At 34.2% G+C, this 144,179-nt stretch overlaps 1 protein-coding gene across 1 annotated transcript; it reads left to right on the top strand.

The window, feature by feature from the left end:
- Positions 1 to 47,447: 47,447 nt before the first annotated feature.
- LOC129800489 (DNA-binding protein SATB2) lies at positions 47,448 to 132,068 on the top strand. The gene is made up of 6 exons (XM_055844906.1): positions 47,448 to 47,920; positions 78,910 to 79,270; positions 124,664 to 125,103; positions 128,219 to 128,908; positions 128,968 to 129,572; positions 131,186 to 132,068. Exons 1-6 carry the CDS (start codon positions 47,855 to 47,857, stop codon positions 131,376 to 131,378), a joined length of 2,355 nt encoding a protein of 784 aa, XP_055700881.1. The 5' UTR covers positions 47,448 to 47,854; the 3' UTR covers positions 131,379 to 132,068.
- The last annotated feature ends 12,111 nt before the right edge of the window (positions 132,069 to 144,179 follow it).

The raw sequence follows: 144,179 nt of genomic DNA, 5'->3' as shown, positions 1-144,179 counted from the left end.
GAGTGTAATTGGAGCTTTCTTTGAATTTTCCTCTCAACATCTCATTCATATACTTTACGGCGCTTTTAGGTCAATTCAAAGATTTTCCGTTTGCCTGTTTCATCAGAATGTGTTGACGATTTCTTTTTCTGATCAAAGGAAGATTTTTCCATGCAAAAAATATACTTTTTTTTGTGCAAATACGTTGAAGAGGATGATTTCTTTTTCTCCTGCATCAGAAATTAATAGATAATTGATGTGGGATTTTGTTTATTTATTTCCTGCTTTTCATCCAATACATTTTCCTGTCCAAACTCACCCTCTCCTAATTGATGGTTTTTGCGGGACTGAAGAGAGATTATAGAACCAGAAAAAAAGAACCCTCAATCATCAAATGAATAAGCAAATTAAATGTCAGTCTATTTTCTTTTTTTTCATATTGGTGATCGAGCGAAAAGCTCTCTTCCAACTAATTTCAGCAAGAAAAATCAATGAGATATTTAGGAATCACGAAAGCATAATTAATTCCCTCAAAGATTTTTTTCTTTCGGTGAAAATAAACAGATAAAATTGTAGATAAATTAAAAAGAACTCTGATGAAAGAAAAATATTCCATTTGTGCGGGGAAAAATAGCAATGAATTTTTGAAGTAAATATTAAGTGACGTGATTAATTATCCTTGAAATTTCTCAATTCCCTTCGCGAGGAAAACTGGCTGGAAACTGAAGAATGGCGAAGGACCATGAGTTTAAGACACAATTTACCATTAATATCCAAGGATTATTTGACGATTTCACACTGGTTTTTATATGCCCTTTGTTTTCTTTCGCTCAATTTTCTTCAGAACCCCTTTCTCGCACACGGTACACGGTGAGAAATCGGGGTGAAAATTGATTGACCCGTTGGTTCTCTTTCACATAAATATATTACGCTAGAAGGAATATTGTTCTTATGGTGACTAAAAAATATTTACTTATTTATAACAAATGAAATAACAAGCGAAGTCCTTCTTTGTCAATTGATAAGACCCTTGATAATCCTTCTTTGTCTTTCTCAATATCTTTAATTAAAGCGTTTAGGGAATGATTTTCTGGCTTTGAAAGATTCTAAACTCTCATTATCATCCTGTATTGGGAACAGTTATCGAATTTCTTATTCCTTCACTGAGAAAAAAAAGAGGGTGCGATTAACTTTTTTTCCTCATAACTTTAACGCTTTTTAGGTGTAAAAATATATCAACATTTTTTAATGTTAATTTTACACCCTTTTAGAGTAAAATCAACATGAAAAAGGGTAATTTTAACCCCCAATACACCCAAAAAGGGTAATATTTATACCGATTTCGGATCAATACTGCAGGGCAAAATTAACATTTCCGGAATGTTATTTTAACTTTTTCGGATTTCTCTCAGTGTTGGAGCCGTTTTAGTAACAGTTAAGAAATTATATGACTTAAACGACTTAAAGCTTAACACTCGAAAGAAAGTTTCTGTTAGAGGGCGCTACTTTACCGTCACTCGTATCTGACACCCTTTGAGAACTGCCCTGCCAGTGGACTGTCATTTTTTTTTTCATTAGATTTTCAGTGCTCAGTACGACAAGGTACTATTTAATTAATTCCGCTTTAACCTTTTTTGAACGATTTGGAAAAAATAATTTTTCCTAACTAAATAGTTAGTTTTTTCTAGCATTTTGTACGAAATCGTAAAGCAGGGGTGTGCAAGAACCGTTGAAATCGAATAAACGTCAAAATAAGTTTGTTCAGGTAGCGTTTTAACCATTGACGTACAAGTTTCATTTGACGTTTGTTTGGTTTCAAACGATTCTTGCACACCTCTGTCGTAAAGTATGAGGTTGAAGAAATCTAGATTTTTTTTTGCAAATCCTAAACTAATTGCTATGTAGTAAATATTTAAGCTCAAAAATAACAAATTTTTAAATTAATTGATAAATGATTTTTAATATATTTTTTTTATTTCTATTTTTTTTAGGAAAAACTCTCTTAGCAGTACAAACTACAATAATTTATAGATCAAAAATGTAAAAAAAAAACTATTTTCCTAAGGCTCTAATAGATTTAAGCTTATCATAGAGAATATTTCACTTTAAAATTTGGCGGGAAAGAATTAAGTAAAGGAAATTCGTGCAGAAAACCTCTAATCCTCGATTATAAACTCTCAGTGTATGATATAGTTTGAACTGATCCAATAACGTCAAATGTTACGGATTAAATATTAAATATTCGCGAGGATCAGCCTGAAGTTATTGTGAAGTTAATGGCTGTGCGGTGACCACCGACAGTGATATTTATTTAACCAATGCTTTTTTCAGAATTTAAAGAAATAAGTGAAAGTGTAAATGAAATTTAAGCGCAATTTTTGAGAGCTTCTTAGACGTTTGTAGAGACGCTTAGTGAGCGTCCTTCGGTTTTTAGGGCCTCTGATTAATAACTTTTTGATAAAATATTTTTTAAGTATCCAAATTTAAGTTTACAGTGATCTTCAATGGGAAAAATTTATCATGATAGACTGAAATACTGAAAAAGTCGAAACTACTAGAACTCATGTGAAAGCCGTTACAGTTGACTCTCGCTTATCCGTGAGAGCGGGACCGAAATGTCACACGGATTTTGAGAGTGATTACACATCAAATTGTTTGAAATTGAACGATTTTTTTTACATTGAAAATTTATGGAGTCAATCCTGACTTTACTGAATTGACATTCTCTCGAAACATGCGTACTGTCAAAAAAAAAAAATTACAATGAGAAAGAATTACGGTAGATAGAGAACATTTGCTTTAAAAAAACCCAAAACGGGGACAATCGGACAATATGTCAACAAAATATTTAATATTCTACTGTCTCTTGAACTTTTTATTACCCGGAAAAAGAGTCCACATAAGCGAGAGTCTACTGTAGGGCCGATTTTCTCACTTTAACCAACTACAACTAACTTCACTCTCTACTTTTTATCGTCATTTCTGTCAATATGTGTAAAAGCTCGAAAACACTTTTGTTCACGTGCTCACAAAATTCTTCGAAAATCTCGCATTATTAGTCATTACTCCCTTCGTTCCGAAATAAGTCGTACGTTTGGAAAAAATTCTTGTTCCGAAATAAGTCATATACGTTTGGGAAAAATTGGGATTAAGGGAAAGTTTGTTGGTAAATATTTTGTGTGTCAACAATTATCTCTTATAAAGAACTATTGCTAATGTTCAGAACTAAAATTGGATTACAACAAAAACATGGCTAACAAAAACATTCTCTGAAACCATTCCTTAACCCCTAGTTTTTCCCCAAACGTACGACTTATTTCAGAACGGAGGGAGTATAATTTAAGTCTTTTGAAGTTAAATAAATTTTGTTAAAACTGGAAGAGCAACTGCTCATTTTACCGCAGTGGAAAAGGCCGCAAACCGAAAATTGGTCCTTCGAGCCGGATAACGATTAAAAATTTTGCGTCTTTCATGTGAAAGTCAACACTACTGGTAAAAATAAAAGAATGAAATTCATCCAAATTTGATCCTTTTGCAAAGAATGGATCAAATTTTACACTTTAGATGCACATTTATCATAATAGTACATGTTAATTTGATCTATCCTTTGCAAAAGGATCAAATTTGGATCAATTTGATCCTTTCATTTTTACCAATGAAGTGTAAACTTCCCCAGGAATACTCTTGGGATGCACCTCCTGGTCCTCTCAAAAACCTTTAACAAACCGCTGTCTCAAGCGCCTCACCAAATCTACCCAACATGTTCTCTTCTTCCCCTGTTAGCGCCATATATCTAGTCATTGTACTAAGCTAGTCAAAGTAAAGGACATTCTGCATAACGTTTACAGAAGGAATATCACAGTGAGAAGTATCACAGATAAATTTTATGACCATGTCACATATAAGATTAATATTAAGATTAATACTTTCTGAACTGAGAGAATGCCAAAAAAAGATAGCAAGTGTTTTATCTTGCCTCTCTCTTGTGTTTCGTTCGAAAACTGACCGAATCACAGTTGACACGCATGGAAAATTGCTCGAATTGCCTGCAATACGATTCAGAAAGCAATTAATACGAACAGTAATATCCTACTCATCGTATTACTCCACCCAGTAAACAATTTTTTCTTAATATAGTCTTGTAGAATTTCCCAAGTAAGGCACTATAGAACGAAAAATCTTTTTATTTACTTGTACCGCTCTTGGTTCCATCACTGAGATTACTATAAGTAAAGTGGCGCACTCTTAAGGATCTTAAGAACTTCTATAAGAATTTCAACAGAAAATTCTCACTTTAAGTCTTTTAAAAGTGCACTAAAAGACTTGTTTAATACTTGGTTCTATAAGGCAGCTATTTTGCTTCTTGGGCACTAGAGTGTACTCTTTCTTACACACGTGACTTTCCATTTGAAATTTTGCATACTATATACTTCTCTTTCCGGCTTTTCTTAATATTAATATTAATCTTAATATGTGACACCACGGTCAGTCTTCGTATCGTTTTCTCGACCAGGCAAATCACAACAAAGAGAGAGTGGATATTCTCCGTATAGAAGCATAAAAGAATGACGCTTTCACTATGAACTATCAATGCTGAAAATGTGATGACTATCAGGATAATAAACTCAGTAGCGCCACCAATTGGGTAAAACTCCTTGATTTTTACAGTGTACTTTAGTCTGGTGGTTGAAGGATATTTCCAGACGAAGAATCATCATGTAAATTTAACTATCTGGTAGGATTTTCTATGATAAAATTCCCTTAGATGCAGTCCTAGTGCGCTCGCTATAGTCATTGAGATGGCAACAAATGCCCATAGAAGAGACGCTGCTGAAGATCGCCAGGGAGACCATTCGAGGGATGTCGACCGCGAACAATGAGTCGTGCATCAGAAGAATCTCGCGCATTGTTTCACGTTGGAAAAACCTCCTTCGTCGGCATTAGCATCAAATGCTGGTGCTTGGCCATAGATTTTTCTTTTCTTTTTCTCCCACCCATCTTTGAGCTTTACCAGCGGGCGAATATAAATGGTTTTTCCAGGGTAGAATTATATACTTTTGCCTGGCACGATGAGGATTTTTCCTATTCATATTTGAAAAAGGATTTATTTTAAATTAAAAATATTAATGAACACAATGGAAAATGTTGTGGATTCTTTTACATTGAAGCCCTTCCTCATCTTCCGCTCTGTAATTCTCTTGTTTGGCTTTTGGGAACTATATATTGTTACTGATGGGGAGAAAAGTTAGATAATTTGAATAATATTTCGATAGAGTATTTATGTGCACTTGAGATATAAATTATAGGTTTTGTGATAAAGAGAAAACATTGTTGGTTTGCCCAAGAAACAAAACTTTTCGAAGAAATTATATTGCTCGGGAAAAGCAATAATTCTTACCAAAGTAATTCTAAGTGAATTGTGGGAAGATTGCAGCCTGCAATAGGGTTACTTTCTTAAAATTTCCAACCTAATTCAATTTGTGCAAGAAGTCCTGAGTTCGTCGTCGTCAAGGAACATTTTCCAATTGCCTATTCACCTCAGAGATTACAACTGAGATTTTGCATATGTGTTCCGTTTAAACATTCACGGTGCTGATAATCCTCTTGTGGTGAACACACCCCGGCATCCACTACCCCTCCCACAAGAACCACCATTAACATCTCTAGGAGACACTGAGGGTGTGAGATCCTGTGGGAAAAGTTTTCTTCAGCACCAATGCTACACATTGTTTCAATTTATTCGATTGAATGCGTCGCAGGACGATTTGATGATCTCTGCAATCTCACAGGGTGATGCACGGGTAAATTGTGCTTCAAATTCAATTATAGTCCCTCTGCAAGAGACCCTTTTTGATGCAGAAGCATCTTTTCAACTCCTCCTCTTTGACTCTTTACTCTGAAAGGACATAATCCGTGTCTTGTGCTGAGGAGAGACAAAAGATTCTGGAGTCTGAATGGGACGTTTGGGAAGATTTCTTTCATCTAATTTGAATCTCTTTTGCATTTTTCATGCTCCACAAGCACAATGAGGGATCTTCCTAGTGGGGAGATAAATTATGGGGGAGACTCTAAGACATTAACTCATAAATTTCACTGAAGTTTTCAAATTGTTTCAAATTAACTATCAAATATGAAGAATATTGCTTTCAGTAATTGTAATAACCTCCAGGGGTTTATATCAATGGATAGAGTCTGGACTGAGGGCTGGGTTCCAAAATGTTTCTAAGCCTTGAATAAAAGACAGTGGAAAAGACAAGTAGTGTGTCCATTCCTTACTTTTCATCTAAGGTTTTACAATGCACGCTCTTTCATCCGGGTTGGCGTAATCCGGACGAGTTATAGACTGTGATGAATTATCTTGTGATGATTTTGGTTTAATAAATGAAGTATAATTAACATAGACTTCTCTAATTATGTCTTTTTAGTCTTTACGGCGTTATCACACTTGTACATTAAAATTTTAATGTGATTCACATTAATTGTCGCTTGTGAGCGTCCAAATATGTTATTTGTGTCTTTGAGTCACTTAATATTTGGGGTTTTTCTATTTATTGATAAAGAAGTGGACTTGGCCTGCAAAAATAAGTTTAAATTTACCCAAAGCATAAATATTTTTCACATAAAAAAATGAAAGAGAAAATCGCATTAATTTTTCGCATTAAGCTATAAATCAATTTATATCAAATTTTGCGGGACAAGTCTAACTTTTTATCAACAAATAGATCAAATTTTGAATATAAAATGATTCAAACACACAAATTACACATTTGGACTCTCACCAGCGACAATTAATGTGAATCATATTAAAATTTTAATGTGCAAGTGTGATAACACAGTAAAACTTTCATTCTAATTCTACAAAAAAAATATTGTTGTGTCATTTTGTTTCCCAATCATCCGAATAACAAAGCGGGTACTGTAGTTCAGATTCTCAGCAAACCTAACTTCTGTAATATTATAGGAAACCGGACATAGATTGTTTAAGCTTAAACTTTTATCCTTTGACAATAACATGACAAGCACCCCAAGTAGCACACATTGAAAAATCGGTTGTGAACCAGTAATATTTTTAATTTAAACTTTTTTTTTAAATTTAATTTCTTTAATTTAAAGTAACTCATTTGACTAAATCATTGCATATTTAGTAAAATTTATATTTTAAAAATTAGGTTTTGTTACATAGGATCCAGGATAGCCTGAGTAGCAAAACTGAACTGTGCATGATACTGTTTAAATCGAGATCAAGAGAATAAATTCCAGGTTATAATGAAGTAACTAGGGTAATTTGTCTAAAGCGAGACAGTTTGGAAAGTTGGACAAAGCAGTGTGGAATGTGAGACACCTCCTTAAAAACTTGATAATAAATCAATTAAATATATTAATTTTCGATAAAAAGATAATTAAATAATCACAAAATATTTGAAGAGTTAAAAATGCAAAAGTCGTTATTAAACAATCAAAGAGTGACTTGCAGGAAGAATTTAAAAAATGTATTGCATGCGTGATATTCATAACCTTGACACAGTAGTTGTCATTTTCTCTGTTTCTTATGGAAGTTGCTAGGAAAATATCAAAGTGTTTTGTTTGATTTTTCGGCATAATTTGTGAAATATTATTAAGTCCGTAGTGAAAATCGAAAGACATACATCCATTTAAAATGTGAACAAAAATATTTGTGAAATATTACATTTAAAAAGGATAGAAAAGTGATTTAATTTCGTATTGCTTTCAAAACAAGTTTTATGAAATCTTGGACAAGTTGATTTTGTGAATGAATTTGGTGGTTTTGTTCAGTGAAATCATGTTAACAAGAACGACAAAGATCCTTAAGTATCCGGAGAAATAGTTGCAACATCAGTTAGCAGCTGATAAGGAGAAAATCTCCTGGAAAAGGCTGCAAGGATTTCCAGATTCCGAAGACCACTTTTTCTGACAGTATGGATAGTAATATATCGCAAAAACACCTGGAGAAAGACAGAGGAGCCTCTACAGTAGAGATATGCAAAAACCGTTGAAACCGAATAAACGTCAAAATAAGTTTGTTCTGTCAGCGTTTTGACCATTGATGTACATGTTTTTTTTTAACGTTTATTCGGTTTCAACGGTTCTTGCACGCCTTTGCTCTACAGAACTCCCAAAGCAAAGGGAAAAGGACCTGGCCGGATGAGGTATCCAAATCTGCTAAGAAGTTGCATCCGCTTTAAAGCTATAACTGCTGGACAGTGCGAGGCGTCTGTGAAATTTACAGAACCTCTTTTTGATTGGGCGTCCAGGAAGTTCTTGGTAATTAGCGTTCCTCAACTGTTACCCGGACATAAAGGAGGGATTAGCATAACCATCCAATGTGCAAGTATACTCAGAAAACCCTCAACATTTGATTTTCTACATATTTCGTATAATATTTTGTCATTAATATCACTCTGTCCAACTTTCCAAAAATTTTTGTCCAGCTTTCCAAAATTTTGTCCATCTTTTCAAAATGTGTTGTTTTTTAATTTGCTGGAATATTCCAATTAATTGGTTGAAATATCTATTAAGAACTGTTAAGATCCTGTTAGAATATTTCACAGGCAATCTCATAATGCAAAGAAAATGAAAAAAATATATATATTTATTCGGCTTAAAAATGCATTTGATATTGAACTTTTTCTTATGTGTCTCCCTTTCCACAATCCACCCTATTACAATAAAAATTACCAAACGTAAGTTTTACCTCATACCAACTGATGGCGATGAAAAATTTAATGGCATGGTACCAAGTGAAATCGAGTGGTGACCAATATAGAGAAAACTTACTTTTTAATGACGTTAATATTACCTTACCTTGTGAAAGCTCGTAAATCTTTAGATGAAATTTTCAAAAGGCTCTTGTAATCTTTTTGAATAGTTTTGAAGTAATTACTTTAAGTAAAAATTACGTAATATTGAGGTAAAATTGTTCTAATGGCTCCTAAAAGATACCCCTATCCATTTTAAAGACATGCGAATAACATTTCCATTAGCTAATTCGTACACTATAGTGTAATTGTGCTTTCCCAAGAGAAAATCTTTATTTAAACAAAAATATTCGCAACAAATTGAAAATATTCGTTTCTATAAACAGAAACACTTCCTGAAGTAGACACCTAAATTTTCTTATAATTTTCTGAAATCTTCCCAAGATAGCTTACCTGAATTTACACAATCTTAAGGCTCCCAAGAAGGAATTACCACGGTAAACTCATCAGCATTTCCTCTCCTACAGCCACAATTTCTGGGTATGAATGAAGTTCCATGTCAATCGTGGCTGAAGAGGCGAGTGTCTTTGGGAGACCAAAGAAAAATGATCCTGTCTTTTATCATCCGTCTTAAGGAGTCTCGAGACTTAAAAGTCTCCGTGTCTTTTGACTCCTTACGAGGGGAGAGAGTCATAAGCACCACAGGGCAGGGTGATGATTTTAAGCTTTCCCAGAGGGTGAGACACAACAATAAATGGGAGGGATTTTCCTCATTTGCGCGTCCATCCCATCCCGTGGGTGTCGGTGAGAATAAAAAGAAACAAAAACGGAATTAGTATCTGTTGAATTTATAATACATCATTTCTTTCTATTTTTGTCCCCATTTTTGGTCCACAACATTAGAATTCAAACAAGTGTAATCTCACTGTAAGTCGCTACATAGATTAGAAAGTATAAGGCAGGAGGGGATATTTTCTTCCGTGGAAAATCCTCAGTTTTGTTACAACATTTTTTTAAGCATGAATTTGGGAATTTTAATTTTTGCCCGGATTTAATAAGGGCAGCTTAGAAACTTTAAACAGAAAAGCTTTATTAGTTGTACCTTATTTGGTGTTTTTTTGTACTTTTTTTTTTAAATAAAACGAAATAATATAACTAATATGAATTTGATCTGCTGGTTGTGCTAATTCTAAAAAAATTACTTACCGAAATTTTAATACGTTACAATTTAATATTAAAATTTTTAAAATGAAATTGAATTTAGTTAAAGTGACTGCTTTGACCGATTTTAATAATTTTGAGCTTAAGTGACTCAAATTCCTACGAGGCTTTAGAATATTTTAAGTTCTTCAGACTAATTATTATCAGATAAATATTAGGTAAGATTCCTGACAATTTCTTTTACTTTGATTCTAAATTTAATTTTTTCGAAAATTTCTAAAAAAAAAAATTGAGTATCATTGCGTTTTTTCTGATTTTTTGTTTTTAGAATTTTAGAAAAAATATCTGAGGCCGATGATTTTTTTTTACATATTTGTAACTGGCTTAAACAAGGGGCGATACATAGAGCAATTAATTTCTCAGTTTCGCAAAATTGAAAAACCAAAGTTTGGCGAATCTTAAGGAACGATAAAAAATACTTTTTTTTTTGAATATTTTTGGGTTAAGAACTCGACAAATCTCTATTCAGCGTTTTTATTTAATTCTGTTAAACATTAAAAAAAAATGCAAAATTATGAAATAATATCAGCACGAATAAAACAATTATAAAAATCATTGCGAAAAATATTATGAAGTATGAATATTACTTAAAATCTATTATTATTAGTTTATAATTAATATTATTAAAATTTTGCGGAGCTTAAGAAACTTAATAAAAAGTTTCTGTTGAATTTTAAAATGCTCAAGGCTCAAGGCAAGGGATAATTCATACTCAGAAACCCTTGTCAATTGCCCGAAACCCGAGGAACACAATTTTTGCATCACGAAGCCGAAGAAACCTAATCTTTGCATAGTTAAACCAGAAATATCTAAGAATTTCATCACGCAACCCGAGAAACTAAATTTCTGCATCCGGAAGCTCTGGAAATCCAAGAATTGCATCGCGAAACCCGAGAACCAATTTTTTCCATCGCGAAACTCGAGAAACTTAAAAATTTCATCATGAAATAGAAGAATTGAATTGTATCGTGAAACCCGAAAACCTATTTTTTCCATCCCGAAACTCGAGAAATTTAAAAATTTCATCATGAAACAGAAGAATTGGATTGCATCGTGAAACCCGAGAAACCCAAAAAGTAAATTGCACCACGAAACTCTAGAAATTCGAGGATTGCATCGTGAAACCCGAGAAATCTTATTTGTGCATCGCAAAACCTGAAAAACTCTAAAATTGTATCATGAAACTCGAGAATTGAATTGCATTGCGAAACCCGTAGTGAATCCCATTTCTTGCATCGCAAAATTCAAGAAATTCCCTTGAATACACAAAGAAATTTTCTGTAAACCAAAGATATCAAAGAAAATTCTTTCAGTAAGGTAAAGTACCCTCTACGGTTTCTCAACTCGGCCAGTTGAATTATTAAACCAATTTTTTAACGTTTTATAGTCAACTTCTATAAAATTTTCACTGATTTACGTTATATATAATATAATATACCTTATAATGTTAAATCGGTAAGACCATATTATAACAAATCTAAGTAAATTGAATAAATAGTCACACTGGCCGAGTTGAGAAATCGGCCGACTACAGGGTACTTTACCTTAATTCAGAGAAATTTTTTAATAGGTTTTATTTAATTCAGGAAAACCAAAATATGCTTTGCAAACTATATAGAACTAAAATAAATCCGGAATCCTCTTAAATCCGAGAAACCAGTAGGAGAAAGTGTCTACGCTTTGTACTATCACAAGCTTCGTAATGACTAAATTTTTCCTACGTTTATCAAAACCGTTGATCGTAGACTTTTACTTAGTTTTTTAAAATATAGGTGTGATGAGTCACATTTATTAAAAAAGAATATAAGAAAAAATTAGTCATTACGAAGTTTGGGATTGTAAGGAGCACGAGCATTTTCAAAAATCAAAAAATCGTTTGAAAAGTTTGCGAAATTTGAGAAACACAAAAACTTTTTTAAGTGACATTTTGGAATGAGTAACCCCTTTGGTTCACAATAAAATAAGGTAAAATAAGCATTTAGTGTATTGTACTTACGAAGTATAGGCTTTTATGGATAAAAATATCAAATTGTAGCTGGAAAATTTGATTTAGAGAAAACAGGGAAAACGTTGAGAGCTTCAATTGTGTCCTCCCCGAGTGTGCTTGCAAAAAGCTCTCTCACGCTTTTCTTTTGTGTGAAACACCCACTAAAGAAAATGCCTAAAATAGATTAAAATATATTGACGTACGGGGCATATTGTACGGTAATAAATTCATAAATTATGTATCACAGCGAAGAGAGATACGATGATTAAGTTAGAAGGCTCGTCTCGCCTTGCTAAAAGGCCACCCCTTGTGAAAGGGCGTTTGGGGGGTGGGTGGAAAATATTGCCATAATAATTGTCGTACACATATAAGCATAATCAAATACGGAAGTGATTTGATAAATTAAGCAGTGTCGTCTCCTCGGTCTTTGCTTGGGATGCCACCCATCCTTTGGGGTGTAAAGGGTTGAATCTCCCTTTTCATTTTCCTCCTCGTAATTCGATCAAATTTCACATAAAAGTTGGGGCTTTTGCCAAAATTGCCAAGGCCCTCAAATCATCTTTTACTCATCGGATGGGAAGGAAGTATGGGCAGAGTGTCCTTTGAGGGTGTTTTTTTTGTTCCCAAAGAAGCCATTGAGTGTTCCCAATAAAACACACTGCAAGAGTTTCAACGGAAAATTTCTGAGGAAGATCGCCTTTTGCCACACATTCCAATCACTAATCCATCTAATTAATTTAATTCACTTCCTTGCTCCATGAAATTGTAATTCGCTGTAATTCCTTTTGTCGAGGCGTGACGGTCATTTGATTTTGAGTCTTAGATGGAGAATTTTGCGCGAGTCTCGTAAAAATGGAGCATAAAATTCATCTTGTTTGCATTAGAGAGATGCGCATTATTTTCCATCCCAAGTCGTTCCAGAAGGAGACAAACTCAAGGACGCGAACTGAGTAAATCTTTTTGTTTGTTAACCCAACAAAAGTGGAGGAGACTCTCGAAGGGTGGATGAAAATGATCCTCCACGCGATTGCTCTAATTGTTGGATGTTGCTAACGTCCAAGAAAGTACCCATTAAACCCTTAGTGGAATCATATACTCAGCCAGAGGTGAGAGCCTAAGTGGAGGAAAGGTTTCTCGAGGCTAAAAAACCATAGAACATTCAAAAATTTAAATGCATTTCGATAATTTCGAAAAAAATTTTAAAACAAATTTTTCAGAATCGATAGTTGATAATAGGGGAGACTGGGGCAAAAAGTCACTAATCGAAAATTTCAAAATTCAATATCGTCGGTTCCGAAGAAGACTATTGTAAGTCTACTTACAATAGTATAAAAAGATGGTATCATTGGATGCAGAAACCTTAGATCTATATCCCCACAAAATTTTATGTTGATTAAGGTATTCCTGCAAAAGTTACAAGAAAAAAACTTAAAATCAGCGTGCCCAATTATTGAGTTTTTTGCCCACAATTTTGCTATAATTAATTTAAAAGTAGTGTTAACCAGAAGATATTCAATGCGTAAGTATGATAAAATAGTTTCAAAAGCTGAAAGTATACTAATTGCAGTGAAATTAATGAAAATAAATTTTAGCTGTCAAACTTTAAACCTCTTTTCTGTAAATATTACATTTTGGACTTACAATAGTCTTCTTCGGAACCGACGATATGTTTCAAGATAAATAAGATAGCGGCTTAATTTTTTTCCATGGATACCGTCTTCGATGTTGTATGTTTCTTAGAATTCGAACAAAGAATTTAGAAAACGAAAAATATCAAAATTTTTAGCCGTATTTTTGAAATATTTTCCTTGAAGAATATATTAATTATTACCTACTTATCATTCAAAATTTATGCACTGATGATTATTTCCCAAATGACTTGGAGTCTTTGAATATAAAGCCCCTATCTATTTTAGAATTCTACAAAGATTCTTCTCTCAATAATTTTCTTTATTAAGAACGACGACTTGGGGTAAAAAGTAACAAAAGGTATGAAGCAAAAAGTAAGAAAACCCGAAGCAATTTCTCATGCCTCATGTCGAAAAGAAACATCAATGCCATGTGTCGCCGCTTGTTATTTGTATTGGTCAAACGATTTGCAGTCTTTTGTGTGTCTTTTTCTAAAATAGCTTGAAAAGCGTTCTTATCGTTCATATGGAGAAAACGGTGTTTTACAAAGGTGTAGAGGAATAAATTTCTTATGAAAATATGTTATCTAGGGTTTTTTTTAAATTTACGGAATCCCGTAACAAAGCGAATCAAAATGTTATAACATCCCATACGTGATACTATTTGCCCCAGCATTTTTGAGAATGGTCACAAAATTACGTTTTATAAAACGGCTCGATAAATGTATTTCCTTACAAAATAGAGGAAAATTACTTTCACAAAGTTGTAGAGCGGTAAATTTCCTATAAAACTACGCTAATTAGAAATTTCTAGGGTGTTCGAGTAGTTTGTAAAAATATAAAATATCCGTTTTGTTACTTTTTGCCCCAGTCTCCCCTATCGAAAATAAATTATCATATCCATTCAGGTCCGTAAAAGACATCAAAAATGAAACTATATTGGAGCAAAAGGATAACTTTAATTGCAAAATGTTCTAAATTGAATAGTCGTTGTAGACATTATAGGACAGGGATTATATTCCAGGATGGAGAGCAAAATAAAATTTAAAAAAAATAGGAAAAAGAAACAAAGTTTTTAGTACAAGAGTATCAAGCGGACCACGGCATAATCTAAAAAGAATGGAGAATTCCATGATCGTTACCTGTAAATGGAGCTTTATTTCAGTTTTCAAATTTTTGTTGTTGAATAATTTGAATAAAATCAAAATCTAATAACCAAGCATAAATTTATTAAAGCTTGTTAGAAATTGTTAGGTTATAAAATAAAATTGATGTGACAGATCCCCAAATTTTCTAGTTTGTGAATCTTTGATGAACTAAAAAATATTTCGTTTGATTTTCAGAAAAGTCACAGACGATCTGGAACGTGATTCTTAAAGAAAAGGATTCGGATTATAATAATTTTAAAAATCAAATATTTTCGTACCAAAAGTTCTTGAGACAGACTTGAAATCTGTAAATATTTAGATTTTCAACATTTTTCATGTTGTTTGAAAATGTGCCAATCGCTCCAATAGTTCATTTTGAAAATGTATGGTACTATAAACTATTAAGTTTAGTACATTCATGTGCTAAATGTATTAAGTTGCGAAACTATTATGTTTTTTTTTTAAATTCTATTTTGTGTAATAAAATTATATGTCCTCCATTATTGGGTAAAACATTGTATTTGCTAACAGTTACTTACTTCTGTTCCTAAGCAGTTCTCACCTATTACTATTAGTTATTTTAGTAGATGCATTATTTTAGTACAAGTTTGTTTAGGGATGCGTATAGGGCCCAAATGGAGGACTGAGTGCAGTAGTTCTGTAAAATACTTTGTTGCAAACTCTTTCATATCAAAGTCCAGTTCGCGAATATTTAATTAATAAGCAAATTCCTTTATATGGCACTTGCAGTTGGTGCGGAGGAATGCCGCGAAGCTAAGCATTTCCTTCGCCACTGAGTCAGTTCCAGCTTGGCTCTTGTACTAATCAGTACAATTTTAAATAAAATGTTTTAATTAGAAGGGCAATTTGTGCGTAATTTATTTGAGCCCCTACGACTTCCCCACTATAATCTAATCTCATCTAAACATGCATGTACTAAATATTTAGCTGAACTCCTATGCTTTTCAATTCGATTTTGAGTAAAAATCATTATATTTTCTGAGGTGTTTCTTTCTTTATTAGTGTTTGTACATAGTCAATTACTTCTGCTTCTGAAATATTTCTACACATATTTTACTAATTATTTTAGTACATGTCTGTACTAAATATTTAGCTACACACTTCTTATTGGATTTTGAAAAAAAATGTATATCTGCCTTTGAAATATTTCAACTCACATCTCTAATGTGCAACCCTTCGTAAGATTCTGCCCAAGCCATGAGATAGTAGAGAAAAGATGGGTTGAACGGGCCGGAAGTAATTGTTGGGAAATTTATCGACTAAACTTAATGTAGTGGGAATTAAATTTTCCCAATTGAAATATAGAGCAAAGTAAAAGGAGTAATTGTAATCCATTGTGAAATATATTTTCTTTTTCCGTGCGGGTTTAATTGCTGAGGCTGCCACAGTAAATAATTCAATTAATTTCGCCATTTTCGAACTGCTGGAAAAATCGTTCGCGGAAAAATTGGGGAAAGAGAACACCCAGGGAAAATCTCCAATTTTGGACCAAAGAGCTTTCTGATTAATATATTTGTGGCTTGATTCTTTCACGCTCCGTCAAACTAAATATTGTCTCTCAATCATAATTTTTGTTTTAGCGGAGGGATGGAGGTCCTTTAATTTCTGGATAGCCCATCTTTTTTGGCCCAGGGATTAAAACATAATACCATCGCAAGAATATGCTTTTTTTCTGGATGCTTCCTGCTCCGTGACCGTAGCAAATGGCTGAGGGTTGGAAGATGTTGTTTTTCCACCCCCTCTCGTGCCTATTTTCCCGGGTGGGATTTTGTCAAGTGAGTCCTTCAATAAAATGAAACGGTTTTAGGATGCCTGAAGCGCGTGGTTTCATGATTATTTACCAAAAAGAACAAAAAAAGGGCGCATCAGAAAAATCCTCCACTTTGTGATGGTTGTTTTTCCCCATGGAAAAAAAAGATACGTCCCATTTTTGGTTCATTTAGAAAGAAAAACCCCTTTCGAATGCGCCATTTTTTGCCATCACCATTCTTTTTTTCCGAGATTGTGGTTGTATTAATTCTCTTTTGCTCTTCCTCTTGCCCCTGGTGTCTTCCAAGGACCATCGTGAAAATGATTGGGAAAACTGAAGAGAGACTCCGATAAGTTTTCCACAGGGCTCTGATGCTTCTTTCCCGGTGAAAGAAAAGAACGGTCGACGGCTCTAATCCATCGTCTAATTTGGCTTTCCACTCGACCAAAGACAAAAAGCAACCCAGAGTCCTTGCGAGGTTTTCTATAATGATTATTATTGCACCCGAAGATGGTAAGTCTGGTCACGTTTTCGCTTAAAGACGTGAAAAATTAGCGGTGGAAAATTAACACTTTGGCTCCATAAGTAACACATCTCTCTCTCTGGGTAGATTGGATTCTGGCGGTACCTAATTTAGATTTAGGGCAAAAGAAATTTTCCTCTAATGGTCATTCATATTCCAACAGAGGTGCCAGGTGAATTATGTTCCCAAGCACTTTTGCACAGATTTTACGCGCAATATTTCGAAATTTATGGCTTTTAATACCTTGATAAAAAATCAATAATTTTCTCAAAGGAGGGTTTTCTTTGCAAAATGCTTCTTCTCGAGTGATGAAGCAGTTGTTATGGAGCTAATGAGTTTGAGAGAAAATTAGGTCAACTAATGTTCCAAACGACTTAAAAGGTTTATCGTGATAATGGAGCTACCATTAAAACAAAGGCAGGGGAGGGGTGGGTAGATTCACATACTACAACTTTTTTTATGGCACATTTGCGAAATTAGAACTCAAACTATAAGCTCACTTTTTCTCTACGTTTTGATTGACTAAGACCATCTAAAATTACATATCACCCATCTGAATTAGTTTTAATTTGTCTGTCATCGAATGTACTAAAAAAAATAATAAAGCACTTCATATTCTATCTTTTAGAATTATTTGTAATTAAGAAAATTTAAGACTTATGGTGCTATTCCAATGAAAAATGAACATGTTTTTTACCACTTTGCTGTCCTCAAGTGTTTCTGCATTATCGATAATTCTTTGCATTGGTTCATGTCTCGGCTATTGTATGTAGTGTTCGTTGTGTTCTAAAACCACCAAATAATCCTAATAAGAACCAACACAAAGAAAAATAGATTTTGTAGAAGCACTTGAAAACAGTAAAGTGCTAAAAAAACATGTTCATTTTTCCTTGGAATAGCACCATTACTTCTAGTATTTTTATTTAACTTATTAAATTTATTAAATTAATACTATATTTTTCGTACTATAAAAAACATTCAAGGATATGCTACAAATTTTTCAACAAATTACAAATTATTATTCTAAAATGTAAAAGTGTCACATGTTCCTTTTAATTTGATTTGTACTAAAATGTGTGTCATTTTTCTTCAAATTGTGAATAAAAAATTCACGTAACCAATTGTTATTTTTCTGTTGCGAAAATTTACGCCCTTTTAATAAAACGAATAAAGATTTTAGTACAAATATTACGGTAAATAATTTTTTCCGTAATATGTATGAAATTTAGTACACAAATATGTTTAGGTATTACCAAAAATGTTAAATGATAACATCATCTATTTTCAATACTCTCCTTTATTATTTCCCTGATTTCTTAATTTATCTTACTATATTTTTCAATTTCGCACAGGCTGGGAGCACAAACGACAAGAGATATCGTCTTTTGGTTTTTAGTGACCTCCCTATAAGTGAATATAATTTAAATTGTCTAGAGAGGTTTTTTTTTCATTCCGTTCAAAGTATATAAGAATTATTTGAATATAAGAAAAATCAGCAATTACTTCTAATATATATTTTTTACTTATTAATACTTGTTTAGTATATTAATTAAAAAGTTTTTGTGCTAAAAACTATATTAAAAAAATAAGGATATGCTCAAAATTTTTGAACATGTATATATTGAATCAACATGTTAGAATGCAGTTTTACCTGCTTCTATTTCATTTCTTTATCACAGATTTAGTTGTCTTTTCTAATACTTAGCTTGTACTAAAATGTATACGAAAATCTTCTGGTATTTTGCATCTAATGGTTACGGGACCAAGTACTAAATAAATTGCGTCATTTTACGCATTTTATACAGCGAACGAGGATTTTAGTACAAAATATTAGTATAGTAATATCTTTCAGAATATATATGAAATTTAGTACACAAATATGTGAACACTGAGAAAAAAGAGGGTGCGCTTAACTTTTTTTCCTCATAACTTTAACACTTGTTAGGTGTAAAAAATATATCAACATTTTTTAATGTTAATTTTACAGCTTTTTAAGGGTATAATTAACATGAACAAGGGTAACTTTAACCCCCAATACACCTAAAAAAGGTAATATTTACACCGATTTTGGATCAATACTGCAGGGTAAAATTAACATTTCCGGAATGTTATTTTAACTCTTTCGGATTTCTCTCAGTGAAGTTATTACATTAGAAAATTATATGATGACATCATCTATATCCAATCCTCTATTATCTCTTTCATGTTATTTAATTTTTCAATTTTACTCTGGTCTGGAGCCTAAACGGGAAGAGATATTTAATTTCGGTTCTCGAAGACCTCCTAATAGATTAACATTATTTAGATATGCTTTTACCTTCCTCTCAAATATACCAAATATAACACAAACATAGCACATTCATCTATGACTTTAAATTTTAGTTTCATGACTTACCTTACATTTGAATTGTACTAAATTTTTTTGTTAAGTATTTTCAGATATATTTCATTGGAATTTTTTGATATTTTTGCATTTTTGGGTATTCTTCTTAATATTTTTCTTTTATTTTGCATACTTTGACATGCACTAAAAAAGACTTTATTTAATTATGTTTTTTGAGATATAAAAGATACGATAGAGTTTAAAAATTAAAACAAACATATAAAAATATTATGTGTGTAATACGTGTATATGGTTAGGAATTTCAGTTTAGTTTTGTAAATTTTGTCATCTAATTGGAGATGTATCGGTGTATTATTTAACATAGAAAATTGAGAAAATCAGAAATTATATAATACAAATAAAAAGTTGTTTTAACCCATTCAGTCAATGTACCAGAAATACTTGAGATAGAATGTTTATATTTTGGGATTAGTTTCCCAGATTAATAGATGAATTTTTTCAAAAGAAAAAAATTTTATCTCATATGGGGGCGCGGGGAGCCTCTGTCAAACACACGTCTTAACGGTCACTGAATTTAAATTCTGTGCATTAATTCATTACAAACTCCATTGCTTTAGATAGAGTAACTATCCAAGAACACCAATTGGCAACTAGAATTCAAATCAGGAAAGAGGAAAGAGGCCAATTTTAACAAATTCGACGGGATGTCGTATTTTCCGTCCGCCATTTTGAGCAAAAATTTTGCACGACCTTCCGCGAAGCAACAAAATAATAACAAAATGTATTTTCATCTCTGTCGGACTATTTTTGTCAAGGAACTGAATAACTAACGTTAATAAAAATCCATTCCCGACAGCAATTCAGATAAAAATTGCCCAGAAATAAATCATCAAAAATCATTCAATTTGCGTATGATGTATAATACAATGGTAAGGAATGGGTTAAAATATGTCTTGGAAGTCAGTAGAACTATTAGAATCAGATTTTAATGTTATTGTAACTTTGTTGTCAATTTAAAGCCTTACATATTGTTTTAATTTATCATTTTCTCTTTAATTTTATAACCGACCAATTTAGTACATGTACTAAAAAGAATAAAAGCTTCGAATCATGATTTCCTTGAATTAGAAATTTCCTTGAATAACAGATAGAATCAAAACTATTTAACAAGCGATTTATATAATTTTTCTTATCCTTATACAATTTCGCTTGGTCTTTGTTCGAAGTAACAGGGGTACAAATTTATGCATAAGCTAATTTTGAATGGAAAAGCTTAAATTTTAAGATTTTTCTTTCCTAAAGGAAGTTTCACTTTAGAATTGCACCTCCTGTAAATTCGAACGATATTTTTCAATGTAATGTATTCATAGCTCATTTTGTGTTACAGTTTTCAAACTTCAAAGCTCTGCGAGTATGTGTACTTAAAGATTTCCTTCTTCTTTGGTCTCACAGAGGCATTTCTCAACATTGCTCAAGGATGAGAAAAGCCTTCCATTTGGGAGTAAATTGTGTTAATTGCTACTATTAATGAAATTTAACGGCATGCCACTTGCTCCATTTTGAACTTGGGAATGGGGGAAGGTAATATTTATTTAGTAAAAGATGAGAAGAGAATTTCTCCTTGAAGTTGGATATTGGGGAGGAAAAGATAACCACTTTCTCTCTGCTCAAGTGACTTAATGAAATTTGTGGAAAGTTTCATCGAAGAGAGACACTTGAAAAGCATTTGAAAAGATGTGGCAAGAAGAGTATTCTGAGGATGCACAAATTCTGGTCAGTTGCACCAAGTTTTAACTTATACACCATAAGTTCTATATGGAAAATGTTTCCTGGAATTGTAGAGGAGGATTGAGAGAAGAGGAGGACTTTTTCCCATTTCGTATATTGATATCATAATTCCCTGTATATTGCAACTTTCTATTCCACTTTTCTTGGGTGGAAAGCTCAAAGATGAGAGCATTTTGTAAAGTAATATTATGAAATATCGACGTGGGTGAGGGTCAGTTTGAGGAAATCCTCTTACATACTTTTTTATCTTTCGATTTATTTCCCATTAGCCAGTCTCTTACAATCCCTGGGACATTTATGATGTATTTTCTTCTGGACACCCACTCAAATCCACTGAAGATCTCAGCTGAAAAAAAGAAAAAAAAAACTTGAGTCCTTTCCAGATAGATAGCAATGACAGATGACTGCAGAATTGGCCTAAGAAGTGGCTCAATTCCACTGAGAAAACTTCTCAAGATGCTCCTCCAACTCCAATAAATATTTATTTGACATTTATTGTGACTTCCACGGTGACCGGACAAAAGATTACAGGCATATTTTCCGGGGTGGAGGAAGGGCTGAGCAATTTTCCTACTCCGGGATTTAACCCTCCTGGTGGTTCTCACACCCCAATCCCAACCCCCAGAGGGACTATCTCGTGTCATCGGTGTCTCATATTCATGCAGAGCAATAGTCAACATGCCAAAAAGCAACCCCTCGTGTTTGCTGTTGCGGTGGAAAAAGTATCCCGTGGTAAATCGCATGTGACGAAGGGTGGACTCAAATTAATAAATTTATTGGATAAAACGCTTTGATTCTCCAAATTGGCCTATCTTTGAAGAGGTTTCAAAATATTTGCATAACCCACGCGGTGGCTTTTTACCAGTCCTCTCTCCATTAACCAAAAATTTCCACCTACGCACGGAAATGGGAGAGCATTAAAGTCCATGCATGGAGGATAAATTAAAGGCAAATCTGTAACAGAGGAAGTAGATTAAAAATGGAAAAACCATAGATTAATAATTGCTTTTCTATTACATTAAAAAATTCTACAGAGTGACATGCTGACATAACACAGCGTATTTATGTTGACATGGGCACAAACATATCTTATCCAAAATTTCAAGAATACAGGAATACCTAAATAGTGCTATTCCAATGAAAAATAAAGAGGAGCAATCTCTTTCTCCTCAACATTTTTTTTAGTACATGACTGCTTTCATTTGCTTCTGCTTTATCGACTTTCCTTTCGGTTGGTTTCTGTCACGATTGTCCTAGTGCTAATAGTGTTCCAAAACTTTGAAACACTCGTGACAAGAACCACGTAAAAGAAAAATTGATAAAGCATAAGCACATAACAGTAGTAATGTACTAAAAAATGTTCAAAAGAAAGATTTTTGCTCTCCATTTTTCATTGGAATAACACCATAATGGTGCTATTCCAATGAAAAAGTGATCATGTTTTTTTTTAGCACATTACTGTTCTCAAGTACTAAAAAAGACCATGTCTATTCCCATACGTCATTTCAAGGAAAATAATGAGTAGAGAATATTAATGCTGCTCGTTAACTTTTCACTACTGAGAACTCACGGGAAAACTCATGTAAAACCTTGGAAAATCCGCGATTGAGGCTAAAGTTATCAACTTCCGGCCATCCAATTGCATCACGCTACCAAGCTGACATGACAGGTTACTCCACACTGACTAAATGACAGTTGACATTGCGATCGGGTGAAAGCTTGCTCGGAGGGAATATTCGAATTCGGATTTTGGTTGAACTTTTCTTTCGTGTCGGTTGCTGTCATGACTATTTGGTGATTTTGAAACACGACGAGGACTGGGGAAAACATGAAGTTTTTGTGTAGAGAGAAGAACCTTACATCTTGTCAATCATAGAAAATGTAGAAAATACTATAAGTGAAAACATTAAATTAATCTTGTCGATTTCCCAACCGAAATCCGAATTCGAATATTCCCGCCGAGTAAGGTTTCACCCGGTCACAATGCGATCTGACATTAATTGAAATAACATGTGGGAACAGTCATGGTCTTTTTACTACTTGAGAACAGTAATGTGCTAAAAAAAATATGCTCATTTTTTCATTGGAATAGTACCATAAGGCGCCTTTTTAGGTATTTCAATGTTACCTACATAAAACATTCGGTTTCATTTGTAAAGGTAAAAATTAATCAGACCGGGTATTCCCTTAGTACACTTGGTAGAGTTCTCGACTAAAAAGCCAGGGGTTTCCAAACCGAAGGTGGATACTAGGTGGATAAGGCAATTTTTCTTGTCCATACTTTGGGGATTGAGTATTTATCACTTATTCTGTCAGTCCCCTTTCCATCTACTCACTAATTTTTAAAAGTACGAACCAAGTAAACTTTTATTTCCAAAATACCCATTGTTTATCAGAACCTTAAATATTTACGGTTAAATAGAGGTAAAATGTATTTAAGAAAGAGTACGGTCGCAAGTACAAGTTACCGAGATGGGGGACTTCCGAGCGATTTACGGAAATGTAGGCGTACATGAGGAGCTAAAGCGATCTTCAGACTAGAGTTTTAGCCCAGTCCCCGAAGGTGTCAAAATCTTAAATAGCGAGAAATTTTATTGCTTTTTGAGAACCGAATAGATCATTAATCTTTAATAATCTAATCCTGAATTTAATTTTTCAAAAAAGTGTGATTGATAAGAAATTAAAGTAGTATGGATAAGCCTTAGGTCTGAAAAGCCCGTTGAGAGATCACAACTTCGGTGGTATGGTCATGTTCAGCTATGCAAGCCATTGTAGGCGAGCCCTAACCTCGATGCAGACCTAGGACAAGGTGCCTGGGCTGAATGTAATACAGGATCTTGCCTTAAAGCGTCTTGGGATCGATCCTGAACATCTTCCTGCAGTGACGCATGATCGACAAACCTAGGCTGCTAACTTAGATATCTCGACATTAATGTATTAGAAAAAGCGACTACAGGGAATGTCCCTTACAGGTTACTAGAGACTAATAGTCTGTATCTCTTACCGTTTGGCTTCTGAGCCTATAACAAACATTTCAATGAACCAACAAATACCATGAAGGATTTTTTCTCTGAACTCTAAAATTCGAAAATTCTATATAAAAAAATTGTGTAGGGATTAATTGGAACATAATAACTCATTGTAATCGAGGATACTGAGGCATCACCGAACGTGTGGCAGTACCGAACACTGCTTTTTATTTCTGCTCTACTTGGACTATGTCAACCATTTCTTCAGTGGACAAGGATCCCTATAGTATCTATGAGTTCATATAGGTCTCAGTAAGAGTTTTGAAGTTTAATAAATTAAAAAAAATGCAGTGTTGGGTGCTACCCCGTATTCGGTGGTGCTCCAATGTCCCCAATACGAATGTATTTCTTTGTCTTTGATTTCCGGTAAAAAAACGGCTAAAGGTTTGTAATGCCCCTGGCATACCTTTAAGGTTAGTAAGATTTCATGAAATATTCGCGTTCCACAAAATTAGGCTGAACTAAATTTAATATGGCGTGATATTTAAAAGAGGAAAAAGAGTACGAAGCAGTAGGTTAGATATTTACAGAACTTTTTACAAAGAAAGGGATACGAATTTGGACTTTATTAAATTTTCCTGATCTAAAAGGTATTTCAGAACCATAATGGCTCGAGCACACCTTTCAGATTAAGAAAACTTCATGAAATAGAATTTTTAATTCTTATCTTTCTCAAAATTTTTTCTTAGATCTGTCCTACTCTTTCATAGTCTTCTTCTTCTTCTTTTAAACATCACAACAAATTCAATTTAGTTTAATCTAATTTCGAGTAAAAAAGTGCAATTGAAATAAGTAAAACGTTTGAAGAAGAAGGAGATGTGAATTTGGATTGCAAGAAATTTTTCTGAACTAACAGGAGCCATAAGAAACTAAATGTGGTTAGTAAAATAGCAATTTTGATCAACAAAATAATCTATTTAGCTAACAAAAAATAAAAATATTTTGGTCAGTAAATTACATTTTAGTCAGTAAAACGCATTTAGTCAATGAAATAATTAATTTTGGTCAAGAAACATATTTTGATCAGTGAAAAAATAAATTCATTCAGTAGAAAAATGAATTTGATCGTTAATAAATTTAAAGCTACAAAACAGTAAAATTGTTACGTTAAGAAAAAGTTAAGTACATTTTATTTCTTCTAGTACCATTTTAAATGATAATTGTGTAATATTTTTGTAGATTTATGGCTCCGACACACCTTTTAGATCAGAAAAATATCACGAATTCGAAATTTTAGTCCCTTTCTTTCTCACATGCTTTGCATGTGTCTATCTGATTCTCTAGCACTCTTCGTCTTCTTTTAAAACATCACTCCAAATTCAATTTAGTTCAATTGAATTTGGTATATAAAAGAATGAGATAGACATAATCAAAGCGTGTGAGAAAGAAAGAAATGTGAATTTAGATTTAATGAAATTTTCCTGGTCTGAAAGGTATGCCGGAGCCATTAGTTTTAGTTTTACTAACCAAAATTGATTTTTCACTTACTAAAATGTTTTTTGCCGATTAGAATATATATTTTTTTATTGCTGAAAATAATTATTTTTCAAGCTAAGAGCGATGTTTTCACTGATGGAATAGTAATTCCTCCGGAACATATTTTAGATCAGAAAAATTTCATGAAATCAAAATTCACACTCATTTGTCTCTCAAACGTTTTGCATATGTCAAAGTTTCTATTTCGCAATAGAAATTGATTTAAACTAAATCCATTTTTTGTGGCGTCCTAAAGAAGAAGAGTAGGTTAGACATATAGTCGGTTGCATCCACTTTCGTCGTATCTGAATTTCTTTGGTATCAGCATTTGGTGCAAGAGGCGATAGAGACGTTTGTATTCTTGTTTGTTCGAAATGTAGGTACGGCAATGGTCGATGCATCTGACGATATATACAACGTTTAAGAAAGAAGACATCAATATTTATTTCATGGACTTTTCTTGATCTAAAAGTGTGCCCGAGCCTTATCTAATCAAATTTAATGTTTTTACTGACCAAATTCAAATTTTGTATTGACTGAACTGACTTTTTTCTGATCGAAATTAAAGTTTTACTATTCCAACATTTTTACTGATCATAACAATTGTTATACTGATTAAATAATGATTTTTTTTAACATTTTTTATTTAGTTGAGAAAGTGCCCATGGTTTGCACGATCCTAAGCTTCGTAATGACTAATTTTTTTTAAATGTTTCTTAAAAAATGTGACTCATCGCACCCATATTTTAAAACTAGGGAAATTGTCTAGTTTTCAAAATATATAGCGGTGTCAATACTGCGGTCCCCTACTGACCGTAAATATTTTTGTTCAATACAATCTTAAAGCATTCTTCTACAGGGCTTAAAATTACCATCATAGGGCTTAGTACAACACCAAAAGTTTTAATATGATTTTTCTCAAAGTTCATTAAGGCAATTTAATTACTTTTATCACAATGCAATTACTCGTAGATTAACTTCGGCGTAGAATATCTAGTGTTAGCTCAGAGATTAGCAGTGCATGTTCAATTCAAAGTCTTCAAACTCCATGTCTTTCACTTACCGTATCAGTTTCATACAATCATTCCATCATATTGAGCGTTATTGATTGGCCTAGAAAAAAAACCCTTCTTCGAGTGGCATCAATTTGGAAAATTCCAAAACGCACGTGAATCAGCCAAGATTAAACAATTCTTTTTTTTTCTATTTCAAAACCAAGTTATATTTGGCTTTTGGGAGGATTTCAATCAGCTGAAGCATTTACTTGAAGGCAGTTACAAAAAAAAATTAATGAATCAATTGAAAGTGTCGTCAACGAGTATGAAAATTGGTTTTAGCGATATAAAGCGTGTTATCAGAGCCGTCTACTTGTCAATTAAATCAAGAACCCATGAAGCTATTTTCCGCACAAGATTCAAGTGGTTTGGGGCTTTATCTATCAACTAGAAATTAGCCGACAAAGCATTCACTATTTTTTCCACTCTATTCCATAGCAAATATCGCATTTGTATTTGATCGCTAGGGTACCTCACCGTACCCGCTCCTCCCGGTTTTGGATGAATTAGGAGGAACATGTTGAGCTTGGTTGATGTGAAGTTGAGCGACAGTGGTAAGACGAAGGTGAAATATAAAGAAAATATGGGAGAATTTGATTTTTCCAAGCAATAATTCCTTATCAAGAATGGTGTTCGCGGTGAATTTACATCGTTAGTCGCGGGACGCGGGAAAACACGGGGTTTGGGGGGAAATTGGGACTGGGGGAGTTAGCGTGAATTTCACCTTTTGAGATTCTCCACCATCAGCACTTAGACACATCGACAAACACGTCTGTTGAAGTGTGTTATTTTAATAAATCAGAACACGATGGTGCGCTAAAGCGATAAATCAAGGTTTAGTTAGATCATCCACCAAGAGTGATATCGCTCGAGAGGGCAATAAATGGTGCGATTGTGGAACAATAAAATAATTAAACTTCCGTCGCTGCCATAAAAGATCCACCGAGAAGTTCTCACATGCGGCCACGTCAGGGAACTGCAGGAGTGGACGAGACTGTGAGAAAGTAATCAAGCATAAATATTGCCATATTTGTTTCTCCCAAAGTCATAATCTGAGAAAAGATATATGCTTATGCTGTGAAGTCCTATTTGAACTGAGGATTTCTCCATCCATCCCTCGCCTTTGGGTTATTTGGTGCTAAAGCAAAGGCGATGGAGAGGACATGCACATCCCGACTGACCATCCTTTTGTCCAGTATTTTTTTACGGTCAAGAAATGCACTTGACTGATTTTTTTAAGGTACTAACTGAAGGATTTTATAAGAAATTTAAATAATAAAATGAAAAAATTTAAAAAAAACTTAAAAAATAGAGAAATAAATAACTTGGATTATTAAGTAAAAAAAAATAAATTTAAAAGATAAATATTTATTTGGCTATGTCGGAAATAGCTATGAGCGCTATGAGGTATGAATTATCCAACAAAAATTTTAATAACAATTAATGAAGACACAATAGGCGCAATATTCCTTGTCCATCCTTGTAGCCGTTTTAATACAAATTGTAATTGAGCATTGAAAGAAAATCCTGATTTAATTTAAATGTTTTAATATTAATAATTAGGGAATACTATGGCACAACCCAACACGGAGTAGCACCGAACACTGTAATTTTCTAATTAGATAGATAGATAAATTTATTCATCAACAATGCTTTCGAAGTACAGTTTTGTTTCACTGAGATCCCGTGCAATTTTTAGCGTCCACCGCCGTCTTAGCGTTGGTGACCAACCTCCAGAGCAAAACGGCGGAAAAGCTCTTTCTCAGGTTGTATATGCCAGTCATGTAAAAACATGTACATGTTTTTACATGAGATATTAGACTTAAGAGAACACGACCTATATGAATTCATAGATACTATAGGAAGGCTTGTCCACTGAAGAAATGATCGCTTTAACTCCAAGTAGTTCAGAAATAAAAATCAATGTCAGGTATTACCCCATGTTCGTTGGTGCCCGAGTTCCCTCTATTAATATTCTATTCCCTTTGCAATATTCTTCTTTTCATTTCACTTTATCCTTATTACTTTAGAGTTTTGAACATGATTTTGAAAAGGAGAACTGCAGTTATTCCGAATTTTATAATTAATTTAAGAAAAAAAGCATCACGTATAAATTCTTTGGGACATTCATTTTTTCTCTCACCAAAAAGCGATTTATATTTATTTTTGATATGTTTTGAATTTTATCTTGGCCGATATTTCGTAGAACTTAAAAAAAAATAAAAATATTCGTAGTAAGGATTTTTCAAGGTCAAAATTTAAGAAGACTAAAGAGAGCACATTCAACCGATTATAGCGCGTTTTGGTTCATTCGTAAGGTCTTGGAATTCATTCAATTCTGAGTCGGTTATAAATCGATGATTAATCGATTATAAACAAATATCTAATGAAATTGAAATAATAGGTTAGCATAAAGAAAGATTCTCTAGAAAAGTTACGCAAACCGTTATGAGGAAACCTTGACCTCGAGGCAGACCTAGAACAAGGTGGCTGAATCAAATATTCAGGATCTTGCGTGGGAGCGCCTTTAGATCGAATCCGAACATTTTCTTGAAGTGGCGGAGGATCATCAAGCGTGGGCTGTTAACCTTGATATCATGAGCCCGCGACCCCAATGAGGGACAAGCGGTTGAAAATAATGATGATGGTTAGCATAAAGTGGGTGGTGTGTAGGTCCAATCAGCCTAGATTTTTTTTGTACGAAACAGGTATGTTTGAGAGCAATTTATGTTGTGCAGGCCTATTTTGTACAACACAATCTAGGCTGGTCTGACCTACACACCGGTCACTCTCTTCATGCTTCCTTCTTAACCCATTCCTTACCATGGTATTATACATCATACGCAAATTGAGTCATTTTAGATGATTTATTCCTGGGCAATTTTTACCCGAATTGCTGTCGGGAATGGATTTTTAGTAACATTAGGCCTTCAATTGCTTGGGAAAAATAGTCCGACAGAGATGAAAATACATTTTGTTATTCTTTTCGTGCTTCGCGGAAGGTCCTGCAAAATTTTTGCTCAAAATGGCGAACGGAAAATTTGACATCCCGTCGATTTTGTTAAAATTTGTTTCTTTCCTCTTTCCTGTTTTGAATTTTAGTTGCCAATTTGTTTTCTTGGATAGTTACTCTACCTAAATCAAAAGAGTTTGTAATAAATTACTGTAAAAAATTTAAATTCAGTGACCGTTAAGTCGTGTGTTTGACAGAGGCTCCCCGCGCTTCCATTACTAGATAAAAAATTATTCTTTTCAAAAACTTCATCTATTAATCTGTAGCAAACTAATCCCAAAATATGGACATTCTATCTCAAGTATTCCTGGTACATTGACTGAATGGGTTAATTGAATTTTGTTGAGTGTAGTTACTTTCAATCTGAAATTAATCAGTATTAATCTCAAGCATTGTTTGGTGATATTTTAAATGAACTACCCAGAAAAATATTTTGTAAAATTTATTTTATTTATTTATTTATTATTCACTTCTCAAATGTGTGCTAAAGTTGCTAAAGTTGCTAAAATTGTTCGTAAATGTTTGTAAATTCCTACTGGAAACTTACGACACGCTCATAAATCGTATCACTAAAAAGTTCCTAAAGTTTATAATTTTCTGTAAATATTATGCGAAAAAATGTTAATTTATGAGCATTTTTTGTTCTTAAAGTTAATCTTTTGTTCTTAGAAGTGTTCGTTAAATTTTGTCATTTATTCGTAAATATTTATTTGTAAATGTTTGTCATTCAAACAAAAATGTACGAATAAATGTTTGCAACAGACCAAAATAGTGTAATAACTGTTCTTTAAGTGATCATGTCATACACAATGTTTGTGAAAAATTAGGAAGTTTTATGATTTTTTTGTGGGTTATACGATTTATGAACAATTGGTCTAGTCTTTTTTTTGTATAAAGTAAATTGATTTTGCTACATGTTCAAACTTGTAAACGTAGCTTTCCCTCGTCAGTTGTATCATTAAACAAATTTATTAAACTAGATAAACAAATCAATCTTTTTTCGGGTCTATTTGAGGATTCCCCAAACTTTGTCATCCCCTTCTCAATATGGATGAACCACAAGTCCTTCAAAGTCATTTAAACTCATCGTTCTCAAACTCTTAACTTTTGGTAGATTTTTTTTACTTTACAAGCAGCAGTTTCTTAATTCATAAAAGAATGAACCCAAATTCCATGAAATGATTCTTTCATTCTTTTAAAAATTCCTTTTACAAATATTATTGCATAAGTTCTAATGCCGATTTTTACAAAGTATACCGTAAGCAATATCTTGGTCATTACATTTACAATATCCTTTCCTGAATTACGGAATGTCCTTGGGGTCTTTCGGGTCATTTTTTGTCCTTCAGCTTTTAACATTGGAACTGATCCTCATGAGATCCGTTCGCTTGTGCAATAAATAATACGGCCATTGTAAAAATCATCCCATTTACCGTGTTTAAACTAATCCCTGGGAGAGGTCTCGGAGTCACTAGCGGAAGGCCCAGGCAGAAAGGAAAAATTTACCTGTCCTCAATTTCTTGTTAAATAATCTTTTTATCCATATTCTTTACTCGGGAGGAACAAAGGTCGGAGTGATAAATTTTGACTAAAGTCAATCCTGTAATCCACTTTAACAAAAAATCACATGGGTTTGGGTTTTACGTCGTTTTTTTTTTCTCAGGTTTGAGTGTTTCATATAGGACCCTTTTGAGGGCTATTTGAGGCGTTCTGGAAGGGAAATTCCTCTGCGCATTGACTTACCTGGAGAGGTGCGAGTTCAGTTGATGGAGAAGAGGGTGAGAGGTATAAAGGAAATTTTGAGGGATTGTGTCCTTGTTTCCTTTCCCATTCTTCTCATCCCTTGAGCCTCGAAGGTTAAACTAAATTTTTCGATAATCGCCATGAGCCTTTAGGAGTTTACACATAATATTTCAGCTTTAGCCACCTTTCTCGTCTCAATTCCTCAAACATTTTTCTTGTGCACAAATTGTCTTCGGCGGAACCTCTTTCATTCCCATACCAAACAGTTTTATGTCATTGTATACCTCTCCTGAGTTTTATTTATGATCCTGGCCTAAACGAGAAAAAAAAGAAAAAGGGCGCGAGGAGATGAAAATTTGCTGCAAAAAAGCAAAAATGAAGTTTCTGTTAGATCCCACAATTGAGTTTATTTTCTTTCCCCATTCCCCCACATGGAGGTGAAAATCCTCCCGGGGGGAAAAATGGTGAGGAAAATTCCTGAAGCCAGAAGCTTTCACTGGTCACAGTGCGGATAACTGTGAATGGGACAGAAGAGGGCGGTTTTTCCTTGGATACACCCCCATTGCGATGCTACGTTGGAGCAGGGATATCTCTTTGCGCGCGCACGTGGATTCCTCCGGCAGAATAACAATCACCATGTGATAATAAATATCATCCTGGGTGAGAAACAATTGCCAACTCCCTGAGATACCAATGTGCAATTGCAACATTTTCCCATCCAATTGCTCTCTTAAGATATTTTGGACAAGTATCGTCTACCATCGCCTTTTTATGGGACTCCCTGTGCCCGTCAATTTTCAAACACCGAAAGCTGAGGGGATGCTTTTTCCCCCGGCTGAATTTATTCGACAGATTTCATTGGCATTCGGAGAAAATTTCAAGGAAAAATATACGAGGAAGCTTCTTGAGTTCCATGCCAAATTTTGTATTGTGTTACTTCCGTACAAGAAACACAATTAATCCTATTAATTAATGGGCTGAGTACGCATTATTTTTATACGCAAACGTTCATTAATTCACTATCCTCATTAGAATATCTGAAGCAAGATTTCTAGGAATCTTTTTTTGGTCAAAAATTTATAAAATGAAAAGAGCATATCACTAATTCCAGGTTATACTGGTAAAAATGAAAGGGTCACCGATGATCCTTTGAAAGGGTCACTGTTTTGGCACCTATTTAACTCCAGAATAAACGAATAAAAACAATGAAAAACTCATCTTTGGTGTTCGCTCACTCAGATGATAGAAATATGAGAAGAGTAATAAATTTACGATAAAATATAAACTATCGTGATAAATGTGCATACAAAATTTCAAAAGATTCAAGTGAACCTTTCAAAGGGTCAAATATGATCCATTTTTGTTGAAAAGGGTCAGTTAGATCCTTTTATTTTTACCAGTGTAAACTTTGAATTTTTGATTAGGGATTTGTAATACTGGAACAGGGGGAATCCGCGTCAGAATTATCCATGTGATCGCGAGTAAAAATTTTATTTATCTAAAAAAGAAAACCATTTTTCTGCCTTGTCTAAAATTTTCGGAGCGAAAATTTCGGTCCGGATATGGACTTTTTTCAATGGTCGATTAGATTATTCTAGTCCACTGGCAATTACCAGAGGTATCCTTATAAAAACAATGATTTAATCAAACCTTATCATAACTTTGAAACATCTTTCTTTTAAACTGAGATTAAGTCTTCAACCGTTTTGTTCCGGAGTAGGTTGGTTATCAGAGATAAGACGGCAATGGCTGCAAAATTACAAATCTAACACCACATCTATCTAAATTATATATAGGGGAGACCGGGGTAGAATGAGCCACATATAGTATTAGATAGTGGTATCTTACAGTATGCCTGCGAAGGAATATTGACGAAACCACTCTTTTTTTAAATGTATACTTCTCTTCCTATTCATTGAAATATTTATCAGCCTCATACAAACGTTTTATATACAAATTATACGCAATGAAAAATTTCATTTGGTGGCTAATTCTACCCCGGTCTTCCCTACCGGGCTGTTGAATCATTGAAAATGAAGTAAATTTTTACTTGTTTATGTCTATTTATTCATAATGATAGTTCAGTATCCAATAATGGGAAATTTAATTTATAGGCTAATTCTGCATTAAGACTAATTCTGCATTAAGAAAATTAATGTAAAATATATTTCAATCGCAAATATAGATAAAAAATTAAATGAGAAATAAAGGTGGACAATAAATTCTTTTAAGTGTGCTTTTTACCTTCTTTTGATCATTGGAAACCCTAAGCCGTAAAAAAATATACCGTTTATAAAAGTGACTTTATATTCTTGCATTTTTATAAGTTTTTCTTTAATTCTAGAACTTAAGGATGATGTTTAGACCATCCCTAAAGGCCCTTATGGTCCTTGGATCATCCTTAACTCTTGGAACTAAAGCAGAGCTTACAAAAAGCAGGGAGTATGAAATTACCCGCAACTACAGTAGGGTGATTATATCTCTTTTACCAGTAGGGGAGACCGGGGTACCTATAGCCAGGGGTAAAAGTAGACAGTGGATTTTTCTCGTTTTTCTTAAAATGTACATCGAGCAAAGTATTTTTAATGAAAGTAGGAACACATCCGCATATTGCCAGAAATATTTATAACTCTGATCCTGTTATCCTACAATTTAGAAGCATTTTTATAAAATGGGTATAAAATTGTAGTTTTGATGTTACAGTTTTTGGACCAGCATTTGGTTTTCTGAGTTTCTAGTCAAGATTTCATAGTTTTACCTCGTTTCTGGTTTAATAAACCTAATTAAAAAATATTTTTCACTTGGATAATTATTATCCACTTTCTTATATAAGATGATAAGCACTGAAACAGCCCTCGGGGCAGTTGTAGTCATTCTTCCGTGGCGGGCTAAAACTATCAATGATTTTTCACTAATACATGGATAATTGTTAGACGAAAAAGTACTATTGATATTCCAAGCAATATTGCCATTTGGATGAGCAACTTGAGAAATAGATTTTTTCAGGATGTTTTCATCAATTTTACCGCAATTACAAAAATGTCATAAAAAATTCGGCTAAAGCCTTTTTCTTTAGGTTTAAGTGACATATTTAGCATCAGTGAGCTTCAGTGTATCAAGTGAAACAATATTTGGTATCTCCAGTTTAAAATTTCATCTGGGAAACTAGTGGCAATTAGTACCCCAAAAGTGGCTATTTCTACCCAGGCAGGGGTAAGTGTAGCCAATGTGCAGTACTTTTTTCATTACCCTCTCAAGAAAAAGCCAAGGATTTTAGAGCTTTGAACTACACTGTTTCATATAGCCAATATCCTAATGCTACTTATGAAACATAAAAATATTAGACAAAACTTATCATTTTTTCACAAGCCACTCGCGAAAAAAAAAGCTTCATTTGCTGGCTAATTCTACCCCTGTCTCCCCTATATGCCTCATAAGAGCTTTTTATATTTAAATATGATTTTAGAATCTTATTTAAGTCTTACAGAATTTTTCTAATTTCGTATTGATTGATATTTGAGTTCTGAATTTTTATCATTATTTGTTAACCCTTTAAGGACGATTGGGTCACCGGTGACCAAAAAATGAAAATTTTCCTACGGTCATCTAAAGTTGTGTTTTGTTCTAAAAAGTCAGAAAAAGTGATTTTTTCTGACTCCTGATGTTTGACCTTCTCGTCCTTAAAGGGTTAATGTTGCAATATTGCACTTCATAGAATTAAAATTATATTGTTAAAATTCTAGGGATAGTGTTAAACCTTTCAGCTACTCACAACCATCTTTAATTGACTCAGGATCGAAGGGATGGCAAGATGTGCTTCCAGATTTAGGACATTTTATCTTGATTCCCTTAGGGCCATAGTACGGGCTTCTTTATAGACAAGACCCACGGCCTGGATGGGTTAATTTAGAGGCCAGCCATAAGGGGAATCTCTCCCAGAAAATCGTCCTCGCATAAACCGGGGCAGATTTTCACAGTTTTGCTTTCTCGAATTCTGAACTTTAGCATAAAATTATAACCTAAAAATGAAAAATCGCGTTTTTGAGGAAAATCGCATATAAAATCCCAAAAATATTCAATTTAATTCAAATTATTTTCATCTCGTTTTGTCTTTTTACCCCGCTTCCCGTGCGTCTGTCGCCGTCTTATCGTTGATTTCAGCCTCCAGGACTAAACGATGGAAATGTCCCTTCGCAGGCTGTGTACTTTTTGTTGCAATATCATTATTACATTTGCTTTGGGAAAAGGTCAGACATAATTAAGAAAGAAACAAAGACCACTTCTGAGCCAAAGACTATTTTGTCTTTCAGCAGTCTTTCGAATCTAAAACCTAATATAATTTCAAATTAATTGAAATTTCGTATAATTGTATTTGATTTATAATTTAATTTTTTTCTTGCTTTTCAAAATTTGAATACTAATCAATAATGTATTTTACAAAACTAAATTTGAGAATATTCTATATGAAGAATTTGTTCGATTCCTAAGCTAAAATTTCTTCTTACGGTTATTACAAAACTTTAAAGATTACCTAACACTGAGTGAGAGAAATCCGAAAAAGTCAAAAGAACATTCCAGAAATGTTAATTCTACCTTGCATTATTGATCCGAAATCAGTGTAAATATTATGCCTTTTAGGTGTATTAGTGGTTACAGTTACCCTTTTTCATGTTAATTTTACACTTATAAAGGTGTAAAATTAATATTAAAAAATGTTGATATATTTTTACACTTAAAAAGTGACAAAGTTACGAGGAAAAAAGTTAATCGCGCCACCATTTTTTCCTCAGTGAATGGACCTCCTCTATTTTGAAACAATCTTTTAAATTTTTACTGATAATTTTGAAATTGTCTTGCGAAATAGATGAACCACCTCAAGCACTTGATTTAAAATAGGAAAATTCGATTTTTGATAAAAAATTTTAACTTATATTTTATTTATTTATTTGCTTGCAGCCCTGAAATGTGCTTAGGTTACGTCTAGCGTTGACTTACCATTACCAATTTTTCCACGTAATCGACAAAAACCCTAATATAAAAAGCTTTTTTTTATCTCAGAACTGCGCGGAGAACCTTACTTAGATTTTTAAATATAGAACGGATAGAACACATAGTTACTAGTAACAAATAGTTGTTATTAGTATTTGGCAAATTTTTGCAATTTAATGACAATTTTGTAAATATTGTAATAAATTACAAATTGTACAAATATTTTATTATTTTTTTATGTATTAATGTATTAATTTAATTATGTATTAATTTAGAATCAGGAAATTACTTGTTTTTATGATTGGCATATGCGGACGGTAATGTAAAGACAGCGGCAGACGCAACCAAGTTACAGATTAGAAATAGAGTTTCTACCTATCTACGTATCTCTATCATTTCTTTAAAATTTTTTTTTTAAATCTATATTCAATAAAATTTAAAAAAATTATATATTTTTCTAATTATATTGAATTATGATTGGTTGAGACATGTTTCGCAAAAAAGTTTTAGGTTTTTGTGAATGACTTAAATCCAAATAATACGGATTTTTGCATTAATTCTCAGAAAATGCTGAGTGAAAACAGTGACAGTTTCCTATAACAAATGAAGGGTATGTGTACTGGCTATTAGTTAGCCCTAGCTAGTTTTCGTTCGTCAGTTTTCAATTTTGAATATCGTTCATGATCTTATTCCATGCAACCTTTTCGTAACCTCCTTATCATTTCTTATTAGGTAAAAGTTCTTCAAGTTAATCAGAAATTTATCGATAGGATCTCCCGAGTAATTTTGGAGCTTCACCTGAGTGTTTTGTCAAATGGCGTGAGGTGTTTAATTAACAAAAATCAAAAAGCCGCGCAAATGAAATATCGCTTAAGAAATCAACAATTAGATTGCCTCTGCACTTAATCGTTTTTTCAAGGAAATCAACCAAATATCGGCATGTCTCGAAAAGCATTCGCAAAAATGATATCAAAACACCACTCTCCTGATCGCTCCGATAGGCTGGTAAAGTGTATTAAATCAATTAATGTGGAATCTTTAAAGCAATATACCCAGGCTGTTTTTTGAAATATGGGAAATTGTGTCATATTTTTCTTTCTATATCACACCTTTCTTCGATTGCTCGAACTCTTCAGCGGGGGTAATATATAATTCTTTTAGATACCATGAAATTTCTGCCCATTAAGCATTTTCTTCTTCGAATTTATGAATCCTTGACTAACGTTTGTCCATACGATTGTCCGACCGTTGCCAGGGTTATAGGACAAACATTTAGAGAAAGTGATTTAGAGTCTTTTGGATTAATCTAAATCCTAAATCGTCAAAATCGTAAACCTAAAATTAGCATTAACAAGGGGTTAATTATTTCAAATTAGATTCAATTTCTAACCTTAAAATCGTATCGAAGTCTTTTTTCTTTATTTTTTAAAAATTACTTAGAAGTAATAAAAAATTACAAAACGAACGTAAGTTTATAAAACTCATCATGAACAAGAATAATTAAAGGGTAAAGGATTTACAGAATGCTCGGAAAAACTTTCAATTTCAATTTGTACTTCTAGGAATACTGTACTAAATTTCGGCCAGTTTGCAATTTCGCCCAGTTTGCAATTTCGGCCAGTTTGCAATTTCGTCTTTTTCCTTTGTTTCTCCAAATTTCACGAAATTTTAGTTTTTTTTTATTCCCTAACTTGTATAGTGCAAAAAAGAAAGAAAGCGTTGCCTCTATAAACGAGATGATACGGGAAAGATCTTAACAACGGTTCCGGTAGGACAAGGACCTACGAGAATCGGGATAGCCGAAGTATTACCCAAAGCAATGACTATATATATTTTTTAATTATTTTAAAATATTTTAAGAATAATAATCAATTAGAATTAATAAACTATCTATAAAGTTCCAAAGAACATTCCCGAAAAGGATGCAACAAAAGTATTCAATTTCTATTTAAAAAAAAATACATTTTGAACTTAACAGTAAGGCCAAAACCCGGTCAAATTGAACAGTTTAAAAACTTTAAAATTAATACATATTTAAACGGTACAATGTCACTATCAGACTTTATGAATTTCTTAAAATATGCATGGAATATATTTTTCAATGTTTATATTGCATTATTTTTTAAGAAATCGCGGACTGCCGATGCCACCGAACCGTAGACGTGGATTTATAAATTGGCTTGACACTCTTTGCCGGACGATATGCAGCTGACTACTTCCTCTCTCTTATAGCCTAGCGGTCTCGCACCCGTTGACCCAAAGAACGGGTCCCTTTTTTTCTCATTACCGCAACAATATTTTAATTTTTTCCTCTAAGAAAAATTTGTTGAGTACCCTATCTGCCGCGGTCTGTGAAATGACCGGTTGCGCTAGGAAAAACGACCAAAAACGGTAAGTAGGTTTAATGTTAAGATTTCGTAAGAAGACACCCAGTTATGCCGAAATTTCGTACCGTTCCCCTACAAGTTTTACAGAAAACAATGTTAGGGTAAGTGTGCCAAATTTCGGCATAGTTGCATGCAAACGCCAAAGTCTTAAGTTTGAAATGTAATATTTTTAATACAAATTGAATATTTTTGTTACTTCTTTATAAAGAGTGTTGATTGGAACCTTGTAGACAGTTTATCGTCTTTATTTTCTCTAAAATAATTCTTCATACAATTTAAAATGAATGAAAATGTGGACATAGCATTGGTGGCCTATTCCGGCCACCTTAACTCTCATAGTTCCTTGCTCTTCTGGAACTCTTCCAATGTCTTTTTCAGATCATCTTGTTCGTCTAATCGATATTTTGTTATTTTGTTTTTGCATTGTATAATCTTTAGAGTATGCAAAACTAAAAAATCATGGAAATTCGAAGAACAAAAGAAGTGGCCGAAATTTAAAGCTGGCCGGAATTTGGTACACTTACCCTACGTGTTAATGACTGACCTATAGAGCAAAATGATGGTAATTCCTTTTTAGAGATTTAGTTCACTGAAGTCTGGAATATCTAAATAAGCAAACAATTGTAGTGATTTTTGGAAATCTGTTAGTTTCTTAGTTTTACTGTCCATCTGTCTCCAGTTGTTCGGTCGTTACCACTCCTAGAGCCTAAACGGTTAGAGATAGACACTTAAGACCTTCGTGGGACACATCCTCCTATAAGTTAACCTTGGGACCATTAAAATGCCCCTAATATTTCTCACACCTCACTTCTTCTAGGTGGACATTTCATCCATATACGAAAATACCGTTAAATCATTGCTACTTAATAACGGTTTTACAAGTTCAAAGATTAAAAACGGCTCTTGGGAGCGTGTTTCTCAACCGAATGGTACCATATTTAGGCTAGTTGGAAAGGTCTTGGAATTTATAATCAGACTGAATCTGCTCTAATTGGTTCTGATCAGACTTAACCGGTTCTAAGCGGTTTTGAACCAGTGATGAACCCATTATGACTTCAATACTACTTTTATCCGATAGGGTAAGTGTGCCAAATTTCGGCATAGTTGCACGCAAGCGTCAAAGTATCAAGTTTGAAATGTAATATTTTAAATATAAATCGATTTTTTTTATTCTTTCTTCTGAAAGAGTGTTGCTTGGAATCTCGTAAAGAGTTTACCGTCTTTATTTACTCTAAAATCATTCTTAATACATTTTAAAATTAATAAAAATATAGACATAGCTTTGGTGCCCTATTTCGGCCACCTTCATTCTCATTGTTCCTTGCCATTCGGGAATTCTTCCAATGTCTTTTTCACGTAATCTCGTCTGTCGAAGCTACATTTTTTTGTTATTCTTTTGCATTGTATAATCTCTAGAGTACGTAAAATCTAAAAGTTCATGGAAATTTGAGGAACAAAAAAGGTGGCCGAAATTGCAAGCTGGCCGGAATTAGGCACACTTACCCTAATTGATTTTATTACTTCTAAAGCATTTTTTACAATCTTAAGGTAATTTAAAAATCAGTAAAAATAGGTTATGTACCGGTAAACGGTAAATGATGATGAGAAAGTACTCTTTAGGTATTAGCATCTAAGCATTAAAACGATTAATTAGAACCCCATTATATATTCAAACCGTTCAAACACTTAAATGTTACATCAATTTCAAGGATATAGGATATGAAGGACATATCATCAAGCTCATACCTTCGAGCATTCCGCAAGAAGTTTTCCCTTGGTCACCCTTTTTTCCACGGTCGCTGTGACAGCCAGACTCTGGCGTACGAGGAATTTGTCATACTTCCTGGGCCTTGGTGGTGAGGATGATGAGGGAGTGGGTCGCGAAGGAGGCGAAGACGGGCTTTTGTGCGACAAATACGAGACTTCCTGGCCCGATGTGGAGGAGTGCGGGTATTTCTTAGGTGAAATTTGTAATTTTGACGCATTTCCAATGTAAACACACACATAGACGCGCTATGTGTGCCTTTTATCACAGGTAAGAGTACAAAGCTGCATTACCTAATTAAAATTAATTACCGGCGTTATCAGATCACTCAAGATTAGATTATGGCTTAAAAACGAACAACTTTTGCCGTATGTGTGCTCTCTGATGAAAACACTGGAGAATTTTTCTTTCTTGTGTGTTTATATTAATAAACACGCTGCCATTTAGATGGCAAAGAAAAGTGGAGGATGGTGTGAGGAAAAGCTCGCTAGAGGATGGCTTAAGAATATAAAAGAAGTTACTGCAGTGGGTGGTTGTGAGATAATTGGGTGTATGAACAAAAGTCTCTGTATCAGTTTGGAAATAAAAGAGATGTATTTTTTTCTGTTGTTCATTTGGCTGCTATTATCTCCGTAATACCTCAAGCAAATAAGACATTTTATTTCACACAATAATCTAAATTCCTCGCTGGGTAAGAATTTTCGAGGTCCAACGGCAAGAGAGGCACATCTCCCCGAAATATCGCGCGTTGGCTTTTTTATGGACGCGCCACAATTAGTGTCAGAGATGGGAATTAAGTAATCCCTGCGTGAAAAATATCAGGATTACCTAGCACTTGTCTTATTACACACAATATTGACATGACCTTATAAAAATTACGTTATATAGAGTCTTGGAGGATGGAAAAAAAGGCAGATGATGAGTGTTTTAGGGTGTCACAATAAACGAATCTCTGTTTGAGAGGTGAATCATAAAAAAATATCTTCTTCGCCGTACTTTTTTACTCTCTCACAATCTTCGTTCTTTTCATCAAATCTCACCAGATATATATTCTTTCATTTAAATGAAGTAGAACGAAATTCCCAAAATGGGAGCTTAGAGGGATTTTGTAAAATTGGAATTTGATGTAAATTTTGCGTGGAAAATTTTACCAAGTAATTTGTTGATGAAACCAAATCAATAACGCCATTCAAAACAGAGAAAAATATATTAAGTTTTGGAAATTGAAAAATTAAATCATCCTATAACCAATTATGATTCATTCTTGTTGCAAAAGGAACTTATTAAGTTAGTGTCTAATTTAATTGACGCAATTTATAAGTTTCTCATAGAATGTAAGTCTATATTAACCCTTTGACTTAACCACTGAGACCACTGAGATTAACCACTGAGAGAAATCCGAAAAAGTTAAAATAACATTCCGGAAATGTTAATTTTACCCTGCAGCATTTATCCGAAATCAGTGTAAATATTACCCTTTTTAGGTGTATTATGAGTTAAAGTTACCCTTATTTCATGTTGATTTAACCCTTAAAAGGTGTAAAATTAACATTAATATTATTATTATTATATTATAATAATAATAATAATAATAATAATAATTATTATTATTATTATTATAAATTAATTCTGTAAAATTAACATTAATAAATGTTAATATATTTTTACACCCAAAAAGTGTTAAAGTTATGACGAAAAAAAGAGGGTGCGATTAACATTTTTTCCTCATAACTTTTACACTTTTTAGGTGTAAAAATACATCAAAATTTTTTAATGTTAATTTTACACCTTTTGAGGGTAAAATCAACATGAAAAAAAGGTAACTTTAACCGATAATACACCTAAAAAGGATAATATTTACACCGATTTAGGATCAATACTGCAGGGTAAAATTAATATTTCCGGAATGTTATTTTAACTTTTTCGGATTTCTCTTAGTGAATGTCTAAACCTGTTTATAAAAAGAAATTAGTATCAGTGTGCCACTCATGGTTCATGGCAAATCTTCAAATTGTGCCAATTTTCTGATTTAGAACGAATTTTGTCGATCTCGTACCGGTCTGCCGAGCAATGTTTCCAGTATGGTGCTAAAATTTACCACTGGAATTGTCTGTAGGAAATTTGTGATGTTTACACGAGTTTAATAGAACGCTATACTTCATAAGAGCGAACTCAAATTTAAATCTGTCGATTTTTCGCTAAAAGGCTAAAATCGTGCCGATTTCCCGATTTCTGCTAATGGACCATTTCAGAAAATGTGTGGTATAAGGGTCAGGTTCATTAAGCAACAAAGGAAAAAGTTTCAAAACCTATTCCTAACCCTTATTCGGTCTTCAATTCAGCTTAGTTTTCAAAGATTTCGAATAGGATGGGCTCATCACTTATAAACGATATACATTTATGGACTGAATGTAAAAATCTCAAGTTCATACCTAAAACAGATTTAGAAAAATCATAAAAGTATCAGTTTACGATGTCATTAAAAAGTTTGTGAGTTTTTGAAATCTGTTTTAGGTAAGAACTTCAGATTTTTGCAAGCTGTTCATAAGTGTATTATGTCCATAAGTGATGACTCTACCCTGCGTAAACCATAAGTAATTTCAGTGACTTATCAAAGCGAGTTACATGAAGTACAGTTAAATGCAATCGTAATGCCTCATTTATATGAGTTAAAAATATGCAAGGAAAATGCCTAAGGTAAATTGCAGTTCTTAAAAATTAGTTCTCAAATGTGCGTGGTGAGGTAAGAGCGTTTGACTCTTGAGCGGTATGACTCCCATCTCGATTGTCACAGTTGTGAGTTCGAGTCAAACAACTGTAAACTGAATAATCAATAAAATTGAAAATAAAGTGTGATACATCAAAATAAATATTTAAAATTTTAGTTCTCAACTGTTCTGAATCACATTTAAATCATATGCACATCACACATACGGACAGATGTGAAACACTTCCTTGCCCTTATTCAAAGTCTCTCTCGCACTTTTAAATATCTGTGCAAAAAAGCATGAATGACTGTGTTTTTTAAATATTAAGATATTCGAAAAATATTCAGTATCGAATATTTTAAACAGAAGAAGTTTCAGTGATTTATTAAAATGAGTTAGATCATTTGCCCTTCATTACTATCCTTTTAGCTTACCCACATAATGCAAAAAATGAACTAGACATAATGCTTTAAACAAATTGTAGTTTTTAAATTAGTTCCCAACTGTTCCCAATTGCTTTTGAAGCAAGTGCGCATCATACATAATGGCAAGATATGAAACAACCGTTTGATCTTATTCGACAAAAGAAAATATTGACGAGTATTTTTCCTTGAACATTTTATTAAAGAGTAATTCAGAACAGTTGAGAATTAAGTTAGGGGATAAAAATGAAAAATAAATCGTAAGGTAAAGTATTCTCAAGTCGGCCAGTTCCTCAACTCGGCCAGTTGCATTGTTTAACCAATTTTTTAATGTTTTATAGTCTATTTCTATAAAATTTTTACTGATTTACATTATATACAATATAATAGACCTTATAATGTTAGATCTGTAAAACCATATTATAGCAAACCTAAATTAATTGAATAAATAACCCGACTGGTCGAGTTGAGAAACCGGCCGACTACAGGGTACTTTACCTTATAACACTATTTGAATTCTGCTTAAATAAAACTTTACCATAATATTTTAGCTACTAATAAATTACATCAATTAAAGATGTAAAGTTAAACATGGGTAAATAAGGTAAGCAGGACTGATATTCCAGGACTGATCGTCTACATGAGATGAAATAGATTTTTACTGCTATTTGGGTGTATTTTCCTATAAGAATGGTTAGGGTTTAGGCTCCTTGCATAGATCTTGGAATTTCTGATTAGATCGAATCGTTTTTAATCGGTTCTGACCCGGGAATTAATCGATTTATGGATCGGTCCAAATCTGTTATAAACCAGTAAACCGTAAACGATCCGAAAGTACTTTTGAGTTTTCATAGTGGATAGTTGCAATTATATCTGTTTTTTTACATAATTCCAATTTCTATTCTTGTATTTCTTTATTTCTTTTTTTTATTATTTCATTATATCAAGTGTATTAAAAGACAACAATTTTCCATCTTGGTTTGTCAGAGATATCCTATCAAGTTGCTTTAATAATTTTATATAAATAAATAGTTATTAAAGTACCTTTTTAGTATTTATATGTTTTAATAACTGTGTTTAATCTTATTAATGCTATTTTAATTCAGGGATAAGTTGAACGATTCCATTAGCTCACTAGGTTCCCTGCCGATGTGAAAGGGTTAATGATTTTCTAATTTAATTAAATGTCAAATGAAAACACTAAAACTTATATTTTGCATCAATTAAATTGGGCACAAACTTTATAAGTTTCTTTAGAAATCGTATAGAATGGGAAACAATCGAAAAGCCTTGTTTCAAAACTAGTTATAAAGCCTAAAGTTAAAGTTATGCTGTCGTGAATTCAATTTCGAATTTGTAAGAAATAACAATATAACTAAATTTTTAAATTTTTAGTAAATGAGACTTTAAATTTTGGAAAATAAAAAAATACTATTCGTTTCTTTTCAAAACATTTCTTTAATAGTTTATTGGGACTTAAACGATTTTAGATATGGATATTTGACTTTCAGGGAATCTACATTCGTCTTGTATGTCTTGAAATGAATAGGAAGTCTTTAAAATAAAGCAAAATACTTTTCGAATTTGAAACTTTTTGTTCTTGTAAGATTGATTTAAGTTCCGTGGTATTTATATTCCTTTAATATTGAACTGTTAATTTTTTTTAATTTCATTAGCTAGATTCGTTTTTTTTTAATTCTAAAGCAAAATTTGTAAGGCCTTTTTGGATTCTAGATCTAGATATTGAAAACTTTTAGACAGTTTAACCAGGGGCCCATCAAGCATAATAAAAAGTGAAGCTATTTTTCACTTTTCCTTGTAAAAATTTTGCAGCTATTGCACCGCGACTTAAACAAATTTTCCCGTAGTTCTTGTATAATTTTGGCGAACATTATGAAATATGTATTTTTATATATCTTTTAATGAACGATTTTGAAATATATTAGACTGATAAGTCAATTCTCTTTAGGAAAAAACTTGCCAATAGTCTTCAGTGCCTCTATGCAGAGACGTATGGAAAAATGAAATGTCGAGAGGCCCCTGATTTGAATAAATTTTTAGGGTTTGTAACTTTATTAATTCATTTTTGATTTCATTTTCCTAAATAGTGATTTGTTTTTATTTTTCCGCTTACCTCCTTTGTCGAACCCCTACTAGGGTAATAGGCCTTTATACTTATTCTGGCCAACTCCTTTAATAACTATTACACAAAATAATATTTGACAAAAATTAACATCTTTATAATTTTTAATAAAATAAGATAATACTAAATAAAAAATAATTCCGAAAAATTATTATATATTTTATTATTATTTTTTTATTTAAAGTTGTTTTTTAATCTAAAAATTTTAATATTCAAAATAGAGCTTCTTTTGAACCAGTATTTGAAAAATGAAAATAGAAATAGAAAGTTCCATTAAGTGGTCTGCAGACTAGAGGTTTAGCCCAGTTTCCGAAGGTGTCAAAATCGTAAATAGCGAACAATTGTATCACTTTTTTAGAACTCAATAGGTCATTTATCTTTAATAAATCTAATCCTAAGTTAAATTTTTCCAGAAAATCGTGATTGATAAGAAATTAGAGTAGTTAATCCAAATGTCTAAGCCTTAGGTCTGAAGCCCGTATTACCTTCAAATCCTTGCCCCAATGTAAGGGTCCGGGTTTCGAAGACTTACCAGTAGGATTTCCTAAAATGAAGAACACCTTTGACGAGTGGTAGTTACATTTGCTGAGAAATGCGATAAATTATTGAGTAATTTGCGAAGGAACGTGAGTCAAGTCCCAAAATGGGTGGACTTGAGTGTCGGATGAAGAAGTCTCTAAGGACCTATCTCCCCCGTAGAATACGAAAATGGGGCAATAAATTTCCCATAGGGAGGAAGAAGCTTTGCTCTTTCTTCCTGAAGCTTCTGCAGTAGAATTCTGTGCGAAAAGTTGAGGGTTTCTCAGGGGAGTCAAAAAAAGAGATTGACTTTCAGCAAGGAAAACTTATGTACTTCCTCCTTCAATTGGCAAGATGCTCGGGGTTGTTGGGGCAAAAGCTCGACTGAAGATTGAGAAAGCTCCGTGGTGGGATAAAATGCAAGATGTTGTGAGCTTTACCCATGAAGATGATGATGTGCAATAAAAGCGTCTTCCCTTGATAGTCCAATCAAAATCGATGGGCGGAGCTTTTTGGCTATCATAAATCCAAGAAAATCTCCTAATGTCTTTTATTTTCCTTTTTCCCACAGTGCCAATTGGCGAATTCCATTCTTCTTCTCTGTGTGCTTTTTTTTCAGCAACCCCCTGGATGGAGCTTTTGTTTGGGTAAGGGGGGTGGTTGTTTGGCTGAGGGGAGATTTTTCCGGAGGATGTGGTGGTGTGCAAAATAGTTGATGATTTTTCAGCTCGAACGCGGTGCTTATGCCGGATGCAGATTGAGGAAAAGCAGGAGTTGGTGCGAAAGAGATGGTTTATATGGGGGGAGTGAGAGCTTTTCTCGCCCACACCACTGGTGTCAGCATTGGGGTGTGTGGGGCAGTAACTTTTCTCAATGTAATGCGCGCGCATTAGCTAAGGTTGGGTTTGGGGTGGTTTGGGTTTTGGGGTGATCTTATCCCCGACCGTTGGCCGATTAGGCACCGATTAAGCCACGAAGTGTCAGTGGTGTCGTGCAGTAGCTCACATCGTCTCGCACCATTCTTTGCCGCTGGCGGGAGTGAGATGGCGAGCCGTTTGGAGTGTGGTTTGAGTGGTACGGCGATGTGAGTTTAGTTGCGCGATAACTTCCGTGTGGGTTAGACGTGCCTGTGCTCCTGCCGTCTTATAGACACTGTGCAATGCGTGCCAGGGACGTGTGAGAAACCACCCCATTTCATAGCCTAATCAGCCACACCATCGAGAACCTAGACTGGGGGCTACTGGCAATCCCCCCGCCAATTGGTCTCGTTCTTGCTGTAATCCCAATTCCCAGTCAGTATCTGGCTGGATTTTGTGGTGGCTGCTCCTCTTGTGCGTTTTTTGTTTTTTGGTGATTTTCTTGAGCTGATCCCAATTCAGTGTCTTTGACTAAAACTCTTGAGACAATTTCTTTAGTGTTGATTGGTCGTGAGTGTTATAATTTTGGCAACTAAAGGTCTCATCTTGGCTCTTCACGAGGCATTTTCCGGCGAGAGTGGCATGGATTTTCAGAGTGCAATGGAGACTTTTGCTGAAGCGTGGGTCGCCGCCAATGCTGGACAGCAGGTGAGAGAGTGTAGATAATCCCGCCAAAATTATCTTAGGCAATTTCTTCCCGTAATCTCCAAATCACCTGCCATAATCCCAACCCAAGAATTTCCCATAGATTTTGGACAAACGTGACCCATACATTTCACTCTGGATCCAACAGCAACTAGTGATAAACCCAATTTATCTTGTAAAATCTGTGATTCTTTTTATTGAATTCTCGATTTCTGAATTACTTAATGGCCTTAACGGATTAAGTGCTGAGGCAAGTGCCTTAGGTTCCGCGTTCGAAATCCCTTTAGGTCATTTGGAACTTTTTCATGAAGAAATTAACCAGCGATTATCATTGTGTTCATTTTTTGAGAAATCATTGTGACGAAGTGATAATTGCGACCGCAAGAAGAATCTGAATATATGAAAATGTTTGTAGAGTGAAGTCGCCCCTTGTCGTCACTTTATTGATACTTTCATTGAATAGTGAAGTTGGGGATTATTTTGAATTATTTTTCATTTTTAAATCAAAATATTGATAAAACGAACCACGAGAAAATCGACGGTTCCATTCCATACTATGCTATCTCAGAATGACAACTTTTCAGGAGAGCCATTTGAAGTTGACGAGTTTCTATGCTGCCCGTGTAAATCTTTTTCGAAAGTCTCAAATATCTCGTTACCCGAACATCGGATGACCATCAAATTTTTACCAGTTGTAGGTCTCGGTCTCAGGAACAACATATCTCTCAGAGTAATATAAAACTAAGTCGACTTAGCATAGTATGGAATGGTGCTGTCGAAATATTAAAGGTAAAACGAATGAAATGCTCGATTATCTTATTTTTTAGTTCGCCTTTAGGGATTTTCCATCTTAAGATGATCATTATATGGGCTTCAGACCTAAGGCTTAGCCATATAGTTTAACTATTAAAATTTCTTATCAGTCAAGATATTTTGGAAAATTTAACCTGGATTGAATTGTAAAGGAGAAATCGTCGGTTCCGGAGAAGACTATAGTCTACTTACAATAGTATAAAAAGATGATATCATTGGATGCAGAAACCTTAGATCTATATCCCCACAAAATTTTATGTTGATTAAGGTATTCCTGCAAAAGTTACAAGAAAAAAACTTAAAATCAGCGTGCCCAATTATTGAGTTTTTTGCCCACAATTTTGCTATAATTAATTTAAAAGTGGTGTTAACCAGAAGATATTCAATGCGTAAGTATGATAAAATAGTTTCAAAAGCTGAAAGTATACTAATTACAGTGAAATTAATGAAAATAAATTTTAGCTGTCAAACTTTAAACCTCTTTCCTGTAAAGTTTACATTTTGGACTTACAATAGTCTTCTTCGGAACCGACGAAATGACGTAATAGATTCTGAAAAAGCAATAAAATTGCTCACTCTTTAGGATTTCGAGACCTTCGGGAACTGGGCTAAACCTCTAGTTTGAAGACCGCTTTAGATGTGCATTGGAAGTTAAGCTTAATTCGCAAAGGTCTTAAATCTCTACTAAATAGTAAATGATTTCTGTATTTTTTCAAAATCCATTAGGCCAACTTCTCTTGATATGCAATCTAAAGTTGGGGTTCCTATACGGGATCTTGGAATCTTGAAATTTCGAAAAATCGATGCTTCTTGGGATCAGGATTAATCCCGAAATCAAAACACTGAATCAAACGGGATACCATGATACCAAAATTTAAAAATCCCGGAGTTTCTGAAAACCTATAATTGTCTTCGGACTGCAGGCATAGCCTATTTCTCAAAGGTATCAAGGTTCTAAATAGCAATTAATTTTATTGGATTTATTTTTTTAAATTTAGATCTAATAATCCAATCGTAAGTCAAAATGTTTGAAAAACTTTTGACTGATGAAGTATTAGACAAGTTAAGCCATATGGCTAAGCCTTACGTTTCAAGGAAGAATGAAAGCCCTAAAGAAGGGATTTTCTAAAAAAAATCTTGCTTATTGGGAAAGAACAGAAAGTAGCCAAATATAGATAAACGGATCCCGGTCAAAATCCCGAAAGTCAAAAGTTTTAATTATGAAAAAAACAATAGAATAATAGATTTTTACTAAAAAAGTGAGAAACGCTTAACAAAAAACGATTGCAACATAGGGCAGTATTTTGCTAAAAGCGATTAATAAAAATTGGCTAGTGCTTTACGTATAAAACAAAAACGATAAACTTTTTTTAACAAAGGGAAATTATGAAATTATGAACTTACCTATCTTGGTATTTTTGATTTTATTTAAGTAGGGGCTATGTTTTTTTAACTTTGTAAAAGATTGCAACATGTCCACAAAACTCTACAATGACTTATCGTGTTCACTGTAAGAATACTTTATCAAAAGAGTCAAAAACGAGTCAAAATCAGTTCGCAAAATCTGAAATTGTAAAATTTTACAATTGAAATATTGTTCAAATATTATGTTTCTAAATGTTTAATGGTTCTAATTAAATAAATTTATAGTTTAAAAGCTTTTTTACTGACAATTTGGTATTATTTCCTAATTGGTTAACAGTTTGGTATTTCTACCGGTTAAATTGTTAATTTATTGATAAAAATATTTATACTGCTTGAGAAGCTGTAAAATTTGTATAAAAATAAGAAAAAAGTCGGCAATCAGAAAAGCTTTTGCTAGATTGCCCTTGCTCTTCTCTACCAAAAGGTAAATAAAATTCATTAAGAATTTTGCAAATAACAACACAGAAGATTGTAAGGTCTTTGGCATTCCTTTTAAATCAGGAAAATTTCGTCAAATCAAAATTCACATAAAGGGAATTCCGCTTTCAAAGAATTCTCTGGACCGAAAAAGCCTGCAAATTCCCTCCAGTGACACAGAAAAATTGCATGCCCACAGGAGAGGTCTTTGGAGTAAGTTACAGAAACGCCGTGATATATACAAAACATTTTCGAATATATAAATCGCACTCATTGGCATTCGAAATTAGATTAAACTAAATTGAATATGTTGTTTAAAATAAGAAGAAGAGTTCGAAAGAGTGGAATAGACACATGCAAAACGTTTGAGAAATAAAGGGATGGGAATTTCAATTACATGAAATTTTCCTGACCTAAGGTGGTACGATAATCAAAATTGTAATTTTGACTACAAGGAGTTAAACAATTCCTGAACCTAAGTTCCGCTTTGGAAGGCAACGAAGTGAGCGACTTTTAAATAAATTGCCTACTATTGAACTGATTTATAAAAAAAATATTTGAAATGTCCCTAAATGTTGTCCGATCCGTCGATGCTGACAACAGGTTGAAGAATTAGAGCCCAAAATGTTTTGCTTTCATCACATCGCTTCTGTAACTTACTACAAAAATATCCCCTACAGTTATGTAATTTTTCTCTGTCACTTTAGTAGATCGTAGACTTTCTTTCGATCCCAAAAATGTCACTCAAAACGGAAATCACTGTATTGAGAAATTTTTCAAGTAAAAATCTTTAAAATGTGATAATTGGAAAACGGTTTGGCGGATTTTCAAGTATGGCTCGGTCTTAGAAAGGTCTTTTGTAGGTCTATAATATAAGCAAGTTTAAAAGAGATTTGGGAAAGCATTTTAGGAGATAACAAGAAAAGTGTGATGAAAGTATTTAAAATGTATTTTCAGAAAATGCCTGACTATGAAGTGTCTGCAAAAATATTTAGGTTCGAAAGAACGAACACTTACTGATACTTTAAGAACTTGTGTCATGACGTATTGAGACCGCATTTTGTACCATTAGAAAAAGTGATATTACTTGAAATTGTCAATAGGTGTTATCTGCTGAACAGGTGCTCTTTTGACCCCTTCGACCCCACGGAACAATGGGAAAATAGGTTCAAGATGTTTTGAAATCGATCAGTTCAGTAGGGGAATTCTGTAACAATATGACAATGTCGTATAACAAATTTCAAAAAATTTATATGGTAAATTCAGACACTGAATGAGAGAAATCCGATAAAGTTAAAATAACATTCCGATAATGTTTATTTTACCTTGCAGTATTGATCCGAAGTCGGTGTAAATATTATGCTTTTTAGGTGTGTTAGGAGTTAAAGTTACCCTTTTTCATGTTAATTTTACCCTTAAAAAGGTGCAAAATTAACATTAAAAAATGTTGATATATTTTTACACCTCAAAAGTGTTAGTTATGAGCAAAAAAAAGTTAATCGCAGCCCCGTTTTTTCTCAGTGGAAAAATTAATCAATAATCGGATTCATATCACTTAATAAGAGCTTTAGGGTAAGTGTGCCAAATTTCGGCATAGTTGCATGCAAGCGCCAAAGTCTCAAATTTGAAATGTAATATTTTTAATACAAATTGCTTTTTTATTCCTTTTTCTCAAGGAGTGTTGCTTGGAAACTTGTTAACAATTTATCGTCTTTATTTTCTTTAAAATCATTCTTAGTAGATTTTAAAATCAATAAAAATATAAACGTGGCTTTGGTCCCCTATTTCGGCCACCTTTATTCTCATAGTTCCTTGCTCTTCGGGATTTCTTTCAATGTCGGTTTCACGTCATCTCGTTTGTCGAAATTACATTTTCTGTTTTTCTTTTGCATTGTATAATCTCTAGAGTATATATAAAAATAAAAGTTCATGGAAATTCGAGGAATAAAAAAGATGGCCGAAATTGCAAGCTGGCCGGAATTTGGCACACTTACCCTATGGTTTTCCTGGCAATGCCCATTCGATGCTCACTGCTTTAGCGTTATCCTGCTCTTGATGTCGTTACAAAATTCCCCTAAAGGGATAAACCAATATTCAGAAGGATCACAGAAGCTGTGACTATGACAGAATCACACCCGAAAAAATAAGAGTGATTGTTGCACCTCTAGAAGAAAATCACTGTGACTGTATTTATCTATCTAAATGAGTGCTGTATGAGAGATTAGGGTGTTCATTAGCGTGCCTTTCAGCTCTCCTTGGGATTTTCAACCTCACCTCCTCACCATTTGCTCTGATGGAATTAAATTAGCTCTCTTCCTCGGATCGGCATATTGTGGCAGAAAATCCATTTTCTCGGGGCGTCTCTTGCTCTGAGGAAGACGTAAATCTCAAAATAAATTTAATCCGGGATTAAGTGTTTTGAGAAATGCCTCAGAGTCATTTTATTAACATTAACACAAAAATCCACACACACTGAATTTTCTTTTCATGGATGTCGTTGATTTTGAATCATTTTGAGAATCGCATTTATTAAATATTTTTATTGTTCAGTAGCTGAATTATGTGCTTCAAATCCCAGAGAGGCTTCTTTCACGAATTACGCGGGATTCTTTTTTTTTTTACTTAAGTATATCTTCAGAAGGTTATTCCAACGGATCAGACCATCTTCCCCTTGGTACCAATTTTCTCTCACAGAAATACTGAAGACGTCCAAATGCAATATAGAAATTAATTATTTAAATCCTCATCGGATTAAAACAATTTATAATGATTATTCATATGTGGATAGTTTTGTAAAAATATTTCTACTCACCAATATTATTCAGCATATCTCTGTGGAAGTGAAAAAAAAAAAACAAAAAATAAAAAAAAGAAATATCGCGTTGCGGATTTGACGACAAAATCTGTATGATTTATATTGCGGGATAAGCCTTCAATATATATTTTTCACTATTGCGTCGACTTAATTGAGAAGTCCTCGAGAACCAAACACCTTCGATTCTGAGTGCAGGTTAAGCCTCTAGATCGTGGTCAATAAAATTGAAGCAAATCCACCAAAAATTGGTGTGTACTTAGTGTGATATCTCCAACATTTCTTAATACCCAGGCGGATAACAGTTTTATAGCCAATTTATATTGGTAAATCTTCTACGTGGAATTAGCTACTCCTCTAGATAATATTTTTTTTATGCCATCCACTGCGTCAATAATTTTATGATGGGGATAGTGAGGGTTTTTGGTCACGGCAAATTTTCGAGAAATATTTCAATGTCCGATACCGACCAAACGCACAGAGATCAATGTTCAGCCGTTTATTGTGGTTAATCTCTGTGGTGATAGACAAGTTCCTGTGATATTAAAAATTTCACTGACAGAGATCTCGTTTTAATTGTATTTAGTGAAGAATTGTGAAGAGAATTTTTGATGAATTAATCTGTCTAAAAATTGACAGAAAGAAAAATAATAATTAAAGATCACTGAGATTTTTGTAGATTAGGGATTAAGATCATTAAGAAATAGTGTTTTTATTTACATAATTTATATTCATTATATGATTGGGATATGCAGCAAGAGAAAGAGGTTTTCTGACGTTTTGCTTTGGAGATCGGTAGTCAACGTTAAGACGGCGATGGATATTTGGCACAGGGGGTCCGGGATTATGCAAACAGATCTATGCAACTTTGCCTATCACTTGTAGCCGGTAGCTGCACTTTGTGTAATCATTTTTGAAATACCCCTAAATGTATGCCATTTTTGAGTCACTTCCTATTAACCGTTGACGCTGAAAATAGCCCTAGAAATTGGCGCCAAATATGTTTTGCATATATCACGGCGTTTCTGTAACTTATTCGAAAGATATCTCCTGAAGGTATGCAATTTTTCTGTATGCATAAACCCATTTACCGTGATTTTTTTGGTCCCGAAAATATACACAATCCCGGGACCCCCTGTACTGCACTCTGCGATACTTGTTACTCTGTCAAATTTGACTTACTAAGAATTATTTACGAATATGCTTCAGAATTTTCTTCGTGATACGTTAAAAACATTGGGTCCATCCTGTTAGTGAAGACCATCCTTAAGTGCTAGAATTAATATAAGCTTCCGAAAAGCAAGGATGTCAAGTTATGCCCTAGACACTCATAATGATCAGATCATATAATGATCAGATTATATTTCCATCAGTTAGAAAAGGCTTAGTTAAAGGAAAACTTATGGAAATTTAGTCAAATCATTATTTTGATTATAATCACGTTAAACCGTCTCTCGGCTTAAATCGAAAGTGTGTCTAGGGCATTACCCGAATCTACGGTGACGAATTTATTTGTATTTAAAATATTCTCTTAATGTAATTAATATTTAACAAAGACTTTTCATATTATTCTGAATGAGCTTGAATAGTTTAATGGTTCTGTACGCAGGACTCAGACCGTATAGATCCTTGGTTGGGACGGTCTAACCCCATTCAGTGAAAAAAGTTGCGAATACAGAAGAAAGGAGAAACCAAATAATGATAGAGAATAAGAAAAAATGTTAAAGATCGAAGTTTAATGCCTGTACACAATAAATAATATAAATAATAATTCGTAAAAAATATAATTAAACTGATTATAAAATAATTTGTTTGATAAATCTAACAAAACTATCAGATTAAACGAAAGATTTCACTTCTTTCTTGGCTAAATACGAATACACTAAAAGATTCCTTTTAAAGAAATTCTGCGGATCTAATTTTAAGTTTTTGAATGATTATTATACGAATTAATCAAAATCACAAATTACTTTTTAACATTGTTAATCATTAGTGAACGAGGGCTTTTCAAAATTTTTGTTTGGAAGTCCATATCGAGCGCTTACATCCGGAGTTTCGCCTACAGAAAAGACATTCGAAGATCGGTTTCGATTTCTTACTTTTCCTTTTGCCCACGTGGTGGTTGACCTATTACCTGATCGAAATTCAAAATTTTATGAGGAGAATCACATCAACGAGGCCCATAATATTCCTGTCTCTTTATGAATCTCATTGTACTCACGGGGCATCTTCTTGGCAGTTTCTTAATGTGGTATTTCAAGTTGTGTGAATTTTTAGTACAATATTCGAAATTCTATTTGAAACTTTCGAACATCAACTGCACATTTTCCAAACGAAAAGGTATTTACCTTTTAGACGAGACTGTTGGAGAATTAAATTCTGGCTGACCAGTACACCGCTAGGCTATAGCCTGTTTTTAATTTATAGAAACTTGACAGATACGAAAGTATATAAAAGCAATCGTTTCGGATAATTTCGTAACAATTCGTTCCTTTTTCTTTATCAAAAATAAATTGCATTACAAAAAAAGTTTTTTGTATCTACAGTAGACTCTCACTCAATCGGCTCTTTTTCAATCGGGCGACAAATTTTGTTGACAATTTTCACGTTTAATTATGAAGCTAATTCGCTCAAATTCGCTATAGTTCTTCCTATTTTATCGTAATTCTTTATAATAGAGTGCTTTTGGTGGAATTTACAAAGGCTTTGATGCTCAATTCTATCGCTAAACCGGATGACATTTTGCCCCATATTCCCGATTGAGAGAGAGTCTACTGTATCTGTCAAAATTGACAAATCAAAAGTTTCTTTTATCAATTGGTTACATTCGTATTATTTCATTAGAAGACTAAATGACAGGTAATCATTTGTAAAAACAAGTAACTCCCCCGGTTGATTTCGTAACAATTCGCTGCATATTTCTTCATCAAAAATACATTGCATTACAAAATTATTTTTTTTTGTATTGATCTGTCAAAATTGACAGATAAGAAGCTTCATCCATTGAGTGCCTTCTTATAGTTTCATTAGAAGATTCAATGACAGGTAATCCCTTTGGTTGAGTTTGTAAGAATTCGTTTTTTTAATCAAAAATAAATTATATTGCAAAATAAGATTTTTGTAATTATCTGTTAAAATTGACAGATAATTGAAAAATAAATTTCTTTCGTAAATTTTCAGATTTTTGTATTGATCTGTCAATATTGACAATTAAGGCTTTTCGCTAAAAGCTTCACTGACAAGTAACCGAATTTATTCAAATTTGAATAAATCTCTTAATTTTATGAAAATTTCTTGCAAACCTTCCTAATTTCCAACAAATTCGAATATATTGTACGATAGTAAGAACCTCACAATTTCATTCACCCTTCTTTTCTTTTTTCTTAGTACTTTGTCATATTCCAAGCGAAGGAGGCCAAAAGGAATGAAAGAAAAGAGTTTGACGCGCGCAAAAACGCATTCTTTAATCTATCATTAAGTTAATCCAGTGAGCAATGTGTTTGTGAGTTTGGGATTTAAGTCCCTCCATTACTGATGGATTGATTTATAGCGTTTAGGTGGCTTTAATTCATACTCACGCCCCATAATCGCTTTTTATTTATTGAGGTGTTTCATGTGGATGAAAATACGAATGAGAACGTGGGTAACAGCATTTTTCTGATTAGGAGATTAATATCAAATGTGAGATTAATTTTTGGACTCTTTGTCACAAGTTTTTGGGCACAAAGGCACTTCTCAATATTTTTGTCACAAGAAGGATGGTGGGTAAATATATATATCTCTATCCGTGGATGTTGAGGAATGCTTCTTGTACCTCTTTTGATACCAATTAACCGTCAACTTATTGCTCTTCATCATAACCCAATGTCAATTAAAGTGAATTGCTGAGGCCCCCTCGTTTTCACCTTCAACTCCATTTGTCGTATTTGCCAGGGAAAATAATTTTCGAGTGTGTGGTGAAGAATGGATGATGGTTAAGGAGTCACGAGGAGGGGCCCATGATACGGTCTCATTTCAATTCACACTGAATTCTGAATATCAACAACCGGCCACCCCTATAATGCAATCGGCTATTGTTGTAGCATGACGTTCTCACTGTAGCGTTTCTGAATGGGTGTTCTTCTTGGGTTTGGGTTCTGAGGGCGGTTGAGTACAATGCCAAACAGTGATCGCGGAGGGAACATACTTTTTTATCCGTTATACCAAAATTGGCCAAATGCATCGTTGTTGTCCGAGACAGCAACTTCATGTTCCAAACCATCAAATGTGGGGCGATGAGAATGTCTTTTTTTTGCGGGAGGGAAGCAAAAACAGGTGCATATGTTGTTCAGGAAGTGATAACACAAGAAGGTTACCAACAGTACAATTATTCACGTGAACGAGAAAATGTGATGTGTTTCTATAAATTGCTCGAACTCAACGAGAGTGGAATACATAATCTATTGATTAAGAGATATATACACGAATGTAATCAACTAGCAACCCTTAAGGGTAAAACTTGTTAGAATTTTTACGATTCTAAAGTTCTCCGGAAAAAGACTCTTTGATGTTTGTTTCTTTTTTTGTATTATAACCAGGAGATAAACAGATTTTGATATCGACTTATACTGGCTTCGGACCTAAAGCGGTCTTCAGACTAGAGGTTTAGCCCAGTTCCAGAAGATCTCAAAATCCTAAATAGCAACCAATTTTATTGCTTTTCTGAATTTAATAGGTCATTTGTCCTTAATAATCCAACCCTAAGGTGAATTTTTCCAAAAAATCTCGATTGTTGAAAAATTAGAGCAGTTAAGCCATATGGCTAAGTCTCAGGTCTGAACGGTTTGAAGCCCGTATAAGGCTTAGCCATATAGCTTAACTTCTCTAATTTCTTATCAATCACGATTTTTGGAAAAATTTAAAATTTGATTATTAAAGATGAAAGACCTTTTAGGTTCTTAAAAAGCAATCAAGTTGCTTGCTATTGAAGATTTTGAGATCTTCGGGAAAAGGGCTAAACCTCTACCCTGAAGACCGCTTTAGGATATTTGAAGAATTAATTTGGGAATGTTTCGAAGATCCTAAGTTGAAAGCACCCACTTTTTAGCCTTTGAATATAATAAAAGGCAAACACCGGAATGTCGTTTTTCGGAAAACTTCAGAATTGTAGAATACTGACCAATTTTAACCCTAGAATCAAAAAAAGATAGTTTTTATAGTTATTAAAAAAGATATTTTTTCTCAGCAAAAAAGACGAAAATTTATATATTCAAAAACTGGAAGATGGCCAGTTTTGTCTATCGTTGCTGATTCTCTCAGTTTTACTTTTGGACTCAAGGTTAATGTAAGAATCAAATTTAGGACGACAGCTTTACAAAACTTTCTTATAAAACTTCAAATTATGTAACTTTCTCTAGAAGTCTGTTTGCAAATAACTTGGACTAGATTAGTAAGTTATAGGGGAAAATGCCTAGCCCATGATTCGTATAATCCCAAGCTTTGTAATTTAGGGTAAGCAAATTTAGGAAATTTAAATTTGTTATAAATATATTAATGAATAAATGTGACTCCGCAAAACTGGTTACTTTTATCTAATCTAACGACATAACAACCACATTACGAAGCTTGGGATCGTATGAAGCATGGGCACTTTCGGCTATTGCTTTTTTATAATTTTTTTCGTATGAGCGATATAGGTTATCTGATGGGGCATTTCAGCCTTGTCTCGCATATTGATTAATATTCATTATGCTTTTACGAGAAAGGAATTTCAGTAGGACTCCGATCGTTCGGTAGACCAGGGTTCAAACGGATGAGTTTTCGATTTTGGGTTTTTTGAGCGTCAAACTACATTTCCCAGTGACATTTTCTTTTTATACCTCACTTCATTATCCGCTCGTGTCAATTTGTCCGTTTGATTTAAAATTTTGCTTCTCTTCCGAAGATGTCCTATACTCTTCTTGTAACGATTTATAAAATCGGAGCCTAGTTCTACCAATAGCTGGATGGATTTATTCAGAGGGGTTTAATATCCTTATTTATCTAAAAACGTCTCTAATGCCTAAATGGATCAATGCCGAAATACAATTTTACTCATTACAATAATCCAAAAAAAAAAAAACAATCCTCAGGGTTAGGATAAGATGGGGTAATATGGAATCGTGTCTAATTTGGAACTTTGAGATTTCCTAACACTTTTTGATGGCAAAAGGAAAAAACAATAAAGAAGTACTTTCAAATGTAAAGCCTTGCACTTTTTCATGGTCTTTGTTTTCTCTTTGACCATTTGAAACAGTGACAAAATCTCAAAATTCCGAAATAGACATGATTCTGAATTATACATCTTACCCTAGTCGATCCCACGCAATCAAGCGTTTAGCAAAGTCTCTTTCACTTCTCTAACTGCCAAAGCCACCTTCTCAATTGACTTTCCTCCCCAAACATTCAATCGAAAATTTCATGTTTGGCTGACCCCAAATGACTCGTGAAAATGATGAACATTGCTCTATTAATCAGCCTATAAACTCCTATACTTTTGGATAAAACTGAGAAATTGTGTGTGAAAATTTCCACAGGCATCTTAAAGGGTGCGCACATGATGCAGAACGGAGGGTTAAAATTTTTCAAAATGCACTCACTGCCAATTTATCGCTGACAAATTGTACTTGATAGGAAAATGTTCATAGGTATTCAACAGTTTGAACCCATTTTTTGTCACCCTCTTATCCCTTTCGGGGACAATTTTATTCCAAAGACATTCAAAATAAGGGTGAATGCCATATGACAAATACCAAACGATCAGACTTTCGACAGGAGGGATATAATTTATTCACAAACTGTACTTTATTCACTATAACCAAAGAATTGCTCCTTAATTTAATTCTTCAGCAGTGTAATGTTGGTAATTTTGGGTGAATACAATGGGAGTGTGTTTTGAAATGGGGTGTCATTTGACCTGAGGGCCTCTTCTTCAGCTAGTTAAGAATAAGTGCTTTAATAAAAATGATTTCACAACTTTCTTTTTGCATATAAATTCACTAGAAATTAATAAGATCTACTTAACATAAGGGGCTTGCGAGTAAAATTTCATAAACGAGGGTTTATGTTGCGTTTTAACGTTTTTACGAAAATTATTAATCTTGTAATCTAAAGTGAGTCTAGCAGTTGGTAACCAGACTGATTTGAAGCAGTTTGTTAAAATAAATAGCTACTAATCTTACTACTGAAATTTAAAACATAGGGGAAGTTTGGGTACATTTAAATTGGAATATTTTTAACACAGAGTTTTTTCTCATATTTTTAAATGGAACTGAGCCTTATTTATAATAATATAATTTAGCTTCAAAAGGGGTTTGTAGAGCTAAATGATATCATGGTAAGATCCAATTCCATTTAAAAATAGGATTCAAGGCCCTTTTTTAAAGGTAGGGGAGACTGGGGCAAAAAGTCACAAATCGAAAATTTAAAAATTCAATACCTTTCAAGGTATTAATAGGTCTTCTTCAATGTCGTAAGTTTCTTTGAATTCGAACAAGGAATTTAGAAAATAAAAAATATCGAAATTTTTAGCCCTATTTTTGAAATATTTTCCTTGCAGAAGATATCAATTATTAGCTACTTATTTTAAATTTGATGCACTGGTGAATATTTGCCAAATTATCTGCATATTCTTTGAATACGAATCCGCTATCTATTTTAGAATTGTACAAAGATTCTTTTCTCCAGAAATCCTTTTATTAAAAACGACCACTTGGGGTAAAAAGTAACAAAGGCTATGGAGCAAAAATAAAGAAAAATTGAAACAATTTCTGATGTTCCACGGTGAAAAGAAACGTCAATGCTATGTGTCGTCGCTTGTTGTTTGCATTGGTCAAACGATTTGCAGTCTTTTGTGTGTTTTTTTCTAAAATAGCTTGAAAAGCGTTTTTATCGTTCAGATAGAGAAAACTGTGGTTTACAAAGGCGTAGAGGAATAAATTTCCTATGAAAATGTGTCCTTTAGGTGTTTTTTTTTTAAATTTATGAAAGCCCGTAATAAAGCGAATCAAAATATGATAATACCCCATGCCTGGTACTATTTGCCCCAGCATGTTTGAGAATTTTCACAAAATTACGTTTTATAAAACGGCTCGATAAATGCATTTCTCAACAAAATAGAGGAAAATTACTTTCATAGAGTTGTAGAGCGGTAAATTTCCTATAAAACTGCGCTAATTAGAAATTTCTGGGGCGTTCGAATAGTTTGTAAAAAAATAAAATATTCGTTTTGTTACTTTTTGCCCCAGTCTTCCCTGCCCTTACTCAAAGGTGCCTCATTTTCCCTATATTTCATGGATAGAGTATATTCGTTAATCATATTTTCAAATAAAATTTTGTCATTTGTTTGTAAAGTTTTGTCAGACAAACTGGTACGAACAAATATTTGTTAAAGAAAAAAAATCACGCCAAGTGATCATGTTACGAGCAATGTTTTTAAGTTATAAAATTTACGAGAATTTCGTAAATCCTCTGTAAGTATTCACAGACATTTACAAGCAATTTTACGAAATATTTTTTTCTGTGTAGACAATGAGCCCAAACAGAAGTAGATTTTGATTCTCCAATAGTGTCTGGGATAAAAGGTAAATGGAACTCTATTTGCACAAAAATCGTTGAAGTTCGAAGAATTCAAATTCAATTTCGAATTTTCATACTAAATTTTCGAACAAGGTGGGAAAAATTTAACAAATATCACACTAAAAAGCTCGCAAAAGAGTTACTCAGTGATTATGGAGTGATTAAGTAATGGAACAAGAACAATAAACGTCGTAGTTCTGTTTTTTTCCTCACAACTATGTAAAGACCGTCACATTTTGACACTTGAGCACTTCGAAATTCGAGCAAGATGTAACTTCCGCCACCTTGCGAAAGTATTAAGAAGTAAGAAAGTCTCTTTTTTGGATCTTCAAATAGATTTTCGAATTTTTCAAGATCCACTTCTGTACGGAAAGAATGTGTTTTAGATCTAATAGATCTCGTTCTTTTTTTTAATTTTTTTAAAAAATAATTAGTGGTTCTATGTGGCATTTTACTGGTATTTTTTTTAATCATTCGCGTAAGTGTAAGTTTAAATAAAATTACGATTATTACTGATAAGAAGAAAACAAGAAAATATGATAAAAGTGCATTAAAATTGTAATCTGAATTAATTCACCAAGAAGCATAAGTCACTTGATGGAATTTCTTTAAAGTCTTATAAAAGATTTACAAAAAAAACACAATCTCCAGAAAGGATGGCTTAATTTTTTTCAATCAATATACAATACACCCAAGATGGTTTTCTTTTGAAGCTTAAGAAATCCACTGCGAAAATGATAAATTGCCAGAGCAATAAATTTTTATAGGTGGAAACCTCCAACAAAATCCTTGATATGTTGGAAATTCCTTCCCACGCAAAATTGTGCCACAAGTGGAAATCCTTTAGCTTTGCAAAATCCGCACCTTTGGAGGGTATTATCAGGGGAAATTCTGCAATTCGTCCCATCTTGGGGTTCAGGAGAGCTGAGGTGGTGAGAAGGTGGGCTTTTTTTTCGGACAACACGGCACACATAAAAGACATTGCGCTAATCTAAGATACTGGTGAGCCACCAGTATAGAGGAGCAATATACTCACACGACGATACTCACGTAGAATCAACAAAAAATGTATATAGCGGATGGTAAAAGTACCTCTTAAACCGAATAATCCGATCAACAAAAGCCAAAGCCTCGCTATAAAGTTCCCAAAAGACCGGGTGTTAGCATTAAAGGATTGGCCGTAGCCTCTGCTAATCGCGCAACGGCCCAAAATCAAACGGCGGCCCGCCTTTTGATTACCACTGACAAGATTCGTACTTGATCCCCTCATTGTACAAAATCCACCTAGTCTCCCCAATACCCCTCGGGCACCTCGTCCAGGAATTTCCTAACACGCTGTCTGTTTGTGTCTCTCTTCGTGAAAATGCTCATAACCCAAAACATTGCAGCGCACTTTGCTTATCGCTTGGCTTCTTGTATCACAAACAAAACTGTTGAGCGCCCCCAAAAGAGGTTGATGCCATGGGAGTTAGAACATATACCAAGAGTTCCTCCCTCTCAACAAAAGCAATATCCCATCCGTTAATCATTGTCCATGAAATTGCTCGTATCTAAATGAAATTTTCGACTATTTCCTCATCCTAAACATCATCAGGAAGAAAGGGCGATAAAATGCCTCATTCCACATACAACATCCGCAAAAAAAATATTTAGCTGCCCTACCTGCATTTTGTTACACACCAACAGTTTTTCACATTAAAGGGGTAGATTGGGATAAATACTGTTTTATTGCTATCTCACTCTAATTTGCTTTTTTTACCAGGTACTCCTTTTGTCAGTTGAACTCACAAAACACTCCCCATATTTGTCATCTAACCCTCCAGCACTAAACCTGGTTCTTTTTTTTTGAGTCTTTCCGGTGTTGGAATTATCTCGATTAAGCTGATCAACTTAGGGATGTCTTTATGATCTAATCCGTGAGACGATTTTTTTCTGGTCAGAGGCCCCTAGGGGAGAAGTCTGTGAGAAGAGTAATTGAGTGATCTTGGGAACTTGCTATTCCAATATATAAAGAACACAGAGTTGTTCGAAACTATCTTCGAATAATTCCTCAAAGTTTCGAGAGTGTGTGCGAAGCCTGCTTCCTCTATTTTTTTTTAAATTGCATTATTCTTATTGAGTTCTCAATTCGATAAAAATTTGATTAAATATTTCACTTAAAATAAACAATTGGAAGACAAAATGACAGTTGTCTCGAAAATATATAATACAATAAAAGTTTTTTAAATTTAATTTTCGTTTTAAAATAAAAAATTACAGTAAGATTAATTGAAAGGAGATTATTAAAAAATTCTCTGTTTTTTTATTTATTAAGTTTGGTATTTAAATGAACATCACAGATGTCTCGTGAAACGGTGCTGATTTCTCTTAAAAGATTTTCCTATTTAATGCTATTTAATCTGCACGTAAGAGAAATCCGAAACAGTTAAAATAACATTCTGGAAATGTTAATTTTACCCTGCAGTATTGATCCGAAATCGGTGTAAATATTATGCTTTTTAGGTGTATTAGGGGTTAAAGTTACCCTTTTTCGTGTTAATTTTACCCTTGAAAAGGTGTAAAATTAACATTAAAAAATGTTGATATATTTTTACACCTAAAAAGTGTTAAAGTTATGAGGAAAAAAAGTTAATCGCATCCCGTTTTTTTCTCAGTATGTTAGTTACCGCTCCGAGAGGGCTATCGTTGAGAAATTTTGTATTGAGAGTTTACCAATGCCTTAGTATAGCATTATACATCATAATTTAATAATTTTGGATAATACTCCGCAATTGAGACAGAGACAGAGACAGAGATAGAGATAGACCTTGTAATTCCGTTTTCGCCTCACGGAAAGTCAAGCAAAGGTTTTGGTCAAAGTGACGAACGGAAAATTTGACATCGCATCGATTTTGATAACATTTTCCAACATTCTCTTTCCTGATTTGAATTCTGATTGCCAATTTGTTTTCTTGGATAGTTACTCTATATAAATCAATGGAGTTTCTAATGAATTAATTTAAAGAATTTAAATTATGTGTCCATTAGAACGCGTGATTGACAGTGACTCCCCGCGTCCCAATAATACATAAAAGAAATTTATTTTCAAAAAATCTTCTATCATTCTTTAAGGAGCTAATTCCAAAATATGGATATTCTATCCCCAGTATTTCCAGTACATTGACTGAATGGGTTAAGACTGTTTTACACTAAGATGTTTAGCCCAGTTCCCAAATGTCTTGAATTGAAATCCAAAGAAAACAACCAATTTTGATGATTTTTCGAAATTTAGTGGACCATTTATCATTGATATCTAATCTTTAGTCAAAATGTTGTCAAAAATCTCGATTGATGAAAAATTAGAGAAGTTAAGTCATATGGCTAAGCCTTATGCAGAAAATAGACACAGGCTGATCCTAGAGAATTGGCATTTCGGAAAGCACCCAAAAACCCCCAAAGTGAAGCTTTTTATTTTCAGCATTGGCGCTGATATCGCCTAATCCCGGTAATTTCCCTAGATCTCACGAATTTAGAAGATCAGCCTGATCCTCCAAATTATGGGCTGATCCGTGAGTGTATCGACACCAATCATCATTTTTCGGGCTGATCCCTAAGCCGATCTGTGTCTATTTTGGGCTTTAGGTCTGAAGCCTGTATTAGTTCATGTTGTACCGTAGAGAAGAGATCGTTCGAAGGAACGCTGAGGGTTCTGAAGGAACCTCTGGCGATCAAGGCGTTCATACACGGGATTACCTTTAAGGGCTCTCACCTTTACTATTTCCCTGAACAGATATATTAAGATTAATTCATCTTTACTATAAAAACTACATTTCGAATAAAACTGTCAAGATGTCAACCGAATAACAGAGCGGGCACTGTAGGGGAATGTTGGCATGGTTCGCACAGACTGAGCCTTCAAACAACCCAAATTTTCTCTTTATTTGCAAAGAGCTAGTTCACCATTTCTTAGCCATAAGATAGATAATTATTAAGCTCATGAGACGAGATGAGAAATGGTAAGTCAGCTCTTTGCAAACAAAGAGAAAATTCGCATCGTTTGAAGGTTCACTCTGTGCGAACCATGCCTACATTCCCCTACATTTTTCGACGTTTAAAGACGAAAACTATTAAAGTATTTAAACTGTATAAAAAATGTGTTTTTTTAATTGCAATAAGAATGAAAATTAATGAATAAATAAATATTTAAAAAAAAAAACAAATAAATAAAAAATAAATAAAAAGTGCATTAAAAGTGAATGAACTATTCTAAGTTACAGAACTATTCCGAAGGCATACAAACTACATTTCTCAAAAGATTCATTAAAGTTTCAAAAGTAAGTTCTCGTAGTCTAACTTCTTCCAGGCCCCAAATAGAATCAGGCTAATCCTATAAAATGTTCAGCACGTAAAATTTGGCAGCGAAGATTTATCCGAAACTGTCATGCACTGAGGCTTAGACCGGCTTCAGACCTAAGATTTAGCCCAGTTCCTGATGGTTTCGAAATTCAAAATAGCAACCAATTTTATTAGTTTTTCAAAAATTAATGTATCACTTTTCTATGTTATCCAATCTTAAGTGATAGTTTTTCCAAAAAATCTTAATTGCCAAGAAATAAGAGAAGTTGAGCCATATGGCTAAGGGCCTCGAGAGACCTGACCCTGAGGATTAGTCAAGAGATGGCTTAGCGTAATTATATTCGAAATAATGATTGAACTGCATTTCCATAATTTTTCACTAAGTCGTTTCTCGGCTTAAGTCGTAAGTGTGTCTAGGGCATAAGCCTTAGGCCTGAAACCCGTTTTAGGATCATAGATAAGTGGCTTTTTCTTGAGTTAAATATTCTCGAGAATCAGCCTGAGTGTATTTGAGTCTTATGCTATGAAGGGTAAGATGGGGTAATTCGGAATTTTGTCTATTTTGAAATTTTAAAATTTTGAAATTTTCTCACTGTTCCAGATGGTCAAAAAGAAAAAGAAAACCACGAATAGGTACAAGACTTTACATTCGAGACTTCTTCTTCGTAATTTTTTTTCTTTTGCCATAAAATGTTAATGATAGCAATATCAAGTGCTATTTTTAATATCTAAAACTGAGCTCTGCACACTTTTTGAAATATTGTCATTGAAGAAAATTAATCAAATTTAGTGCTTAAAGTGCTATGGGAAAGAGTCTTTGTGCCGTACCGAGTCAAGAAATCAAAATCGTATCCAATCACTAAACACCAATCTACACGGAACTCATAAAGTGTTATCAAAATAAATTAAAAATGATTAATTTCCCAATATGTATCGCCACTTTAGAGCCTATATGCGGTTGGGGTTCTTGCATTGGTGGAGCCAGGAGAGTGGGTAACACGCTGTATAGATTGAAATTTGCCGCACGACACTTGGTGATAACGATTGAGGGAAAAAACGCTACTAAATCCAATTAATAAAAAAGCATTTTAATCTTTCTGTTTTTCACCACACTTGTGGCGCAGGTTTAGACCGTCACAAGTAAAATAACCTATTGCCATTGGTTGTAGATTGATAGTGGAGTGGGAGAGATAATTCATATTTATGTTGGCTGAAGATGGACTTCTGGAAGAGGAGTCTGCGTGGACAGGAGAGAGAACTAAGGAATCAATTTGACGAAATTTGCCAGACGAGATAAGGGCAATATGCATTTTTTGTTCTGGGAAGGACTACGATGGGACCTGGAACGTGTGCAAATCCCGTGAGGTTGAATTGGATTTTTGAAGATGGGTGTGAGGGACAGGAAAAAAAGTGATGTTGTCTTCGAGATGGTTATTTCATCTCTTCTTCTGTGGCGGATGTTCCACCTAGCGGCTACCGAATTCTACTGTGTATTTAGTCGAGTGCGACACATGATAATGCCCCTCGGAGAAGGCTGAGATGAAGAGAGAATTCGGGATAGGGGATCATTGGGCAGACAAAAAGTTGCATTATCGATTGATTGCCCAAAGAGTCGTTTGTTGCAAAGGTCTCTTCAAGGGGCTCACAATTGGGCTATTGCTAGCTTCATGGCACTCTTATGAAAAATCTTACGGAATTCCTATGGAAAATTTGTGTTTTTTCTAATTCTTGTTTTATTTATACCGGCTTCAGACCTGAGGTTTAGCCCAGTTCCCGAAAGTCTCAAATTTAAAAATAGCAACCAATTTTATTGATTTTTCAGAATTAACCGGATCATTTGCCCATAATGGTCACTCCTAAGTCGTATTTTCCCAACAAATCTTGACTGATAAGGAATTAGAAAAGTTAAACCATATAGCTAAGCCTTAGGTCTGCAGCCCGTATTAGCTTGTTTTCTAAAGGCGCTTAGGTTGCGGTTGCTGCCGACTTACCATTACCGGCTTCTTCGGGTAAACTGAAAAATTCCTGGTTTGAGCCGTATACCTACTCCAAATCGTAAAATTAAGCTGTGTTTCATTATTTACAGACACTTCCGATTTTACATTTCGTATTTAGGAAACTTCGTAAAGTTCAAACAGGTTTTCATTGTTTGACGGATCTTTCAATTGTTCAAAATCGGTCTAGCCTAGAGGTTAAACGATTGATCGACCTACAACGGATATGTTGTCCGAATTGTTTTCAATACGATTTTTATATTTATGCAGAGTTTCTTTGTTTTAAATTTTAAATCGCAAAAAATATGTGCCAAAATCATCGAAATTAGTAAATTTGGAATTTAGGACAATAATCGTTAATGGTGCTATTCCGTTGAAAAATCAAAACCGGAAGTCCCCTTCTTAAACATTGTTTCTTAAATATTTAAACTTGTGAAAACAGTAGAGACAGGAAACAATACACAAAGGTCGATAATGCAGAAACACTTGAGAACAGTCAGTCTCAAAAGGAGAATTATTTCTCCTTTTGGTTTTTCATTGGAATAGCATCATTCTTTTAGATTTTGAACTCAATAAACCGAAACACCAACCAGATAATCGCAAAAATTCGATTTAATGCAGAATCTAAAATTCAACTTTAACAAATTCAAATAAACAAAAATCTTGGACTCTTATTTTTAATCTTGAACTTTTAGTCTTGGTTTCAGAATTGAGGGTAAGAATTTAAGGATGGCAATTGACCTTTTGGATCAGGGTAATTTCATGAAATCAAAATTCATATCCCTTTCTTTCTCGAATTGCCATGTGTCTATCTCAGTCATTCGCACTCAAAAAAGGAATGATCTAAATTGGATTTCTTGTGACGTTTAAAAGAAGAAGAAGAAGAGTACGAAAGAGTGTGATAGACATATATGAAACATATGAGAAAGAAAAGGATGTGAAATTTGATTTCATTTAATTTTCTAGAACAAAAAGGTAAATAATTTTTTATTTTCTTGACTTCAATGGTGAAATGCAAAGTTTTTTTTTAAATAGTTAGTACAATTTATCTAAACACAGCTGAAATAAGGTCATACAAAGCATTTTGGTAACATTGATTTTAATTATTTATTATTTAATTTTTTTAGCTGCATTTTATATTTTTTCGAAATTTAATTCACTGACTTTAAATTTATTTTTTTTTTTTACAAAAATTATGTTTTTTTCAAATTGATTTTAACGTATCAGCATTTCAAATATCTCTCGTATATACAAATAACTTGTTGAAAATTTAAAATTTACACTCAAAACTTCTTTTCATTTTTTGTCTTTAACTGGGTTCTCTCTGGCAGTATAAATTAACACATTGAATTGCAAACTGCATATTAAATCAGAGTAATTCGCCCCTTGTCCTTTTTTGCCTTTACCACATCAACTTGGTAGTTTAACTCACGATAGTTGTTAATTTCTTGCCACCAATCGCCACCATTTAATCTCTCTCTTCCTTTGCTCCCCAATATTCGCGTCTTATATGAAAATGCGCGGAGAGGAACGCGGGGGTACTGGTCAGGACGCAAGTACCTCGACACTGTCCATCATTTTCGGAGGCACCCGAAATTCCTCCGGTGGACGCACAAATATCCAATCAGGGCGACTCCGGGCCTATAATTAGTCGAAACTGTCTGATCATGCTCGGTATTAAACAATGTTTAACGATCATCCCAATGGGTCCAATGCATGGCCGCAGCACATTTAACATAATCTACCTCTCTTCATATCCCTAAGGCTCTCTCTGTGGCCAAAAAGATTGTAATGTTGGGAGGAAGAAATCGATGGATGTGCGCACTTTGCATTATTTTGTCTCTTGTGGCTTCTTTGGTCCGATCAATGATCGCGCACAGTGGCAATTTTGGTACGGTAGTCAATGCCTTGTCCCGCGCGTCCATTCGGACAAGTCTTGAGAAATGCGATGGGCAAAAACTAGATTGATTTAATTTTCAAGCTCGGGCCCCAACGTGATTCCACAAGGGGCAATAACACGCGAAAAATATCAAAAAATGCAGCATGTTCAAGTACCCAAAGCGAATCATCGTCATGAATGTGTAACGATAAATGGTATTTACGCGACAAAAACTCGCATCCGATGATGGTGCTCTTGGTCCAAAATTGCCCTCCCCTTTGGATGCTCCTGCTGGCGCATCTTGATCCATTCGAAGATCTTCTTTGGGATGCGGTGTGCTGAAGAGGGAGGCAAATGACAATTTCGGAATGCTCGACTGTGCCGTTGTCCAAGACCATCTCCGACGACCAGATGCTTAATTATTGATTGAGATGTTTTTCTCTTGTTTTGTTGGGGCCCCCTTTTTATCATATAACCCCAAATCGATTCATCCCCGCAGGAGCACTTAAGTCATCTTGTTGCTTATTTTTCAGTCCATCATCTAACACATGGAAATTGTTGGCAATTAAATGCCATCACTATCCGCTCCTTCCTCCTCTTCTAATTCACCAGGCGACTATTTTGCATTTTCCCGCCCAAAGTATCTATAAGATAGGAATAAATCCCCATGCTGGAGACATTAAGCGTCTCTTAACCCCATTGGTGGTGTCTGCCACCGAAAATGTGCGAAAGGTGATAGAATTTTCTACAAGCCGGATATATTTTTCACTCCTCTTTTCCATTCTTTCTCATTTCTCCACCTCACACAGGCATTCTTTGCGAATTATGTGCATCCGTTGGTGAAATTTTCACGCGGCGCCTTCGTCAAGAGAAATGCCCAAGGCTCAGTTGAGAATTCCATGTGGTGTACTTTAGAAAAATAAAATATTCATACAGAACACTGGACGTACTTCAGTATCTTTATAAGTTAGCTGAGATACATATTTCATGTTATAAAAGTTGTGAAATAAAATTTATGAGCCCTGGGTTGGCTTATGGAGAGTCCTCTTAAGAAATTGAAGGTTGGTAACTCTTACCTTTGGGTATCTAAAGTCATTGAAAACATACAAATCGTGAAATATCATGAAATAATAATCAAAAATGTCATAGTGGCGGCCAAAATAATAGAATCAGCTCCGCAAATACCAAAATTTTTCCTTTACCATTTTTGTTTATTCCAATTGGTTCAAATAATTTTGATATAGAAATGTTCAAATAATTACCTTACGTCAAATAAGTATTGTTTTGTCCGCTAGAGGTCTCTATTTTTCACAGAATAGATCAATAGTGAAATTTGGTTTAAACAACACGATAGGACCACTTTCATTTAAATTAAAAAATGCGGTCTATAAATGGAAAAAGTTTAAATAAAGCCATATTTAGAAACCATAAATGACAGTTTTCCAATTTTTTAGCCGAACTGAATCTCACTATTGATGTATTCTAGGTAAAATAGAGACCTCTAGCGGCCAAAACAACCCTTATTCTACGATTCTAATAATTTGAAGATTTCTACTTCAGAATTATATCAACAAATTGGAAAAAAATACAAAAGTAAAAAAAATATAAGCTTTGTAAAGTGATTCTATTATTTTGGCCACCACTATATATAGGGGAAACTAGCGACCACTAAACAAGGGGTAACACCAAACACTATTTTTTATTTCTAAACTACTTGGACTATCTCGACCATTTCTTCAGTGGACAATCATCCCTATAGTACCTATACATTTCTATAGGCCTTGTCCTCAGAAGTCGACTATCTGATTAAAAAATCGCAGTGTTCGGTGCTTCTCCGTGTTGGGTAGTGCCACAGTCTTCCCTAATTATTAATAATAAAACATTTAAATTAAACATTTATATTAGGTGATGATAGGTCTGACGACTGCTCTATATATCCAACGCATGAGTTTTGAATTTAGACCCCACGTTTAGCCGATGTATTTTTTACAAGTCCAAAGTGCTGAACTAACCTTGTATGTAACATTGTTCTAATCCGATTACGATTGGTTATAAACCGGTTCATACCGGACTACTGATTTATATTCGAAATTAAATTATATTACTTCCAAAGTGTGTTTTGAGAAATGTTTTGAGTGATTCATAGGGTAAATTAAGCTAATTCAAAACCTGCTCCAAATGGAAATTTTTCGCTACTCTAAATGGAAACATCATTTTTTTCACGATAAATACAGTACTAAATTATTATATTTATATATTTTCTACACCACAGTTTCATTATTTAGTTAATTTTGCTCCAAATAAAGTGAAAATCCATTCATATTCATAAATTTAAATTTGTTAATCTCTCAGAAAAATTAAAAGTGTTCCAGTGAAAAACACAATTAGGTAATTTTAGTTAAATTAAGTGCTAATCTTTATTGTTAACGGTGCGTGAAGTTTTCAAATGAAATAATTACCTATTTCGTGAACAAAAATGGTTTTTCTGAAATGTCTGCAAATGCTTTAATAAGGAAACACTGGAAATATGATTTTTTGGAGAGACTTTCCTATTGTTTTAGATGGGAAAGGAGAAAAGACCAGGAATAAGAACAAATCCTGCACTCAAGAGCAACTCAATAAGGTTTTGGAAGCCTTTCGTCGCGGTTTCACTTACACTGTTTGTCTCCAATTAGAAACTTTCCCTTGTCTCCATTTGGATTATTTTTTTTCCAATATAAGCATTTTACGCTCGCGTATTTTTCTTGTATTTAAGAAGTTTTCAAATTACATCTAAAGAATTTTCACTAAACTGTAATATCCTAGAAGAGTCAAGGATCAAATTTATGTAATTCTCTTCAAAAAAAAATATGAACTTAATGTTTTAATTCTTCTGTTAAAGTTAAGGCGTCTGGAAATGGTTTTAAATTAGGACATTTACCATAAATCAGTTTAAATCGGTTGTGAACCGGTAATGAACCGATTATGAACCGATAAGTAATTTTTGTCCGAAAATAAATTTTATTACTCTTAAAATTATTTTTCGTGTCATTTACAAATCGGTTTAAATCAGTTGAGAACCGGTAAACGGTAAATGAAGCTAAAATACTTCTGAGGGATAGCATATAATACCGGATTCACATCTACTGGCTACATTGCTCTAATTTCTTATCAATCACATTTTTTTTTGGAAAAATTTAACTTAGGCTTGGATTATTAAAGATAAGTGACCTATTAGGCTCTTATAAAGCAATAAAATTGCTCGCTATTTAGGATTTTGAGACCTTCGGGAACTGGGCTAAACCTCTAGTTCTAGTATGAAGACCGCTTAAGAGCAGAATCACATTGACAATAAATGTTCGCCGTCACCGTCAAAACCCTCACCGTATTTCGTTGATTTACGCATTTTCTTTGCAATTCTTACGCAAATTCTCAATTACCGTATTACATTATCCCATACTCGGTGGCAATAAGTGAAAATAGTATAAGAAAATTGAATAAATAAAACGAAAATGCGATAAACGGTAAGAAAAAAAACTGTAGGATTTTTTTTTGCTACAGTTTTTCGTACAGTTTTTTTGCTCACCGTTTATCGCATTTTCGTTTTATTTCTTCAATTTTCTTATATTATTTTCACCTAGTGCCACCGAGTATCAGATAATGTAACAGGGGTGATTGATAATTTGCGTAAGAATTACAATGAAAATTCGTAAATTAACGAAATACGGTGAGGGTTTTGACGGTGACGGTGAGCATTTTACTGTCAATGTGATTCTGCCCTAAGTCATGAGTTCGAGAACTACGAAAAGCCTGGGACGCTTTGTCACCCCTTTTTAAGTATAGCATCTAAGTACCAGATGTTATACTTACGAAAACGAGTACTTCGCAAAGCCTTAGATGCTTTGACACCCTTTTTTTAAATTAGAAACAATGACTCTGCATTTTGCAATTTTAAAAATTAAAATTCTGTTGGGAAATAGATTGGTTAAAAAAATTACTACAAATTGTAGAAGTCTAGAACAAAAAGTTTCTGTGATAGCTTAAGCATTTTATCCCTTCGATGATTATGGCTAGAGGGCTTTGTGGTGTACACATTACGCCAACCAGCATCTACCTTAGCCCTCCATTAACATTCTTTCTGCAGATTGTGTAACTCCTTGGTAAAATTTAAATACTGTATTTTTCTCCCAAGTCACATCGAGTTTTTTTCTTTGCATTGGCTGTGAGTGGAAAAATTCTTTTGGGATTGACAGTTGTCAATTTCTTGTTCCGAAAAACCTCCCAAAGGCACTGAAAATGAATAGTGGATCAAATGAAATTGTTTTCTTGGGACTCTTTCTAATTGGGGGAAATTCCATGAGTGGTCTGCGGATTGAATGTGGAGTGGAAAAAAAAAGAAGTTTCAATTAATTTGCCGAGAGGAAGCTGAGAGTGCGTAAAAGAAATGGTGAATGGGAGGCAGATTAAAACGCATTGCGGGACCCTGCACTTTAGTGCAGAAAAGTGATTAACCCGACTGGTGGGAGCAAGTTTTGGGGGAAGGAAGCAAAATCTGTCTCAAGTGTTTATCACGAATCCCAGTTCCGGTGATAATGTCATTTTGTAAATTGAATTGCATGTTAATAATGCACGATAGTTAAAAGATTATTTCCATGGGTGTATGGTGCCTTTGGAGGTCTTTGGCTTAAGAAGAGACAGGATGACTCTTTGGGTGTGTGGTGTGATAAATTTTAATCACTTAACACGATGTTTATGAGACTGTTGATTCATTCATTCAAATTGCTCTCCATAGTCTACAATGGATTGAGATGTCACATGGATTGTGGGAATGCTTAGCAAATGACTGGGAGTTGATTAGTCTACCCAATAAACTTCCCTCAAGCTCTTTGGGTTTTCTGAAACTCCAGAGATGAGCCAGAGGCTGATGCGGGGAAAATTAATGAGCGCACCATCTCACTTTTGATGTAACCACCTTTAATCTCTTGGCAGAGGTGTAAAAGTTTCTGTTTCTGTCTCCTAGTCGGAATGATTTATAGCCAAGCCCAGGAAAAGTTCCTTATTATCGCGAGCCCGCCAAAAACTTCGCAGTGCCAAGAACTTTAATCTCATGTCCAAAAGTCCCAATGGTCTTGGAGACAATAGCTGAGGCGATCATACGTGTTGTTTTCATCTCCCCATGGAATTTGTCCATTTCTCAAGATTGACGATTGACACATTTTACTTATGGTGTGAGGACGAATCACATTTCATGTTCAATTGGAGATATTCGTGATTCTACTTAACATCGATTGACCCCCAGATTAGAGCCGTATATTACAGTGAAAGAGCTCAAGCTGTTGTATGTGACGCAAACACTCAAATATTAATTTTGTGTCAATGCAAAACGCCATCAGAACTATTCTCTCAAGCTTGGATCTGGAGCAAATTTCTATTTGACAAAGTCAATATCATACACCCAAACGCATTTATGCAACATTGAGCAAGAGATCAGCATGACGCACAATCAAATGGAACGCTGCAAAATTGATTGAGGTGCAAGAAAATCCTAGCAATAGTCAATGAGACTCCTAATAAGTTACTGACTTAAAGCCCAATGCTCTTGAAATGCATTACAAACGTAAACATAAGGGTTTATAGCTATGTAATTTATGTAAAGCAGCAAAAGAGCGAATAATTAAATGCTTAATACCCATCGAAATTAGAATTGCCAATAACCCTTTAAAGACGAAACGGAATTTGGACAGGGTTGTGACTTTGGGCAAGACTTAAGTATCAGTACTCAATTTAGGGGAAGTGCTTGTAATTTTGGACAGAACCACTAATAATCAAAGTTTGAAATGCGATATTTTCAATTTTTGGAACTTCGAAAACTAGTTTATCATCCTTGCTTTTTCTAAAATTAATTAGAATACGTTTGGAAAGGAATAAAGATGTTGACATTAATTCGACTGTAATTTTGGACACCTTACTTGTAATTTTGAACAGTTGATATTTCGTACCTAGTAAAGAATTAATATTTAGCTGGAATATACTATTTATTTAATATTCGAAGGAAGTTCCATAATTTTAAATCAATTTATTTGTGGTATCAATTTTACCTTCAAAATCTCCAAAATTTCAAGCAGTCCTAAATTACATCCACTTCTCCTGATTTCACCTAAGATAAATTTGGTATTCTTTTTCGACAAAACTCAAGAATATCATGACAAAATATACAAATTTTGTATTTAAACTAAAATATCAAGGACTTGGATGGAGTGATAGAAAAGTGATATATGGGTGAAATGTAGACCAGAACGTTCTCTATAATTTTGCCGAAGAATTTGATCTCATCCATTACTCAGAAGCCGAGATAATAGCGATTAAAGATTAAGGGATGACTCATATGAAGAAACCTGGCGTAGAATGATAACTTTTCTACACTACCGAATCGATAGTATCGATAAATCTATATCTGTTAGATTAAGTGAATGTCGACTTTTTACGCATTGTTATTGTGATATTTTTAAAGAATGTGACTGTTAATAAATATCTGTATTAGTTACAGGAAGTGCAGCTATCGTTTAAATTTTTCAGAATCGACTGTCGATAGTATCGAAAACAAGTTATCATCTCCCCCCTGATAATCTAAAAAATTGCTTTAGAAAACTCGAAAGTTAATGCTTTCGTCTCTTTAAAAGATTAAGCTTTTAAAGTGAGATAACCTTTTTTGGGGTCGCTGTCGAAATCCCGAACGGCAAAATTTTGAAATCTAAAATCTCGAATAGATCTACGAAATTTCAAATAGCAAAAATCCCGAATGAGACAAAAACCTCAAAACCAAAATCCCCGATTTTGACTTCTGGTATTTTGGCTTTTCGGGATTTAGGCTTTTTGGAATTTTGTTTATTTTCGGATTTTGACATTTACGGATTTTGATTTTTCGGTATTTTAGGTTTTCGGGATTTTGTGTTTTCCGGATTTTATCTTTCGGGATTTTAGCTTTTCGAGTTTTAGGATATTCGGGATTTTGCTTTTCGTGATTTTGGATTGCGGAATTTTGACTTTTCAGGATTAAGGATTTTCGAGATTTTGCTTTTCGGGATTTTGGCTTTAAGGATTATGACTTTTTGGTATATCCCTGTATAGTTTGACATGGTAGACCAGGTCGCCGAAGGACATCAATGAGTCCTAAGATTAATAAAAGTCTTATGTATAGCAGTGTGCAAAGTCTACAAAATAAAGTCTATACATTATACAATTTCTATCTATACAATAAGTTTAGGGAATTTTTCTTTGCAAAATATTGTTAAATAAACGAAATTTATTGAGGCAGTTAATTTAATACGATAACATTGAAGAAACACCAGAGAAAAATATTTTTCATTCAGTAAGTAAAAGTTTTGAGGTCATATTCCGAATATTTATTTCATATCGATCATGATTCTACTGATTTTAAATATTCTTTGAAACTTCTTGCTTAAGTCAGATTTCTGTTAACTTAAAAATGTTAAAATTGCATAATTACAGTAGATTCTAGCTAATTCGGCTCTTTTAAGGTTGGACTACTTTTAAATTCGGGCGGCAGTTTTATTTGAAAAAAATTATTGACATTTTTCAAGTTTGATTATGATCATCAAATGAAGCAAATATGCTCAAATTTGCCATGGTTTGTCTTTGTTTTGATGTGATTTTGCATTGTAAAGGGATTTTCATGAATTTTACAATATGTAAACCTAATATGTGTATGCAGATGAATAAAAAGTCGTTGCATTTCAAATAATTTGATGCCCGAATTTCTCTTTAATTCGGGTGACATATCGTACCTAAATGCCCGAATTTGAGAGAGTCTACTGCACCACAACAATTCTCAATGCAATGGAATGAGGTTATGTTTACAAAAGTTTAGAGAATTCAGTCACTATTTATATTATAAATAAATAAATAAAAAATACTAATATATTAATTAATTCGACTTTAGTTTTATACCAAGGTATTTAGAATAGGGTAATTACAATGAAAAATTTTTGAGATCCAATATTTGAGATTATGTTTCACTATATTAAGAAACCTCAGTGCTATTTACTTTACTGTGATTTACTTCAAAAATTTTTGAAAATATGTCGTTCAATTTAGCTTTGAACTAACAATAAAGTATTGAAAAATTGATGAAGTTACTTGAATATATATTTAATTTTTGTGGTTTTAAGGTTATGTTCAGGAGATTGATATAATTCCGTTGCAACTCGCGTTATTTTGATTGTATTTAAATATTCCCAAAAAGTTAAACAAAAATACTCATAATTAATTTTTAAGGTTATATTTTGAGGTTATTTGGAGCGTTTGGAGCATTTTCAAAAATTTTCAAATTTGAATTTAACGGAAAAAAATTAGAAATCTTTCTAACGACCTTGTGAAATATTCTTACGACATCTGAATCAACATATTGCCACATTCTTATCACTAATCAGGCACATCTTGGCTAGATTCAGAATATAAAGTGCCGAGGAGAGAGCTTCTATCAAGTAGTGTCGCGACGAGAATTGTTAAGACATCGATATTGAGGCCTTGTGTGTCGCGCTTAGATGTTAATTAGGTGTCATCAGATATAAATTGATACAGATTTGATAGCGAGTCCATAGCGACTGGATAAATAATTCCGAATTAGAGTAAATTAATCTTAATTGTCATAAATCTATCAGACGAATGAGTTTCGCGTGACTATCCAAATATGTGTCATTGTGACAAACTTTTTCCTTTGCAGACTCAAGCCCTTGCTCTCACACGATCGAAGACGCCCAAAGATGAACAATCATCGCCACCGAGTGGTCAGGAAAGTGCTCAAGTTAGGAGTCCACGTGAGAGATCCAGGAGTCCCAAGTATCACCATCGACCATCATCAAATGCCTCCTCAAGCCATGCCAATCAAGAGCAATTGACCACCCCATCCAGTGCCATCGCTAACACTCAGACACCAGCCCCCTACTTTGGTATCAATCCCAAAGGATCTGTGGCCCCATCAGCCCCCAGTGCACAGGCTAATATCACAGAAAATGGCACAGGAAGTCAGGGAAATAATTCACCGCCTGTAGACAGAAAGGAGTTTGACTTCTCCAAGGTCAATTGTAAGTAAATTTTTATTTTAAAAATATTATTTGAATTGCAGCTAAATAATTTTAGGTGAAGATTTTAAGAGTCTCAGTTAAGAATTTATATTTCCCCATAAAAGTGTTTATTGAAAATTCTGCTTAAAGAAAAATTTATAAATTATGATTAGGAGAATATAAAAAAATATATCCAAAATAACTAATATTCGTAAAAAGTATTCTAAGCTATGAATTATATTTATAAATTGTTTGCTTGCTCTTAAAAATATTTTAATTACTATTTTTTGTTTGTCACTAAATTCCTTGAATTCATCCAAGAATATTTATTCTTGATCAGAAAATAAAATTCTAAATTCTTGATTTAAAATTTTCTTGATTTTTCTTGATTTAAAGAAAAAATCTTAAACAATGAGCTAAATTTTCATTTCAAGCAAAGAAAAATATTAAACTTTGGATTTTTTTAAAATTTTTTCCTATAAAGTAAAAATTCTATTCTATAGATTATAAGTGAGTAAAGAGAATATAATATTTTCTTTGAATTCTTGTCGTCTTGATACAAAAAAAAAATTTTAAAATAATGAATAACATTCTAACGTTGTGTACCTGCATTATTGATTCAATAAGATTTATTCTTGAATATCGAATCGACATTTTTTTTTGTTTCTGTACTTTAGTTCCTAATCTAAAAAGAATTATTCTTGAAAATGAATTACTAAATTTTTATGGCGCTGGCACATCTTTTCAATTGAGTGAAATTCAATCGATTGAAATTTACTTCTTATGGCGCTGGCACACCTTTTCAATTTAGTGAAATTCAATCGAATGAAATTTTACCTCTTACTCTTTCAAACTGAAATAAGATATGTTTGTCTCTTTCTGACAAATGAAACTTTCAATTTCAATTTGAAATTTCATTTGACGTAAAGAGACAGCTATATCTGATTTCAGTTTGAAAGAGTAAGAGGTAAAATTTCAATCTTTTGAATTTTACTCAATTGAAAAGGTGTGCCAGCGCCATTACTCTTTTAAACTGAAATAAGATATATTTGTCTCTTTCTGTCAAATGAAAATTGCAATTTCAATTTCATTTTCAATTTGAATTTCAATTTTCATTTGACACAAAGCGACAGCTACATTTGATTTCAGTTTGAAAGAGTAAGAGGTGAAATTTCAATCGGTTGAATTTCACTCAAATGAAAAGGTGTGCCAGCGCCATTAAGTCTAAATAATACATTGATCGAATGGATCCAGATCGAAATCCCGATAGCCAAAATACCGAATGGATCAAAATCTTGAAGAGCCGAAATCCCGAAGAGACAAAATCCCGAATGAGTTGTTGAAATCCTGATTAGGTCAAAATTCCGAAAACCCAAAATTCCGAAAGCCAACATCTCGAAAACCCAAATCCCGAAAGTAGGGTTTCCAATACGGGATCCCGGGATCCCGAAATCCCGAGATTTCAGCCCTTTTTTGGATCGGGATTAATCCCGGGATCGATGCATTGATAAAACGGGATTTCGAGATCCCGAAATTCTTAAATATTACGATCCCGAAATCCCGGGATCCCGTCCGGGATTTTCGTGGTCCCAGGATTTCCTGGGTCCCGGGATTTTCGGGATTCAAAAATTCCGAATTCTTAAAAATGTCATGCAGTACAGCTATTAATGTGTAAGGTTCCCGTCTTTATTATTTATTATTTTTCCTCAGTATTTGTCAGATAATAATTTTATAGATTGGATTTGGGTATCCATTTCTAAGGATGTTTTTGTTTTTTTTTTCATAGGATACTGGTCAAAATAGGCCTAAAAGCCTAAGACCTCGGTAAGGGGGGTTAGGTAAGAAGGGAAACAAAAAAAATGAAAATAAAAATTTCGTGCTTCTGCGATTGCACCTGCTCTTGTTGGAAGAAAGGGAAATTTTCTGTGTTTAAAGAAATTAGTCCACACATTATCCTTTGTATAATTTCCTCCCTTTGAAAATTTTGTCCATTCGGGACTTTGGTTTTTGGAATTTAAACTTTTCGGAATTTTGACCTAATCGGGATTTCAACACATTCCGGATTTTGTCTCTTCGGGATTTTGGCCGCTGCCGAATCTAACATTTTCTTTCTTTACCAATAACTTAAATTATTATTATAGTATTAACTATTGGTTTCTGAGTATCAAATGAAATTCCTGATTACTTTTCATTCTGGTTCCAGAATATTTATTCTTAAATACTGAATTTAATTAAATTAGTCAATAATATCCCATGCTTTTTATCCAAGTCGTTTTATTTCTTGACAATAAATCGAATTTCTAATTCTAGTAATCTTTTCTTGATTCAATAAGTTTTGTTCTTGAACATACTTGCAATTTCTTAAATTTTATTCTTGAAGTAAAATTATTTATTGATAGGGGACTCTCCGGTGGTGGCCAGTGGATTTGAAGTCACTTCACAAAGAAAAACACTTCTTCAATCTTTCCCAGAGCTTTCGGTCCCGGATCCTGGAAGTCCTGGATGTGGTCCTGGAAGGTCCATATCCAGGACGGAAAGCTCTGGGAAAGATTGAAGAAGTGTTTTTCTTTGTGAAGTGACTTCAAATCCACTGGCCACCACCGGAGAGTCCCCTATCAATACACATCACGCCAGTTCTTCATCCAATTGTAAAATTATTGACTTCAAAACCGATTTTTTATTCTGGAAATTTTGTTCTTGCTCTTAGAAATATTTTCAATTTAAGGAACTTTACAGCAGAATTAATAATTTATTCCTAAGAAAACATTTTTATTATGCCAGAAACGTTGTCTTTTAATTTAAAATCGTATTTTTTGTTTTTTTTTTTTATTTTTCGTCTTTTAAATTTAATTTTTTTTATGAAAATTTTAAAATGAGCTTGGCATTTAATAGGCCAAGTGGTAGAGCACTCGTTCTGTGATGCAAGTGTCCCGGGTTCGAATCCCCTTTAGATCACCAGGATTTTTTCTGGCGTTAAAGGTGTTCGAATTGCTTCCTTCACTTGTTTTTGTTTTTGGTAATTTCCGACGATTAATTCAATAGGTGTGGAAACCTGTGAGCGTCGGGTAAGAAGAAGCAAAGAAAATTTTCAAATTCTTCCCAAAGCTTTCGGCTCGGACTCCAAGCCTTCCTCAGTGGCTGGGGCGGGAAGGAGCACTATTTATTCATCAAATCATTTTACAATCATTTAATTACTTACTCTTAATTTAATTTAATTAATTACTTAATTACTATTAATGAATAAATAGTGCTCCTTCCCGCCCCAGCCACTGAGAAAGGCTTGGAGTCCGAGCCGAAAGCTTTGGGAAGAACTTGAAAATTTTCTTTACTTCTTCTTACCCGACGCTCACAGCTTTCCACACCTATTCACTGCATTTGATTCCACGGGCATGGGACTGATAACCCCATCCCTGTATAAGGAAAAAATAATAATGGATGTCCCGGACTCTCTTTGTGGGAAGGCCTAGTTCGTCTATGGAACTAGACCACCATTATTATTATTATTATTTCAATTGAAATAATATAAAATACAAAATTCAGGATTCTTGTTTCATAAGTATCAAAAGGTACATAACACTTTCAATAGCAATTCATCGTCAATTTTCCTGGAAAATTTGACACTTAATCCTATAACAAGGCAGCTGCATTATAAACTGTATGTCATTCCTTTTTGGTAGCACAGCCCATGTGTAAATGTAGTATCTTAATGCGTTACATTTTCGCGTGTAAATATTGCAAATCTGTCATATATTGTGGCGAAAATATCAATTTCGATGGTCCATGGCTATAGTTATTGGAAAATGCCAGAAATACCCCATTGATTTGGTCAGGCCAAAACGCTTTTGCAATTTTCGCGCGATTAATCAATTGGCCAGTTGCATAGTATAACAACAATCCTACCCACCCAAAGAGCCTAGCATAGTGCTGGTGATTTTGTTTTCCCCGAGTAATATTTATTGTGCAGATTAAAGGCGTCCAATGCATTCGATATGCTCGATAGAATAATATGACGCACCTGATTTTATTAAATAAATTACCGATATTTACGCATTATGTATCCCACACATCGACAGCAATGCAAATATTTGATCACTGTCTCACCAGAGTATTTTAGGTCGCCTTTTTCCAATTGCTCATCCCTGTACTATAGAGCACATCCCGAAAATTCACATACAGTGCCACATGCACCAGCCCAATCTTAATCCCTAATCCTATTTCCCAACCCCGAGACTCATCCTTCCTCCATCCAAAAACTCATGTATTCATGCTCATGAAGGGTGAATGCTGCCGAAACTGAAATCAATTCCAACATTCCCTGAGCTTTTGCGCCCAAAGCCCTCTCAGAGAGTGTCTCTGTTCAGGGAGGAAGTTGAGGTAGTAGAAGGAGGGGGGGGGAAGGCTTGGATGTGTAACCCAATAAGTTTGGGGGAGTTACCATGTATATATGGAGTAAATCCATCCCGAAATGGGGATGCGATAATCTCTATTCGGATGGGACACAAAAGGCTCGACAGGGGAGTTGTGGATTAAGCTTTCCGGATTATAATGCGAAAATCTCTGAAAATCCTCACAAGCTGAAAGCTCACAAAATTCCCCATGCCATATGAAATAATTTATTATCTAGTCGATGGATTGAAAATGTGATGGATGTGATGCAGAAAGAGATCATTAGGATACTATATAAGTTTCTGGGAGAGAATATTTTCCCAATATGGATAGTTGATTTTCCATAGTTGTTTCAGTCACAAACCTATTGTACTAAGAAAAATATATGAGCGTTTCTGTAAACGCGAAATGAATGTTGGTATAACTCTAGACTTAATCTACCCTTTAACTTACTTACTTAGGTGGGTTCAATGTACCTTTACGGGATCTGACCTCTCGCACTAATATCGTCTAGTCCTGGGAGGGAATTCTGTAACTCGATGAACGCTTCACTAGTGAACGATTCACTAGTAAAAGGTTCATGAGCTTCCCTTCACGACTGCTAGAAAAGTTATTCTGTACCTTTGCGTGAAGCAGACAGGGGAAGCGTGTTGAAATTTTCATTAAATTTAAGATTTTCATCAATATTTCAAATTAATTACTATGGAAAACAATAGAATTGAGTATTAGAATTGAGTCTTGTTTTTCAAGCTGAGTATGGAAAAAATTTTCACTGGCTTCACCGAGTGATAACATCATCTTCACCAAAAAATTGACAAGTGAAACACATAACCTCAAAGTGATCCTTTCACGTGAAGCTATCGCAAGTTACAGAATCTCTTTTGCTATCACTTCAGTGAAGCGTTCCCCGTCAAATCATTGCTCTACCTGCCGATTTTACTCGGAGGTTTTTTGAATTGTAACGGTATATTCTAGTACATTCAGAGAAAATCTGTAGATTTTCGGCAAAATTTCTACGTCGAAAATCTGTAGATTTTCGTCAGAAATTCTGCCGAAAATCTGCAGATTCTCGGCAGAATTTCTTCATTGGAAATCTGCATAGTTTCCATTGTCTCAACAAAAATATTGTTGATTTATCAAGAAACTGTAGAAGTTACAAAGAAAATGGTATGCTCTGCTTAACAAGCATTAACGAGTACACATTTTAGATAAGTAAAAAAAATGCGAGCAAAAATACTAATTTTTTAAAAATCGCCAATCGAATGATACAAAAACACGAAATTTAGGTCGACACTGTGTTTAAAGTTATCACTTCACTATTCTCTACTTATAACACGGCGTCTCAGAATTCTTTATTTTATATAAACACTGTGATATCACTAAGAATAACTCTATTGAATTTTGCAAACTTCAGTGAAAAATATTCCATCTTTTCTGACACACCTGTCTGGAAAGTCTGGAATGTAGAAAAAATCTACAGAAAATCGGCAAAATATCTACAGAAATTCGTCAGAGCATGCACCAGGATTCGTCAGAAAATCTGCAAAAATTTCTGACGAATTTTGTCCCAAGCCCAAATAAAATTCGTAGGAATATCTACAGATTTCTCGGCAGATTTTCTGCAGAGGTGTAGATATTTTCTGCAGAAATCTTAAAGATATCTGACGAAATTATTTGACGGGGAACCTACAAGATTTACGGAGAGGGGTAATTGGGGCACCTTTGAAATTGGAATTTTTCACCTATTTTCAAAAAAAATTGAGCCTTATCATGACATAATTTATCTGCACAAACAGATCGAGAAAATAAATCACATTGTGATATGGCATAATTCAACTTAAACTTAGAAGAAAAATCTCAATTTCAATGGTGCCCCACTATTCCCAATACTACCTATTCATTACTGATTGCAAGATCTTTTTTAAAAGTCCGAATTTAATCAAATCGGGTGAAAAATAGACCCTCTAGGATGATTAATCTTTGATCTTCAAAAATGCAAGATGACGATTTTTTTAGGTCATAGGTATGTTTGGACGTAATGTGCACCTGGACCACCTCCAAAAGATATCCAAAAATAAAAGGAGTCGTAGGATCCATTTTCGAAAAAACAAAAAAGACATGGTTTTGGAGGGGATAAAAAAGGGAGGGGAAAATAAACATGATAATAATAATCTTGGTGTTGACTTATGTAGGGGTTCTCTGAAGATCTGAAGTTCGTATCTCTTGCCGTTTGGACTGTAGATGGGTTACAAGTTTGCGGACAGAAAATACAATATTTAGAAGAGATTGGTATTTTACAGGTACTTTACCAATTCATTACTGATTGCGACCGATTTATCCAGAGTTTAAATTTAAAGACCTTTCCAAAAAATCCAAATTTAACCAAGTCGATTGAAAAATATACCCTTTAAATTAGATAATTTTTTCTTTGAAAAATTCAAGATGGAGATTTTTTAGGTCATAGAGCCTCAGTGGATTAGTTGGTAGAGTAGTGTCTCTATGACTGTGAGATCTCTGGTTCGAAACTCAGCAGATGCAGATTTTTTAGCAACCGTAACGAATTAGTCCAGTGAATGGATGAAAAAGCAATTCCTGATGCATGCATTGACGATGAACCGCCTAAACAAGAGAGACTACACTCTCAGAAAAATTTAGTCCCAACTACCTCATATACAGTTATGGAAACTATAAAATATAGTAAACATAGACCCATCCTTAGCTAGGGTAACCTAATGAAATAGTTGACCAATATTAGTTACAGTGTCTTTTTCATTTAGTCATCATAACTAAATTAGATTAGTAACGGGTACTATAACATATTATTTCCAATAACTAAATAAATGTGGTTGATATCCAACTTATTGGCTGTAATAACTATATCATATTAGTTGTGGTTACTATATAGCTCGAAAAAGCTTCAACACATAGCAGGAAATAGACGGAGACACTGACCCTTTCTTGATTTTCACAATTTTATTCTCTACGACGTTTCGAGGATGGATGTCCTCTTCATCAGGTATCGAATATGGCAGGGAAAATCACGTACAGGTGGGAGTTGTTACACTGCACTTGAACTTTGATCACAGATTGATCCGTGATGTTCACCATTCGACTGACTCTGTGTCGGTCAGTCGAATGGTGAACATCACGGATCAATCTGTGATCAAAGTTCAAGTGCAGTGTAACAACTCCCACCTGTACGTGATTTTCCCTGCCATATTCGATACCTGATGAAGAGGACATCCATCCTCGAAACGTCGTAGAGAATAAAATTGTGAAAATCAAGAAAGGTTCAGTGTCTCCGTCTATTTCCTGCTACATTCTGTCGAACCGAAATTCTTCTGAAACTTCAACACATAAGTAAAAAACCAATCTTTACTAATGAAAAAGTTGTCAGAACTTTATGAAATATAGGCCCATTTATTTGCATTAGTTGTGAGAACTAAAAGGAATTAGTGATCAATATTAGTTGGGCTACCGATTTCATTTAATTAACACAAGCAAATTATATTTATATGAAACCATTATGAAATAATTGCCGCAACTTATCCACGTAAATATTGCCTTATGTTCTCACTGCTAATAAATTTATTATGAGTAAAATGTTTTAAGATTATAAGAACTATTTTAAATAGATTTGATAATAATCACCCGATTAACTAATTTTCATTAGTAACGATGTCTAAACTTTTCTAAGAGTGTGGTACAGAAAGAAGTCCGGCATAAAGAGATCTGTCGATAAAAACATACGCTCACTGTAACTGATCCAATCAAGACTGTGTGTTTACCTCAGGCAGACAGAAGCCGAGATATAGAACAGAAGAACCACCTTGGAGGTTAAAATAGAATGGTTAGGTTTACTTATTTTACCAGTAGCATATTTTACTTCAATACACGCTCGGGATTAATTTCGATGCTTTTTAACAGACTTGTTAATGCTACAATAATGCACGTAATTTTGATAAATAAGGGTTTGCAAAATAAAGTGCTACTTTATATAAAGTGCTTCCAAGTATTCAGATAACACTTACTTCGAGCACGTTTCTTCAAACCAATTTTCTGAGTGTGGGAATGAAAATTCCATGGGATTGAGGAAGGTGTGGAGCATCCTGGGGTAGTGGATGCTTTAAAACTGAAACAGCATCGGAATAGAGTGTGGTGAATTGTAGATGAAGAGACGCGGGTAAATGCAAAGAGCACGGAAATCTGTGTATTGAAATCCCAAGGATTAGAGATTTATGTTCGACCTCCACCGTCCTGCACAAACTCCTCATGCATTCCATCTCAGTGTCGACATTGTTCTCCCAAAACTCAATACACGGGCAAGTCGGCTTATTTTATCCCATCCTGCCATAGCATGAAATGCTGAATTTGGGACTATTCATTTATATACGTTTGGTGTATGGCCAAAAGAACCCCATGCTTCCACCCTCTCAAAAGCAACCTGACCCAGTCGCCATGGAGGATGGATGTTGCATCGGATGGCTAAGCGCTAAGCGGGATTGTAGCTAAAATCCGGTGCTGAATGATGGGGTTGATATAGAGACAAATATACATAGCCGTTCAGCATCATTCATGGACACAAATACACATTCAATGTTACATAATACAACTACATCAATGTTTATTCGTGATGCAACAATGTTGACGGCTCATCAGAGATTGTGTCAGGACCAAACAGGTAAATCCGCTGAAATACAAATAAAATCCTCCGGCTAGGGATGAAGTGCCAGAAGAGAGCTCTAAAACTCAACTCTGAAAAAAAAAAAAGATTCATGAGGAAGCAGCATCGGCAGCATCCTTCCCATGGGATAGAATGCCAAAACAATTCCTTTCTCACACTCGCGTATTATAAGATTATCCCCTGTGATAGACTCTTGTATGATGTCCTCTGTATACTTTCGAGGGATTGCACAGCACATGGTGCACTTATTCAGCATTGGAGAATTGAGATGATACGGATGGGAATTTTCAGGCCGGGTGCTAAAAAGGAAAGTGATCATTTTCACTCAATAGACACGTACAGATGCTCTTGGCACATTAGCCTTTCACTTTCATTTTCGCAATTTTGCAATATTCTTACAAAAATACTTTTGAAAAAGACCTAAATTTAGTTTGAAACATTTTGGGAAAATATGAGACTTTGCAAACTAAATGCTAATGCCCATTTAAGTTCGGAAATTCTCTTGGACTAAGTTCGGAATCTGAAGCTTCGGATATGCAAATATTTTGGTAAGAGGGAGTGGACATTCCTTCAAGATTTGCCTCCGTTACAGAAATTGAATATTATCCGAGATTGCACGGTTATCGGATTCGTATGTGAAGTTATTCAGATATAAGTTTAAATTTCATAACTCTCAGATTTAAAAAAAAAAACTTGAAACTTATTAATAATAATAAAAATAATAATGCTGACACAATATTCCATGAAGGAACTAGGCCTTCCGGCAAGGGGATTTCTAGACATGCATTATTATTTTTTCTTGTACGGGATGAGGTTGTTAGTCCCATGCCCGTGGAATCAAGTGCAGTGAAGCTCACTGGAAGCAATTCGAGCACCATTAACGCCAGAAAAATTCCTGGTGACCTAAAGGGGATTCGAACCCGGGGCACTTGCATCATAGAGCGAGTGCTCTATCACTTGACCCATTGAGTGGCCATCGAAACTTATTAATCCGTTAAATTAACGGAATTTAATTTGCAAAAATAAAATACTCGTGATGCTCCTGTACACTAAAATTATCAACTGTTCTTAGTCGTTTTACCTCGCGCGCTCGGTCAAATGACAGACCGCACCAGGTAGGGTACTCAAGAATTTTTTTGGAAAAGAGGAAATAAATTTGAAACCTAAAAAGTATAATACAAGCATATTTTAAGAAATTCATAAAGTTTGATAGTGATATTGTACCGTTTAAATATGTGTTAATTTGAAAAGGTTTTTAAACCGGTCAAATTGGTAGGGTAGGTACAAAATTTGCAAAATTTTATTTAATTGATAAAAAATGTAGTCATCGCGAAATAAATTACCAAGTTTACTAAAAAATATGTAATAAAAAATTTAAATTTACTAAATTATTTGATACAGATTATTATACCGAAAAAGTGTCCTAGTTAAATTGTTTATATGACTAAATATGTTTTTTATTGATCATATTTATAGTTAAATGAGGCATTCAGAACAAAAACCGGATATTTTAGGGCAAAATACAAACCAGCAGTAAAAAATCTAATTATCGTCAGTAAAAACTTTAATTTTTACAAAAATGAGTCTAATTTATATATTTAACATTTAAAATTCTTGCAGATAAAATGAAAAGCTCTTTATTTTCCCTTTGCCAAAATTTGGATGATAATATCACTGTTTCATTTTTTGTTACTGCTCAATTGAGGCGCTCGGAGCAAAAAAACTCTAAGTCGTATGCATTTCCCTATTAAAATAGCGTTTTTTGCTCTGAGCTCCTCAATTTTAACATATACTGCTCATTTATACAATGCCATATTTTAGTAGGAAAATGAATAGGGGAGACTGGGGCAAAAAGTCACAAATCGAAAAATTCAAAATTCAATATCTTCCAACGTAAAAAAGATAGCGGCTCAAATTTTTTTCTATAAATAGCCTCCATAGACCTTCTTCAACGTCGTAAGTTTTTTAGAATTCGAACAAGGAATTTAGAAAATAAAAAATATCGAAATTTTTAGCCCTATTTTTCAAATACTTTCCTTGCAGAAGATAACAATTATTACCTACTTATTTTCCAAAATTGATGCACTGGTGAATATTTTCTAAATAATTTGGATTCTTTGAATACGAATCCGCTATCTATTTTAGAATTTCACAAAAGTTCTTTTCTCCAGAAATCCTTTTATTAAAAATGGCCACTTGGGGTAAAAAGTAACAAAAGGTATAGAGCAAAAAGTAACAAAAAAGCGAAGCAAATTCTGATGTCTCACGGCGAAAAGAAACGTCATTACCAAGTCTTGCCGCTTGTTGTTTGCATTGGTCAAACGATTTGCAGTCTTGTGTGTGTTTTTTTCTAAAATAGCTTGAAAAGCGTTTTTCTCGTTTTCTCACTTTTCTCGTAAAGAAAACGGTGTTTTACAAATGTTTAGATGAATAAATTTTCTATGAGAATATGTCCTCTAGGTATTTTTTCAAATTTACGAAAGCCCGTGATGAGGCGATTCAAAATATGATAGTATTCAATGTCTGGTACTATTTGCCCCAGCATTTTTGAGAATAGTCACAAAATTACCTTTTAGAAATTGGCTCGATAAACGTATTTCCTTACAAAATAGAGGAAAATTACTTTCACAAAGTTGTAGAGCGGTAAATTTCATATAAAACTGCGCTAATTAGAAATTTTTGAAGCGCTCGAGTGGCTTGTAAAAAAATAAAATATCCGTTTTGTGACTTTTTGCCCCAGTCTCCCCTACTCGATAAACTGTTTATTCCTTACAGTAACTGATATATGCTTACTCTTTAAAATATCAAAAAGGTTATCTTATGATAAGGCTTACGTTTGATGACATTTTACCATATAAACTGCAGAGTACTATCCTTTTCTCTAATTCGTGAATGAGGTGATTTCAAAATATATAAGGCTATTTAAATGTCGTTGTATTTGAATTCAAATTTTGACACTTTGTTTGACAAGTTGGTCAACTGATAAAATTATGAAAAATATATAAATAATTATTTAATATAATTCATAATTATGAAAAAATTAAAAATATTATATATTAAATATTTTAAAAACATATTTGTAGTTTATTGTCAATGTTATTATTAATTTCTATTCAGTAGTTATTTTGCCTGTCAAATTAAACGTCAAAATATGAATTCAAATGCAACGAAATTTGAGCAACAGCGTAAAAAAGCACCAAATGTGCAAAAATTATTAGTAATCGTCATGCCTTTCAAAATATTACGCCATTGACACCCAATAAATCTAATTTGATTCCCAGCGTGTCGTTGGCACGAATCCCTGAGATAGTGAGGAATTTCTGGCAACCTCCGGTTAGTGGAAGGAAAAGTGAGAGAAACGAGAGTCATATGGATTTCAGCATCATTAGGGATTGTGCTTTCCCATTGAAACACCCGACCCTTTTATTGCTTACTTTATTTTATTCATGGGCACTTTTGAATAGAAATCTTAAATCCTGATGCATTTCATACACAAAATAAATTTCTTATTCGAGATTTACGGATTTGAATGGTTATGGGGTAGTCTCTCATTTTCAAAAAGAAAAAAAAAATCTGACAGAGGCCGTGGAGTGAAGAAAAACAGTGGTATTGTTGCGAAGGTAAATCCCCCTGGATTAATCTCTAACCGACTCTAATTTGCTGAGAATGCATCCGTGTGACGTTGGACTGGGAGGATTTTTTTTTAATAGTTGGTGAATTTCTCATTTGTATAGTCGAATGAATTTTTTGAAGCAGATTTACGCAATTTTTGTGTCTCTCCCTTTCGGACTTTGAGAAAAATCAGTCATTCGATTCGCATTATACTAGCACCATGCATAGGAAATTCGTTTGAGCCATTCATAATACATGGCAGGATGTGAGAGGAAGAGATGTCCTATGTGGTAGATTGGATATAGAGTCTAAGCCTGGAAGAGTGTTAGTTGAGCGGTAAAATATCGAGAGAAGAATTGTACAGAGGGGGTTTGTCTGCTTTTATCCCTTTATCTGGATTTCGTATAATCCCATCAGCCGAGCGGGCTTATGGATAACGGATTTACGTTTTCCCTCAAACTCTCAGGGACTTTTCCTCCAGACAAGGAGTGAGGGTATTGTATCTTGTCACCGTATGTAGTTCTACCATTTCTCTGCCACTTTTCTTTCCTCCATCTACTAACTTTCTTATGTGAAAAGTATGTTTTCGGATACTGTTTGGGCAGCAGTCTCATACCATTTTCACCTCCTTTTTTGCGCTCCCTTCCTCCAAGAACGACCGGAGATCTTGTTTCACTCTCAACGATTGTCAGTATGCTGACTTTTTGGCACTTTTTACACATTTTCTTTGACGTCCTTTGTTCAATGTTTTCAAAATACCTGGGATTTGTTCAACACCCTGAACAATTTTAAGGTGATTGATACACTCAGACAAAAGGACAGGAAATCTAAGGATATATTAAACAGTTTGTATTTTAAAAGAAGTTGCAAAGTGTCCCAGGCTTCGCGAAGTGCTCGAACTCATGATTTCAAAAGTACTTTCGCATCATTTATCGTTTACAAGTTTTCGATCGATTTGTACCGATTTATAAATCACTCAAAATCATCATCATCGTTGTCATTTTCAACCGCTTATCTCTACTGAGACTGCGGGATCACTCAAAATATTGCCCAAAATACTTTAAGAACGGTGGCAGCCAAAATCCTGAAAGCCAAAATCCCGAAAGCCAAAATTCCGAACGCCAAAATCGCGAAAAGGCCAAAATCCCCAAAGCCAAAATCCCGAAAGCCGAAATCCCGAATGTTTAAAATCCTGATAGGAATGAAATTATATGGAGGAAAATGTTTAGAATAATTTCCCAAGACACAGAAGATTTCCCTTTGCCTCCAGCAAGCGCGGGTACAATCGTGAGAGTAGCTATAACACTTTTAAGAATTCGGGATTTTGGCTTTCGGGATTTTGACCCTTTCGGGATTTTGGCTTTCGGGATTTTGGCGTTCGGGATTTTGGCGTTCGGGATTTTGGCTTTCGGGATTTTGACCGAGACCCCTTTAAGAATAATACCATTGAATTTCGGATAAGACTTAGATATCGGTTATGAACCGGTAATTTATCAGCTGAAAAGGGTCTTTGTTTAAATCCCGAATAGGCAGAAATCCGGAAGGCAAAATCCCGAAAGCCGAAATTTTGAAATGACGAAATTCCGAAAGCCAAAATCCTGAAAAACAAAAACCCCGAATGGGCCAAAATCCTGAAATCCAGAATTCAGAACGCCAGAATACCGAATTCCTAAAAGTGAAAAGCGAAATTTTCTGTGTTGAAAATTTTTCTATATATAATTCTCTGTATAAATTCATCCTCTGCAGGATTTTGATCATTGAAGATTTTGTCTTTTCGGGATTTTGTCCCATTATGTCGGCTTCAGACTAGAGGTTTAGTCCAGTTCCCGAAGGTCTCAAAAATCTAAATAATAAGCAATTTTATTGATTTGTCAAAATCTAAATGGATCAATTATGCACTTAATATCAAATGCAAAATAACAATTTCCTAAAAAAATCATCCCTGATAAGCCAGATGGTAAAGCCTTAAGTCTGAAACCCGTATTAAGGATTTTAGTCAATTCGGAATTTTGACTTTTTGGAATTCTGACTTTTCGGGATTTTCGCCTACTTCGGATTTCGACCCATTCCAGATTGGGCTTTTTGCGATTTGGTCCATTTGGGATAGCCTATTCGAAATTTAGGCTTTTGCTATTTGACTTTCGGAATTTCGGTTTTGAAAATTCTTACCTGTCCAGATTTTATTTTTTCTTGATTTTGGCTTTTCGGAATTTTCAGGGTTTTATCTATTCGGGATTTTGACCGATTCGAAAATATTTCTCTTGGGGATTTCGTGATTTTGGGCAGCATAGGGCTGAACCCTATGTCTGAAGACCTAATAAAGGAAATTCTGTCTTTTAGATTCTTGAAAGATCAAAACTGAATATTTTTAAGTAACTAATTCAGAGGCGTGCGAGAATCGTTGAAACCGAATAAACGTCAAATGAAACATGTACGTTAATGGCCAAAACGCTACTATAACAAACTTATTTTGACGTTAATTCGGTTTCAACGGTTTTTGCACACCTTTGAACTAATTTGTCAGTCGATTTAACCAAGATCAATAGTATGGAAAGACTTTTAATTTTTAACATATATTTATCCGGTTCAATAAAGTAATAGAGGTAATTCGTTATCTATTCTTTATACTGCATGTTTCTGAATAATTTAGAAAATCAAAGAAATCGGGTTACTCTTTCTATAGGTCGATATTCTCTTAAGATGCCGTTTATTTATTTATTTATTTTTTTAATTTTATTTTTCACCTCTCTAAAACAATGTTTTTTGGCATATCTCAAAACCGGATAAAATGATTTTTCAAAAGATAAATAACTTTTATATGAAAAATCTTTATAGAATATTTCAACAAAATCTAAGTACAATAATTCTTGAGAGTTTATTCATCAAATTGATTTATTTTTCGTATTTTATTAATTAACTGCATAGCAAATAAAAAAATATAAAAATACAAAATAAATGGAAATTTAGCCATAATTTTATTTATTTGAAAAGTTTTGAAATGTCAATGAATGTATCCGTTTCAACTTATAATAATGAATCGGTAATTGACTTATTTTATTTATTCTTTGCGATAAGATACAATCAGATCAAACGGTTAGAGATATTGACTTAATGTCTTTGCAACAAATTTAAAAAATATATAGAAAAATTTATCTACAAAGCCGAAAATTAGATTAAATATTATATGGCTGAAATTTCAATCTTTTATAACAAATTGTGATTATAGTAATATACAATTATAAATTATTTTAATTTAATTACTTTTTTTATATTTATTTATTATATTAGAGAATGTTATTTTTTATACTTTGTCTTAAATTCTAATTTCTTTCTCATTCTCAAATTAGGTTTCATCTGTATAATAATTCGAATCCAACTATTTTTTTTCTCAGTGTATAAGTGGGATTTCTATTATTCATAGAGGCAAAAAGCAAATTAACTAACCAACGCAAAAAAAAGTAGGGTCTCTCAGAAATTTAAGGCAATACCCAAAAGCCTATCCTGAGTCTATTGCGTATTGATTGAGGCTTTAGCACCATCGAAGAGGTGATTTTGAAAATGATTGGTGATCATGTGTCCCGGGTTTTCTATTTTCCAACACTCTCTCACACTCTTTTCAAAACAAATATTATAACAAAATCCCTCACTGGACAAATAAATTCGGAAACAAATCGTATTTAGAGGCGACCACTTTTGCCCATCTCACTCCCCCAGTAGCACTTTTGCCCAGCAGAAAGAGGAGATAGAGTCGCACGGAACGAATCACATTTAATCCTCGAGCCTCGCTAATGCTCTAATTCCTGCTATGTGTTAATCCTGAACAACAGAGTATTATGTACTGGGAGTCGGGTCACATAGAATCTATATGTACCTGATTTATCTGATACCTCGCGCATGCAACAGAGCGCCAGCTGTTGATGATGTGACCTGGGCCGAGGAGGGTTCGGGTACCGGCAGCACAATCTATTTGGCATTTGCCAGAGAGAGAGATTGTGACGTACAAGAAGAATTTACATCAATCCAAATGCTCAATATTTTCAGATAAACTCCATCTTAAGCCCTCTCTTTCACTCAACGCACTTTAATACTTTAGTTCAGATACTTTTTAGGAGATTAAGGGATTTTATATTCACTTAATTTCAGATGAATGTTGTTTTGATGATTCTCTCTAAGTTTAAATACACAGACGAGCTTGAAAATTCATGTAACTTTTCATGATATTTTCGGAAATATTCTCTCTAGTCATGTAGGGTTAAGGGAATACCTATTGACACTTCATGGTATCATGATCATTGGGACTCTAATATTGATACTGTCAATAAGAGCTCTCAGTTAAAAAAGGTGTTCCTTTGACCCTATTAAATATTATTTTGATAAGGCTTTTAAAGTTTAAATACATCATCATCATCATTTTCAACCGCTGATGCCTATTGGGGTCGCGGGCCTATGACATCAAAGTTAACAGCCCACGCTTGTCGATCCCCCTTCACTCCAGGAAAATGTTCGGGTTCAATCCCAAGACGCTCCAAGGCAAGATCTTGAATTTAATTCAGCCACCTTGTCCTAGATCTGTCCCGAGGTTGAGGTCTCCTCATAATGGCTTGCTCAGCTTTACTGGGGAATCTTTCTTCATTCATGCGTTGAACATGACCATATTATCGAAGATGTGATCCCTCAACTCAAAAGAAGCAACTCCTCGAGCCTTAGCTCCTCACGAATGGCTACGTTCCTCACTCGATCTCTGCGAGTGATTCCTGCGGAGGTACCGCATCTCGGCAGCTTACACTCGCGATCTTACTTTTTCGTTTTTAAAGCAGAACGAACAATTTTCTGACTAAATAGACAAATTTGGCGAATTGGAATGTTATGAAAATTCCTCTCTCCCCAAATCAATCCCAGGAATCGAAATACCTGATGCGTTTGCCTCTTATCTAACAGCTTCACTTCCAGAAGCCATTTTTTTGCAAATATCTCAAGAACTAAAGCATCGATACACTTCATTTTTAGATGTGTTTTAATTATAAGCAAGGTATAGTACAAACAAATTCTGATTCACTTATATTTTACACATGAAGTGTTTAAATCCCCAAGTGCATAACGAAAGGCTTCAAGGAGGGGAATTCTGTAAAGCTCTGGCAATGCCATATGACAAATTGTGTTCGAATCTTAGAAGAGCTTTTTCGAAAATGCGATTCTGTAGCCATGACATTGCCATTTCAGCTCACGTGGCATTGTCAGAAGTCACATATTTGAGATTTCTGGCAATTCAAATGACAATGAATTTTGTTAAACAAACCAACCAAGACGTATTGTATTTTCATAAAATCATCAAGTAAAGGGTTTTCATTAAAAAATCAATGAATTGCATTTTCGAACTCATATGATATGACAAAAAAGCTCAATTGGCATTCCCAATCCGTAAAAAATTACTCTGACTCAAAATTGACTGGTTTTTAGAGTACAAGAAATGGTTGAAATCTAATTGAAATCTTAAAAATTAGTCATATTCCTGTCATATTTTGGTCACGGAATTGCTCAAGATTGAATTAGTAATATTATCGTTATTTTACGGTTCTAAAGTTTACTCTGCCATGCAGTAACAAAAGCGACTCCAAACGACGGTCTTTTTCAAAAGCAAAAACAATGCATTTGGCGTCCTTCTCTACCGCATAAGTACCAAATCGACGTACGCACTTTAAATGACGACGTTAAGTGCATTTCACAACTTTGTATTGCACTACCCCCGTAGACACTATTTTCTCAACAATTCTTCACATTTTTTATCGTTTTCCACTACGTTCTATGTGAATTTCTCTAATGCTTCCTTAATTCACTACTCACATTTGCGAAGATTTTTGCCATTCGACTATTGCTGCATGAACCATCCAACATGTCAAAAATTTTCCAAATGAATAGCAACAACACAAAAAAAATCTTTTAAAAATTTCACTAAATAGATCTTTTCAACACAAAATTTTAATCACAGGACACTCTAGAAAATGGAGCAAACTTGTGAACTACAAAATTTCATTTTAGAAAAAAAATGTTTGTGTGTTTATCATGCAAAAAATTGCCTAATTTTCATTTAATTCCTGTCGGTACTGTACTTTTTCAAATCACAACACACATCTCTACCGGGGGAGCTTTTCCTCCCAAATGCACGCACACTATAATATTGTTGAGAAAACATGCGAAAATATCAATTACTTTGCGGATTTACAGGACTGAACAGTTCTATTTGCCATTTGACAAGTGAAATTTCCCCTCAGATATACCCAGTGAGGGAAAGATTTTTTATAGGGACACTGGAAGTTACTGGAAGTCGACGTCATATTTTAGTCGTGAGCGAGTAATTTTAGAGTTATTGTGACGCCAAATTACTCCCGTAATTACCGTCATATTATTCCCCATTTTCCGTCATTCGACTCTCAGACGACCGTCATAGGACCCGATTTTGGAATCCAGAATACATACATCCAAAGGTAATCTTACTCCAAATTGCTATTTGGGTTGTAAGTTTTCGAACGCACGCGTGGCAATGCCACGAAAATTACAGAATTCCCCTAAAGGAGAATCTAATAAGTTGCTTGAGAACCTAATAGGGACCTAACTGTCATTATTACTACTGGAACTCAAAGAGATAGCAGTTATATAATTCGCTTTTTTTCAACTTGTCACCGGCCTGGAGTGCAAACGGTAAGAAATATCGACTTTCGGTCTTCGGTGACCCCGTCAAAAGTGAACATTAACATCTTCCTAAAGTGGCGGAGGATCGACAAGCGTGGGCTGCTAAATTGGGTGTCATGGGCACGCGACCCCAATAGGAATAATCGATTGAAAATGATAATGATGGTGATTGTCTATATTCTTGTTACTCATGCTAAAACATTTTAAAATACGCATTTATTGAATAATTTTCTATTTTGAAATTGTTTTCTTACTTATTATAATCAGTCGTATCGTAAGGCAAATTCACAGAGAACTTTTTTTCACGAGTACGAGCAGTTTGCAAAGACGAGATGCTTTGCCGTATCTTTCTTTATCAAGTAACCTGTTTAATTAATTGTCATTACCACAAATTTACTTACTGTGACGTAGTGAAATGCGGTAATTTACATGTGGTAATAAATAGGTCATAAAAACGTAAGGAGGATATAAACCTGTCCTGCGTGTTTCCCTCTCCAATTTTCAGTTGTTTAATAGAAAATCCCTGAGTGGAATAACGTCAGGGGCATGACTTTTCCTATGTTTCCCATGTGTTTCTAGCGTGCCGAAAAAACTTTGGAGTTCATTCGGTGTTTTCTGTCATTGTGGAATGATTTAGCAAAAACTACAAATACAAAATAAAAGCCAATTTAATATGGAATAGGCAACCGAAAATCCCAAATTGGCAACCTATGTAGTTTCGGAGGTATCTCGTGAAATGTGTACGAAAACAGGAAAAAATTTACACTAAAACTGGTCGCATTTTTCAGAGCTAATGTCAACCCCCTGAATAACGTAATAATAATAATTGAAAATCGAAAATTCTTGCTGGTTTGATGAATTCATTTGTAATTTTCGCAACAATTTAATGATTAATTTTTCTGTAATCACCTGCTAATAAATAAATTATCGAACTAGGCTTAATACTCTTGTGTCTGTAAATTACACTCGATAATTCAAAAATCAGCTTGTGGGCATCCATTTAAATTCATCAATAGTTTTGTCATTGGACAAATCTCTCTAGAAGATTACCGCAAATAATATTATTTTAAGTTGTATAATTACTGAACAAGGGGGGGAAACAATTTTCAATTTTTGATTGAAATCTCGTGCATCCCCTCTCTCTCCCATAAATAGGATGACAAAATTTGTTATGGGTAAAATTTTCAAAATGAATTTCCGGGGGATTGGATAAATGTGTGTTCATCAATTTGGAAAATATCGCATAAGGGAAAAATCATGTTGATGAAGTGTATTTCTACCCCCCCTGCTCAAGTGCATTTTGTCATGTTAATTGGAATAATTAATAAAATTACTGGTAAGCTCATTACCACCTGTAATCTCTTGCAATAAAATATTTCGTGGTATGTTTTTAACTTTGTTCTCCAAAACGCATATCTCCCATCCCTCCGAATGGACGAATGGACAGGAATATCAACTTTTATGGTGGCACGCAATCACCACATTGGGTGCCAATTTTCCCCGTTTTGGAAAATTGTTCCCCGGTGGATGGATGGCCAGGGGGGTGTCTATTTGTGCGGTTTACGCGTGATCCCGCCCGTACATTTGGTCACCCACCCCCGCAACTTGGGCTTTATTCCTCGGTGTTCATGTGTGAACAAATTTTGAATAATTGCCGTTAGTGGAGGGACATTTGAGGTGGTTGCGATGACAATGATGCTCAATGGAGAATCCCCATCGTATTTCCCACCTGAAAAGTATTTTTCCACACCCTATACCCTCCCCATTCGAAACTTGTAAATTTTCCACGCACGTTTGAAATGGGGGGGTGGGGTTTTCAGGGGATGAAATAATTATTTTAAATGAATAATTTGCGGTTTATTTGCCACCACAGAGGCACTTTATTAAATCAAAAATATAATACTCAAACAAAACCATTTAAAACACAAAGTACTGTATGCGGGAAATTATTTTAGGGGGGCACCAAAAGTATTCCCAAAAGCAAAATACTAATTTCTAAAATACCCCCCCCCCCCTTCTCCCTTTCTATGTTTTTCCAATTTTCCCTAATAAAAACCTATTCACAAAATTTATTTAATTGTGGCATATTGCAAATATTGCACAAACTAAATGAATTTTTCAAGAGCTTACCACCCCCATCCAATATAATTTCCAATCGATTAGTTCATAAATAATATCCTCAGACAATTTTCTCTCACTCATTCCGAGGGATGGGAATTTCCTGTGATGAATTAATCTTTGTGAAAATCGCAGTTTATGATTTAGCCCAATAATATTTTGCCTTTGAAAAGGAAGAGTCGAAAACGTCCATTATTCATTAATAAATCAAAGCATGAATTTATAATGTTAGTCTATAAAATTCTTCGATTTTCCTCCCATAAGCTGGATCAAATGGCTATATAGCTGAGGAAATTTTGGTATATTGTGCATGAGGTTGATTCCAAAAAGGGGATGTTGAAGGAGATGGGAATAAGTTTGAGAGATACGTAAAGGTTTTCCAACAAATCCGCCTGGATGCCTTAATCCTGTTAGACTTTAGGGCGGGGGTGGGTTATTGTACACTGGGCGCTATAGTTCTTCTCTCCCTCACCACCACCACCCCAAAATAGCCCTTGATTTAACTAGAGAAAAGGGGATGAATTGTGAAAGTGTGGTATATAGTTAAACTTGGATTTCTCTGTCGGCTTAAGCCTCAAGAAAATCAACGGAATTATTCAATTTTGAAATTTTGAAAATACTGACAAGTTTTCACTAATATTGACTGCACCTGATTGTACTAGGGGAAAGTGCCCATGGTTGATACCATTGAAAGCTTAGTAATAACTAAATTTTTCCTATGTTTCTCAATAAACGTGACTTCCCAATATATTTTAAAAACTGGCCACTTTCCCATAGTTTTTAAAATATGGTTGCGATGAGTCATATATGTATTGTAAAACATAGAAAATTTAGTGATTACGAAGCTTCCAATGTTTATTACGAAGCTTCCTAACTAATTACAGTAGACTCTTGCTAATTCGGCTCTTTTAAGATCGGGATACTTTTTAATTCGGGCAGCAGTTAAATTTGAAAAAAAATTGTTGACATTTTTCAAGTTTGATCTTGGTAATTAAATGAAGAAAATATGCTAAAATTTGCATTGAATTGCCTTAGTTATGATGTGATTTTGCATTATTAAGGGATTTTTATGACACTTACTATAAATATGAGTAAGTAAACTTAATGAGTGTGAAGATGAATAAAAAAAATCGTTGCATTTCAAAAACTTTGTCGCCCGAATTTCTCTCTAATTCGGATGACATTTCGGTCCCAAATGCCCGAATTTGAGAGAGTCTAGGGGAAAGTACTCTCCCTTCGAACGTTCATGCCTTCGAATAATGTGAATTATCTTTTAGTTTTCCTAAGAGACTTATACATTTTTGTTAAATATTGGTTGGCTTATCATCAATTGTTGATAATTCCGTGATAATTTAGTGTAAATCTCTTACGGAAAAGAAAAGAAATTCACATGATTCGAAGGCATGAACGTTCGAAGTGAGAGCACTTTCCCCTACTGTAATCTTTTAACTGGACATGAACAACTCAACGGCTTCCTCCCACATCAAGAAATAATGAATGACCCATACCTAAGAATATTTGCACTAAGCAAATATTATTGACTTTACACATTAACACACATCTTACACTTTATACATATTATGCCCAGCGCACAATATCTTTTGTTTTTAAATATGTTTACAAAAGTTCCTATGAGAGTGAGCGAGATGAGTAAATCTCGATTTCACTCACTCTCATTGAAATGTCAAAAACATGTTTACTAAACAAAAGTTATTGTGCGTTCGGCATTATGCCCAACGCACAATATTCAAGGCAGACGAAGGAGTTTACAACCTTAAAGTTGTAGCTTCTATTTATTTATTTATTTATTTACTTCCCAAAACTGTGCTCAATGCCCAACGCACAATAACTTTTGTTTTGTAAACATGTTTTTGACATTTCAGTGAGAGTGAATGAAATCTAAATATAGTCATCTCGCTTACTCTCACGGAAAATTTTGAAAACATGTTTACAAATAAAAGTTATTGTGCTCTGGTTATTATCAATAAATTCAGGAAAATAATAATAATAATAATGCTGACACAACATTCCATGAAGGAACTAGACCTTCCCTCAGGAAAATAAATTTTGATATTTTTTTGAGGCACCTTTGTCAAAAGTTTATGATCTGAATGAAACCCACTAAGTCCACCTAGTTTTTTACCACCGACAATTTAAAAAAACATGTCCAAAAAAACAGTAGGGGAGACTGGGGCAAAAAGTCACAAATCGAAAAATTCAAAATTCAATATCTTCCAAGATAAAAAAGCGGCTTAAATTTTTTCCATAGATACCTTCTTCAATGTCGTAAGTTTCTTACAATTCGAACAAGGAATTTAGAAAATAAAAAAATATATGAAAATTTTTAGCCCTATTTTTGAAATATTTTGCTTGGAGTAGATATCAATTATTACCTACTTATTTTCCAAAATTGATGCACTGATGAATATTTCCTAAATATTCCGAGTATTTTCCGACGAATAAATCAAATAATATAGAACCGGCGAGCGTCGGGGAATGGGGTACCTTAGAAAAAGACGATTCTTCCCAAAGCTTTCGGCTCTGAGTCCAAACCTTCCTCAGTGGTCAAATCTAGAATTTTCTTGCTTTGTCAATTGGTTTGGGGTTTCACAGGGCATGGGATATGGGGCTCTGCACTTTGAATTCTTGATATTTTTTCTTAATTATAGCTGTTAAAGATTTTTCTTGCTGTCTTTAATATGGACTCTTTTTGTGAGACTCTTTTTCTAAGAATCGTCATTTTCTAAGCTACCCCATCCCCCGACGCTCACCGATTCTCTATTATTTCCTAAATAATTTGGATTCCTTGAATACGAATCCGCTATCTATTTTAAAATTTCACAAAGGCTTTTTTCTCCAGATATCCTTTTATTAAGATTGACCACTTGGGGTAAAAAGTAACAAAAGGTATAGAGCAAAAAGTAGCAAAAATTGAAGCAATATGTGTCTCACGGAAAGAAACATCATTGCCATGTCTCGCCGCTTGTTGTTTGTATTGCTCAAACGATTTGTAGTCTTTTGTGTATTTTTTTTTAAATAGCTTGCAAAAGCGCTTTTTTCGTTCAGATAGAGAAAACGGTGTTGTACAAGAATGTAGATAAATAAATTTTATATCAAAATATGTCCTCTAGGTAATTTATTCAAATTTACGGAAGCCCGTAATGAAGCGAATCAAAATATGGTAATACCCCATGTCTGGTACTATTTGCCCCAGCATTTTTGAGAATGGTCACAAAATTACCTTTTAGGAATCGGCTGAATAAACGTATTTCCTTACAAAATAGAGGAAAATTACTTTCACTAAATTGTAGAGCGGTAACGGTGTAGATGCTCGAGTAGTTTGTAAAAAAAAATAAATAAAATATTCGTTTTGTGACTTTTTGCCCCAGTCTCCCCTAATGACTCGAGCACATCTTTTAGATCAGGAAAATTTTATAAAGTCAAAATTAACATCCCCCTCTTTCTTAAAAGCTTTGCATATGTCTATCACACTTTTTTGCACTATTCTTCTTCATTTGAATATTAAACCAAATTAAATTTAGTTTAGTTTAATTTTGAGACCAAAAGAGTAGAATAGACTTATGCAAATCTGTTGAGAAAGAAAGGGACGCGAATTTTGATTTCATGAAATTATACTGAACTAAAAGGTGTGTGTTCTGGAGGGGAATTCTGTAATTTTCGTGGCATTGTCACGCGTGAGTTCGAAACTTGACAATGCCATTCGAGCTTTTTTTTGTCATATCATACGAGTTCGAAAATGCAATTCATTGAATTTTCAATGAAATCCCTTTACTTGATTATTTAATGAAAATACAGTACGTATTTGTTGATTTGTTTAAGAAAATTCCTTGTCATTTGAATTGCCAGAAATCTCAAATATGTGACTTCTGACAATGCCACGTGAGCTGAAATCGCAATGTCACGGCTACAGAATCGCATTTTCGAAAAAGCTCTTCTAAGATTCGAACCCAATTTGTCATAAGGCATTGCCAGAGCGTTATGGCCTCTACACATTGGGAGCAATTTTTGTCAAAAATTGCTTTTTTGAAGGAAATTCCCTGCAGCGTTGTAGGGGGAAACGTCAAATTTCTGTCAAAAACGCAATTTTTGACGAAAATTGCTCCCAATGTGTAGACGCCTTTACAGAATTCCCCTCCTGGTCTACATTTCAAAATTATTTCGAGTCCTAATTGATCCAATTATTCTTTTCTTACGGCATTATTATTGTTAATATTTGTGATAAATCCTTTGTTTAACAAATGAAGGAAACAGTCTGAAAGAAAACCTGCGAGTTCTCAAAAGCTTTTTTGGCACAGAGCAGAAAAGACTTAAGAGAGAAAAATAAAAGTAGTTTGACTGACGATGAGAACTTAAATCAATTTGTAGGAAAACCTGGAATACTCCCCACTTAATGCACTTATAAATGCAAATATAAATACGCGTCGAAGCGTATTTTGTGAGTTTGCCGGGTGCTCAAAACTATACCTCGTTATACACGATAATATGTCAGACGGGTATTTATACAAAAGACTCTAAGTAGATTCTTATGCAACGACATATTATGCAGCTTTTCTGAGGCAGCTCTTTTTACCCCAAACCATCCCCATTCCAATTTTCCCGCGCTTTTCTTGGGGGGATTTCCTGGGTTCTTTGGATGGCAAAAACAGATCATACGAAATGCTCTTTTACCTTGTTCAACAGTGATTTTGCGTGATTACCCATTTCTTGAGAGAAAGACTGCATGGAAATCAATAAGATATAGGGGCTAAAGGAATATTGAAGTGTATTTGTCGCTTATTGGATTAGGTATAATAATATTTTGAAGAGTCTCATGAAATGCCACTCAATCCAGTACGAGGAAGTCTTCTAAAGTGATTTATTTTGTGCCCCATTCCTCAAGTTCTCATGTCATGTAACCACCTAGGTAATGAAGGTTTTCTTTACACGTTCTTCTTGTGGAACTTCCCTCCAGAGAAGAGAAATTGACCAGAGTTGGGAGGATTTTGTGTGTGATGGGTGTGAGGGAGTTAAGTGTTTGTATTTGTCCCTCCCAACCTACATCAAATTATCTAAAATCTCTTTCAAGAGTGAACCTTTCACTCCTGCAAAAGCTTCAGAGATTTCTCTCCTAAACCCCTCAGTCATATTCAATAAAATTCTCCTCATGCAATAATGAATATATTTCTTTTAATCCGAAATCACAGAGATGAGATGGAGGGACGAAGAGAGATGTCAAAAGAGGGCTAAATAATAATGAGATGAAATAAATTATTTGCTATCATTATATTGCGATTATTTGATATAATCCAGCCGATTGACGTGTCTCTTGAGCTCTCTGTCAAAAAAAAATCCCTCCTTGAATTAATTTAATTCTCTATCTTCGCGGGATTCCCCAGCCTTTCGCGGAATATCTTTCTCCTAACATTTTGCCAGGGGAATCTTCATCGTATTATTTGAACTAAAATCTCATCATCATAAATCCGAGATTTCAAAATCATCTCAGCACAGAGTTCATCAAATGAGAAATTCCGAGGAAAAGCCAGCCTCAAGATTCTGATATCAACTTTCTTGATACTGGAAGCACCCTATAAGACTGAATTGAGCATGGAATATCAACTGAAGTTGGAGATATGAAATAATACACTCTCGACCGGATATTGTCGATATCCAATCCCCAGCCATAACGCTTCACTGTACGTCTTTAATCCCTTCTAAAGAGGCTCCTACCACTCCTTGGCTCTCCTTCACCATTTAGACACGATCATTTTCTACCGGGGGTTATATTTGTCTGTCTTGAATCACTCAAGGATGGATGAAGATTTGGTTTTGATTTTTCTACCCTTATTTTATTACATTTCTTTGAAAAATATTCTTTTTTATTTTGAATTTTTTCATGGGTAAGGGAAGAGTACCAAGGATCGGAATGTTAAGAGACATCCTCGATATTTAGTTGCAAATATAAGCCACAAAATATTACTTGGTATTTTTGTGTATACTAATCGGTGTATTAGAGATCCAATTGACTATATCTGTGCATTTAGGTTTTAAATTTTTACAATAAATCAATAAAAAGCAGATGTAATTGCAACTATGTACTCTGTAGGATCGTCACGAATTTAATCAGGTGTCTCACGGTAAATTGATTTTATAAATTAAATTTGAGCTAATGCACTGCATTCTTATGAGAATTAAATGGTAAAAAGTAGCTAATAATTTTTAGAAATTCATTTGAATTGGTCTAACAATATGGTAATAAGTTGACGACCCGAGGAACACTGCCGATCGCTGGTGCTCTTGCCTTAAATATTTATCTTTTTACTCTTAACGGGGGTAATGAATTTAAGAACTTTTGCAACTTTTCAGATTGTGTGAACTTTCCTAATCTTCTATTAAGGGAATATGGGATACTTTTACCCAAATTGTCAATTTTCACAATTTTCGCTTTTCGATACGTTAGGATAGGATTAACTTGCAGAGGCATTAAACAAGATTTGCCAAGGTATTTTCAAACATTTATATGCATTAGAAAAAATTAAAAGGAAGGAATATGAGTAGGGGAGACTGGGGCAAGTCACAAAACGGATTTTTTATTTTTTTACAAGCTACTAGAGCGCTTTAAAAATTTCTAATTAGCGCAGTTTTATAGGAAATTTACGGCTCTATAATTTTGTGAAAGTCATTTTTCTCTATTTTGTAAGGAAATACGGTTATCGAGCCAATTTCTAAAAGGTAATTTTGTGACTATTCTCAAAAATGCTGGGGCAAATAGTATCAGACATTGGCTATCATCATATTTTGATTCGCTTCATTACGAGCTTCCGTAAAATTTAAAAAATACCTAGAGGACATATTTTCATAGAAATTTTTTTTCAGAGAAAAGTGAGAAAATGAGAAAAGCGCTTTTCAAGCTATTTTAGAAAAAAACACACAAAAGACTGCAAATCGTTTAACCAATGCAAACAACAAGCGGCTAGACATGGTAATGACGATATTTTTCGCCGTGAGGCATCAGAAATTGCTTCGCTTTTTTGTTACTTTTTGCTCTATACATTTTGTTACTTTTTACCCCAAGTGGCCATTTTTAATAAAAGGATTTCTGGAGAAAAGAACCTTTGTGAAATTCTAAAATAGATAGCGGATTCGTATTCAAAAAATCCAAATTATTTAGAAAATATTCACCAGTGCATCAATTTTGGAAAATAAGTAGGTAATAATTGATATCTACTGCAAGGAAAATATTTCAAAAATAGGGCTAAAAATTTCGATATTTTTTATTGTATAAATTCCTTGTTCGAATTGTAAGAAACTTACGACATTGAAGAAGGTCTATGGAGGCTATCTATAGAAAAAAAACTTGAAACGCTTTTTTTACCTTTGGAAGATATTGAATTTTGAATTTTTCGATTTGTGACTTTTTGCCCCAGTCTCCCTTATTGCACAAGTTGTCTGAGTGACAGACAAAAATTCAGTTCATTTTCGAAATTTAGCCTTTGCGGTTTGAAAGGAAAAGTTGTCGGCATTGAAATGGTACAAGGCAGAAACGCCATATCTTTTACCTGGCGAAGCAACGAAATCGGCAACATAACCAAACATTTAGGGGAAAACACAAAATGCCCTCCATTTGGTGGAAAAAATGTAAAATTATGCATTACGAGTTCTTGAAACTTAATAACCTAAAAATTAAAGACAACCAGAATCGTAAATCAGCTTTTGAAGATCGTTTTGAAGATCTAAATTTGATTTACATCAGATTAAGGTGCTGGACACACTAACTAACTTGTTTCTCGGCTAAAACCGAGAGACGGATTAGTCAAAAACTGATGAAAATGTAATGTATTCCTTATTTTGATTACATTTACTTTAAGTTGTCCTTGCTTAAATAGTAAATGTGTCTAGGGCCTAAAACGCGTATGACAAAAATTAATTCTAGGTTATAAATTTTTACTTATTTATAAAAGTATTTTTTATGCTATAGGGTAAGTGTGCCAAATTTCGGCATAGTTGCATATAAGCACCGAAGTCCTAAGTTTGAAATGCAATATTTTTTATTCATATTGATATTTCTTGTTACTTCCTTTTCGGGAAAGTTGTGTGGAACCTTGAAAACTAGTTTATCGTCTTTTTTTTCTTTAAATCACTTCCTAAAATATTGAAAAATTAATAAAAATGTGGACATTGCTTTGGGTAGTATTCCGGCCACTTTGAGTGAAAGACCGGCCACCTTTTTTCTGACCACCTTTTGTGACGCAACGGATAGAAAATTTCAAAACGTCTAACGGAACGAGTTTTAAATTTAGTTTAATACATTTGTATGACTCACAAGGCCTGAGATCCTCCGTGTAATTTTTCCTGAAGACCTGAAAAGTAGCATCTCAAATTTACAAGCAGATTCCCATAGCAATTTGCCTTTCCTGAACTCTTCCAAGGCCTTTTTCACATCATAATTTTCATAGAAGCGATGGTTTTTTTCTTCTCTGGACATTTTAGAACTCAGAATTAAAAATAATAAAATGAATAAGAAATTTAGGAACGCAAAAGATGTTGCCGGAATAGGCAACACTACCTCACCGGAGAGACGCTCACAAAGTATATACTTTTTTACACGAAATACAGGATCCAGCTGGGAAATTTCACTAGAAATTTAAAGATTGATTCCCTATTAACATAAACAGAAACAATCTTTAATGAAAACTAATCAATTTCCATGAAAAACACCGAAGGAATACCTTTTGCACTTCACTACAAATTACAAGACTGCTAGAAACACAATCGATCTGTCACATTTTTTGTATGACTCTTTCCACACTGAGTTTTTACAACGCAATTTAAATTCAAATTATACCTAAAATTTACCGGTCTTTGTGTTAATACATCCTAATATGAATAAATATTTAAAAACAAAATGAATTCATTGACTATTCGAAGATAACATACATAATTTTAATTAATTTATTTCCATGGTCGAAATTACACTCAAAGTGGCCGAAATTAGAAGCTGGCCGAAATTTGACACACTTCCCCTAACCAAAAATAAACAAATTTGAGCGTTTGCCTCATCGCTTGGTTAGGGGAAGGTGACCTACCTTCGAATGTGCCTGCTCCGAATGTAACAATTAGTTTCCTTTTTTTTTAGAGAGTAAAAGCAAAGGTAATCAGCAGGGGAATTCTGTAACAATATGGCAATGTCATATGAAAAATTTGAATCTGAAATGAATTGGATATTCGATTAGTTCTTCCGAATCGACTACTAAAATTTTTAAATTTCTATGACATTGTCATATTGTTCTAGAATTCCCCTACATGATACATTCCCCTAAATGAATATGTTATTTGATTTTCTACAAAAAGTTTCGTGCGAGACTAGGAATAATATTTCCAGTAAATTTACAAAAAAAAAAAAACATCTATTGATTTTCTACTCGGAACATCGTGTAAAAATACATTGTAATCTAATAGCTGAGCTTTACACTCCATCATCCCAAATCTCACGGATGAGGCTGATGATGATAGTGTATTGAGGGTGCCTGGGAAGCTCTGTGCTCTCATTGCGGTGGAAGATCCTTTGGGCGAAAGGAAGGGTGGCAGGAAGGGAATGCCTGGTATGGGATTGAGAGTGAAAGCAAGATAGAGTGGAAAGATCCTTAAGTCGAAGCGGCTTATCCATTCTAATTAGTATAAGACTCTCTATGCTTGCTCTTCCATCCCTCAAGCGTGCCCTTTCTTGAATCCCCAGACGAAAGAAGAGACGCCTCAGGAAATTGGAAAGGGTGGCAATTGTGGGGTTAGTAAAATTTCTAAGCTCTCTCTCAATGGTTGGAAGAAAATTTGCTGGAGTTTTGAATTTTGATATTTGTTGCCCCCAAAGAGTTAGTTAAATGGTGTTGAGGATTTTCCTAAAAGGAAATTTGTCGATTTTTTGTCTTCAATTTTCTTTTTTTCGTATTAGCCCAATTTATTTAGCATCTCAAAAGAAAGTGGCCTTTTTTTGCCCCTTGGAACTTTCCCTCTCACCAGATTCACATAGATAATTCCACCATAAAGCAAATGGTTAATTAAATAAAGTCATGGGTATGTTTCCCAACTCTGTTGTATCTTCTGGGGTGGGGAGTCATCTTCACAACAGAGCCACCCACACTGGAATACCGGTAGTGCTTTGGTCTGAGGAACATTGTGTTTTGGGGAGGTTGAATCATCGCTTGTGGAGCTGTTGCTCAGATCCTCTGGGTTGGTATATAAGCTTTCGGATGTTATTTTAAATCCGGCTTAGGGCTTGATGGGGTTTTTGTCGGTTAGATTTCGCACTAAAAAGGAATCTCCAAGATTAGCCGTCACGAAAGCAACAGATTAACTCTTCAGTGATGAATGTGAGAAATATGTGCAAATGCTGTTTTTCCAATCAACAATACAATATGCTAGAGCCTCTATTGTCTCAAATTTCAAACAACCAAATCGTCGATGGCAGTTTCTAAAATCTCAAATATTGATTTACAGATTAAGCAACTTCCCCTCTCGGATACCCTTCAATGTCTTTGCCTCAGCTATCTCCTCATTTTTCTTTTTATTCCTCAACATCATTCTTAGCGTCTCTCCTTTCAAATACAATCCATCGGAATTGAAAGAAATTGCGAGGAGTTAGGGGTGGGTCACCCCTTTCATCCATAACACAAATCCATTCAGACAAAGGAGGAAAATCGCATAAGAGAATAGAAGCCGCGACAGTTGAAGCATTTCGTTAATCCGTCGAGACCCCGACGACTTGAACCCTTCACTCAAGAGTTGGAAATCTTTCATCCCTCATCGAGATCGAGGGATGCACACGAGGGATCTCTTTGAGTGTGTATTTTTTTCTCGATGGAACAAAACCTCATCTTCCCCCCTCGACGGATTTGTGAGACATAAAACCGGAACACAATACATAGCCATGGAATACTCTTGGTGAAAGGGTTTCCGGCTCTCGTGCAGGGTGGATTGATGACGAGTCGTGAAGGGTAAAAGTCACAAGGTTGCGTCAACTTTGAGCATTTTTCGGGTAGATAATATTACTAAGGTTACGTATTTGAATATCGGACAGTACAGAATGCTGAACAAATCAATTTTTAAGTTTGGACATCAAGATTAATAGGTGGAGATGGGGCCACTTTAACCCATTCAGTCAATGTACCAGAAATACTTGAGATAGAATGTTCATATTTTGGGATTAGTTTCCTACAGATTAATAGATGATTTTTTTGAAAAGAAATAATTTTTATCCACTATGGGGGCGCGGGGAGCCGCCCTCAAACACACGTCTTAACCGTTACTGAATTTAAATTCTGTGCATTAATTCATTATAAACTCTATTGCTTTAGATAGAGAAACTATCCAAGAAAGCAAATTGGCAACCAGAATTCAAATCTGGAAAGAGGAAAGAGGCAAATTTTAATAAATTCGACGGGATGTCGAATTTTCCGTCCGCCATTTTGAGCAAAAATTTTGCATGATCTACCGCTAGGCAAGAAAACAATAACCAAATGTATTTTCATCTCTGTCGGAGTATTTTTTCCAAGTAATTGAAAAACTAAGGTTACTAAAAATCCATTCTCGAAAGCAATTCGAGTATCAGTTGCCCAGGAATAAATCATTTAAAATCACTCAATTTGCGTATGATGTATAATACCATTATACGATTTTTTTTTGCATATTTCTAATGTAAACCAGGTTTTAACACGATGTAATTTGAATAGATAAAATAATTGTAGATCTAAATAAAATAATTGTAAACACTAGCTTCATTGAGAAATAGATGAAAAAGTCATACGAAATCTAGCCCCACAGCTCAAAGTAGTTCCACCTCCCCTTATACTTAATAATTCAAAAAATATTTAATTTTATAGAAATTTGAAGAATATTTAATTAATTCGTAATCAAGTTTTTAAGTCTGAAGAATAAAACTGCTTGTCCGGAATTTCGTACTGTCCGAAATTGCAAATATTCCTCTCCGGAAAACTTAAGCTAAACACGAAAAAATAGCGGCTGAGTATAGTAAGTTCGAATGGGAAGAATTTTTAACAATATTTCATAAAAAAGTATCTTAAATTAATTACAATTAATTAAACCAAAATTAATTGCAATTGAATTTAAATAAAAATATATGTAAACGAAAAAAGGAAAAGAAATATCTTATGCTTCCCACTTAAATTTTCTTAATTTTTATTGTGTTAAATTTATTATTATTTTCTTAAATTATTGATTTTTATTAATGGATGTTATCGCTGCCATTTTCCAAATTGATAGCCTTGGATCTTCACAAATCATCGTCTGAGCGCGTTGAATTATTTCAGGAGTCCTCACGGAAGGTTTCTTGACGTGTTTCTTCTTGATCGATATGTCGATACTATCTCCTGACCCATTGGCTTTCTGAAATTTGCGGGCGATACGGTAAACTGTGGCTTTTGTGTACGAGAAGAATTTAATTATTTCTATTTCAGTCCGACCGGCGCGGAGGGCTTTAGTAATGGCCACGCGGCGATTGTTCTCTTCACTTGATTTCACCATTACAATTTTTTCCGCTTATAAACTATCAGCTGATATACCTAGCTTGTAAGAAAGCCGAGTAGCGACATCTATCGAGCAAAAGAATGGCCGCCAACAGACGTTATAGTCAGTCTCAATTTAGAACACGCACCCTGTAACATATTTTTACCCTTCTGAATAAATGACGTTCAAAATATTTTTAAGCCACACCCCCTAGGAAACTTATAGCCAACTGAATTATACATTAACGGATTAATTGCTAAATAAGGGTATAATACTTACAGAACCCCTACTGTGCTAAATCATCAATGCCATTATACGGGCTTCAGACCTGAAGCTTAGCCTCAGGCCTATTAAGGGCAACTTAGCCATTAGATTTTGAAAAAAAAACAACAAAATTGTTTGTTGTTAAGATTTTTGAGGCCTTTGGGAACTGGGCTAAACTTTCAGTCTGAAGCCAGTATTACAGTTTAAGACAGATTTCGATTAACCTCATTCGTAAATAAAAAACAACACTTACATTTATTTTTCTGACAGAAATACGAAAAAGTAGGAAAATCTGCATAATCTAAATGTTTCTTTTGGATTATAGGGTAAAATGAGGTAATTTGGAACCATTTATAATTTGGAACACTTGTGATTTTCTCACTGTTTCAGATTAGCAAAGAAAAAACAAAGACCGCAAAATAGAAAAAGGCGATTAAGAAGAAAAAGAATATCCTTTTGAATCTGTAAAACAGTGAGAAAATCTCAAATGTCCCAAATTGTAAAAGATTCCAAATTACCTCATTTTACCCTATACAATTTACCATGGACTTTTTAACTTTTCGCTTTTAAAGTTGTTTCTTGTCGGTAATACGATGATGGACGCAAAATTTCATGTCTCTCACAAAGATATAGTACAATACGTTAAAAATACAACATCAAAAGCAAGCGGTATTATTTTTTTTCTTAAAAAAGATAGATAATTATTCTAAGATTTCAGTAGCCACAGTTATCTACGTCTTGGGCGTGGCCTATTTTTCTATTTCCTGGACAGTTTGCGGAAAAACAGCACTGTTTTATTTTCAATATAAAATTGTTAATATTCCTCTATTCGACTCAGGGTGATCTTCGAAAAGACTGAGCTTGTAAAATTTAGCATTAAGTGATCAGTGCAAATTACCATGCAGTCAGTATATAGCATAGGGGAAGTACTCTCCCTTCGAACGTTCATGCCTTCGAATAAAGTGCATTTCTGTTACGTTTTGTCATATGGAATTGTCACACTGTTAAGATAAATTAAAAAATAATATTTACAATGCAGTAGAATTTAGTAAGGATAATATCATTTAGGTTATTTGTTTAATTTCTTAAATATCTCCTTCCGCTCTCAAACAGACGAAGTTTTTGTGGAAAGTCTACGTCCTTTTTCTACGCCCTGAGGCTAAGATTGAATTGATGACACTTTAACCAAGGTGATTTTGGTAGAATTCGGTGCTAAACTCTTTCTCTCACCCCTTTTATTTTTATTGATCCAATAAGAAGGAGTATAAAACGTGCTCTCAAAATCTCAAATTCTCCTTTTCTAAAGTGTATAATCGGCATGCGGAGGGTATAATTCAAGATAGGGTGGAAATAAGGGATTAAGATTTTCCCCAGTTCCTTGCTGTAATAACATAACGAAAAGGGGTTATGTCTCATTTTCTTTTTTTTTTTCTAACCAAACCAAACCCCTCTTGGCGATTTCTACTTCATTTTTCAAGTGGATAGAGTGGAATGTCGAAAATTTCCATAAGAATCTCACCCTCTTCTTGGGTAATCAAGATGATTTATTGGAATTTTTATATTCAACGCTAAAATTCTCACTTAATTTTTCTTTTTCACAGTTAAATCCACGATTATATTAAACCTCCTTTTCCTCATCGGTTTTTTTTTCTTTCCTTTAGTCCTGTGTTGGATGTGAGAGATGGTGCAAAGTATTGTAACACTTTCATCGTTGAACTTGGTGCACAAAGCTTAAATTGTGTTGGTTCAAAGTTTTAATTCTCTCAAATCTTACCTCTTGTGTGCACCCTCCATCATTTTGGCAAATGATTAAAGTGACGCGATGGGTTGAATGATGCGGAAATAAGGATGGGATTATTCAATTGGGTTCGAGGGAGTTAATGAAAATATTCTAAGGAGAAAGGAAGAGCGAGTCCTAGTTTGGCAAAATCCTTTTCACGCACGTAGATTTCAAATGCCATAATTACCATCAATATTGGGCTTTCCCTCCTTTTTTTGTGCGGGAGATGGGATAGGAGAAAAGCCGTGAGAGAGCTCTTAAGGATTATTGATGAAGAGATGAAAGCTCTGTGATTTTAAATGGTTCACAAGTTCATTCTTGCATGATGTCTCTCTTTTTTTCCGTCACACCAAAAATCACTCTTTGGGGAATCTCTTGGCTCAATCCCTGTGACTTGTCGCGAAGGAGCTTTTACGATCAAATGGGGTGGCAATGAAGGAGTCAAGAGTGAATTTGATGGAGTGGAAAATCCACCAATCATGATTTCAGACAGGTGTCATGCGATTTTGTGACGCCACCGTTTTCTTGTTTATTCCTGCAACAACCCCCAAAAAATTTACCATCAATTTTGAGGACCCAAAAAGCTTCATCACTTGAAAAGTTTAGGGGAGAGCGGGGATTAAGGTATACTTATTCTTTAATTTTATGAGATTTTTAAAATTTGTGTTTAAATATTTAAATATATTTTTATATAATTAATTATATATTTTTAATATTTAATGGACTGTTGTACGCGATAATTAGTTTTGGTCATGGCTGAATTTCCGATTAACGAGGCAATCGATAAACGAATTAGGGGAAGGCTTTGATCGTTCTCACATACGGTACCTTCAAACACTTCATATTTCTCCCATATTCCTTTATGAATCTCACATATAGCTATATATTGTAATAGCTAGCCTTAAATCACATCTTTCCTGAAAAATTGAGAGTCTAATTCTTTTTTCCTAGTTTCAGGAAGCAAAAAATAAAAACAGGTCCAAAACTGTAATTTTGCTGTGCAATACTTCAGACGATTGTGCACAATTAATATCACTTTTCTGAAAAACTACTATCACAGAGGGTAGAGGGGTTATTAGGGTTCAGATTTATGTAAAAATCTTTTAGGCTGAACAGGCACTTTTTGTGGGTGGTAGAAAATTCACACACTTGACTCACATTCATCGATCGCACATAGAAGACATTGCTTTTTCAGACAATTTCCAGGAAACTTCATTTTAGATGCGATCCCTCATATTCACATCTATTGCAATCTACCGATTTGATCCACCACTAAAAAGTTAAACTTAAAAATCTTAAAGTTGATAAACAAGAAGTAATTTAACTCAAATAGGCTGCAGTTGAGTAATTTTTAAGCAATTTTGCATTTCTTTGATATAAAAATATTTTTCAAGCTTGCACAAACTGAATGTGCAATGAAAGAATCACATGCACAATAAGCTCACACAGTTTACAACTGGTTTTTGACAATCTTTGACATAACCTCACTTTTGTGTTGTTTTTTTTTTTAAAAACGACACGTTGCAAAATTTACGGTGAAAATGGGGTGTTCAATGATGGCGTGAATCGTGTGCGAAGATGGAAACTTGACTGAACTATCGCACAAATCGCCATTAAATTTTCATTTTTCTCTGGAGGAAAATATAAAGATTTCCTGGGATTTTGTGGGGTGGGATTATGAACCTTATAAGTAAGACATTTTTTTGGCATAGTTGGAGAATCCATACGGTTTGCATGGTAGTCAGAAAAAATCACTGAACTTGAACATCATTTTTGTGTGCGAAACATCAAAGATTCCCTCTAGTAACCAGTAACCAGTTGTGACTGGCTATTTTCAAGAATTTGACCTCTGGAATTAGATTTCTACTTAAATAAAAACTTTAGGAAATTTTAAAAATTTTGATTTCAGTTTAATTTTTTTTAGGATATTTTTTTTAATATTAACTGATTTAATTTAACGTCACAGGAAGATGCTTAAAATTATCTTAAAATTGTTGACATAGAATAAGACCTTAAATCTTATAAAACAGACATATTATAAGATTCAAATTACCGCAAGTAATTTTTTTTTCTATTTTGTCTAAGTATCTGAAAACATTTAATTCTTAGTCGTATTTTGTAATATGAATCTTTAAAATAGTTTTTATTAAACTTCATATTGAAATTACAGTGTTATATTGTCGTTTACAGTGCTAAAATGTAAGGAGATTCTGTAACAGTATGACAATGTCATATGACAAATTTTTGTGAAGTACATAAATAACATTTTTGAAGTACAGGTAAATGATTTGCAAAAAGAGAAATTTTAAAAAGTATTTTTTTATTTTATTATCCACCTGATTATCGATGGTAAAACTTTGTCAAGAAACTTTTGGCCGATAGGGGGAAATGGGGTACATTTCAGTGTGGGGCAGCTTTGAAATTGGGATTTGATTAATAATAATCTCGATATGATTAATAATAATCTAAATAACGTAATTGAGGAAGATATTTTTCATATTATTTTTTTAGTTCAATTGATTATCTTTTAATTTTTTTAGACAAAAATATTGAAAGAAAAATTATTTAAAAGTTACTATTTATTGATGATTTTTTATAAAATTTAAAATTGTGTAACATGTAATACAAGTCGATCACGTAGCTTTAATTAAAACTTCTAACTGACATAAAGCACTTTTAAATAATTGAGGTAATTTTCTATACATTGAACTTTAATTTCTTGACCCGTATTATAGTATTTTTACCTTTTTTTCTTTAAAAATTTATTTCGAATTATTCGAGGAAATTGATGTTGGTTGTTTTTTTAATGAGAGATGGGTAATAAACTGCTATAACAAAACTATTACTATCTATTTGCTATTCATAAAAATGTATCAAAAATTACGAATTTTTAAATTCTCATAATGAAAATTGATTTTAATTATTTTTTATATTTCCAATTTTTTTTAAGAAAATTCCTTTTGGAAAAAGAAACTACAATACTTAAATAGAATATTTTTCCTTAAAGTGAAAAATATTATTCATTAGTATTGTTAGAAAAATTACTTAAATTTTTGGGCTATTTTTGTCCCTATCGATCATAGAGATAAAAATACACCGTATCAGACTCTGTTAGATTTTCTAGGGTTAGATATAAGACTTTTTTTTTACTGATTTTGTTTATCGGTTTCACTTTTATTGCTGATTTTCGGTCAGCGAAAACTGTCTCGTCGTTAAAGGGTTAATGAGCAATCATATTTATGCTATTTTTAATTAATTTAAACCAATTTTTTTATTCCGGTATGTTCCTGAACATCCCCTCTGTCCCCTATTTCTTAATGCTTCTTATTTTTAACTGAAAAAAAACTCCTTTCCATTTGTCGGTGTGATTTTATTTCTGCATGTCTCATCTTCATCCACTTCATTGACGATGATTAGATGATGAAAAGCACTGAGTAAAACTGGTGAAAAGTCTTTTCCTTTTGGCAATTGTGCCTACAATTGGGGTTGTATGTGGTATTAAGATGATATTATTCATGAATGAACAGTTTGGGAAAATTAATTTTCATACAATCCATATCCTCTGTACCTCTCACTCTACACAATTTCCCACCTTGGAGTTTAGCCTGTGTCCGGTAGAACCCAAACCCCGGGGAAGAGTGTCTGGGAAAGGGTCAGGAGTGGGTGGGAGCTGAAGGGGTTTTAGTGGAGAGATTTATCAAGAGGCGGGGGATGTGGATGTGGTATGGAAGAAAAGGTAGCCCCAGTATATCCCTTCTTGCATCTAAAATAGTTTTCGAAGCAGATTTTCTCTAAATCTATGTGGATAAGTCCGAAAGCTAACTGACCGTTCTCTACTTAATGTCACCCTGAAGTGGTCCAGCAGATTCTTCCCTCACACACTCTGTAACCCAAACATTTCCCCATCTCAACCTCCATTCTCAACTCGGTGTAACTTGATATTTTGCAGCGAATCTAGTTCCAGATAGAATGGATTCCACTGGGACACCAACTAATTCCTGGTCAGAATGGTCAAATCTTCGGTTAAATATTCAAAACTCTGTGGAGGCATAAGGTAGAGATTTCATTTATAGAGGTTTAACTGGACAAAGGTACTTGAAGCTAAAAGGGTATTATCGAGTTAACATTGGGGATTATATTTGCACAAAATATTCACTGACACCACCACAACTTTCCTCACCCATCCACCTCATTTTTCCCCTGCTCTTAGCACAAAATCCTTGTGGACTTGATAAACTCACCAACAGTTTTGTGTTTTATTGTTGAGCAAATAATATAGCCATACTGACGAGAAGTTAATTAAATTCTAAACTTTCTTTCCTTCCTCGTGGGAATTCTACACCAAAAGATTTTCATTAGAAATGCTACTTTTTAACAAACATTTAACGGTATTTCCTGTGATAGTTTATCAAAAAAAATTACAAAAGGATTTGTCGGACTATCAGGGAGTAATTGACATTAATATTTCCCTGTGTAATATTCCTCTAGCGGATTTCCTTAGGAAAACTTTAAGTATGTCTAAGGAGAGTTCAATATCATCTACAGTCGAGTTCCTCAAATTTGAACTCCTCAAATTTGAACGACGGTTGCATTCAAAATGTAAAATATGAGGTTATGTAAAAGAAATTTTGCATGAAGTCTGAATAAGAACTATTTTTCTCTGGTGTTTCCTCAATATTGTCGTATTATATTAATTTCCTCAAAAAATTCCACCTTTTTAACAACAAATTAAATTGATAAAATTCTCTAAAGTCCTTTTCCTTAATTTAAGAAAAGTGAATTTTAGATGAATTCCGTTACGTTTTTGAAAATATTGTTCAAATTTGAGGAGTGAGAAATGTCATCTATACCCCCCAAATGTACAAATTTGAGGAACTCTACTGTATAATTTTTTTCATAACGCTAGATGCTTCCATAAGGAGTTGGCTGTTTTTCTGCTAGAGGGAGTGTGAAGCATTGTGCAAATGACGTTTCATTTGTCAATTTTTGAATTTCGCCGTTAATTAATGCCGAACCTATAAGAGAAATGCATCGTAAAAGAGTATTACACTACTCATTGAAATTTTGAATGGAATTCCAAAGTATAAATGAAATCCTTTCAAAATGGTGCATACTTTATTTAATTTTGCTATAGAAAAATTAGCACACAGATAAATATTTCGTAAAATTGTTCGTAAATGTTTGTGAATTTCTTTTGGGGGCTTAGAAAATGTTCGTAGATCTATAACCCTTTAAGGACGATTGGAACACCGGTGTCCCATAAAGAAAATAATTTTTCCTGACCACCTACAGTTATTTTTTCCTTATGTATGTGCGTAATCGCAAAGTAGAAGGTTGAAGGAATCTAGGATATTTTTTGGAAATCTCCACCTATTTGTTATATAGTAAATTTTTAAGCTAAAACATGACAAATTTTTAAATTTTCATAATGAAAATTAATTTTAAATTTTTTTTTACTTCCAATTTTTTTTAAGCAAAACCGTTTTGGGAAAAGAAACTACAATACTCAAACATAATATTTTTCATTAGATTGAAAATTATCATTCATTAGTATTGTCAGAAAAATTACTTAAATTGTTTGGCTATTTTTGTCCCTATCGTTCGTAGAGGCAAGAAATACATCAAATCAGACTCTGTTGGCTTTTCGAAGCCCAGATATAAGACCTTTTACTGCTTTTGTTCACTGGTTTCATTGTTATTGCTGATTTTCGGTCCGCGAAAACTGTCTCGTCGTTAAAGAGATAACCCATTCAAAAGTTTGTAAAAGTTTGCACTTTTTCACAAACATTGTTCGTTACATGATCACTTAACGAGTAATTTTTGTTCTCTTACGAACACCTGTTCGTGAATGTTCGTAAACACATTGAAAAATGTTTGTAAAATTTTGTCATTGGTTCGTCAAGTATTGCGAAACAAACAGAAATATGCGGAAAAATGTTTGTTAAGGAACAAAAAATGTTAGTCAACAGATCGTTTAACGAACAATGTCTACGAGAAATGTACAAACTTTTACGAACTCTTTAGTGCGTTATACGATCTGGGAGCATTTTCTAAATCCCCAGGTATTGACAAACATTTACGAACGATTTTACGAAGTGTTTTTTTTTTCTGTGCAGTGGATTTGTGTAGGAAAACTTTAAGAATGTCTATGGAAAATTCAGGTTGTTCCATGGGAAATTTTCAATAGGGGAAATGGGGTACCTTTAAATTGGAAATCTCTAAAATTACGCTCTTTTCTCCTATTTTTAACTTCAGATTTGATTTGTGGAGATAAATTATGGCATTTACACACTAGAAGCATTTTTCGTCATGAAAAATTTCGCCTTAAAAAAATGTGACGTTTCTGCCTATAACTGGAAATTTTCTTTAAAAACCATATGTTTTTAAATTTGCTCCGAGTGCGTAGACGCCTTTATATTTCGGAAAGGAGAACTTTCACTTACAATTAGAAGAAAAACCGTTTTTAAAGGTGCCCCAATTCAAATATGGCCCACTTCCCTCTAATGTCAGACGGATTCATAATGATTTGACTATTTTTCTGCTAGAGGGAGTGTAAAGCATTTTAGGATACAGAAATGACGTTTGGCCCGTCAATTTTTGAAGTTCGTCGTTGAATAACGACAAAACTGTATGCGAATCACTTCGAAATTATTAAAAAAAAAAGTTATCTTTTGCTATTAATCGTTCAACTGAAATTGCCTTTAAAATTGTGCATATATTACTTACTTATGTTGGTCTTAATTTTATTAAAAAAAAATATGTAAAAAATGTGATTTATAATAAAACCGCCTATTGCAATGATTTAAATTCTTTCTTGCTCAAAATCGGAAAAATTCATAAGAAAATAATGAAACAACACTCCAGAATTTTCCTGAGAAAAATCCTCTTATCTGAAACTCTATGAAAGTTGTGCAAAGGAAAATTTCCCATTCTGTCCTCAAAATTTTAAGGGATTCGTCGCATGGAGAAACTGTCTATAACTTGTGTTTCCTAAGCAAATTTCACCTCAAACTCCCTGTGTCGAAGTTATGTTCCTTGTGCAAAAATGCATTTAGATTTATTTAAATGGTATAGAGAGTAAAATAATATTAACTTTGTAGTCACTGGGAATTAGCAACTCCATTGCTAATACATTCACAAAGGAATTAATAATCCCTTGCATCATATTTTGCTTCTGTGCCTGATTAATTATTTCCATCCATCATTAGATGATGCTCCCACTATTCTGGTGGTTTGATTCATGCAAAATACTTAATGATTTTTCACACAAAACTTCCACGGCAGAGCTCTACGTAATCTCATTGTGGGTATTCTTAAGACCTTTCTTGCATTTCAAGAGTATTTTCCTTCCAGACTCCCAGAGACTCTATTTCAAATATTGAGTTTGGTTGGGAAGTTGAATATGTTGAGCTCTGATTAATGGAAAAAAAATTAGCTTATTCTCTATCCCCTAATAAATATTCAATGGTATTTCTAAGGAGACAATCTTTTTATTTTCCAGCTGGAAGACCATCAGATGTTTGCAATTCTTTCAATAAATCAGACTCTAAGAATTTGAGATTTTTTTCTTTTGTAGGGATGGAATTGATCTTAAGAATTGTAAAATAAATTACCAACAAACAGACAATTTGTGTTAGCTCTTATCTTAAGTCTAAGGAAAATATTAAAAAGAAAATTTGACTTAATAACTACGAAAATCAGATATAAAAAATTGTTTATGTGTAGTGAAATATTTAATTACAAAGAAAAAAGCATTTCGTAAAATTGTTCGAAAATATTTGTGAATCTCACAACCCACAAAAAAGTTCGTAAAAGTTTGTACTTGTTCGCCAAACATTAATCGTAACATGATTGCGCACTTTTTGTTCTTTTACAAATATTTGTTCATAAATGTTCCTAAACACAATTGACATTTGTTCGTAAAGTTTTACCTGTTAAACAAACATGTACGAACAAATGTTTGTAGAACAGAAAAAAACGTTTGTCATACGATCATTTTACGAACAATGTTTGTGTAAAAGTACAAAATTTTACAAATCTTTTAATGGGTTATACGACTTACGAGTATTTCGTAACTCTTCAGGAAGAATTCACAAATATTTATATTAGATTTTACGAATTATATTTTTTAACTAAAATATTCGTTTTTATTAAAATGTTTGTATAATTTCTTAGTTTTTTACAAAGATTATGCACAACGCACAATAACTTTTAATTGGTCAACATGTTTTTGACGTTTCAATGAGAGTGAGTGACATTTAGATCTAGTCATCTCGCTCATTCTCATGGGAAATTTTAAAAACATATTTACAAACAAAAGTTATTGTGCGATGGTCATTACTGATCATATTTTTGTTATTAAACAAACATTTGTTCGTACATTTTTGTTTGTCTGACGGAACTTCACAAACAAATGACAAAATTTTGAGAACAGTTTTCTGTGGTTTAATTTAGCATCCACTGCCGTCTTCGCGTTGGTGACCATTTTCCAGAATATTAAATCATGTTTTATCATATTTCTGGGCTATTTGTTAAATATTTTAACAAAAATATTGAAGATTTACGAATTAAAGAAAACACGGGAAAATTGTAAACACTGCGATATTTTTAATCTAGACATCAGTCTAGATTAGCAATTCTTTTCGTCAGTCTTCAAACCGGAGATATTTACTTAAGTTCACAATTTGAGGTTAGGTCAATCATAACCTCAAATTTTACAAAAAGTCTTAACAAAATGATAATATTCAGTTCATTTTTTTTATCATTTATTTTATTATATATTGAAGATTGATTACTCAAGTTAATAGTGTTTTGTACATTTTAATGTTATTTAAATTATACAATAAAATTTAATGAAGGTTAATGTTATTTTGTACCTAATCTTACTGTATTATCACACTTGCACATTGAAATTTTAATATGATTCTCATTAATTGTCGTTGGTGAGAGTCCAAATGTGTAATTTATGTGTTTGCATCATTTTATATTCAAAATTTGATCTATTTGTTGATAAGAAGGTAGACTTGACCCGAATAATTTGATATAAATTGATTTATAGCATTAATGCGAAAAATTAATGTGATTTTCTCTTTAATTTTTTAATGTGAAAAATATTTATGCTTTAGGTAAATTTAAACTTATTTTTGCAGGCCAAGTCCACTTCTTTATCAATAAATAGAAAAACCCTAAATATTAAGTGACTCAAAGACACAAATAACATATTTGGACGCTCACAAGCGACAATTAATGTGAATCACATTAAAATTTTAATGTGAAAGTGTGATAACGCCGTTAGTCTTCAAGTTGAGACATTCAACATCTATTTAAACAAATAAATAAATTTAAATTTATTTATTTTTTGTTTTAGCAAAATCCCTGCCCCTTCATTGTATCGTGGAGTCTGTGACGTCCCTTCAGGCCTCTCTTAGCACTGACTCTCGTGGTCCTTGGAAGAGGAGGTCCAACATTGAGATGGACAGCTATGTGATTGTGCCAGCAGTAACTCAATTCTGCAACATTGTCAACACAGCCCTTCAGCGACTAGGCTACTCCCCGGAAACATCCCAAACAGCCCGCGGGAGCATTGTGATTAAGAACTGGAAGCCTCTGTCGCTGGAGAAGATCTGTGACAGTCCAATGGTGACTGTGGGGGATGTTCTGGGTGAACTGACATCTGTGATCACACTGAGAATTGTGATCCTTCGCACGAAGCCCTCAACTCTGTCTGAGATCAAAGACAAACTCCTGCGATTGCTCATCCTCCAGTCTCATGCACTACTTCGGTCTTCTGGGTGTCCCCTCGATGAGGTAAGTGACCTTTGATTTCCCTGAGATCTTAGCAATGCTAATCCCTTGCTCTTTTAATCTGCGGACAGTGGAACAATTGTACCAAGATAAATATTGACATTATTTTAGAATTTTCTTCAGAATCTAATTAATTCGGCACTAAATCTCTCTCGTCTTAATCCGCAATCATTAACATTGTACTTAAAGAAGCGAGAAAAGTTGGGGTAGGAGGTGGTTTATGGAGTGGAGCGCCTTGGAAAATCACGTTGATGTGCCGCGTGGAAGAAGTTGTATAAACATTTTGTGAAACATGTTTTCCACGCTGTCGACCACTGAATTTTCCCCATCTACGGAGAGATTGGGATTTTCCCTATGCCTCGCGAGTTACAAATTGAATAACACTTGGGGAGACTCTTGGGGTATATATTCCTGTGTTAAATACTTTATATTCACCCGGGGACTAATAAGATTACTCACTTGGGGAATAAATTAGAGATCAAAGATACAGACACATGAGACACATTCTTGAGAAACATCGCTACCGATAAAACTAATATCGCATTTTGTGTATAATTAATCGGATCAGGATAATCAGTATTCGGTGGATGTGTAAATTTTCCACATTTATGTCTCCCTTATAGGGGAATATTATAGGGAGATTTTCCATCGGAAAATTAATATTAATCTGGCGACAATGTTTATTCATAGAACAGTTAAATCGAGCCTCCATGGGAAAACCGATTTCCCAGGCACTAATTGGAATAATGCTTGATTAACGTTGGGGCACCTTTAATGAATCCTTGGGAACTTATTATACGTTGTTGCACAAATTTTCGTTATATTTTCCTATCAGGCTTGATCAAGGGGCGAATGTTAGATCGGAACAGATGTACAGGTTAAATTTTTATTCGAAATTTCATTAGCTTTTTAAGGTTATGTTCAACATAAGCTCACATTGTCAACAAATTAGTGGTTATGTTTTTAAGGCATGACTGAATAAATTTTTAATAAACGTGGTTTACAAAAAACATTCTCTTTCGGTAAAATTTTGTAGCACAAAATTCTAATTTTTGAAAAACATTTTTTAGGTTAGAATTTAAGAAATTATTATTATAGTATAGTCTCGCTATAGTCCATATTTTGTTCCATATTTGACACTTGGGTCACAGTATAGATAGTTCATGTCATTTTTTAAAATTATTAACGACTTTTAGTATTGAAATTGCTCCACGGCTTCCACTTTCTTTGCGATTGTGGTACTTGTCCTCACTCCGATCTCTTCATTATGGATCACAATTATCACACCTACTCAATAAAGTTTGCGAAAAATATTAAAATAATTATGACAACATTGCATGTCGCGTACTAAAAAACATAACGTGACCTAAAAGTGTTTTGAAATCAACGGTCGATAAATTGTGGACTATAGAGCGATGGCCTATAGCGGGACTCTACTGTATTAATCGTATCGGGTTATATCTGTTACAATTTAATCATGTTGTCGTATATTGTATATATCCCGTGTTGGAAGAATCTGCTGATCGTAGATCGCCTAGGAACTCCTTCTTCGTAGTGTGGATGCTTCTTCCATGTTCCCGGGGTTTTTTTGGGCAGAGGCGGTGCATTTTTATTAAGTTATATCACAGTGACAATATCTTTTTCTAGACATTCAGATCTTTGCACCGGGCGGGACTCGAACTCACAACACTGTGAGTTAAGACGGAGATCGATCCGCCCAAGAGCCAACGGTCTTGCCTATTGCACCATCGAGATCCCCATTTAAGAAATTAAGTCTTTTATACCTTTTAGGGTAAATATCCTAATTCAAAACCATTTCCAGACGCTTTAACTTTGACAGAAGATTCAACACATTAAGTTCATATTTTTTCTGGAGAGAATTACATAAATTTGCTCCTTGACTCTTCTAGAATGTTATTGTTTAGTGAAAATTCTTTAATTATAATTTGAAAACCTTTTAAATACAAGAAAAATACGCGAATGTAAAATGCTTCTATTGGAAACATATTAATCCAAATGGAGACAAGGGAAATTTTCTAATTGGAGACAAACAGTGTAAGTGAAACCGCGATGAAAGACTTCCAAAACCTTGTAGACTTCCTCCTGAGTGCAGGATTTGTTCTTATTCCTGATCTTTTCTCCTTTCCCATCTAAAACAATAAGAAAATCTCTCCGAAAAATAATATTTCCGGGGTTTCCTATTGAAGTATTTGCAGACACTTCAGAAAAACCCTTTTTGTTCACGAAATATGTAATTATTTCATTTGAAAAATTCACGTACCGTTAACATTAAATTGTGGTATAAAGGGATAGCCGACGGTGGTGTATCTGAGCTAGGTTTTTCAGGACAATCTGTCCTTCCGGTGAGCATCGGAATTTGTTGATCAAATTTTCAAGTATTCAAAATATTTTCAAGTACCAGTCCGCTCGCTGTACAAAAAAGAAAGAAGAAAATTGTTAGTGAGCTCCAAACCAAATTCAAAACTGATGCATAAGAAAATAGAGGAATTAGTGACAAAAATCCTAAAGAAAAGACCAACCAATAACCACTGAGGAAGACACGATAAGTGTCGAAAGCTCTGGTAAAATTGTGTGTTTGATTCATAGGATTTGATCAACAAATTCCGACGCTCACCGGAAGGACAGATTGTCCTGAAAAACCTAGCTCAGTTAACAATAAAGATTAGCACTTAATTTAACTAAAATTAGCCAGAAATATGACATAGATGTTAAACAAAACGAATAAACAACAGTCACTTTATTGTATTTTTCATTGGAAAATATGGTCAATCTATGAAAAATTCAATGGTGAAAAGGTACACTTTTAATTTTTCTGAGAAATTAACAAATTAAAGTTTGTGAATATGAATGGATTTTCGCTTTATTTAAAGCAAAATTAACTAAATAATGAAACTGAGGTATAGAAAATATATAAATATAATAATTTAGTACTGTATTTATCATGAAAACAATGGCGTTTCCATTTAGAGTAGCGAAAAAATCCCATTTGAAGCAGGTTTTCAATTAGCTTAATTTACCCAATCCCAATTCGATAATAAAACGATAAAAAAAACGACATTTTTGTCCAACAACCTGATTGGAGGATTTTCTTCTCCAGATCACTCTGTCTCAGTTGTGCCGCACAAACGCCTTCCAGAGCCCCTTCCCCTTCACAGCCGAGGCTGCTGATGATATTCGACGCAAGTTTGACTCCTGGTGGTCCAGTCAATTGTCTCCCCAAACGAATCCCATCGCTCCCAAGCTCTTGCCCTTCGTCAATCCTCCAGCAGCTACGCTGGATTTTTCCAAGACAGCTGAACACCTCCATGCTGGACATGATGTCCTGCTGGAGAACCACCATCAGCCCCACCACAACATGATTGTTCATCCAGCTCTCCAGACTGTGCATTCCCAGTACCCGAGTCAAAAGACTCGGATGCGAACCAGTTTTGATCCTGAAATGGAGCTTCCGAAGTTGCAACGCTGGTTCCAGGAGAATCCCCATCCCTCGCGACAGCAAATCCAATCCTATGTCATTCAGCTGAATTCCCTAGAGTCTCGGAGAGGCAGGAAGCCTCTGGATGTCAATAATGTTGTGTACTGGTTCAAGAATGCAAGAGCTGCCCAGAAGAGGGCTGAATTGAGGGGACAGACTTTGAGCAATGGATTCAGTGGGACAAGTAGCCTCATGATGTCACAGAGTGGCTACATGAAGAGTCCTCACAGCATCCCATCTGAAGACATCGACAACCTCTCGCAGCATTCCGATGATCTCGATGATGATCTCGACAGGGCTCCATCGCCACAGGTTAGTCAGTAACGAATCTCAAAAAAGCTTGAAATTTCTGAAGATCAGATCCCTTTCAGCTGCCCCTTTCCCTGACCACTCATGAGCGAAATCGTTCCCCACTGAGCGATGAACGTGAAACATCCTCCGTTAAGGTTGAACGCGATCGTGACAGCCCGGCCAAGACCCAGAACGGTGGTTCGGAACAGAATTCCTCAGAAGCTTCCACAACGAATCACAACAACACCAATCACATTCAAGATTCTCGCAGTGATTCTCCCAAAACCTCCCCAAAGTCTGAAGATCTCGATATGGAGGATTCTGATGTGAATCCCATGGAGGATTTTCGATCACCATCACCAGACTCCAGACGAGAACTCCCCTTTCCCATGGTGCCCAATTCAATGTTTTCTCACTCGATAATGTACATGAGTCACTATATTCCCACGGCTATGGGTCAGAATCCCCATCATCAGCAACAGCAGAGTCTGAGTCCCAGTTCCCTGACTCCAGGAGGCCTCAACCTCTCCAGCTTGTCCAGCGATGAGCGACGCAAACGCAACAGGACCTTTATTGATCCCGTCACGGAGGTTCCTAAACTGGAACAGTGGTTCGCCATGAATACTCATCCGTCACACAACTTGATCCTCAAGTACACCGAAGATCTCAATCGCATGCCCTACAGGTAAGTTTTCATTTATTTCTTCTATTGATTTGTTCTTTCTTGCAAAGATCATGTAGAATTGTTTATTTCTTTGGAGATCCTATTGAATTCGTGCTGATCTGTCTACTTTTCTAAAGATCGTTTCGACTGTCGATTTCTCAAAGATCGTATCGACTCCATCGACTCCTTGTTTGTCTTTATTTCTGTCTCTCGGAAACGTCGTACACATCTAACTTTCGTAAAGATCGTACCGATTTGTCTACCTTTCATTCGTAAAGATCGTACAGATCTTCTTTCACAAAGATCGTACGGTACAAAGATGTACCGATCTGTCTGTGTTTCATAAAGATCATACAGATCTGTCTTTCTATCATAAAGATCATACCGGTCTGTTTCTTTCGTAAAGATCGTACTGGTTTGTTTGTCTTTCGTATAGATCGTACAGATCTTCTTTCACAAAGATCGTACGGTACAAAGATGCATCGATCTGTCTGTGTTTCATAAAGATCATACCGGTCTGGTTCTTTCATAAAGATCGTACCGATCTGGTTCTTTCATAAAGATCGTACCGATTTGTCTGTCTTTCATTCGTAAAGATCGTACACATTTGTCTGTCTTTAGTAAAGATCGTACACATTTGTCTGTCTTTAGTAAAGATCGTACCGATCTGTCTTTCTTTCATAAAGATCATACCGGTCTGTCTTTTTGTCGTAAAGATCGTACCGGTTTGTTTGTCTTTCGTACAGATCGTACCTATTTGTGTGTCTTTCGTAAAGATCGTACCGATTTGTCTGTCTCTCATAATGATCCTATCGATCTGTCTTTCATTCCTAAAGATCATACACATCTGTATGTCTTTCGCAAAGATCGTACCGATCTCACTTTCTCTCGTAAAGATTCTACCGGTGTGCCTGTCTTTTATACAGATTGTATACCGATCTGCCTTACCTTCATAAAGGTCGTTCCGGTATGTCTGTTTTTCATAAAAATCTTACCGGTCTGTCTTTCGTAAAGATCGTACCGGTTTGTTTGTCTTTCGTAATGATCCTACCGTCTTTCATTCGTAAAGATCGTACACATCTGTCTGTCTTTCGCAAAGATCCTACCGACCTGGCTTACTCTCGTAAAGATTTTACCGGTCTGCCTGTCTTTCATACAGATCGTATACCGATCTGCCTTTCCTTCATAAAGATCGTTCTGGTATGTCTGTCTTTCGTAAAAATCGTACCGGTCTGTATGTCTTTCGTAAAGATCGTACTGGTCTGTATGTCTTTTGTAAAGATCGTACAGATCTCTCTTTTTTCGTAGAGATCGTACCGATCTATCTTTCTTTCGAAGAGATCGTACCGATCTGTCTTTCTTTCGTAAAGATCGTACCGATCTGTCTGTCGTTCGTAGAGATCGTACAGATCTGTCTGTTGTTCGTAGAGATCGTACCGATCTATCTGCCTTTTGTACATACCCTACAGATCTGTCTATCTTTCGTACAGACCGTACCTGTCTGTCTGTCCTTCATAAAGATAGTGCAGATCGGTCTTTCTTTCATAACGATCGTACCGATCTCTCTGTTTCAAGAATGAATCCATTTCGTAAACCTATAATTTTTGCATGCTTAAACCTTGCAAATGTTTCAGGCAAAAGTTTCCTCGGCTTGAGAGCAAGAACGTCCAGTTCTGGTTCAAGAATCGACGAGCAAAGTGCAAGCGTCTCAAGATGTCCCTCTACGACACTGCTCAGCTTTCGAGTCTGGGTTCAACGTTCCAGCAGGAGCTAGAAGAGCGCAAGATGAGTGCACTGTATCCCCACAGCGACCGGGATTTGAATTGAGAATCGCCGGAGCTAAGTAAGTCACCACTGGGCTTAGATCAAACCACGGAAAAGTGGACAAGTGTTATTTAGCAATATGTAGAAGGAAAAGTAGCTACTTTATCCCGCGAGTAATTAATTAAATGAAAAATACTATCGTGTGAGGTGTTGGACATCTCGGAGGAAACCTAATGAAATTAATCACTGATATGCAAAAAGTTCTGTAAGGAAGAAAAAAAAATCATGTACAATTGCAAGTTAATTACAATTTAGAAAGCTAAATAGAAATTTGATGATAAAAGGATACCAAAGATGAGATGGTAAATTTTAAAATAAACTTCTGAAAAAGTGACTAAAGTGAAAATAATTCTTATTGATATGATAATCCATAGAATAATGGATAAAATTCGTTATTACATTTAGTGTTACGTAGTAAAAATATTAATTAAATGATAACGTCTTAACTTATTAAGCTTTACTGAACATTCAAACAAAAATAAACTTAGAATTCTTGATGAGATGCAGCATCGCTTTAGGATAATTCGCTAATATTTCCCAAAAAAACAATCTGTTGAATGAGAAGTTAGGCTCTTTTTTTAATTATTATTTATCTGTCCTAAACTATAACTGATGTAAATATCACAATTTCTCAACTCTGCCAGAAAATCCAACAGTGTAACTTATCGATCAATAAAATGAGACAATTATTGACGTGTGATTATTCTTTGGTCCAACATGGCTCTTGAACTTCTTCGGCTTCCTTTACTTGACTTTGTACTTTCTACTCGAAGAGCAACGTCTATGAGCAATTTTAAGCCACGCCCTTTTTATTTTACAACGTAGAGACATTATGACACCTTCCTGTGAATTTTCACTCTAACAAATCCCCAAAAACTCCGCCATCAAAAATAGGTCACGCCTTCACAGAACCATTTTATTCAGAATTTTTTAAAGACTTGATCAAAATCTAGTTAAGGTAAGTGTGCCAAATTCCGGCCAGCTTGCAATTCCGGCCACCTTTTTTGTTCCTCTAATTTCCATGAATTTTTAGTTTTTACGTACTCTAAAGATTATACAATGCAAAAGAATAACAAAAAATGTAGCTTCGAAAAACGAGATGTCGTGAAAAAGATATTGGAAGAATTCCAGAAGGGGCAAGGAACTATGAGAATGAAGGTGGCCGAAATAGGGCACCAAAGCTATGTCTACATTTTTATTCATTTTAAAATGTATTAAGAATGATTTTAGAGTAAATAAAGACGATAAACGGTTTACAAGGTTCCAAGCAACACTCTTTCAGAAGAAAGAATAAAAAAATCAACTTTTATTAAAAATATTACATTTCAAACTTGAGACTTTGGCGCTTGCATGCAACTATGTCGAAATTTGGCACACACTCTATGTGAAGCTTCTTTGGAAGCCATGTCTTTGGACTTTGAAGACGAACGACGACCGTTAAATGATGTATCAGTTCAATTTAAGCACCCTATATAACGAAGTTTCTCTCAATAATAATAGTTATAATCTAATATAATAAATTAATAATGAATTATAATTAATCAATAATAATAATAATAAATTAATAATTAAATTATAATTATTACTATCCATCAAATACTAAAAGGAAATAGATTCCAGTTAAAATCTCGAATGAACCAAAATTCCAAAACCCAGAATCCTAAAAGACAAAATCCCAAACTTCAAAATCCAAAAACCCAAAATCCTGAAAAACCAAAATCCCGGAAGCCAGTATACCGAAAAGCTAAAATCTCGAAAATCGAAAATCCAAAAAAGCTAAAGTCCCACAAAGCAAAATTCTAAAGGCCTAAGGCTGGAGTTACAAATGGAACATAATTAAGACTGGGTATTAAGTCTCAAAAGGTCAAAATCCCGAATGAGCCAAAATCCCGAAAAGCCAGAATCCCGAATAGGGTAAAATCTGTGGAATAGGGTAAAACCAAGTGGGAAAAAATCCAAAATAGATCAAATAAAGAAAAGCTACAATCTCGAATGAGAAAAATGCTGAATGAGTCGTAATCCGGAATAATGTAAAATCCCGTATGGGTCAAAATCAAGTATGGGCCGAAATCCTAAAAAGTCAAAATCTTGACAAGCAAAAATTAAAAAAAAAAATCCAAAATCCTCAAAAATCAAAACCCTGAACTCCAAGATCCTGAAAAATCCAAAATCTCAAACTCCAAAATCCCGAAAAGCCAAAATCCAGAAACACACAGAAAAATGGAAAATTCTTAAACAGAAACACCCAGGAATTTAATTTCAAATCCCATGGAATGAATGCCAATGCCCTAATTCTAAATTCTTGATCGTTTAGTTTTAGTTGCAATTTGCAAATCTGTAGACATTTTTCATTTTCCAGCTAAAGCTGAACTTAAGTTTCCGATCTCTTAACTTCAAAGAGCTAGGGATTCTAGCCCATTTCTTTCGCTCAGAGCTTCTAAACTTAAACGCCTCGGGGATTCACGTCCAATTTAAGTTCCCAGGATCTTATATATTCTTAAATTTAGAGACAAAATTTTTCTGTATGAAGGCAAAATCTCGAAAAGTCAAGATTCCGAAGGTAAAAATCTTAAAAATCCTGAACCCAAAAGGCCGATAGGGGGAAGTGGGGCACCTTTGAAAATGGGGTACCTTTGAAATTGAGATTTTTCACCTATGTGTAATTAAAACTGAGCCATATCATAATGTAATTCAGCTTCTCAATCTGTTTGTGCAGCTAAATTATATCATGTTAAGGCTCAATTTTATTTAAAAATAGCTAAAAAATCCCAATTTCAAAGGTGCCGCACTTACAAAGGTGACCCACTTTCAAAGGTGCCACACTTCCCCCTATCTCGAAAAGCAAAAATATTGAAAGTCAAAATCCCGATATCCAAAATCTCAAAAATCCAAAATCCCGAAAGTCAAAATCCCGAATAGGCCAAAATTTCGAAAGCTAAAATCTCGAAATTACAATTACAATTATCATGAATTACAATGCTTTATTAGAAGATCCAGAAGTCTAGGGACAGCTAGGTATCCAGGTATTTGTCAATAAATTCCGAAAAAATTATTTTTAAATCTGTCTTTTGTTAGGGGCGTGGTCTATTTTTAATAAGGAAAGCCTTCCAATGGAATTTCAGGTGTAAATGGAAAATTTGATTTTCTTGGGAAGGTGTCTCTGTTTTCTAAGTTCAAACTTCTGCAATTTTATTTTGACTTAGGCATAAGATTTTAGAAGAGGTGTGTCCGAAAATTATTTGTAGATCGACTGACTTCCTCCGAAAGATGTTTTTGTTTATGAGTTCCAGTCAAGTGAACTCCTTTGGTGGCATTCACTTCCTGAAAATCTTCTCATTGTTTACCAGGCATGTGATGTACAATAAATTCTCTCGACACCTTTCGAGGAATTATATTAAAAAGATAGACTTCCCCGGCGTTAATAAATCAGGATTATTGTCAGCAGAGAGCAAAAATAAATTACGCGAATACTTGCTGATTCTTGAGTTTAAATACACAAATATACTTTTATCCGCAAAGCAGTGCTTCCAGAGGATTTATATAGGATGTGAAAGATGAATAAAAGTTTACACTCTAAGATTCTCAAATTTAGATAAATCCCACCTTCACTGTTTCACAAGACAACAAATGGTTGTATCACCGCGAAAACCCAACCAAGAGACATGCTGGATCTTTAGTCCGGAAGACCTGGTGAGGTGAGTGATTTGGACGGGAAGAGGTGAGTCTGAGGGATGGCGGGTAAATCTTGGCAGTGAGAAAAATCATCCGAGACAGTGACATCACTTTTGATGACAGAAATCTCAAGGGGGATGTGGCTTTTCGGGAAAACTTCCCCATTCATTTTGCCGCACAGCATTCATCTCATTTTGTGTGCACTCTTCATCAGACAGAATTATCTTGCACTTCCGACATAGCCGTCGAGAGTAACGTAACATCCGTTTCTTATCTGTTTAGTTCGCACTCTCGGTTCTCTATGGTACATCTCCCACTTTGCATTTCTCACCCACATCCAATTTCTTTCCGTTTGAGGCTTCCTGGATGCTCTCTCAATCACCTTTCTCAACACTCAAACCCATCTAGATACTTAGTTTTTGTTTAATAGAAATGTTTCATTTGCATCTCTCAAGGGAAATGAGGAAAGAACTTCTGTTAGGAAATTTGAAAAAAATAATCAAACTTGATTTATTGCACGTGGAGTACCATAGGAGAAAACGCGACAATTTAGTCTGGTAGACTTTATAAAAATTTATTAAATTATCTTTATTAAAAGTTTACAATCCCAAAAACTGAGCTGCAAATTAAATTTTTCCACTTTTTTATGACCCCGCGAAATTTCCATCTTGTAGAAGAACCAGAAGAATCAAATTCAGGATATTTGGAGAGCTCTTCCCATAAGTCAATCCTTGATAGTAAATTGTTTTGATTACATTTTTGAAATTTTTTGACTTTTGGTCGATCAATGACATTGAATTATTCGCCTTAACGGTTTCCAAGGTCAAATTTTTAGAGTTTTTGAGAGTTATGCCCAGCGCACAATAATTTTTGTTTGTAAACATGCTTTCAAAATTTGCTATGAGAGAGAGCGAGATGATTAGATCTAGATCTCATTTACTCTCATTAAAATGTCAAAAACATGTTTACTAATCAAAAGTTATTGTGCGTTGGGCATTAATTTAATAACAATAATAATAATAATTTCTGATCTGATTAGGCGTATTAGCGTTGTAAACTGATAGGGGAAAGTGATTTTTTTTTTATTTTTCGTGAGAGATTTACACTAAATTATCACGGAATTATCAACAATTGATGATAATCCAACTAAAATTTAAAAGAAATGTGTAAGTCTCTTAGGAAAACCAAAAGAAAATTCACATTATTCAAAGGCATGAACGTTCGAAGGTAGAGTACTTTCCCCTACCCGCTTTCGAGCGATTTATCAATAAATAATGCACAAGAGTGTTCGGTTCTTGGGCGGTGTAACCCCCGACTCGACTGTCACAGTTGTAAATTCAACTTCCTCAGCACAAAATATATGAAATGACTGTATAGTCTCGAAACGGAGTATGCAAACTATAAGGGATTCGAAACCTTAATCCTTATAAGGTAAGTGTGACTAATTCCGGCCAGCTTACAATTTCGGCCACCTTTTTTGTTCCTCGAATTTCCATGAACTTTTAGATTTTACGTACTCTAAAAATTATATAATTCAAAAGAATAACAAAAAATGTAGCTACGAAAAACGAGATTACGTGAAAAAGATATTGGAAGAATTCCCGAAGGGCAAGGAACTATGAGAATGAAGGTGGCCTAAATAGGGTACCAAAGCTATGTCTATATTTTTATTCATTTTAAAATGTATTAAGAATGATTTTAGAGTAAATAAAGACGGTAAACTCCTTACAAAGTTCCATGCAACACTCTTACAAAAGAAAGAATAAAAAAATCAATTTGATTTAAAATATTACATTTCAAACTTGAAACTTTGATGCTTACATGCAACTATGCCGAAATTTGGCACATTTACCCTATCTCAGAGATGCATCATCCGAATTTAATCGATGTATATTCAATGGAAAGGTCTCGAGAAACTCTACATAGTGACGGGATTAATAAATTCAGAATTCAACCTCAAGGGGCGTATTAGGTTTATCAGAGTTTTCAAATATTTTATTGAATTATTCATTGATTTTATGCAATGTTCCGAACTTTATCGTTTTGCTGATTGTTCAGTTTACAATTTTTTATATGGTTTGCAATGTGTATAGAAATATTATTCTTCAGACGCTTCAGTCGAGACGGAGGTTACACTACCCAAAAGCCGAACAGTCTTACCAATTGCACAATAGATCCATTCAGTTTTGAAATAATTAGAAAAGTGCAAAGTTTCGAAACTACTCAACTGATTTTAGCTGAGTTAATGATATTGTTATAACGTGATATATTCTCAAAGCGACCTATGAGGAAAACCACAAAGTTCTCTAAGGAAAATACGAGCATTTGGCACCAAAATAACACATTTACATCAAACAACTAAAATTCATGAGAGCAACTGATACGCCAGCAATATATCGTCGGTTGCGTCTACCTCTGTCGTATCTGCATTTATTTTGTATCTGCATTTGGTGCAAGCTACAATACAAACGTCCCCTCTTGCGTAAAATGCTGACACAAAAAAAAATGCAGATACGACAGAGGTAGACGCAACCGACGATATGTTGAGGCGTTATGGAATACAAAGACAAGCTGAATTGGGACTTCAAATCGACTTATGCCCAATAAGGGTTGGGTAACTCTAAGGATTTCATATGTATGCAAGTAAAATCTGTCTAAAAGTTTGCAGATTAACTTTTTTAACGTGTTTGAAGTAAAATTTCAACCTTTTATTAACATTGGACTTGCTTATCAATGAAATCCTAGGAGTTACCCAATCATTTTTACCACTTTTCTCAATTTGCAATTAATTTTCGTAATATTTGGGGCCTGTATCCTTATAGAAACCAACTGATTATTGTAGCACAATGAGCTGGCGTGATGGATATTCTGTGAGGACACCTCCGGTAATCACCAGTGGAAATTTTGATTCACCTCAAGAAGAAAGTAAATTTTCTGTCTTGTCCAGAGCTTTCGGTCCTGGATGTGGACCTTCTTCAGTGATCGACTAGACTATGTTTTTTGATTTCCAGAATATAGCGAACTTCAGGAAATCAAAAGGAAATCTGAAAACATAGTCTACACGATCACTGAAAAGGTACACATCCGGGATCGAAAGCTCTGGGCAAGATAGAAAATTTATTTTCCTTTGTTGTTTGAGGTAAAACAAAATTTCCACAGGCGATTACCGGAGGTGTCCTCTTAGAAGACTAAGTGATTATGACTTTTGGAGCAAATAATCATGAAGCGATTATCAAAGATGTCTATAATGCGGTTATTAACCCTCTGAGCCAAAACCCTTGGTCTTCCAGTAGAGTTTTCCAGATGTACGAGTGCCTTATCATTATAAATATTTACGGTTTTATGTATATTCTGTCGGTTTTCTTTTAACTTTTTGTAACTTGTAATTTTTGACTCCAATTATATAGCATCAAAAAAAGCGTTATTTTATTGCTATTTATCATCACTTTTATGTGAATAAATAAACCACTGCAAACTTTAGGTAAATGTATAAACCTACCATTTGGCCCTCAAATGCCATAATTTCAAGTTATAACTGGGTTAAAAGAAGTTAGTTGCACGTATTTGACCATTTGGCTAAATTTTATAAATGTGTCAAGAAACTTAGGGCAGATGGAAAATGCTCAATTTTGGGTAGACAATTATTTTTGATATGAAACAAAATGACTTAAATTCTTTTAAAATATAACAACATCTACGGATTACAAGCAAGTCATTTGCAAAAAGAAAAATTTTAAAAGTTATTTTATTCTATCCTTTTTTCCACCTGATTTTTCGAATATAGATTTTTTCAAGAAACTTTTAGCTGACAATGTGTATCATTGCAAGGTCCATTTTTAATTTGAAATATCAAGAAAAAGCTTAGTTTTAAAGCTGCGCCAATTCAAAGGTACCTACCCAAGAAGCAATTTTTCTTAATATGGTCTTGTAGAATTCCCTAAGTAAGGCATTATAGAACCAAAAATCTTTTTATTTGCTTATAACGCTCTTGGTTCTATCACTGAGATTACTTTGAGCACAGTGGCGCACTCTTAAGGATCTTAATGGCTTCTATAGGAATTTCAAAAGAAAATTCTCACTTTAAGTCTTTTAAAAGTGCATTAAAAGACTTGTTTAATAGGGGAAAGTGCTCTACCTTCGAACGTTCATGCCTTCGAATAATGTGAATTTCTTTTGTTTTTCGTAGGAGATTTACAATAAATTATCACAAAATTATCAACAATTGATGATAAGTCAACTAATATTTAATAGAAATGTGGAAGTCTCTTAGGAAAACTAAAAGAAAATTCACATTATTCGAAGGCATGAACATTCGAAGGGAGAGTACTTTCCCCTACTTGGTTCTATAAGGCAGCTATTTTGCATCTTGGGCACTACCTACATTTACATTGTATTATTTATAAAAATGACTTGTCAGCAAGGTTATTTTTAAAAGTTTAACTACAAAACCAAAAAACATGTATTTTAAATTTAATTTTTTTTAAATCATTATTAAGAATGTGATGTGAAGGACTTCATGAGATAGAGTTAGGGTACAATTTTCCTAGATTTCTCTCCTTTGGAATTGCTTTTAATGCTTATAATGGTTGGAATGGGGTCTTCACTTAGCCTAAATATTAACGACTCTCCAGTGAAGGGGAAAAAGAGGTGAAATATACATATAGGCATGATAATAATAATTCAACTAATACGAATTGATTTATATGCCACACTGTGATATTTAAGAGAATACCAGAGAGATTCTATGTGAAGCTTTTCCCTCGCGCTTCCTTCAGAGATTTATTTAAGATATATGAAATTGTTATATGCCGCCTTCTTAATAATGTAAGAAATGAGACAGCCCCCTAAATAGGGGAAAGAGTCCAGGGATGAGGAAACTAAAAAGGGTGAGAGTGGAAGATATTCTAGCCCCAAAGAGTCATGAGAATTAATATTTAGTGAAATTGTCCAAGTTATCGTTTGAGGATTTGAAGATGCAATTAACTTGAGGTCCTCATCTAGCGTCTTATCCCACTTAATTGTCGAATTAGTTGGTGAATTTTATCATTCTGTGACCAGAACAATTTCTTGGAGACCAGAGGGATTTTTCTCTCTTACATTGACATTAATTGAGTTATTTATGATCGTACTTTTGGCCATGGCATGCCCAAAAATCATAAATCCCACACCCAAACACTCCACAAAGAGATAGATCAGAACAAAATCACAGTAATTGCCATCGTTTTTTCTCCTGGCCATTTTTCATCCCTCATCCTAGGAAAACTCCTTTTGAGCTGGTTTCTCCACCAACATCCATGGAAAAAATTGTAAATAATTTTTATCAATCTCCCCCGGAAATGAAATGTGGCTTTGCCAGAGAGTGTTTAAATAAAAATCAAATTCCATCTGCATATCTCCTTTTGCGCTCACCGCCAAACCATGTTAGGAAAAGACGCTCATGAGGGTGATTCTAGGGTACATTTTATTATCATTTATTGCGCGATAGAAGCCACTAAACAATGAAATATGGCGAGCTGCGAATAAATTTTAAACTTATTACTCTGCCATCCCATATAAAGCATGTGGAGTTCGTGGCGCCAAAGAAAAATCACTCATGATTTAAAACTTTCGATTAATAACACCCCGACACATCCGCATACTTCCCACATTATATGAATTTTTGTGGTGTCTTATTGTTAAACATTCCGCCAGGCAAAGTGTTATCTTTCCACATACATTTTCTCTATCAATTTTCCCTTTTTTTTGGATGGGGGTTGCTTTTGGAAGTTCATTTTGTGGTGAGAAGAAGAAGAAACTTTCACTGTTGAATCCTATTTGGTGGGGCTTTTCCAGGTGGATTTTCCCTTCATTGTCCAAAACTGATGAAAATTATTGTTCTACAAATAATTTATTAAAAATGCTTTTAAAAATTATTCCAGACTGGATGATTTTAATTTAATCGTTTGATTTTAAAAATTGCAATATCACATACTTTCAGGCGTTAACTGACCGCATTACACTCAGAAAAACTCATTTATTTTAAACATATTTTCATGTTTTATGATTGGTGGTAAGTAGAGAAGTTGAATTACTACGTAAAATTCTCAATTTCTACCCAGTATAATTTGTAATTAATGAAAAATCACTTTAAATCTTAAAAAATGGTCAAAGTGATTTGTAAGTTCCCAATTTTTCCTTTGCCATGAAAACGTCACTATTTTTAGGTTTAAAACATACATAGAGGAAGGCGTACCACCTTCGGACGACTCAAACTTTGAACAACTAATTTTTTTCAATATGTTTTTACTTAATTTGACCTATTCTAATAAACTAGTTCAATCCTTTGAATTTCCCGAAAAAAACCATAGCACGGGCTTCAGACCCTTCAGACCTAAAGTGGTATTCAGACTAAAGGTTTAGCCCAGTTCCCGAAGGTCTCCAAATCCTATATAGTGAGCAATTTTATTGTTTTTTGGAGGCCTAATAGGTTAATTATCATTAATAATCCAATTCTAAGTTAAATCTTTCCAAAAAAAGCGTCTGAAGCCCGTATAAGGCTTAACCATGGTTTATACAACCTGAGAAGGAGCATTTCCACCGTTTGGCTCCGAAAAAGGTTGGGCACCAAGGCTAAGATGGCGATGGACGCATAAACCTCTTGCCTGAGACGCACAGTTTCAAAGATAATTTGATTTTAAATAAACAAATAAATAAAATAAATTTGTATGTATTTATGTAGAAGCAAAACGTGGTAATAAATTTTAGAAATTTTAGAAATGTGGTTTAACTGCTCTAATTTCTTATAAATTACGAGTTTTTGAAAAGAAAATAACTTAGGATTGTATTATTAAACCTAAGTGACTTGTTAGGTTTTAAAAAAGAAATAAAATTGATCGCTATTTAGGATTTGGAGACCTTCGACAACTGGTCTAAACCTCTGGTAGGAAGACCGTCAAATTATAGAAAACACATAAAAAAAATGAGTTGTCTGAAGCTTGACATATACACAGAGAAAAAAAGAGGGTGCGATTAACTTTTTTTCCTCAGAACTTTAACACTTTTTAGGTGAAAAAATATATCAACATTTTTTAATGTTAATTTTACACCTTTTTAAGGGTAAAATTAACATGAAAAAGGGTAGCTTTAACACCTAGTACACCTAAAAAGAGTAATATTTACGCCGATTTAGGATCAATCCCGCAGGGTAAAATTAACATGATGATTCCATTGCATTGAAAGAGCCTAAAAATTATTCCTACACTGAGAAAAAACGGGGGTGTGATTAAGTTTTTTTTCCTCGTAACTTTAACACTTTTCAGATATAAAAATATATTAACATTTTTAATGTTAATTTTACACCTTTTTAAGGGTAAAATTAACATGAAAAGGTTTTAATTTAACCCCTAATACACCTAAAAAGCATAATATTTACACAGATTTCGGATCAATTCTGCAGGGTAAAATTAAGATTTCCGGAATGCTATTTTAACTTTTTCGGATTTAATTAGTGTAATAATATCCTTGATCAAACTGATGTAGATAATTATAATAACGCCGAATCGAAGTTAGTCGACGTGAGGATGGGGAGAGTTCAGTAACTTCGAAGAAAGCCTTTTCCAGATTTTTCGGCTAGGTCTCCTGTCCATTGATAAAGGCTTGGGACCCATGTCGAAAACTTTAGGGAAAGTTACTGTTTTCTTTAAAATTATAAGCAATACTTTCCTCTTCCTTTTACCATTCCAGTCCACCTATATAATTGTGAATAAAAAGGCGCTAGAGAGGTTATATCCCAACCGATTATGGTAAACTCGAGTTCGGTGAAAAGGTCTTTTAGAGCCCCTTTGATGTGGTATGCATAAATCAGTTTAGAATCTCGACAGCTCAAATGTTTTATAACTGAACTATTCCCTCTGTTATAGTTCGCAAATCAAATTCTTTTTCGCAATTCAATTCATTTATTTACTTACAAAACATAGGGTAGTACCCTATGTTTTAACGTAAATATGCAGATCATCGTTGCGTAGGGCAGTTGGCAAGTCTGCATAGCTGGAGCAGACAATTCATCTTCAAATTTAACTCTCTAAACTAAAATCTTTCACTGAAATAAAAAACAAGTTATGCGACAGGCTATCAAATGTTTTGTTAAAGTCAGTTTCGTTTTTATAGATAGGGGCTCTCGGGCTCTCTGCCCAGAGCTTTCGGTTCTAAATATGGGCCTTCCCAGTGGGCAACTGAAGAAGCTCCATATCTATTACCGAAAGCTCTGGGCAGGATTAAAGAACCGTTCTTGTTTTTGAGGTGACTTGAAATCTAATGGCTATTATAGGAGAGTGCCTTATCTATACGTAGCACACGGGTTCCTTCATTCAATTAATCCTTTTTATAAACATCTAAGAAGTTTATTTTTCTTTTAAATTTCAACTGTTTTTTTCACTGTATTCATTTTAAAACTGACCTGAGTTCTGCTTCGAATTAAAAGTTGAGAAGGTTTGCTTAATAAAACCATAAAAGCTTCTATAGTCAATTTACAAAACCTGCCCTAAATTAGAAACTTTGAGCAAAATTTATCACTTCCTCAATGCTCGATAGCCAAGTCTGAGATGAATTATCGCGATTCGGTGGGATTATCATTTTCCTTTCCTTGAATGGTGATTTTCAAAGGGTGAACACCAGAGAGTTTTCCTCAAAATTTGAAAAATTGCTCTCAGCATAAAGAAAATGTGCTGAAGAAATTGCGCATAAAGCGAATTGTGTTTTTGGAGGAAAATTGAGGATTATTTTGTGGGTATTTAGAGGCATCTTGTACTTTGGAGTCACCCCATAGAAAATCTCATAATAACATTCATGCTTTCGTGGTCGTATTTTATCGGAAAAGACACATTTTCTTACCATGAGAAGGTATATAGCCATGGATGGGGTTAGGCAGAGATTAAGAATTTTCATCTCCCGGAAAATGTTCCAGTGTCTCTCACCCCTTGGAAAAAGCCCGACATAAAATATTATTTATTGCAAACACCTCAAGACATGATTTCGTTTTTGGGGTTTGGATTTGAAAGTTTTAATTTTCCCATTATATTTGGCTCCAGAGGGAAGTCTAATGCTGAATGTGGGACTCCTTGAGATTTATTTCCATCCAAAAGGAGGTATTCACCC

The sequence above is a fragment of the Phlebotomus papatasi genome, chromosome 2 (genome assembly GCF_024763615.1).
Source record: "Phlebotomus papatasi isolate M1 chromosome 2, Ppap_2.1, whole genome shotgun sequence".
In the NCBI taxonomy this organism is placed as follows: domain Eukaryota; kingdom Metazoa; phylum Arthropoda; class Insecta; order Diptera; family Psychodidae; genus Phlebotomus; species Phlebotomus papatasi.
Note: the sequence above shows the minus strand (reverse complement) of the source record. Positions and strands in the feature narration are given on the sequence as shown.

Excerpts from the sequence above, each read along its gene's own strand:
- LOC129800489 (XM_055844906.1), top strand. The coding sequence starts at position 47,855 with ATGGATTTTCAGAGTGCAATGGAGACTTTTGCTGAAGCGTGGGTCGCC. Across the intron at positions 47,921-78,909 it reads CCGCCAATGCTGGACAGCAG|ACTCAAGCCCTTGCTCTCAC; the intron begins GTGAGAGAGTGT and ends TTTCCTTTGCAG. Across the intron at positions 128,909-128,967 it reads ACAGGGCTCCATCGCCACAG|CTGCCCCTTTCCCTGACCAC; the intron begins GTTAGTCAGTAA and ends GATCCCTTTCAG.